Source organism: Rhinoderma darwinii, chromosome 7 (assembly GCF_050947455.1).
Source record: "Rhinoderma darwinii isolate aRhiDar2 chromosome 7, aRhiDar2.hap1, whole genome shotgun sequence".
In the NCBI taxonomy this organism is placed as follows: domain Eukaryota; kingdom Metazoa; phylum Chordata; class Amphibia; order Anura; family Rhinodermatidae; genus Rhinoderma; species Rhinoderma darwinii.
This window is the reverse complement of record NC_134693.1, coordinates 27,980,926-28,084,826: the sequence shown is the minus strand read 5'-3', so window position 1 is coordinate 28,084,826 and position 103,901 is coordinate 27,980,926. Positions and strand designations below refer to the sequence as shown.

The 103,901-nt window shown below is 42.7% G+C and overlaps 1 protein-coding gene across 1 annotated transcript; it reads right to left on the bottom strand.

The window, feature by feature from the left end:
* Positions 1-27,580: 27,580 nt before the first annotated feature.
* Positions 27,581-76,465, bottom strand: TNN (tenascin N). Its single transcript, XM_075832153.1, has 15 exons — positions 76,385-76,465; positions 67,591-67,963; positions 58,193-58,660; positions 52,110-52,484; positions 51,009-51,272; positions 49,923-50,108; positions 44,480-44,569; positions 39,486-39,749; positions 38,689-38,819; positions 34,319-34,451; positions 33,797-33,948; positions 33,614-33,710; positions 33,056-33,220; positions 32,671-32,834; positions 27,581-28,397 (listed from the first exon to the last, which is right to left on the bottom strand). The coding sequence occupies exons 2-15, from the start codon at positions 67,940-67,942 to the stop codon at positions 28,317-28,319; spliced, it is 2,922 nt and encodes a 973-aa protein (XP_075688268.1). The 5' UTR covers positions 67,943-67,963; positions 76,385-76,465; the 3' UTR covers positions 27,581-28,316.
* Between the last annotated feature and the right edge of the window lie 27,436 nt (positions 76,466-103,901).

Below are 103,901 nucleotides of genomic sequence, written 5' to 3'. Positions count from 1 at the left end.
CTACACATAATGCTCTCAAACATTGTGGCCATCGGATAGACGAAAAAATCCTGTGTTTGCAATAATTGCAACAAAAATTAGAAAGCAATTAAGGGCGGGTTCACACATGGCGGAATTTCACTTAAATTCCGCTGCGGACACTCCGCAGCGTTATTCCGCAGCGGAGCCGTTTCTCCATTGACTTTCACTTTAATTTAGCAGTGTTCGTTTACACGATGCGTACAATTCCGCTGCGGAGCATAGGCTGCGGAGCGGAATTTGGTGTCCGCAGCATGCTCTGTCTGTTGCGGAGCAGTGGCGGACTCATGGCGGAATTTCTCCATTGACTTCAATGGAGATTCAAAGTTCCGCAATGAAGTCCGCAGCTGTCATGCACATGTCATGTGTGCTGCGGATGCGTCTTGCTTTTTTCACTTGACATTTCTTCATTCTGGCTGGACCTATGTATTTCTAGGTCTACAGCCAGACTGAGGAAGTCAATGTGGCTCCCGTAATGACGGGAGCGTTGCTAGGAGACGTCAGTAAATAGTCACTGTCCAGGGTGCTGAAAGAGTTAAGCGATCGGCAGTAACTGTTTCTGCACCCGGGACAGTGACTACCGATCCCAATATACATGTATCTGTAAAAAAAAATGAAGTTCGTACTTACCGAGAACTCCCTGTTTCTGTCTCCAGTCCGGCCTCCCAGGATGACGTTTCAGTGTAAGTGACGGCTGCAGCCAATCACAGGCCAAGCACAGGCTGCAGCGGTCACATGGACTGGCGCGTCATCCAGGGAGGTCGGGCTGGATGCCGAAGAAGGGACGCGTCATAAAGACAACGGGCGGTAAGTATGAAATTCTTTTACTTTCACTAGGGAAAGTGCTGTCCCTTCTCTCTATCCTGCACTGATAGGGAGAAGGGAAGCACTTTTCCCGCAGTCCGCAGCAGCTAGTCCGCATCAATTTTCTGCACATTTTGTGCAGATCCGCAGCCGTAATCCGCAACCCGGATTAGGTGCGGCATTGATGCGGACAGTTGCGGAGGAATTCCGCCATGTGTGGTCATGCCCTAATAGTGGATGTGTACATGTTCTGTATAGATGGTGGATGGGACCTCAGAATCAGATCATCTCGTGGACCCAAGGAACCCCAGTCCGACAAAGAATTATGGAAAAGCTGGGAAACAACCCTTGTGAGTAGTCTTTTCATCCGAGCTTAGCAAGCTCAAGCTGCCTATGACACGTGCTGATGTCAGTAGTGGCGGTACTTGTTCTTACAAGATGCTCAGGGTTGGCGGAATCATTTATACATTAGGAGAACACGAAGTTAGTTTTTATGTAAAATGGTAACAATAAAAATAAATATTTGACTGTGGAATTAAACGGACACGAGTATGTCCATAAAATTTTACTGGCTCAATTATCTTAGCCCAAAGAATGAATGTTATTTTTTTTTTATGCGTCGCCTTTGCATATAGTCACTTTATCCTCCAAGACGTTAGATTTTATGCAGGATCCTTGCTCTATTGCTGAGCTCTTATCACAGAGTGTGAATTATTCATCATTTTTCTCTCATAATTTAATCAGAAACTTTGGATATAAACTTAAACATCTTCAGGATTTTATTTCCGTGTCTTCACACTTTTTGGAGCATATATTTATTCAGAATAGGCATAGCTTAGAAGCAAATGCTACATGTGATAAGTAATGTGAAGAGGATGATGGTGAATGGTTCTCTGCACAGAAATGTATTATTTTTCCAAAAAAAGTGCTAATAACTAAAGGGATTTTATAAATTTTAGTAAATAAGACTAAAATGACAGATCATGTCTAGTGCTCTAATGATGATCTCAGAGGTCATGGCAGGTTTGGTTATTAAGGTCCTTCCCTTTGAACGCTCGTTCACGAACATTGGTTCGTGTAAGTTGCCATAGGCGGAGCCTGTATGGTGATATACTGTATGTAGTCCATACTGCTCCATATTACAGATCAGTAGGCTTAGGCTTTGTTCACATCTGCGCTACGGCTACATTCCGTCTGAGCTTTCCTTCGGAACGGAGCCCTGACAGACACAAACGGGAACCATTGATTTCAATGTTGACGGATCCGGTCCCAACGACGGAACCCTTGCACAACTGAGACAAACGGAAACCATTGGCACCGGATCCGACACCATTGAAATCGATGGTGATGGAAACGGAAACTTTCCATTTGTGTCTGTCAGAGCTCTGTTCCGACGGAAAGCTCAGACGGAACATCGGAACGGAGCCCTAGCGCAGATGTGAACGAAGACTTAGTGTATGTTCACATGCAGAGTCAAAAACGTCTCAAAATACAGAGCTGTTTTCAAGAGAAAACAGCTCCTGATTTTCAGACATTTTTTGTGCCACTCGAGATTTTCGCAGAGTTTTTCGCTGCGTTTTTTATGGCCGTTTTTGGAGCTTTTTTCACTAGAGTCTATGGAAAATGGCTCCAAAAACGTCCCAAGGAGTGTCCTGCACTTCTTTTGTGTGGCCATTTTTCTACGCGTAAAAAAACGCCGTGAAAAACGCTCCATCGGAACAGAACGCCGTTTTCCCATTGAAATCAATGGGCAGATGTTTGGAGGCATTCTGCTTCCGATTTTTCGGGCGTTTTTCGGGCGTTTACGGCCCGAAAAACGGCCGAAAATAGGCCGTGTGAACATACCCTTAGAAGAAAAAGACATAGTTGAAATAGCAAAAATAGCGAGGTGTTAAAGTCACTAAAGAAGTTGGTAAGACATTGGCTATAATGCTGTGAATAACCGACTGATGTCAATTCCACTTTGAGCTTGTCCATTCAACATTGCAATCAATCATGTTTACGCTCCAACAACTGCTGCGGTAGAAGATGAAATTGAAAAAAATCTGTATATACTGCTGGGGATATGAGACTGGAATGTGAAAGTCCGAAATGGAAAGGATGGAAATACAGTTGGACAACATGTTCTTGAAAGAATAAATGAAGATCAATTAATCAGCTTTTGTGAATACAAAGACTTTTTCATCACCAATACATTCTTCAAGCAAACAAAATGACATAATTACACCTGGATGTCACCTGATGGAGCTCACCAAAATCAAATAGACTACATTATAAGCGCCAGAAGATGGAAAAGCCCAATTGTAACAGCAAAGACGTGGCCCGAAACATTATGAACTTCTAATGTGCAAACTTCAAATTAGGTTGAAGATAAACAAGCAAAACATCAAGATATGACTTAGGCTGTGTTCACATCAGTGTTCGGTTTCTGTTGATGGGTTCCGTCAGACCTTGCCGTCGGAGAAACACATAAACGGAAACCATAGCTTTAGTTTGCATTACCATTGATTTGAATGGTGATTCTTTTTACATTTGTCTCCGTTCCGAAAGGCTAACGTTTTTTGACAGAATCAATAGCGCAGTCGACTACGCTATTGTTTCTGCCAAAAAATGAAAACCTTACAGAATGGAGACAAACGGAAACCATTAGCAACGGTAGCAATACTATTGAAATCAATGGTAATGCAAACGGAAGCTATGGTTTCAGTTTGCCTCTCTGTTGATGGGTTCCTCCGACAGAAAGGTCTGACGGAACCCACCAATGGAAACCAACCGCTGATGTGAACAGGCCTTTACAGAACATGCGTATTGCATTCAAAGAAAATATCAGACTCTAGACATCAGTCATAGAGAACCAGAAGAATTGTGATTGGAAATCTAAGACACTTTAAAAGAGGAATCAGAATATACAATCTAGATTCAGAGAAGGCAGTAGAACAAGGGACATCATGGCAGATGCCCGCTGGAAAATTGAAAGAGTTAGGAAATAGAAGAAGGAAGTCAACATGTGCTTCTTAACTACAACAAAGCCCTTGACATGTCAAATAACGAAATTCTCTCCGGAAAATGGGTGTATCTGAATATCTAATAGTTCTAATAGAAACCTCTACACCAGTCAGGCAGCTTCAGTCATGACAGAAAACGGAAAGACAGACTGGTTTCATTCTGGCAAAGGAGTTAGACAGGGCTGCATTCTACCACCAAACGTATTTAACATGTATGCAGAACACATGCAATAATGTTAGAGACAGGACTGGAGAAAGACGATCGAGGATTCAATATTGCCAAAAACAACATCAGCCACCTTTGATATGACAATGACACCACACTCATAGCTGAAAATGAAGAAGTCCTAAGGATTCTTATAAAGAAAGTTAAAGGGGTTGTATCAGAATCGACAATCATCACCTATTCACAGTATAGGTGATAATTGTTTGATTGCTATTGGCCCCACCACTGGGCGCCCAATGATTGTGAGAATGGGGGTCCTGAATCCACTGTGCCTCCTCACTGTACAACCCAACCCCCCTCCCCGCAGTGAGGAGGAGTGTAGCGTCCAGGGCCGCGGACCGTCAGGATTACTCACCCCCGACGGCCGCAGCCATGGATCTGTGAGCGTCGGCCTCCACCTCCTCCCCAGGAGACGCCAGTGCTCACTTCCACTCCGTTTTGCTGTGTCCCGTAAGGGCCAGCGCGCGCACATGAAAATAATCATCAATTAACCCATGATCACCCTGGACTATAAAAAGGGCTCTGCCCTTTCACTCATTGCCTGAGCGTTCTTGTGTTTACCCGTTTTAGTCTTGCAAATGGTCCCTTAGTGTTATCCTGTTCCCAGTGTTCCCGTACCTGCTACCTGCACAGGGCCTTAGAAAGTTGAAGTCGTGTTGTGCCATCGGTCACGCCTGCTGTGTTACACCACGCCTGGTGTCTGCTGCCAAAGTCCCATCTGAGCCTAGCCGTTACTACTGTCTGAACTGCCACAGGTACCCTTGTGCTTGGACTATATATACATTGGTACACTGTTTGGCCAGCTGCTATCCCGCTACGGTGGTACGGCCCAGTGGGTCCACATACCCACAGATCGTGACAGAGCTTCAATGGAGCGGCAGTCCATTCTGTGGAAAGTTGATAATTGTCCATTCTGGAAATAATCCTTTAAATTACAGAGTGAAAAGATCAGCCTGTAGCTAAATATAAAGAAAAAAGGTTATGTCAACAGGCAATACAGCTTTCTTTATAGTTAATGGAAAAGATATAGAAGTAGTAGACATCATTTGCCTACTTGGATCAATTATTAACCACAAGGGATCCATTAGCCAAGAAATAGACTGACAGTATCTTGGAAAACAAGAAAATGACTAGACTGCACTTAATAATAGGCGCTTTGTCTGTCTTTGTATGGTGCCTCTTTATGGTACCCTATTCCCCGCTAAAAGCATTGTTAAATGGCATGCGATGGCACATGCCACGATTTTTTTTTGTCAGATCTTATGAATCCAGTTGAAAAAAAAATCCTCCATATGCCAATGGAGGAATACAGAGGTAGAGTATGGGCTCTTAGACATCTATGGGTGCCGGATTACAGATTCGAATCACACGGCCGTGTGTATGACATACAATATTTGTTGGCAGATCCACACAATTTTGGTGGATTTTGCTGATAATCCATTGTACAATCTGCAGCGATGTACAGAAGTAGTATCTGCATATTTTTTAAGTGTGAGAGGGCTGTTGGGAATAGGAGTATTAGTATAAAGAAGAGGCTGGACGCAGCTGCAGGGTGAAGGGAAGCCGACATGACCGTCCTGGTAGGGAAAGGGTTAATTAGGGAGGGAGAGTTGGAAGGAGCTGAAGGAGGGACGGGGAGGAGTTAAGGGGGACGGGGGGCCGTTACTGCGCTTCCCGCTGTTTCTCGGCATTGAGCCGGAAGCAGCGGGAGGAGTAACATAGAAGCAAGTAAGCTCCCCGTTGCCCGGCTTTTAGAAATGGCAGAAGCCCTTATGTTAGAGCGGCTGCGTGCCGCTGCTGTGCACCACGGTCCCGGATGGCTAGAGGAGACCGTGGCTGCAATAACGAGGATCCCGGACGCCGTTTCGCCACGTCGGGCACGGCGTTCGGGGTCTGTTGAAAAGGACAGGCTCCCCTCCCCCGGCCCCCTTACGAGCATGGCTATGGCGGCGGGGGGGGAGTCGGCAACAACCGCTCCTGCGCTGGGCAGGCAGAGAGCGGTGCCAGGGGTGACGGCGACGCAGGCTGGGTCGACCCGTCCCTCTCGGCGGTCCCGACCTCCAGAGCGCCTCAGTCCGGAGGTAGTCCCGCGGACACGGCGTCGTAGAGGGAGCCCGATCCCGGACGCTGCAGGGCAGGCAGCTGGGAGGACTGCCCCTTCCCAGGCCCTGCGTCCTGGCAGGAATCCCAGGCCGCGACGGGGTCCGGCGGTAAGCAGGGAGTCGCAGGCTGGGCTCCCTGTCACCCCTCCCCCATCAGATGGAAGATTTGGAGGACAAGGTACGGCCGCCCCGCATGGTGATGTTCCGGCCAGGGGGCAGGCTTCGTCAGGATCGTCTAGACGGACGCCTAGATCTGCAGCGACGTCGAGGCAACAGGTCCGGTCGGAAGTCTGGGTCCCGGCGGTCGGGCGGCAGGTTGCCGGCCCATCGGTCAGCGCGTCCTCATCCCCGTTCCGAAGATGTCGTTGGGAGGGACAGTCGTCGGCGAGAGAAGAACTGGAGGAAGGTGAACTGGACGTGTATCGTCGAGGTCAGGATGGTCCGGCTGACGGGAACACAGCGCCTGTGCAGCCCGGTGAGTGTATAACTCCATCATTGTCTTATCCAGCGATTTTTATGTCGGGTGTCGGCGGGGGGGCGGCTAGCATTGCATCGGGGGCCGGTAGTGGCGCGGGCGGACGCGACGGAGCGGGTTTGGCAGACTTAGTGGGTTGCTTACGGGAGCTGGTGGGGCGCCTGGATAGGGCCGCGGCGCCGGTAGTAACGGAAGTGTCTCCTGCGGTAGTTTGGGAAGGCCCCAGGGACGTGGGATCGTTACAGGCGCGTCCTGTGGTGGCGGTTAGAGAGGCGGTCGCGGTGTCGGTACAGACCGAGGCACAGAAGGACGGCGATCGAGTGCGTATGGACGATCGTGCTCGGGGGGAGGTGTATGTTTGTTTTGAGGGTCCGTTGGGGGCGCATTTAAAGCAGGAGGTGCGTGATCGGATCTGGAAAGACGAATATGTTGACATTTTTTCTCACTTGCCGCTGGCTAAATTTAATTTGGATAAGAGCAAGCGGGATGAGAGTAAAAAGGACGAGGAGGAACGGCGGCGGTATAGGCTTATCCCGCAGACGTTCGTTAATTGGTCGCAGGCGTTCGCCATATTGGCTAGTGTGATAGGGGAAAAGGCGCCGGAAAATTGTTCGGCGTTGTTTTGTTATTTTGATGCCATTGGGGAGGCTCATAGGGCGTATGGGGGTCAGGCGTGGCTGCGATATGATGAGCAATTCCGTCAGCGGAAGGCGGTTCGGCCGGCGATTCGGTGGGACCAGAAGGATATTGCTCTCTGGTTACGGGTTACGGCTCCGGTTAGGCAGCCCTTTCCCGGGAGCGGTGGCCAGGGAGGCCAGTCTAGTCAGAGTGGACAAAGCGGCGGGGGAAAGGCGGGGTTTTGCTGGCAATTCAATGAAGGTCAGTGCAAGTTCGGGGCCACGTGCAAGTTCAAGCACGTGTGCTCTGAGTGTAATGGTGCATCACACGGGGCGGCAAAATGTCTGCGGAAAAAGAGGTCAGGGAACCAGCACGGGGCTGGTCAAGGGGGTGTCGCCGGTGAGGGTGGAAAGGATGGCCCCTTATCTAAGTGAGTATCCGGATAGGGCGGCAGCTAAGTTGCTTTATGAAGGGTTTCGTGTTGGTTTTGTTATTCCTCCGCCTCCTTATGAGGTTCCGGTTACGCGGAGGAATTTAAAATCGGCTTACTTGCATGCGGAAGTCGTGTCGGAAAAGTTGAAAAAAGAAGTTTCGTTGGGGCGCATGTCGGGGCCATTTGTTGAGTCGCCGGTAAAAGATTTAGTTGTGTCCCCTTTGGGTATTGTCCCTAAACGTGAGCCCGGAAAGTTTCGTTTGATTCAACATTTATCGTATCCCAAAGGTTCGTCGGTAAATGACGGGATTGATCACGAGTTGTGTTCCGTAGTTTATACCTCATTCGATAAGGCGGTGGGGTTAGTGCGGGCTGCGGGTCCGGGGGCGCTGCTAGCAAAAACCGACATCGAGGCGGCGTTCAGGTTGTTGCCGGTTCATCCAGAAAGCCAACGGCTGTTGGGTTGTTTTTGGAATGGGGCCTTTTACGTGGATCGGTGCCTTCCGATGGGGTGTTCTCTTTCTTGTGCATACTTCGAGGCGTTTAGTAGCTTCGTGGAGTGGGTAACGAGGGGAGTATCCGGGGTCGATTCGTTGATCCATTACTTAGATGATTTTTTGTGCGTTGGCCCGGGGGGTTCGCCGGTTTGCGGTAATTTGCTTCATGCACTACAGAAGGTGGCGAGGGATTTTGGGATCCCTTTGGCGCCGGAAAAAACGGAGGGCCCGGTAGCGACGATTTGTTTCTTGGGAATCGAAATTGACTCGGTGGCAATGGAGTGTCGGCTCCCGGCGGATAAGTTGGGTGCTTTGAGGCTGGAGGTTCGACGGGCTTGTAGAATGAAGAAAATGGCGCTGAGGGAGCTTCAGTCGCTGCTGGGGAAGTTGAATTTCGCCTGCCGGATTATGCCGATGGGGAGGGTGTTTGGTAGGAGGTTGGCGGCGGCAACGGCGGGACTGCGCGCGCCGCATCATTTTGTGCGGCTCAAGGAGGAGCACCGAGCTGATCTTCAGGTTTGGGATGACTTCTTGGGCCAGTACAATGGTCGCTCGCTATGGATGGCTCCTGCGCAGGATACGAGTGATTTGAATATTTTTACGGATGCGGCTGGGGTGGGTGGTTTTGGAGCTTATGGGGGAGGTCCGTGGTGCGCGGGTCAATGGCCGGCTAGCTGGGTGTCCAGTGGACTCACGCGGAATCTGGCCCTGCTCGAGCTGTTTCCCATCGTGGTGGCGGCTACCATTTGGGGGGACAGGCTCAGGGATAAGAAGGTCCGTTTTTACTGCGACAACATGGGGGTGGTGCTGGCCATTAATAACATCACGGCGTCCTCTCCTCCGGTAGTTCAATTGTTGCGACATTTAGTGTTGGTGTGTTTGTCATTGAACGCGTGGGTGGTGGCGGTGCATGTCCCGGGTGTTCAGAATTGTATCGCTGATGCTCTTTCTCGCTCGCAGTGGGACCGGTTTCGGCAATTGGCACCGGGAGCGGAACGTCTCGGGTTGGCGTGTCCGGAGCATCTGTGGGATCTGGTATCGGTCCCGTAGAGCAGCTGTTAAAAAGGTCTTTGGCGCGCACGACGTGGAGTGCGTATGCTGCTTGTTGGAGGCAGTGGGAGGAGTGGTTAAGAGAGTTGGGTGACGTCAATACGGATAGAGACAGGTTGGTGGCACTTTTGTACTGGTTAGGGGACGCCTGGGAGTCTGGGTTTTCAGTAGCGAAGGTGAACCGGTTCATATCTGCGGTGGCGTTTGGGTTTAAGCTGCGGGGCTTTCGGGATGTATCGAAGGAATTTCTGGTATCGCAGGCTTTGAAGGGGTTGCGTCGAGGTAGGGTGGAGGCGGATAGTAGAAGGCCGGTGTCGTTTGCTTTGCTTAATTCGTTGGGCGGTTCATTAGCATCGGTATGTCGTTCTTCAGATGAAATGGATTTGTTTCGATTGGCTTTTTCGTTAGCGTTTTTTGGAGCATTTAGAATAGGTGAGTTGGTGTCGCCAAGTACAAAACGGGCAGGGGGGCTGAGATCTGGGGAGGTGAGCCTATTTGCAGATCGGCTAGAGGTATGGTTGCGTCGATCAAAAACTGACCAAGTAGGGAAGGGAAAACTGATAGTTTTGTTCGCTCTCCCGGGGTCGGTCATGTGCCCTGTAGAGTGCATGCGGGGTTTTACGCAAAACGGGGGGTCTCCAGATTTGCCTTTGTTACGTCATGTGGACGGGTCGTTTTTGTCCAGGTTTCAGTTTGGAGCTGTATTTAAAAAATGTTTGACGGCGGTTGGTGTTGCGGCAGGCTCATATTCATCTCATTCCTTCAGGATTGGCGCAGCAACGGAAGCGGGGCGCTGGGGGTTGGATGATGAAGGGGTGAGGCGTATTGGTCGTTGGGAGTCTAAAAGGTTTAAGTCCTATGTCCGCCCCCATATGTTATGATTGGGGTTGTTTACGCTTTACAAATGTTATATTGGTGGTGCCTAATTGTTTTTTCCGTTTCAGATTCGCCTCCTTGTCTGGTGTGGTTGATGGGTCATTCGTACGTGCACTGGGGGGCTTTGAGGGCGGACGTCCGCCCGGATGGTCGCCAGTTGCGCATTCCGCGACAGGATGCGGTTGTGCATTGGCTGGGTTTTAGAGGTATGTCGTGGAACAGGGTGTTGGCGGAATTCCAGACATATGCGCGGCTTGATAGGGTTCCGGAGGTATTAGTGTTGCACGTGGGTGGGAATGACTTAGGAGTCCGCCCTTTTCGTGAGTTGGTGCGGGATATCAAACATGATATGTTGTGTTTGTGGGTATCTTATCCCAAGTTGGTGGTAGTGTGGTCGGATATAGTCCCAAGAAAGCATTGGCGGTTAGCTAGATCGGTGGAGAGAGTCAATAAGGCTCGCATAAAGGTTAACCGGGCGGTGTCCCGTTTTGTGGCAAAGAACGGGGGCATTTGCGTAAGGCATAGGGATTTGGAGTCAGGAGTGGGGAATTTCTGGAGAAGTGACGGGGTTCATCTGACCGAGGTTGGCATTGATCTTTGGAGCTTGGCGATAGCAGAAGGCATAGAAAGGGCGGTGGTGGTGTGGAGGAACTCACAGGCTTAAGGGGGTCAAGGCCTGTTTCGCTGTGGCGGGGGGAGTCCTTGAGGCCAGTCAGTACAAAATGGTGGGGGGGTCGCATCGGGGGTATGCATCCCCCAAAAAAGGTACATGGTTGAAGACTTCATCGGGTGTTATCCCTTTGAAGTGGTCTTCTGGTAGAAGGTATATCACTTGAAGGCTTCATCGGGTGTTATCCCTTTGAAGTGGACTTCTAGTGGTCGGTATATCACTTGAGGGCTTCATCGGGTGTTATCCCCTTGAAGTGGACTTCTAGTGGTTGGAGCCATCTGCAGAGGTGAACGGTGCTTCCGAGCTGGTTTACGGCTGGAGGTAATTGGTGGTTTGCAGATGGCTAATTCGGTGTGTTCTTAATAAGGAACATCTGAAGGGGCTTCAAGGACTTCCTCTGCTCGGGTTAATGTTAACGTTTAAATGTTATTTATGATTCTGACCCATGTTGGGTCATGTGAATTATTAGGAGGAATTCTCGGGTGGATTCCTAACTAGTTATCCGAATGTTTCGGATTTAAATTGTTTTTATAAAACTGTGAAATTAATAAACGGCTGCTGTGGCCATTTCACATCCAACCTCGGTGTCACGTGTCTTTACTAAGTGGGGGTGGGGGGGATAGTAAGGTCTAAGGTTAACACACGACTCTACCTAGGCAGGTCAAGAAGAGGCTGGACGCAGCTGCAGGGTGAAGGGAAGCCGACATGACCGTCCTGGTAGGGAAAGGGTTAATTAGGGAGGGAGAGTTGGAAGGAGCTGAAGGAGGGACGGGGAGGAGTTAAGGGGGACGGGGGGCCGTTACTGCGCTTCCCGCTGTTTCTCGGCATTGAGCCGGAAGCAGCGGGAGGAGTAACATAGAAGCAAGTAAGCTCCCACCCTCCCACCCTTGGTTTGTTACTCCTTAGGTCTTATGTACGTCCGTCTATGAGCGTTGTGTTTTATTTGTGTGCTTATTTAACATGTTTTTCTTTTTTCCGGAGTAGGTTCTGTTGTCATGGCAGCTGGCGGGGGGAGTCCTTGAGGCCAGTCAGTACAAAATGGTGGGGGGGTCGCATCGGGGGTATGCGTCCCCCAAAAAAGGTACATGGTTGAAGACTTCATCGGGTGTTATCCCTTTGAAGTGGTCTTCTGGTAGAAGGTATATCACTTGAAGGCTTCATCGGGTGTTATCCCTTTGAAGTGGACTTCTAGTGGTCGGTATATCACTTGAGGGCTTCATCGGGTGTTATCCCCTTGAAGTGGACTTCTAGTGGTTGGAGCCATCTGCAGAGGTGAACGGTGCTTCCGAGCTGGTTTACGGCTGGAGGTAATTGGTGGTTTGCAGATGGCTAATTCGGTGTGTTCTTAATAAGGAACATCTGAAGGGGCTTCAAGGACTTCCTCTGCTCGGGTTAATGTTAACGTTTAAATGTTATTTATGATTCTGACCCATGTTGGGTCATGTGAATTATTAGGAGGAATTCTCGGGTGGATTCCTAACTAGTTATCCGAATGTTTCGGATTTAAATTGTTTTTATAAAACTGTGAAATTAATAAACGGCTGCTGTGGCCATTTCACATCCAACCTCGGTGTCACGTGTCTTTACTAAGTGGGGGTGGGGGGGATAGTAAGGTCTAAGGTTAACACACGACTCTACCTAGGCAGGTCATGCAAAGTTGAAGACTGCACAGAAAACAAGGAAATATAAAATAATTGAAGTAAGGTGGAAACTAAAGTAAAAAAAATTCAAGAAAATAATCTGTGTTTGCAGTTCTAGCACTCAATGAATAAGTAAAAAAACAAAGTAATCAACGGCTGTGGAAACAAATACATAGGAGGTAAATTAAAGGCAGCAATTACTATTACAGACTGCAGGTAGCACAGAAGAATATAGTGATGCTGAAATAAACAATTTCAAGATAATGACCTTATTACAGTAATAGCATGGATGCGTTTTAGTCTCATAATTTACAGACTGAAGTTAAACTTTTGTCAAGTGATCAAAAAAAGTAGATATGACAAAAAGATATAAAACCCACGTTGCAGTAGTTTTCCAATGGCCTCGCATGCTCTGAACCAATGATAGGGCACCAAACTACTGCAGTACATTTTCTGAACTACTTCACATTTCTAATGTCCAATACATTTCCAAATTTAATGAATTCTTTGGAAATCTAGCAAAGGTCAAGTCTAGGCTCACCAATGTCATATATGAAGCTGTTTTCAAAGCTTCCTGCCCAGACTTTGCACTCCCACCAAGTAATTTCTTGGCTATCTGCATGTACTACTGTAAAGGATCTGCCTGACACAGCTTCTGTGTCAACGCCCGTGGTTACTCACTCTGCACCTGCTCCTAAGTCTGGTCGAGTGACCCCTTCTTCCACCAATCAGCCTGGGAGGCTGAGGAGTGGGAGAGCCTATCACAGCCTGGCCAGACGGAGCTAGCTCCCGCCCTCTGTCTATTTATACCTTCACTTCCTGCTCCTCCTTTGCCTGTGATTGTTTCAGTCTGTTTCCTGGCTCTGCTGCTGCTACTTACTACTTGTCTTCTGCTTCATATTGACCCTGGCTTGAGCGTAGGGACCGTCGCCCAGTTGTACGCTGTCGCTTAGGACAGGCCGTTGCAAGTAGGCAGGGACTGAGTGGCGGGTAGATTAGATACATAGATGTCAGACATTCAGAATTTCTAGACAATTCTTTGTGAAATAATTTTGTTTAGTATATAATAGAACAACGGACAAAGGTCTTGGAAGCGTGAGGCTTGAAACTATAAGGGCATGTTCACACATGGCGGAATTGCTGTGGGATTCCTCTGCGGACAGTCCACACTGGAAATCCGCAGCAGACAGTCTATCCATTGGTTTCCACATCTTTTTGGTTATCTTCGTGAAGACGTTGCTGACAACTCCGCTGCGGACCATAGGCTGCGGTGTGGAATTTGGTGTCCGCAGCATACACTGGCTGTTGCGGACTTGATGCGTACTTGTGATGGAATTTCTCCATTGATTTCAATGGAGTTGCAAAATTACGCAATGAAATCCGCAGATGTTATGTGTGTTGCGTTGCGGATTGCTTTCACGAACAGGATATTTCATCATTCTGGCTGGACCTATGTGTTTTGAGGTCTATAGTCAGACTGAGATGGAATGTTTTAAAAGAGAGCAGGATGTATTCTTCACCTGAATCCGCAACGGCTAATCCGCAGCATTTTACTTCACTTTTTAGGCAAAGGCGCAACGGAATCTGCAATGCAGATTATGTGCGGCATTGATGTCGACAGTGTCTGCAGAATTCTGCCACGTCTGAACATGCCGTAATAAAGCAACTGTGACTATTATTGGGTAGCGGGACTATCAGAACGCAGCGCAGCGCATGCAACGCAGATTCTGTGCGGCATTGATGCGGACAGTTGCGGAGGAAATCCGCCACGTGTGGGCATGCCCTTATAGAAGCTATATCTGTGTGCAATAATAATAAAGGAACTAAAAAATATCTTGATCCAGCTCTGGGTTTAAAAGGAAATATTTTCCACTTTATTAAAAAATTTGTTTAAAAATTGCAGTGAGCACAGAGGGGTGGATGCATAGAGCCTACGTGTTTCAAACGATTCTCTCAATATAATGTTATGCCATGAATAAGAACGAGAGAATCGTTTGAAACACGTAGACTCTATGCATCGAGTGGCACCTCGAGGATCCGTGCACAACCACACCTGGTGAGCTGGAGAAATCTCTCTTATTTCTTTGCAATAATAATACTAATCAGCCACCCCCCTCTTGAATAGTAGGCGTGAGAGTGGATGTTCATCAGTATTTTTGCACCTGTGCAATCTCCCTCTATGGAGCATTGTAGTCTCTCTGCGTCCTCATGTTGGTTGGTGTGTGTATCTGCAATTGTGAGTGTTTGGCTTTTTTCAGTGATTTTAAATTAATATTGCTAATTTTTGTGATTTGCTTGTAATAGGAGTATAGGGACTCGCAATACGATGAGGACCCTTGACGTGGGTTGCGATATATCAACTAATAACTCATGTTTATCGTGAATATTTATTGGTTATCATGGATATTTTTTCAGGATGCAGCCAGGCCTTGTAATGCTGGGGGAGAATAGTGTGTAAGTACTTTGTGTGGTACACTTATAATGTGGTGGGCAGCCCGCCTGATCTAATATTTTTGGCGTAACTAATAGGCTGTATGCCAGCATGGTGCTCTATATGTAACTAAGCAGCCACCCCCCTCTTGAATACTAGGCGTGTGATTGGGTGTTCATCAGTATTTTTGCACCTGTGCAACCTCCCTCCATGTAGTATTGTAGTCTGTCTGCGTCCTCGTGTGAATTGGTGTTTATATCTGCCATTGTGAGTAAGTTTGGCTTTTTTCAGTGAGTCTAAAGTCCCACTCACTTTTTAGGCCTTATACACACGAACGTGTTAAAATCACGAGCGTCGCATGCACCTATGTTAGTGAATGGGATGTTCAGACTGTCAGTGATTTTCACGCAGCATATGTGCGCTGTGTAAAACTCACGACATGTCCTATACTTGCCCGTGTTTCGCGCAGCACGCACCCATTGTATCAATAGGTGCGTGCAAATCGCGCACGGCAGACGGAAGCACTTCCGGGTGACGTGCGTGATTCGCGCAACAGCTGCTAAAGAAGAGAAGGGAAACATAAAATCCCCTCCTTCTTTACAGTGTCGTAACATAAAAAGGGAGTGTCATAATGATTCCGGCTGCGTGAAAATCACGCAGCCACGCACCATATACACATGTCACAATGAACTTTTGCGCGCGCAAAACGCATCGTTTTTTGCACGAAAAAAATGGACACGTTCGTGTGAATAAGGCCTTACTGACAAAGGAACATGACTCACAAAAACTGCCCCTGGGGCATCATATATATGCTGTTCATCTGAACATCATTTCTTTGGTATAAATACATTAATAAATCTACCCCCCTACATGATAAATAGATTCGTGGTAAAACAAAGGAAGGATAATAAAATAACAAAATATTATAGAATGTCCCTTTCCCAGTTCTCCTTCCTCATGGATAATTGGCCAATGGGCGATGAAATCTGAGCAATAATAACGCCTCATGCACACGACCGTTGTGCCACCAGGGCCTTTTTTGACGGCATCTGAGTGGCACCCGATAGTCTTCATGGACCCCATTCACATTAGTGGGTGAATCAGGTTCGTGAAAAATGATCCGAGTCTCTGATCCGAGGCAAGATAGGACATGTTCCATCTTTCCTCGGATCACTGACGGGACTCGGCCGGCGCACACGGTCGTGTGCATGAGGGGTTAGAAATACATTTCCAGCAAACAAAAATCACACCACTATCTTTTTACACTCTTTTATCCAATGGATTGCAACGACTGTCACAAAAGATTTGCATTGATTGATGTGATGCAGTCAGGGTCGGCTCTAGGTTTATGTGGGAACTTGGGAGATAGGATCACAGTGGCCTCCCTTATGCCCCAACTTCTATCATCCACCCAGTATACTATACAATAATACTGCTTTTTTTTTTTTCGTGTGTATTTTGTTAAAAATCACATAACTATATTTTTTCGGGCATTTTTACCAAGGAATGCCCCAAAAACATATGCCACTTGTAAACATTGATTCCCATGGGTGATATGTAAATATATATATGTATATATATATATATATATATATATATATATATATATATATATATATATATAGCATATCCCGTGGATATGTTGTAAATGTCTTAGATGGGAATACCCCTTTAAATGTTGTCTGCTGTACTGCAAGCCACTGTCACCAAATTCTCTAAAGTGAGGCCACAGAGTAGGAATAGAAACAAACACTACTGTGTCAACATCATAATAGGGCAAAGTCTATCCATAAAGACAGACTATTTTGAAATCGTCACTATAGAACACAGCCTAGGGATAAAAGACACACAATATTGTGACACAATCAAAATAGAACACAGCATAGAAATAAAGATAAACGCTTTTCTGACACAGTGCATTATCACATCATCAAAATTGAAACACAGCTTATTATAAAAGACACAGGCCACATGGGACATCATCACAATGGAATACAGCCTAGAAATAAAGAAACATAGAATAGAAATATAGAAATGTAGAATTTGATGGCAGAAAAGAGCCTACAAGTCCTCCAGCCTGCCCTTTGAAATACTGACAGATACTATTTTTACATCACAATAAAACAATGACTAGCATTAAAGACAAACAGTTTTGTGACACTATCACAACAGAACACAGCCTATAAATAAATACAACCATTATTGTGACATCATCACAATATAACCCCTGTCTAGGAATAGGCTGGGTTACATCATCACAATAAAAGAATGCCTAGCAAAAACTATTGTAAAGTCATCACAATAGAATACAGCCTAGAAATAAATATAACTAGTGTTGTGACGTTATGACAATGGACTATAGATTTTCAATGAAGACGCAGGCATTTATGGCATCATCACAATAGAACACAGCATAGAAATAAGATACATTGTATTGTGAATTCATCATAATGCAAAACCAGCAAACAATAAAAGTAAACAATATTGTGACATCATTATTAAAGAACACAACTTACAAATACAGACAGTCTATAAAGATATCAATACAAATCTCCTATTAGCATACACTTTCAATTTCTAAAAAGGGATTAGAGATGAGTGCCTCCAGCATGGCTCATTCCTAAGGGGAAGAAGAGGAAACCAATATGTAAAATAATTAATGCTTTGTGGCTTTGCACGTAATATATTGTATTTTATGATATGTCTATTATATTTATGGGCAGCACAATTTTAATCTGCACCTTTAGAGGGTAATCTCAATGTTGTACTGTAATTTATTTGAATGAATACAAATTTATGGGACATCTGTACAATCTTTCATATCTCCCATGATGGGCTGCAGTAGTAGAAGTCATCAGATCCTCAGCTCTCACTTATCCTGTCATCCACATATACTTAGAATTATCTCCTAACCAATCGCTTCCCTTGACCATCTACAAATTGGAATAATTGGTCTGTCGGGTCTCATTGATTTTCAGTGAGTCTCAATGATTTCGAGTTGCTTTTACTATTTTTTAGCATCAGCAGTTTCAAGGGTTCAGTAGTCGTCCACATTTAAGCCAATATCCTTCATTTCCATCAAGATCCCATTTTTCTTTCAGAATATTCAGATTTCATTCATTTATACTCAGCGTTGTTCACATTCCAGAATCCAGTATCAGCGTAAAGATGAATAATAAGATATTTATGGGGAGAAATATTCAAGTTTTTTCCTATAAGTACTCAGGAAAGTTATGAAGTGTAGGTTATTATAGTACTGCAGATGTAGCAGAGCTAAATTTGTAATTGAACTATTCCTTTAGTGCGCTGTTAATGCAAGAGATTCACCTGCCTTCCTAAGAAATCCGATATCACAAGATGATGCCATGGTGAGTTGTGCCAAATTAAATACTCAGCACTGCTACATCTATCTTCTATAGATGAGTATTCTGAATGAAGTCGAGGTGTATTTGTTTCTGTGATCAGGGATGGACTGTTCTAATAAAATGTATAATATAGTAAAGCTCAAAGCTGCAAAACATTTAGGGGGTTGCACTTGACCCCCTTGCTGTACAGCAGAGCATTCACATGTGCAGGTTGTGATCCGTTTTTTTATGCACTTTTGAAGCAAAAACTAGGTGTGGATCATAAAGGGAGAGAAAGTATAAAGGACAGAAACTAATTCTCTCCTTATTTAAATCTACTCTTGGTTTTGGCTTCAAAAACAGCATTAAAAAAAACCTGATCAAAACCTGCACGTGTGAATACACCCTTACACTAGGTTGTTCCAACCGCAATATCAAGGTTACAACTTGCAAAAAACTGAAGTATCAAGCCTTTATTATGGCCACCCTTTAAAACCATGCAGATTTTAGATCCAACATTCTCTGTTGATTCATTTAATATCTTTATAGCAGTTGGAGCTGATACAGAGCTTCACATACCTTGCAAAGACAAAAGGGGAAAATTGATCAATCATTGTCGTAGAGAAATCACAAAAGGGCCCAAAAGTTCATATTTGCCGTGCAAATTGCAACTTTTGGCCTTTTTACTCCGTCTCCACCACTTTTGTTAAAAATGGGTTTGGCTTCACACAAGGCTGACGTGGCCATAGCAGCGCAACAAATTTATTATAATTTATGCCAGAAAACTGGTGTAAATTGTAGTGAAAACTATGCGAGCTCCTAGTAAAGTAAAGGTCTGCGCCGACCCCCTTATCTTGCCTTCCCCATCGGACTACCCCCCCCCCCCAACCTCCCCAGCCCCATTTGGACTATTACATTTTTAAAAAATATTATGCTCACCTTGCCGCTTCTCTTCTCTCCTCCGGGACCCCTCAGCATGATGTGGCGCATACAATGTACGTATGGGCTGTGTCACATATACGGAACTGATCGGTGTCAGGAACTTGTATGAGCTGCAGCAAGCAGAGGGGACCCGAAGGGGAGAAGCGGAGAGGAGCGGTGAGTATAGTTTTTTAATTTTATGTCAGATTGGAGAGGAAAATGATGGATGGCGCACAGCAGCGGTTATAACGCCACAATTACGGCGCACGGTCATGGCCAGTGAAAAAATGTGACAGGTTCTTCAAGAGCCTCTTAATAAATCTGTTACTCCAGCGCAGCAGATAGCATATGAAACGCCAATCTTAGTAAATCTGCTGCATAAAGTTAAACGCTAAAATTCTGGCTTCCTACAGCCACCACTAGAGGGAGCTTAGGAGCTGACAGCAAACTGTTTTATTATTGAGTTCAATCTATAAACAGTATGTAGTAAGATCCCCCTAGTGGTAGATACAGGCAGCCAGAATAATATAATTTAACTCTATGTCTATGCATTGGATTTGGAGTGCCGACCGTTATAAAACCATATTAAGAAAATAATTATCTTAGGCTAAGTTCCCACTACCGTTAAACTCTGTTTCGCTCTCTTCCATTGGTGGAAGGGATGAACAAGAGTCCAAACGGGTAGCATTGCTTTCATTAGAATTACCATTGATTTCAATGGTAGTTCTTTTGTTTCAGTTGCTTTCCGTTTGTGTCTGTTCGATAGGTTTCTGTTTTTTGATGGAAGCAAAAGTGCAGTCTGCAAAGCTTTTGCTTCCGTGAAAAAAAAATGGAAACCTAGCGAACGAAGGCAAACAGAAAGCATCTGAAACAAAAGAATTACCATTGAAATCAATGGTAATTCTAATGGAAGCGACGCTTTCCATTTGGACTCTCGTTCACCTCTTCCTCTAACGCAAGAGTCCTAAACGTACTATAACAGTAGTGTGAATGGAGCCTAAGGAGAATTCTGTATTTAGTATGGCTTAAAATGGTGTTGAAGGCTGGAATTGGGATTTGTGCCAACATCAAATGCTGACTCGTAAAGTATGAAGCTGTGAAGCTGGCACATTATAGTTGCAGGTGCTGGTCCTGAATACGTTGGTTTATTTCCTGCTAATATGAAATTTTGACTTTTTGGTTGGGTGAAGAATTAGAAGTAAATCCAAATGATTAGTGTTTTTCTATTTGTCTTTGCATATGAACCACAATGGGGTTGTCCATTCTAATGTTCGCTATAGGGACTCTATATTCTATGTTTGTCATGTACAGTACATGGATATTACTGTACTTTTATGGTTACTGACTTACACAATGACTCCAAAAACATTTTCTGATTAGTATACTGTAACTTATTTAACCAAGAGAACACAGAAAATCTCGCCAAGCCAATTATTTCTTTACAGATTAAAATATGCTACATTGTATATGTAAAGTAATGTTCCTGACTCCATTAAATAAGGAGTAAATAAGTCTACATAAGCAGGTGAGTAGGTGTGCATAAATTTATTGGAACAAGTGTGTACCATGTCACAAGGAATCATATTTAGTTGAAGAATTATCTTAGACACCGTGCACCTGCTGCTTCCTTCACTTTAAAAAATGTTTTTAACAATTCATTATGCAAACTTATATTAGCCATGTTTTCTGAAGAGTGGGAATGCAGGAATAGTGACATCTTGTGGCAACTTTGTGTATTGCAATTGTAAGTAACAACCTACATTCCTTTATTATTTATTTTGTATTCCTTATATAGCGCCAACATATTCTGCAGTGCAGTATAGAGAACGTCATTTCTTACATTAGTTCCTGTTCTTAATGGATCTCACAATCTAATTTGCCTATTTATCCCACTTACAAATAGAAAGACAACTAACCAATCAGTATGTTTTTGGAGTGTGGGGAGAACATATTTTTTATATTTATATATATAAATCATTTTTTAACATTTTTGTTATTATATATTTTTTTAAAGTCAAATTCCATCTTTGGAAATGTACAATAAAATATATAGAGAGAATTGCATATATCTCATATAATGTCATTATTGGAAGGGCTTCCATTAGCTAATAATAACTTGGCAGATTTTTCCAGTTGCCCTGGAGATCCTTTTATGACTGTAGGGCGCCCTAAATAGGTCAACCACATCCATGGGAAAGGATGATGAGACCAATCTAAATATCTTGAGTGTTGAATGGAATCAGAGTATTCACAAAAAACATATGTCGAAAACACAAACTCCAGAACGAAGTTGCCCTTGGTCACATTTGAACTTAGGACCCCAGTGCTGCAAGGTAACAGTGATAACCACCACAAGTTCAATGACATGTCTTGGTTCTTAGCTCGAGTCACTACAAATCTCAGAACTTTGTAAAGTAAAACGACAGTAGAAAAAAGGGATATCAAATATGAAAAAGTAAAAGGGATATCAATATATAAATTAATAACAGGCTAGAATGGTGGCTCAGTGGTTAGCACATTGTCTTGCAGTTTTGGGATTATGGGTTACAGAACAAACAAGGAGAATATATATTTATGTGTGTATGTATATGTATATATATATATATATATATATATATATATATATATACATAAGAGATGAGCTATATCCCCTATATAGGCCTTGTAGAAAAATTATGTGTAATGTGTGTTCATGGCACAATTTCTATGCTGAGAGGTCACGGCTATGCGGCAAATGTGTTGTCTGGATTTAATGATCATAAATAATGCAACTCTCATTCAATCACAACACAGCCTCAGGTAATAATCAGAACATCAGATTAAGCCGCTCACACATTGAAATAACCATTAGACAGTGCTGAGATAATGTGATATTTGCAGCTTTATAATGGCCATTAGCTAACATTAATAAACAAGATTGATAAATGGCCTATTTAGCCTCTATTTTACAGGTTTTTTCACGTTCAGGAACTAATAATGATTTGACTATGTAAAAAAAACACTGAGTTCAGGTACAAACACTGCACATGTTAAAGTGGCAGGAAACCTCGGCTTCATCAAAGCAATTAATTACAATGATTAGTGAGACTTTAAAATAGAGGCAGCAATAGCATTCATTTTCATTGTATTAAATAAGCAGGCAAGCTCGAGGCTTTTGGCAGAACTGGTTTAAGGTAGATCTGATTTTAAAGAGCAATCCCTTCTGAATGTATTTATAAATGGATACTTGCCCCTCCAGGGCATCCAGAGTTTTTTTTTTTTGCAGTGTAATTACCTTTGATAAAGAGCATTAGATGCCCTCTGTCCTCTGCCAACCAGAACAGTAACTTTCATTCTGTGTAATCTGATCCTATAATTTCACTGAAATATAGAACGCCGGAGGTATCTGGCAGCCACTTATTTCCCTATTCCCTATTGAAATAACATGCCTTAAATATGTTTGGCCCTATATTATGATGGGGGAGTCAGGGCTGATAGCTGTCGACCAAATGATTGTTGAACATCACATATCTATGACCAGCTTAAAGGGGTTGTCCAGTTTAGAAAACCCATTTTTTATATATCCTTTTATGGAATTCTTAGTTAATATAGGGAATTTTCTGTTCAGAATCCTCATCTCCTGGCCAGTGTGGAGAGCGGTTACAAAGAGTGTCTCTCGTGTCTTGTCCTGTATTACACAGATAGCACAGTGATATGAATGCACACTGTGTAATGCTTCATTTCACCTGTGGTGGCACTGCAGGGAAATTGAACACTTACTGCCAGGTTTCCCCACAGATTACAGCCGATCGCTGGGGGTCCTATCAGCGGGACACTTTGTTATCAGCTTATTGTCAAGGGACCATTCAAACAAGTAAGGATTGTCCAAAGTGGAGAACCCTTTCAATGGGAAAGTACATTAAAAGTGATATGATATGTCACAGATTCATGTGAGAAAATACCAATGGTGTAGTCTGTGATCTCCGACCACCAGATTTCCAGAATAAAGGGATTCTTTAGTGAGCTGAAACCTCTTTTTGTTAGACAAAAATCTGACAACATATTTATCAATAACTGGGTACTGAGAATGTCACATTTTAAAGGGGTTTCCCACGAGGGACGTTTATGACATCAGAGGCGTAGCTAGGTTCTCCTGCACCCGGGGCAAAGATTCAGATTGGCGCGCCCCCCCCCCCCAACTTATTTCCCGACATCTCCTTCCCCCTCGCCATGTTTTCTTTCCCTACCAATCAATGAGATGTAATTTTTTATTCACAATTTTTTTAATGTAACTCGAGTGTAAAAGCATTTCTACATTTTACAAGCGATGTAGTTCTATAATGTAATTAACATAAAAATAAATTAAAAGAAAATAAATTAAAGCGGCCACACCACACAGCCCCCTGTAGATAGTGCCACACACAGCCCCCTGTAGATAGTGCCACACACAGCCCACCTTGTAAATAGTGCCACACACAGCCCCCCTTGTAAATCGTGCCACACAGCCCCCCTTGTAGATAGTGCCACACACAACCCGCTGCCCCTTTGTAAATAGCGCCACGCTCCCCCCCTTTTAAATAGCGCTACACTCCCACCCTTTTTAAATAGCGCCACACTCCCACCCCTTGTACTTAGCGCCACACTGTGAACAGACCGGTGAGCAGTAGCCTACCGCTACCACTCTCCGCTCTGCCTGGTGTGACTTACCAGAGGAGCCGAGGAGGTCATTCGGCGCAGGCAGCGGCAGAGTTTCTTCTGACTAGGGTTGGTGACAGCCAGGGCCGGCCTTAGGTTGGATGGCGCCCTGTGCGGGACTCTCTATTTCCGCCCCCTACACAAACCAAAAATGAACCACATATATGGACACGCTGGATCATATGTACTGTACATACATAAAGACAGATATTTAGACATACAGGCAAATATACATACATACATTCTGGAATACATACATACAGGTAAATATATAGACGTACAGACACATATACGCACACACACCGGCATATAAATACACAGACAGGAACATATACAAATACATAAAAGGCACAAATATACAAGCACAAAGACACATTCACAAACAGACCCATATATACGCACACATGCACATATGTACACAGAACAGATAATGTAGTAGATGTTACCTGCAGTCCTATGTAACAACACAGATAACACAGTGATAACTCTCTAAATACAGATAGTAGTGTTACCTGCAGTCCTATGTAAGACCACAGATAACACAGTGATAACTCTCGGAGTACAGATAATGTAGTAGCTGTTGCCTGCAGTCCTATGTAACACCACAGATAACACATTGTAGCAGAGCTGAGATTGTAATTTAGCACAATGTGTTATCTGTGGTGTTACATAGGACTGCAGGCAACAGCTACTACATTATCTGTAATCAGAGTTATCATTGTGTTATCTGTGGTGTTACATAGGACTGCAGGTAACACTACTATCTGTATTTAGAGAGTTATCACTGTGTTATCTGTGGTGTTACACAGGACTGCAGGTAACACTACTACATTATCTGTGCTCAGAGAGATATCACTGTGTTATCTGTGGTGTTACATAGGACTGCAGGTAACATCTACTACATTATCTGTACTGTGTAGCAGAGCTGAGATTGTAATTTAGCACACAGTACAGATAATGTAGTAGATGTTCCCTGCAGTCCTATGTAACACCACAGATAACACAGTCATATCTCTCTGAGTACAGATAATGTAGTAGTGTTATCTGCAGTCCTATGTAACACCCCAGATAACACAGTGATAACTCTCTGAGTACAGATAATGTAGTAGATGTAAGAGACAAACACATGCAGAGACACAGACAGACACACACACACACACACACATACACACACACACACACATATACACACACACACACTGTAACATATACACATACAAACACAGAAACACACATTACACACTACACACACAGACACTCACCATGTCTCCTTGCTGACAGGTCAGCACGGGCTGTGGGCGGAGCTTCCTCTCTGCTTCTCGGCAGAGCACAGAGCATAGAGTAGAGGCAGATGCAGGGAGGCTGCAGCACGGGAGTGGACATGTCCCCTGACCTGAGTCATCTGACCTCATGTCACTGACATGAGGTCAGGTGACTGGACTGGTCCACTCCCTGGCCGTCACAGACCCCAGTCAGAACGCCGTAATGTCCTGGCTCTTCCTAAGCTGCTGCAGGTGTCCCACATACGGGGCGCCTGTCAGCAGCGATCAGCTGCTCTTCGGCGCCCCCCCTTCCCTATCCTCCGGGTTGCGCCCGGGGCATATGCCCCGCCTGCCCCCCCCCCAGCTACGCCCCTGATGACATATCGACAGGATATGGCATAAATTTCAGATAGATGTGGGTCCCACCTCTGGGACCCGCACCTATCTCTAGAACCGGGCCCCTTAAACCCTGTTCTTGCTTTGTCTGCTATCGCTGTGTCCCGGCCACTTCCTGACTTTATGGTCGGGAGTTACAAAAACAGCGTAGCTCGCTGAGCTACGCTGTTTCCGTAACTCCATAGTAGTGAATAGCAGTCATGGAAGCAGTGTAGCTTGCGAGCTACGCTGTTTCCGTAACTACCATTCAGTTCTATGGGGCTTACGAAAACAGCGTAGCTCAGCAAGCTACACTGTTTCCACCTTTATGGTCGGAAATCAGCCGACACACACAGAGGTAGAATAGGGTTCAGGGGCCCCGTTCTAGAGATAGGTGTGGGTCCCAGAGGTGGGACCCGCATCTATCTGATATTTATGACATATCCTGTGGATATTTCATAAATGTCTCTCGTGGGAAACCCCCTGTAAGTAACAGAAATCTCAAATTGATTCGTATCAAAGGGGTTATAGCTATCTACAGATCCCTGGTCTCAGATCACAGACTTCACCAACGTGATCTTATCACATGTGTCTATATCATATCAGATCAATTTGATTGGATTTCCCCTTTAATACAAACCTGTCACATTGAAAATACAGTCTGATTTGTAGGTAGCAGGTTATAGAGCAACGGGAACTGAGCAGATTAATCTTTTTGTGGGAAGAGATTCGGTATAACCTGTAATTTATTCATATAAGTCTCTGTTCATTCTGGGCTTATGAGTCTGAGGGGAGTTCTCACTCAACGATTGACAGCCCTCCCTCTATAAGTATGCATACAGAGATCACTGTCAATCACTGAGTAGGACCGCCCACTGGACTCATAAGCCCAGAATGAGCAGAGAATAAAATACAAGTTATACTGAATCTTTAGCACAAACATGAGTCTGTTCAGTTTCTCCTGCTCTATAACACACTGCATGTTAGCATGACAGCTTTTCTTCAGTTGAGGTAGCATAAAAAAAAGAGATAAACCCCCCAAAGCCCATGCAATTTTACCAAAACCGTATGTTCTGTGGAGAGAGGATCAAAATCTGGATTGTTCCAAATGAACAGGATTTTTTTTATTTATTTTTTTTAAAACATTACTAACAGTTTAGCTGAGTTTACATGAACTCCCAAAATGCAGCTGGCTATCCAGTCTGTCCCAATATGATATTACTGTACAGTGTCTGGTGTAAAGACTTCACTTCTTAGAATTCTAATCACCAGAAAAGGCTCTGTATAAACTTCAGCAAGGAATGCTGAGGGATTTCAGCTCTAAAGCCTGCAGAATTGTGAATGCAGCTCTGAAGTATAATACAGATTGTGACTCAGGATTAGTACAAGATAAGTAATGTAATGTTTACAAAGTTACTCAATATTTATGAAGACTAATTATGTAAGTGAACTCTAAAATGCTATTCAGAGATGAACATTCACTTTAAGAAAATATAAGTACAACTTTTGCATTACCCTGTATAATTAACTTTTGGAATGTTTTATGTGATGTGATTTTACTTATAAAAGAAAAAGATTATTTAAACAGAAATGCATAGTGTAACTTTTTTCTAAAATATAATTGATTAAAGAGAATTAAAATTGAACATCCAAGATTTAGAAGTCTGGGGACCTACATTGATACACAAAATATTTTTGAATAGCCTGATTATGTTGTTCTATAGACAGAATACAGGCTGCCATATACAAAAGACTGCACTCAGGCAAAAAATATTTTCTCAGATTAATAAAAAGAAGGGGGGGTTACTAAGATGGTTCTGGCATGGCAGGTGCTCAAGATGCTGTGTTCCAGGTGTGGGTTTAACAATCTACTTTGCCTTGACCAGCAAATTTGTGCCCCTGGTAAGGGAAAGTCTAGCTTTGCCACTGTAAAACTTGAGCAAATCCAAAAGTAGAAGTTTAGAGAATAGAAGAAGTTTAGTAAGCGGCTGCTCATGCATTGTCCTGATATAGTGGTGTAGGATCACCGCGATCTTTTTTCTGGTATACTGGAATAGACTATGACATGAGTATTTCTGGCTAAAACCATCTATTTGGAAAATTCAAAAATGTTGGCTTTACGTAAAGAAAATAAAAATACTTCAGTCAAGTTTTCCTGTGAATGTCTTTATTTTTTAATTTCAGTACAGATGTAGTTTGCAGTGCAGTATACAACTATATACATATGACAATAAGGTGAGTTTTTAGCTTGCCAGCAAGGGAGACATTGTAGAAATTGACTATTTACATATCCTGCCTGCTTCTGGGGAGGGGGGACCGGAGCACTCAGTCACAACCACTCTCTAGATTTAGGTAGCTCAAGAAATGACAAAAACACAACAAACATCATTGTGCATTAAATAAACATGAAAAACTTGGAATGGGGTTAAATACAATCATGTTGTTATATATAAAAGAACAACAAATAATGAAGGCTCCTGCAGCTGTAGGGTTTGCTTGGATTATCTGAACCCACTTGTCATAAATAGAACACAAGTCACAAGTAACAAAAAGATCAATCAATTTCCCAGCATGCTCAGGGAGAAATTCAAAGGACTAGCCTTAAAGGGTTGTATAAGATTAGAAAAACGTGGATGCCATCTTTCAAAAACAGCGCCACTCTTGTCCATAGGAAGACAAGATGGGATTTGCATGAATTTACCTAGAGGGCCTGGCTTTTTAGGGGGAGCGAGTATCAGAATCAAGCTATATATTTGTATGGTCTAGCCCTGAGTCTGTGTCTGGGGAAATGTAAAGAAAACACAACTGTTAATGCAGAAAAATTCTGGACAAAGTTTTAGCTTATTATTATTATTATTATTATTATTATTATTCCCTTCAAGCTATTGCTTCTGCTTACAGGACCTGAGGTCTTATCTTCATCTCTATAAATGGAATGGAGAATTCATGACCTTTCCAAGGCTCCCAGTTAACTCCCTGGAAAACAGAAAAAAAAGATTCAGAAAACGTACGCATGTGTAAAAGCAAGTTAACTGGAAAGTAATAGGTTACTTAAAGGAACCCTAAACCTAAGGTCTGAGGCATTTAGGTTCCTATTACACGGCGTGGGCCGTTAAAACAAGCGCCGATCAGCGATACAGCTCTTTGATCGGCGCTCTTTTGCTCCTTTCACGAGGAGCTATGATCAGTAATGTATGGGGACGAGCGCTCGTTACAATGATCGCTCGTCCCCACACATTTCTTTCATGTCAGAAGCACCTCTCCCTGTTTACATAGGTAGATATGCTGCAGACAGGGATAATATTTTGGCTGCAGAAACGATACGATCAGCCAATGAATGAGCGTTTGCTTGTTCATCGACTGATCGTTGCCCTGTTTACGCATGATCAGGAATGAAGGTTCTGTGAACGCTTGTTTGCCCGATAATTGACCCGTGTAAAAGGGCCATTAGAATTGCTATGTAGTTGAATGCGGGTACGTAGGCTCAGAGATCTATAGGAGGCACAGAGATAATGGGACATCTTAGTAGTTGGAACAAGTTAAAACCATGTGTTTATTTAATCATAGTATAGTTCATAAGCTGTGAAAATTACATAAAATCTATCCTATATCTATTCTTCTCATCCCCATCATCTCTCTTTCTCACACCTTGCCTTATTAGCCGGGGTGTTTCAATATGGAATACACAGGTAGCAGTCACACCCAGGGCTTAGTATCTGAGGGGGCACAGGCGCACCCTGCCACATAAGAAGACACTAGTATCATAAACGGCTAGGTGGAGGGCCCGGTTACAGATTTTGCATTGTATTGAGACCCTGGAGTTTAAGTTAAGCCAAGGTTTGGTAGCTCGGTCAGATTTCGCTATATGAACTGTAAAGAGTTGCTGATGACTGTCATTTTTTCTTTTCTGAATTCACTGTTGTCCTGGGCTTATAATCTGTCAATAGTGGATTATTCAGAATATTTTTAACGTGTGTAACAGTTTATACAGGAACAGAATGTATAAAGTATTATAGTTATTACGTTACAATAATTGTGCCTTAGGTTGGTTGGTGCCAGCTGCAGTACCTTCTACTGACAACCCCCCCCCCCCCCCCCCATTATGGTGTACTATATTCTGCACAAATAATACAATCTTGCATTGTATAAATATCCATACTATTCAGTGTCGAACTATCATTGCCCGATCATTAAACTAGGGAGTGTGCAGCTGCCTTTCCATAAATTCAGATACCAAGGGTTGGCTGCAATCTCAGGTTCCCAGAACATCAGGACCAGTGGCGCCGATGTGCCCGGCACAAATGCATACTAGGTGTATGCCCTGTCAGCATGTCTGTGCAGGAGCATCTTTTTTTAAAACTTTATTACCAACATGACAACATCACCTAGAGACAGGGAAGCATGCTAGACATAAAAACAAGTGCATACATTGACCGTTAAAGACGACGTTCAGTGGTAACACAACTTTCCATCCTTGCACCCCATCTGACTGTTTACCACACTCTACACTTCTTTTACGTATTCTGTACTTACTATTTGAACTGCTGCCTTGTCTGTGTTTTTAAAAAAGCCTCCATCTTAATTCTTAGATTTGCCCAGCTTTCTCTTCCTCTCTGCTTTGCTATCAATCCCATAATGCTTCAGCACAGCATCACATGACTCGCTAAAGACCAAGCCACTTCTGCATGCTGGGGGACACTGTGATTATCATTCTCTCTATATTCTCCTATATAAGCTGAGAAACCATAAGTATAGAGACAGGGAGGCTGCACTATATTCTTCTACATTATACCTGTGTGATAGGAACCTAAGTATCAGTGGTGGCTGATGATAGAATTTTCAGCCCCCCCCCCCTGTGTAAAACTAGAGTGGTACAGGAACTGCTGAAGCCTGTGATGGGTGACACATAGATCTCCATTGACTCAAGTAGAGAAAAATTGTCACCGAGCTGGATTCACACTGCTGCTAAGCAACCATCCCAGTCTAATATATAGGGATAGAAGCCGCAAGAAAAATAACCGGTGAGAGACTGACACATGGAATACCATAATGGTACACATGGAAAAGTATAGTTTTGGCCGGGCTGTGCCTTTAAGTAGTTGTTGCAATGATCACAATAATAAGTATTATTCCAACACCTGCACGTGTTCCCCCTCTATTGATCACAAAGACTAAAGTGCTTCTAGAGAAGGAGAGCACTGCACAGATTCACACTGCTCATGGGAAAGAGGACTGAACTAGTCTAAGGCCCCCCACCTTCTATAGGAGACGCAGGGGGTCTCCTTGCGTATAATATAGAACGCAGGCACAGGTCAGTAAAGCCGACACAATTTTACATAAATGCAGTATTTGTGTGAATACTTCAGCTTTTAGTGAATACAATATTCTATTATCTCATTTCTCTAAAGAAATTTTCGAGCAGGCAGAGATGTGGCACAAAGTGGAAAGCTTTTGAATTCATGTCTTTAAACTAAAGTATATTATGTTAATGGCTTTGGCAGAGAGCCAGAAATAGCAGTAAAATTATGTAAATGTCTAATTTCCTATCAGTCGTTTTCTGCAGAAGCCTGAAATCAGCAGAACGGTCATTGTCTCCAATGGAGATCAGACCCTACACCAACTGTTTTTTCAGTAGAAGGCAGCAGAAGTGACAGCAAATCTATTCTGAGACATTTTCTAGAGTAATATACCATAACAAGGAGCCTTAATGGCTATGTACACCTTCGAAATCTTTTCCTTTTTTTTATATAAAAATGTGTATCAGTGTGTTTGGTGCAACATTCAAAATAATTTTTATTAAAAACTATTTTTACTTTTTGAGATACAGCTTCTTTGTATCCTGTATACAGAGCAGCTGTATCTAGTGCTGAAATCTGTGTCCATCATGTCAGCACACTGACGGGTTCAGTGTCAGCGGGTACTGGATGTCTCTGACATGCAGGATCGAGCTGTTACCGATAACATCGAAGTTCATAACTTAGATGTCAACGATAGCAGGTGGAGTATGCTTGACAAAGGCTGCATTCAGCAGCTGATACGTTGCACTACTTCATTGCACATATGGGAGAATGAATCCACCTATTTGATATTTTCAACTTGGAGTGCTGCCTCTTTCTCTTGTTCTTGTCTGTCGGCTTAGCATATCATCACGTACACATCCACTGCAGACTGCCATAACGTCATTAGGGCCTTTCCAGTGGCGGTTATAAAATTATTAGGGCTTGTAATAAGGAACTTATATGGTGCTCCAATAAACTATCTGAGCTCAGGCACCGGCCACTTTTGGTAAATGTTATAATTTTTATAACATTAAGTTAACTTCAATTTCCACCCAAACATTAGTCATTGATGTAATTATCATTTAGCTATAAACTAGATCATAGAAATAAGAGAACAGAAAAAAATGGCTCCATTAAATTTCCATGAGCCTGAATAGAAGTTCAATCGAGTCTAGCAACACTTACTAGCTACCTCTTAGGACAAGTTCTGAACACAACAAAATGGTCTATAATACATTAGTTTCTACATTTTAGTCAAATAATGGCGAAAGTTACCATATTTTTCGGACTATAAGACACACTTTTTGTCAAAAAAAAAACTGAGCTGTAATCTTGTTGTGCGTCTTATAGTCCGAATGCAAGCAGCTGCCAGTGTATGAAGAAGCAGGACACTGAGCTCTGTGATTCAAAAGTCCCTGCAGTGCAGTGTTATAGAAGCAGCATGTCCTGTGCTGTGTGTAAAAAAATCTGTTATCTGCTCACTGAACAGTCACATGCTACACACGAAATTATGTAAAATCTGACAGGTCAGTGAGCAAATAGCAGACATTTGTACACACAGAACAGGAATCTGTGCAGGTACTGATCTGGAAGGACCTTCTAGCCATACCCCCTCCTCCTATGCATCAACTCTAAAGCAATGACCTGAGCAGATTCATCCCTCATTAACCCCTGCCTCTCCACTCCTCTGATGTCTGGTGAGTTCAGGAGAGGGTGAAGGCACAATAGCTGCCAAGACATTGTATCCCTGTGACTGGCATTGTATTGGGGCACTGTGGCTGGCATTGTGGTGGGGTACTGGACCTGTACCATATCGCCTGAATAAGAATATTATTCATAGGAAATGTACAGTAAAAAAAAACAACAACTCTTTCTCCTCTTTTAAGCTTCATATTATGTGTGCGTCTTATGTTTCAGTGCGTCCAATAGTCTGAAAAATACAGTATGCGTTTTTATTATTTTTTTCATACCTGACTGTGATTGTTATCACCATACTGCCCATTAGGATTGGCGAGGTGGCAGTTCCTGTACCAGAAGGCGCCACGATGTGATAGAGCACAATTAGTGAGTGCCAGATCATTATCCTTATCCGATGTACTGAATTTCAATCCGTTGTGATATTTAAGAGCATCGCCTAAAAAAAGAGAATCATAAATAACATAATAGCAAAATTGTCAGATATGTCAGATTACCCATAAATGATCAGGAAATTCCCACAAATGAGATTATGATTGAGTATTTTCTGCAAGACGTTCAAGAAATCAACGAGTTCTGGTGCCTTCTTGTAATAGCAGCAGCACAGTACTACGAAAATCTAGAATCTTTAGGAAGGTTATTTAGAAGTGACAGTATTACCTGCTGTGCCAGAGTAGTTGTCAACTATCAGTTTGTATCTTTCCTTAGAAGTACCAACAGTGAAGGTGCGATAAACAGCATATGCAGACTCATCTCCAACCCGGAGGTCCACACGCAACTCATACTTCACTGGAGTAGATGTAAGTTTATGAATCCATTCCAAACCTGCACCGATATAAATAAAAATAGTTTATATTTCTGAAAAACAGATACCTGTACATCAAATTCTACCCGTTGTACGCAGAGATAATAGTTTTATTACCATAGTCACAGATTAAGGGTACAGATTATTATTATAAATTATATAGGCCCAATTATCTGTGCATCAACATTTACATACACATTGTCAGGGGCGTAATTATAGGGGGTGCAGAGGTAGCAGTAACCCCAGGACCTTGATACCTGAGGGGGCCCGAAAGACCCCTCTGTCACATAAGAAGACACTAGGATTATAATGGTACATGGTAAGTGAGCGGCCCTGTTAGAGATTTTGCAATGGGGCCCAGGAGCTTCAAGTTACACCTCTGCACATTGTAATATTCCCTTGGTTTTACTTACCAAGCCAGAATTCATCACTGGGGTCTCCAAATCCCTCTATGTATGTCCTCCAGCGCTGGAAAAAGTCAAGCTTGCCACTAGTCCTTCTCTGGAAAACCTACAAGGTGAACAACAATAATGAGAAAATTGTAGATAAGCCCTAAGTATAAAACTTGACCATATAATACATCTTAGGGCACTTACAGTCCATCCACCTCCATCTGTATCCTGGTCACAATACACTCTGATTCCTGGTGTGTTCTCCCCTCCAGGGTATATAGTATATACACCACTTACTCTGTTGCCAGTAAGTCGGATTTGGCTACAGTCCACAGGGAATTTAATTATGAGTGCCACTGGTAGGGAAATAATGAGAAAGGCACCATTAAGATGATCATGTTATTTCAATAAAAGATCGTAACTATTTTATCTGTAGAATTTTTTATTTCAATGGGCAAGATAAAAAAACGTTACATTACATACAATTTTAAATATGCAACCATATACAGTATACATGAATACCACCCTAGTATGGCCTACAAACTCCTATGTACAATAAATATAGTTTCAGCGGAATAGCTCTCTTGGTCACCTAGTGGTAAAAATCTGTATTGCATATGTTAGAAAGCTACATTTCTTGGCTGGGGTGAAATTCAAGCAATAGTGATGATGAGTGTAACTTTACAGAGTGTTCAGTTTATAACCTACATCCATTTCATTTCTTACCAGTGAGGAACATGGTGGTGGCTTGTCGGCTCTTCCGTTCTCCTTTGTAAGCCCTCAAAAACACATTGTACTGGGCTCCTTTCTTCAGACCCTTAAGCTCATAACTCTTGCTTGCAGCATCTAATTCAATCTCCTGTAATTGACAGATAAACCAGTCTTTTTCTGCACTATTTCACGCATTTTTCTGTCTTTGAATACTTTTCTACAACCGCTATAGAATCAACATGATAATGCTAGATCCCAAGATAGGCAGATAGGCGGGGAATTTTAATAGATGCTCTGGAAGCCCAGATGACTACAGACTACAGGACATCGTAAAATAGCTTTCATATTCTGTTTTGAAATTCCCAGCATGCTTACACTGGCTACATACTGGATCTTTAGAGGTGCTGAAGATAAAGATTCCTATAATAATATTACCTCTAAGGTGGAGCATTACATTAAATAGTCAGATCTTTTCATTTAACTTATATATATTTTCGAAAGTTTGTTTGAAGCAGGATTTTTCATTGGTTTAAAATGGATCACGTCATCGAGGCCACCATACTAACAGGATGTGCCAAGGGGGAAGTTGTCTTTATTCCTAGATAATATTGATGGTTATGGATTCTTTCTATCATCTCCAACCTCTAATAACACACACTTCTTATGTACCATCTATTATTATTATAAGCGGGGCACACATTGCGGTTATCGCATACACCACTACACACATTTACTTTCCCTGGAGCTGCATCGTTCCTCTGTTATTGGACTTGAGGCGTCCGGCGCCCGTCGTACTGTGCATGCGCAGGGAGCTGCACCGTGTTTCTCCTGGTGTCGCCGCGGCGCATGCGCACTGGGTACGAGAGGTGTGGTGCTTGGTCCTGCCCCCGGTTGTTGCATTGGGCATGAGTGGAAGGCCGCGATGTGCACGGGTGGGGGGTGTTCTCGTGCTGCACTGGGCATGCACGGAGTCAAGCATCATGCAACATCTATACCGTAAGTCAACATCCCGACCAACGCCGGGTATAAAAGCTAGTATTATATATGTTTGCTTCAATCTTTTATGACGTGTTTTTGCCCAATATAAGAAGACTATAAATAAATTATTGTAAACTATAGTACATAAATAAACTATATTACTATTTGTGCAAATCTCTAATGTTGTATTAGGTCCAACATACTGTGCTGATTGATTACTTAATATATCTTTATAGGTCTTGGAGCTCACTCAGTTTGTCTTATACAGAGATCCACATCCCTATAGACAGACATATAGTAAAATAATTAAATTCTAGATGCCTGAAGTCACCACTAGAGGGAGCTTAGGAGCCTATTGCATACTGTTCACTGTCTAAGGCTTCATTCACATCTGCATCGGGGCTCCGTTCATGGGTTTCGTTGGAGCTTTCCGTCACGGGAACCCATGAACGGAAACCATAGGTTTTCCGTTTGTATCACCATTGATTTCAATGGTGACGGATCCATTGCAAAATGGGTTCAGTTGTTTTGACGGTATCAATAGCATAGTCGACCACCGTAGTCATAGTGGTTTCCATTTGTTTCAGTTTGATTTCCGTTCATGGGTTCCCCTAACGGAAAGTTCCGACAAAACCCATGAACGGAGCCCCAAAGCAGATGTGAACGAAGCCTTAATGGTACAGTATGTAGTAAGCTCCTTAGCTCCCTCTTGTGCTGGCTGAAGGAACCCATCATTTTATTATTCCAATCTGTATCTATGCAGGGGATTTGGAGCTCTATATCATAAAAATGGAGTTCCAACCGCTACAAATACTGTATATGTTAAGAGATTCATCAGTACAACATTTTGTACCTGTTTAAATAAAAAAAATAATTGCTGAAGGGTGGACATTAACTTTAAAATGCTTGACTATGTACAGAACTAGTTACATATAGCAAATTTTTTTTCCTTCTCTGGCTGCTTAAAGAGGCTCTGTCACCAGATTTTGCAACCCCTATCTGCTATTGCAGCAGATAGGCGCTGCACTGTAGATTACAGTAACGTTTTTATTTTTTAAAAACGAGCATTTTTGGCCGTTATGGCCATCTTTGTATTTATGCAAATGAGGCTTGCAAAAGTACAACTGGGCGTGTTTAAAAGTAAAAGTACAACTGGGCGTGTATTATGTGCGTACATCTGGGCGTTTTTACTTCTTTTACTAGCTGGGCGTTCTGACGAGAAGTATCATCCACTTCTCTTCAGAACGCCCAGCTTCTGGCAGATCACGCTGTGACGTCACTTCCCCAGGTCCTGCATCTTGTCAGACGAGCGACGACACATCGGCACCAGAGGCTACAGTTGATTCTGCAGCAGCATCAGCGTTTGCAGGTAAGTAGCTACATCGACTTACCTGCAAACGCCGATGCTGCTGCAGAATCAACTGTAGCCTCTGGTGCCGATGTGTCCTCGCTCGTCCGACACGATGCAGGACCTGTGAGTGACGACACAGCGTGATCTCTCGAGAACACGCTGTGTCTGCACTGCCAGAAGCTGGGCGTTCTGAAGAGAAGTGGATGATACTTCTCGTCAGAACGCCCAGCTAGTAAAAGTAGTAAACACGCCCCGATGTACGCACATAATACACGCCCACTTGGACTTTTACTTTTAAACACGCCCAGTTGTACTTTTGCAAGCCTCATTTGCATAAATACAAAAATGGTCATAACTTGGCCAAAAATGCTCGTTTTTTAAAAATAAAAACGTTACTGTAATCTACATTGCAGCGCCGATCTGCTGCAATAGCAGATAGGGGTTGCAAAATCTGGTGACAGAGCCTCTTTAAGTGGGAGGGTAGGGGGGCTGTAGTTATTTTTTATATATTATGTTTGTCATGTATTTTGTTATATTTTATAATATTATATATCTGTTTTCCAAATTTAAATGGAAAAATAAAAGAAATATATATATATTTTTTAAAAATAGCAATTTTAGACCTGAAACGCTTCACAATGGGATCAATTAAAGGCTGCTCCACCTGCTTGTAATTTACAGATATGCAAACATCTAGATACAATAACAGAGGCCACAAAAAACATCTTAAATACTATTAAATCTCAATGATATCTATCAGTGTAGAAATACACCCACTTCCGACACCATTAAGTAGATATTAAAGCCTTACTAAACAAACCCGGCTCGTATTCCTCCATCTGGCATTGCAGTAATTACTTTTACTGCAGTATTTTAGTTGCACTGTAGCATGTTTTGCTCAGTCATATATTTTATGTTACTATTCATAAACCAGGCTTTAGATCTGAAAATTAAACCCTCGGGAGTTAAGTAAAGCTCAAAATTATTTGTTTATGTCCAAGGGCTTTTGTGTTTTGTTCCTACAAGCTCTGAATTGTGCTATAATTTAGTTGCTTGTTCCAATGGTGGCTTTTGCATTAGGCCAATAATTTCAAGCTACAACGCTGCTCCAATGAATGAATTTTATTAAGTTTTGAGCTTTTAATTTGCTATCCTATGAATGAATTTTGCTTCTCCCATACGGGCATTTAGAACTTGCACTTTATTAGGAATAGGGTTTGCATAGTCTATGCACTGACTGAGTGGTTAGAATTGCTGCCCTGTAATATAGGGGCCTCAGGCTCAATTCTTGTAACAATCAGTAATATTATAGTTTTCATTCACAATATGAATGTCTGACCAATTTTAAGCCGGGTTCCACCGTAGCGTAAACGCTGTAGAATTTCCGCAATAGAATTCTGTGCGGAAATTCTGCAGCATTTAAAGTACCAACAAAGTTAATGAGATTTAGAAAATCTCAGACCCACACTGCGGGGAAAAAAACGCATTGGAAACGTTCATAAATTGACCTGCGGTGCAGAACTGAAATTTTCAGCATGTCAATTTATGCTGCGTTTTCGTGGCTTTCCTGTTGCGGGTTTTCCCCCATTGAATTCAGAGGGGATGCAAAACCAACAACAGATAGCCAAGCGTTGCGACTTTTGCGGCAAAATCTGAGCCATTCCGACGCAAAAATCTCAACTCAGAAGAAAAAAAATGTCATACTTATCCAGAACTCCCTCCTTCTTCCCCCAGTCTGGCCTCCTGGGATGATGTTTCATCCCATGTGACCACTGCAGCCAATCACAGGCTGCAGCGGTCACATGGACTGCAGTTTCAGGGAGGGTGGACCGGACGGCAAAGGACGGCGTCACCAGGACAACGGCCGGGTGAGTATGAACTTTTTTTTTTTTTCTACGCTGATTTCTGCAGCAGAAATTCCAGCCGAAAAACCGCACCACAATGTGGTTCCAGGTAGGGTATGCTGCGTAGTTTTTATGGGCACGGCCTTAAAGTGCTTGAAAGTTGATGGCTTCTTTGAATCAATATGTCGTTAATCACCCAATAAATCCATTACCTGACGGTCACCATCTTCATCCTCATAACTAAGTATGTATCCATCTATCTGAGCTACAGGTGGAATCCAAGTCAAGGTGGCTTCTGTCTGTGTGATTTCAGAGGCCTCCAGATTTTTTGGTGCATCAATGTCTAGATGAGAGTGCACAAAATAATTTAGTATAAGAAAAGCCATTATGAGATAAAGTAAAGTTCCAACTTAACACTTTAAACCATATATTAGGGAATTGCATTATTACATGCTTTCCTATTCTCCGGGAATGTCTGGGAGACTCCCCGAAAAAGAGCAGCCATTTCTCCTTCTCGCTGGTAGCATTCCGGTTGTCCGCTCTATGGTCTCTTTACTGCCAAGTCTATATTATAGTCTGGTCAGTCAGAGGAGAGAGACCAAGAGGTGGTTTTTGGTGAGTGAGTTCTGAGACCTATGGTCTGTGCTAAAGGGTGCTAGGATCTGTGTGCTATGGTCTTATAGGTGCTGGGGTGTAAAGGGTGCAGTTCATGTGCACTAGTCATAATTTAAGGAAAGTTGGGAGCATTTTGGTGGCATCAGCTCTATATGAAAAACCGGGCATACATGTGCTAATATTGGCAGGAATATGATGCAGATAATACATAGCTTCAATGGGCTGAAAGGTGTAGGTTCACTTGAAATGTATTTTGGGTGTTTGTTGCTATATCCCTAACTCAGTCAACTGTCAAGCTGTGAAAAACGAATGCAAAAAAACATAGTGAGTCAGCACCTCCTAACAAAGTGCAATACATGGTGCTAATACCTCTTAGGAACATGCCCAATCTCACCTGTCATGGCTGTAACAGAGGCTCGCTTACTCCTCTTGTTTCCTTTTTCTGCCCAGATGTGGAATATGTACTCCATACCAGGGGTGAGGTCTGTCAAGAAAGTGCTGGTCTTCTCCTTGCCCACGGCCATCTCATCACTTTCTCCATCAAGTGATGCGTATGTTAATATATAGCGATCTATTTGAGATCGGGCAGCCTCCCAGGACAAGCTGGCTGTGTCTTCACCCACGTCTGTGGTCACCAGGTTTTTAGGACCATCAATTCCTAAAGATATTTGTCGATTGTTAGTTTCTTCAGTCACGTATATTACATTATACTTTTTCACTATAAAATACCTGTGGCTCTTAATAAAGTGCACATGATTTTCTAAGTCTTTCAACTATATTCGCCACAAATGATCCACTAGTAATAAGAAAATTTTTAAGTATAACTAAAAACATATCCGTGCAGCAATAAAACAAACGTCTTAAATGCGCCACTTTTTGAGGACTGTTTTAGGGGACTGCATAACAGTAATTACATGCTCTATGGTTATTATTGATATCGCTGACTTTACAAGCAATAATAATAATAACTCCGCAGAGAGCAGGAAATCTCAAATACCCCAACATTTACCTATGGAAGACATTAGTAAAATACACGCACCAACTATGAGACTCTGTTCCCAATACATTCAGTACCCATCAACGTATCACAACAGCGTGTATGTACAGTGCATTGACTGACTACAGGTAAATGGCACCTAATGGCAGCTAATGTAGGGCAATGGTAGGGAATTAGAAATTCCCCACAGTCCCAAGTCACCCAAAGTTTGGTAACTTTGTAAATACATTGTATTACTGATACTGAACTAGCCCTGAGTTACGCCTGTATTAAAGGCCAGTGTTGCATTCACAGTTTTGATGGTTGTCATTGGAAACAGTCAACATGTTTACAGCTTAGCTCCTAAAACAAGACCCAGAATGCCAATCTCCACACCACGCTCTGAGCAGACATTAACCCAAAGGAATGCTGGGAGATTTATATTCTACAGCCCGCAGAATTGTGAATGCAGCTCTGGACTAAAAAAACATATTCCATTTTAGGTTTTTATTGCAATGTCCTGTTCAGTTTTCCTGATAATTATATGGACAGATGGTCATTTTTATCACCTCAAAATACAGGATTTGTTGGACATTAGATGAACTTTTATCCACCCCTCATTGTTTTCTATACTTTCTATTGCTTATATTACATTATCCATAGCAAACGCTGCATCTAAATCTGCATTACTACAGTGAAGGACCGACTTTGCTGTTGTGTTTACATTGTATTAAAGGGAATTTATCATCAGAAAATTACATATATTTAAATCAGGTTTTTATTATGAACATGATTGAAAAATATTGGTGCTGTTTTTTTGTTTTTTTTACTATCCACATAAAATTATTAAATATTAAAATTTTTACACTAGCTACTAGAACTATGACAATAGTTTGACGCTTCTTTTATAATTTTTTGCCTATAATGAGCGCCTAACGAGAATATTGGCTCTCGATTAGTTCCATATACATGCAATCATTGCTACTAAATGTGCCTGAACAATCGTAAGTGTGATCGTCCGGGCACATACAGTTTTATTATTGTCAGAAGCACATCCCGGTTTACACGGGAGGTTGCCGACAACCGATGATTTTAATGCCCACATAAAAGATCCGATTAGCAGACAAGCGAGCGTTTGCCTGTTGGCAGCTGATCGCTCTGGGCATGTTGCAAGTGCCAATGATCGGGAACGGGTGGTTGAAAGTGTGCTCGTTCACCCAATTATCGGCCCATGTAAAAGGGTCTTAAAGCTATAACTTTACAGAGATCTCATGGTAGTTCAACCATACACAGATGCATTATGGGTTATTAAACATCAATAAATAGTTGGCAGCTTGGTTAATACTGTACCCTTTACTATACCCACAGATAAGGCTCTGTAAACATCTCCCTTGCAACTTTCTGTTCTCTGGGGTAGTGGCTGTTCCCTATCACTTCCTGAAGACTGTAAAAATGCCCATACACATTAGATAAAAGCTGTCCAATCCTGATGATTTAGGCGGGAATAGACGACAATTTCATATGTATGGGGGTCTACCGACTCTCTGCCAACTGGAGGTGAAAAAAGGATCGGTTACATCAAGGGCATTACATCAAGGGCTCGTGTGTTGTGTAAGAACAATATATGGGTCCTTAGGTATGCTCAGCTTATACATTGTTATGTATAACAATACACCAGTATTAGTGAAATATGAAATTCACTAACATGGGAGGTAAGCCATTGCCAGAGGGATTTGGTGCTGGCTTATTCCCCTCTCCCCCTTGAAATATACATGCACGTTTTGCTGAGCATGCATGTTTATGGAGATTCAGAAGAATTAGGTCTCGGACGATTAAGCTATTGTCCGACAAAAATCGAAAGCATATGGGGACCTTAATAATCTATTACATCTTTCTGTCAATTAACTTCCATTCATTTCAACTGCCATAAAGCACATGCACCCTGCTGTACAGTCTGTACAGACAGTACAGGAAGAGAGTATATTTCTCCAATATGGCCGCCCCAGGGAAGGTAAGGGAGTTTTCTAGAGAGAAGAAACTCACGGCCTATCCTCAGGATAGGCCATAAATATCTGATTGGTGGAAGTCCGACTCTCGGCACCGCCACCGATCAGCTGTTGATTGCTATCGCTTTACAGAGAGTGCAGGAGCGGGGGAAGGAATGAGCGCAGCTCAGAGCAGAATTACCATTCTCAATGTTCCTTTTATCTATTCCTCTCCCATGTGGACCCAGAAAATGGAAGTAAATTTGCTTCCTCTTCTGTCTTTTAATATCCTTTGTTTGAAAAATAATACAATAAGAAGTTGTCACAAAGAAGACAGATCCCTTTTAAGCAATTTTCATTCTTTATCATAAAACAGCTCACACTGGCATTACGCACGCCTCTACAGCTTCCTGCCTATTTTCATTTACTTGTTTTATTATGCACCAGTTTTCTTAATTAAATTAATCATAGCAAGTATATTTACACGGCTGCCTGGAGTATATAAAAGAAAATAATTAGGATTGTTTAGTACCATGGAGAAGTCTCACTGTACTGAGAATAAACTATTGCTTCACAGACGCTTTAAAAGATACATAATTCAAGGATTTATGGCTTGAGGTTGATGCCAGAGATGGGAAAACACAAATAATGAAATTGTACAAGACTGCAAAATAAGCGATATTTATCTGAGTGATGTACAAGGCAGCCTGCTGATTATATATACGCTACGATACCCATGAGTACTTGTGTGCCCTGAGATAGATATTGCAAATAAGGCATTTCATGTGGTGCTTGCTGGGTAAATAGTACTGTTTAATAAAGAATCACAGAGAAGCCGGAAATCACAGCTCTCAACAGATACCACCTAAATTTGCATGAAGGAAGATAAAACGAAATATATGTCCGTGTAGCGGCTACACAATAATTTGTACATGAAGGGATGTAAATACCATATTTAATGTCTTACGGTACGCTCATGCAATATTCATTGGTGACACTTGCTCAGAGAGTGTGTGACAGGTCGTAATATAAATATCCATCCAGTGCATATACTGATTAGACTGGCGAATGCATTCACGAACGACTGTCAATGACAGGAACGATTGCTCGTGTGATGAAGTGGTTGCTTGATCAATTGATTGAATGAACGTTTGTGTCATTTAATGATGTGCAAATAAATCATTGATGAAGTCAGCAAATGATTGTAGGAATAAAGAAATGATTTCATAATTACCAGACATGGTCGTGTCCAATAGAACTGATCAAGATAATCAGAGTCTACTTCACTCCATGTCTCTGCATGTATAGTATTAAGAGACATGCTGGAGTAATAACTAACTATACCTAAAACTATACTTGGTGGGTCTCCATGGCACCATAGTTGTCACAGCCACTGGGAGGTCCTCAATGGTTATGCAAGAAGATGCATTGTGGTCAGATAGCTGGGGCATATCTCAGCCAATAGGCAATCGCAATGCTGTTGAATGATGTTTATGGGGCACTTTATACAGAATCGGAAAATAATATGGCCGTGTAAAAAAACTTTTTTGGTGCCGTACTTTACTGTTACTGTTTTGCTTTACACTAAAAGGGTAACTAAATATTCAACAAAAATCTGACATGTCATAGTGACATGTCAGAAGTTTTGATTGGTGGGGGTCCGAGCACTGAGACCCCCATCGATCGCTAAACCAAAGCGGCAGAAGCGCTCGCGTGAGCGCTAAGCCGCTTCGTATCTGTTTGGCTTTTTCCGGTAGTAGCGGTGTACGGGCTCAATAGAAAGTCTATGAGCCCGTACACCGCTTCATCGGCTTTCCGGAAAAAGCAGAACAGAAACTAAGCAACTTAGCGATCACACGAGTGCCTCTGCTGCTTCGTTTTAGCGATTGGTGGGGGTCTCAGTGCTCGGACCCCCACCAATCAAAACTTCTGACATGTCACTATGACATGTCAGAAGTTTGTTGAACATTTAGTTACCTTTTTAGTTTAAAGCAAAACAGCAACAGTAAAGTATGGTACCAAAAAAGGTTTTTTTACACGGCCATATTCTTTTCCAATTCTGTATGAAAAAGGTTCTGTGCGAACCTGCTATACTTAAAAGGGTATGGATGTTGGTTGTGGGCATCTGCACCCTCTTAACTGCCCAGATTTTAGGATGAAACCAATGAAAAACACTTATAGAGTTTACACCTCAGCTCATTGACACAGTCAGAAGCCAATATATGAGTCCACTGGTAGGATGGACCATGAGGTCTAGGACTCCTTCAGCAATATAATGTGCACTTAAACTTTCAGGGTGGGGACTGAGATGCATTTTTTCTAACAGTATAGTGTTCCTCTGGTGACAGATATCTTTCCACAAGGCCCATTTAACACTTTCTCCTATACTAAATCCGTGCACTAGACACCACAGATTTACGACCATACCTGTTATTCCTACTACAGATGAAGCTTTTCCTTCCCGTCCTCCTTTTACAGACTGGACACTGATATCATACGTCGTGCTGGGCTGTAGACCTGAGAAATTAAATGCAAATAAACACATTTAATACTTTTTTTTAAATAATTTCTGTCCCTAGAATTTAATGTATAATATCTTGCTGAGCAATACTGCGGCGAATCACAGGAACATCGGTTCCTTGGAAACAAACTGAATTTGTGACGGTGTTGACGTAGTAAAAATACCATTGGTCCATATAATTACTCAAACCACGGTCTAAAATTAAGCATGCAAATTATTATAATATAATCTTTCTCGATGATCCAGTAACATTACGATAAATGAACTATGAGAAGTGTTTCTTGCAGCGGAAAGGACAGGCAATCATTGGTTCAAGGGGGGAACATCTTCCAGTTCATAAGAGTTATAGAGTATAAGGGACCTTAAAAGTAAATTTTCGGAAGATCTATGCCTAATACATGTGTTTCCATTTCATTTCTTTGCTAATGATTGAACTAATTAAGGCTGGGTTCACACGTGGCGGAATTTCACTTAAATTCCGCTGCGGACACTGCGCAGCGTTAATCCGCAGCGGAGCCGTTTGTCCATTGACTTACACTTTAATTTAGCAGTGTTCGTTTAGACGAGGCGTAAAATTCCGCTGCGGAGCATAGGCTGCGGAGCGGAATTTGGTGTCCGCAGCATGCTCTGTCTGTTGCGGAGCAGTGGCGGACTCATGGCGGAATTTCTCCATTGACTTCAATGGAGAGTCAAAATTCCGCAATGAAGTCCGCAGATCTTATGTGTGCTGCGGAGCGTATTGGTTTTACTACCATGACATTTCTTCATTCTGGCTGGACCTATGTATTTCTAGGTCTACAGCCAGACTGAGGAAGTCAATGGGGCTCCCGTAATGACGGGAGCGTTGCTAGGAGACGTCTGTAAATAGTCACTGTCCAGGGTGCTGAAAGAGTTAAGCGATCGGCAGTAACTGTTTCTGCACCCGGGACAGTGACTACCGATCTCAATATACATGTATCTGTAAAAAAATATATAAGTTCATACTTACCGAGAACTCCCTGCGTCTGTCTCCAGTCCGGCCTCCCAGGATGACGTTTCAGTCTAAGTGACGGCTGCAGCCAATCACAGGCCAAGCACAGGCTGCAGCGGTCACATGGACTGGCGCGTCATCCAGGGAGGTCGGGCTGGATGCCGAAAGAGGGACGCGTCACCAAGACAACGGCCGGTAAGTATGAAAATCGTTTACTTTCACTAGGGAAAGTGCTGTCCCTTCTCTCTATCCTGCACTGATAGGGAGAAGGGAAGCACTTTTCCCGCAGTCCGCAGCAGCTAGTCCGCATCAATGTACTGCACATTTTGTGCAGATCCGCAGCAGAATCTGCAACGCAGATTCTGTGCGGCATTGATGCGGACAGTTGCGGAGGAAATCCGCCACGTGTGGGCATGCCCTAATAGTCAACGTTTCTACTAAATGCTGCTTCTGGCCCCTGAAATGGAGGGTTGAAGGAGCTTATACTCTGGTTTGTAGTAGTGGTTCATGATGCTTTACAGGAGAATGTTTATGGAAATGTCCCCATAAATAAAAAGCAACTTATATAAATGATATCTTTAAAATTATCTCTCTCTTTCTCCAGCTTTAGTTTATTTTTCCTTTTGAAAAATTGAGGTCAGGTTACTGCGGAATACTACAACTAATTTCTATCGTGCTGAGGAAATTTATTTTATGAGTCTCATACTTTACGAGAACAAATCCTTGATGAATAACCTCATTTATACTTATCTAAGTGGAATTTCTTCTTTTCCGGGCACTTTCAGATGTAGCTGACAGTGGTTGTATTTATCTATAGTTGTATGTACTCTTTCTCTCGTCTCATCAGATTGGATAAAGGCTACATTTTACAATTGTATATTCTAACTCAAAAAAATACGCATGAAAGACTCAGATAATGGAAGATATTTTCTTATCCAGTTCCAAAAAATAGAGGCAAGATTCTTAAAAAAATGTATAAAAGTTTTTCGTATTTAATTTATTACTTAAATAAAAAAAGGTTTCTTTGATGATTAAAAACATCTGTATACATAGGTGTCTCCTTATTCCCTATTAGACACATATTGGGGTACCTTACTGCAGTGATGTACATAGAATAGAGAGGGCTCCATAGCTAAAATCTTAATAGGGTCCCTCTTTGGGGCCCCCTTCCCATTCATAATAGGAAAAAAAGGCAGCATAACCTTATGACTAGTTATTCCCTTTAATCTTATAACATTGCAATGCCAATGGGGAGGTCGAGCCTTGCTTAAAGGGATTTTCCATGTTTAGAAAACGTGGCTGCTTTCTTCCAGAAACAGCGGCAAACCTGTCCACAGGTTGTTTCTGGAATTGCAGCTCATTCAAATTAATGTGGCTGTACTGCAATGCCACATATAGCCTGTGTATAAGTGTGGCACTGTTTTTGGAAGAAAGCATGCATGTTTTTCTAATCCTGGACAACCACATTAAGTTCACATCGCCCATTGGGGGCCAGGACCCCAAAGCAGCAGTCTAGTGTGCCTCTATGTTATATATGCCCTTGTACTAGTGCAAAAAAACAGTCCCTAAAACATTGTGCTTGCAAATGTTAAGCAGCTGCAGTTCTGTTCCCTTTCTGATCCCTATGATGGGAAAGGGCGGTGGCGCAATTGTTGTTGCAGTTGTGCTGTGAAACGGTAAGGTCGGGTTCGCACATGCAGGTTTGATGCCGTTTTTGGCTAGGGTTTTTGAGCCAAACACAGGAGTGGACACTAAATAAAGTAGATGTATCAGTCTTTCCTTTATGTCTTCCCTTCCTTTTGGATCCACTTCTAGCTTTGGCTAAAAAAAACTGAGCCAAAAACTGCACCAAAACTGCCTGTGTGATCCTGGTCTAAAGCTGCTGCACTAACACAGTTGTGCTCCCCCTTCTGGCAGGATCTATAATTAAGAACTATTAGTTTATAATACAATGGGGAAAGTTTAATAATACTAGAGCATCATGCAAGCAGTGCACTAGTATCTCTATCCCAATGCAGTGTTCACAAGATTCACCAACAGGGGGCACAACTTTGTTTTCAAATTAGGTATCTATCCTTTTGTTGATGGGATACTTGGTTATCTGTACAATACTTAATAATTTATTTATTATAAATGACATTTTTTATGTCTTCCAGCAGGGTAAATGCATCGGCTATCGGCTGTTACAACTGTATTACGTGCCTCTTATCTCCATTGTTACCCTGGGGGCCAACATTACATTAGCAGCTTTGACATGATGTTCAGCACAGCCTGTGAACATATGGGTAAATGAAACTGCTACCGACAGCCGTATCTATGTGAAACTTTATCTGTGTCAGAACATCCAGTTACTCAACATGTCACATGTTAAGAGCTGTAGATATCATATTCAGATTAAAAGAGACGACGCACAAGAGCTGACATATAACAAGGAATGAATATAAACTGCAAATAATCTGAATTTGTCTGGAGGTGGATAAACTTAGAGTACCTTACATAGCACCAACATGATGCTGTTCAATGCACTTACATTAGTGGGGACATCATGGTCTAATTTCATATTTAATCTCAAGTATTCACAGACTTTAGACCATTTTATAAAATAAAGGAACACTCCAGGAAGAACTAGTAGACTGTGTTATGCATAGTGCAGGACCTGAGGGGGCGGTGCTTGACACAGTGTATTAGCTTTCCATGGCGTGTTCCTTTAAGTCACTTAGCCTATGATTTTGGAGTGCATTCCTTTTCAGTAAGAACCTAAGGTGGTATGGCAGTGGTGTTAACCACTGACCCATTATGTCATCCATTATATTAAAATGTTATAGTATATGTCTTTGCCAGTTTTTAGTGGAAATATGGTAAAAAAACAATCAATATTTGCCCTGGAGCAGCCTAATAGTAGTCCTTCTGTCTCTGGATCGGATAGATAAGGATAGATGATGTTAATTTATTGTACAGATAAAACAACAATGTGTTTTTCGAGGTCGCACCGGCCTCTTCATTAGGTAAGGTACAAGTGATGCATAGGTCAGGACATATATAACATGCTTCATATATGGGGCCTGAATTAGGAATAATCCAGACTGCCGAGTTAGGTTTAAAGGGCACAATCAGATCGGCCGACATTACAATAGATATATCGCTTACATGAAACAATTGACTCATCGCTAAAAGTTGTAAAGTTTTAAGAGTTTAAAGAAATTATTAACTAATCATGTCTGTTGGGAATGAGAATGTGCATGTTGATAAAAGTAATAAAAATAAAACATAAAATATAAATTAAATATAATATAAAAATAGATAAACAAAGAGCCCAATATTTTGGTCTCTTTGTTTTTCTGTTTTTCTATTATATTTTATTTATATTTTATATTTTTAATTTTTTTACTTTTATTACTAATATGCCATTATAATAATGATCACATAACTATGCTAAAATTAGATCTTGTTTAAAAAAAAAAAAAACCTGACTATATGCCCCGTTCTTTTAGCAGGAACGATCGTCAATCCTATGGACCGATCAACATGCACATTGTCATTTTATCTTCAGTACATGTTTGCTGTGTTCCCAACAGACATGATTAGTTAATAATTCCTGTAAACTATTAAAACTTTACAACTGTTAGCGATGAGTCAATTTTTTCATGTAAGGCTTCGTTCACATCTGCGCTAGGGTCCCGTTCCAACGTCCCGTCTGAGCTTTGCGTCGTAACGGGACTCTGACTGACACAAACGGAAACCAAAGGTTTTTGTTTCCATCACCAGTGATTTCAATGGTGACGGATCCGGTGCCAATGGTTTCCATTTGTCTCCGTTGTGCAAGGGTTCCGTCGTTTTGACGGAATCAATAGCGTAGTCGACTTTGTGCGCTGTGTCTCTGTTTCTTTTGCATCCCTACTTTGCCAGTTTTTAGGTAGCATGAGTAGGAATAAAGGCATTCACAGCTCCATGTCAATTTAGCTGTCTATATAGACAGGTTATGAACAATGACTTCTATGTAATATTTTATACTTATAAGTGCAAAATGCATATTCACATTAGGTCAGTAAACAGCAGCAGCTACACGTTAGGACTGTATTTCAATATGCTGTATAGAGATAGTTTACTGATCAGTTATATGAAATCTACAAATTTAGCAGAGCTAAGTTAGACAATGGCTTACAGCTGAGCACAGTTTGTGCACAGTTCACCATGATGTGAGGATGTGGTATCTGTGGATTTTCTATAGGACTACAGTTATCATAAATCATGATGCATAGTACATAGAGAGTCCCATTATAGGACTGTTGACATGCTCGGCAAATAATTACATGTTTTTTACAGATTACAGAAAGGCCAAAGGACAGGACAAGAGTATAAGTAGAGCCTCGTCTGCTTACCTCTAATGATGTATCTGGTCTTGGGGTCATTGCTTTGGGACACTTGAACCTCTGTCTCTGCTCCTCCAGGCTGGGCAGCATACTTCAACTTAAAGTAGTCCACTCTAATATCAGGATTCTCCCATTCCACCTCCAAAGAATCCTCAGTCTCTTCAGTCACCCAGAGAGTTCCTAAAGCAGCACCATCTGAAAATGCAAAAGACAAATTACTTCCTTTAGTGTATGAAATGCCATTTTATGAAGACAATGTAGCGATAGACAGATAGATAGATAGATAGATAGATAGATAGATAGATAGATAGATAGATAGATAGATAGATAGATAGATAGATAGATAGATAGATAGATAGATAGATAGATAGACATGTATTACTTATCATCTTTATTCATTATAGTTTTTCAATTTGTCCATAAAAATGTTAGCTGTTCGTGTTTTTTGGATTAATTATCCAGAAAAAAAGGAAATATCAGGTTGTATTGTACCATATTTAAAAAAACAAACAAACACCAATTATTAGGCTATGTTCACACAGAGTTTTTTGACTAGTTTTTTGACGCGGAAACCGCGCCGCAAAACTTGTCAAAAACGGCCCTAAAATGCCTCCCATTGATTTCAATGGGAGGCAGGGGCGGTTTTCTCCCGTGAGCGAGAAAGAAGGGACATGCCCTACCTTCGGGCGTTTACTCCTCTGACCTCCCATTGACATCAATGGGAGGCAGAGAAAGCGTATTTCGCGGCGTTTTATGCCTGCGGAGCTCAATGGCCGCAGGCGAAAAACGCAGGAAAAATCGGCGTGCAGGGAGAGGAAAATCTGCCTCAAACTTCCAAATGGAATTTTGAGGCAGAAATTCCGCCTGCAAAAAAACTCTGTGTGAACATAGCCTTAGATTGGAAATGTCCGTATATTTAGACCTTCATTAGTTCTGGTGGTGACCACACAGTGCATTGCTAGCTGGAGAAGGATGCTTGTCCTAGTTTTTCTTTTCACATGTTCTGATTCATTATAAAAAAATTCTACCAGAAAAAGTTTGTATCTTACAAGTCATCGATGTCACTCCTACATAAGTTTATCTGACCCTCCTCACCAGTTTGGCCTTGAAGCGTGGCTGGATCGCTGGTGACCCCATTCTTCACTTGGTACATCAGTATTTTGTACAGTGTGCTGGCGCTCAGACCACCAATCTGGTAAAAGTCTTGGTTTGCAGAAACTTTAATTTGCCGTTTCTGGCTTTCATCTCCATAAGGATAATAACTAATATAATAATAATCCACTTCCACCAGCAGGTCCCAGGCAATGTTCAGAGAGTCTTCTGTTGTGCTGATGAGACGTAAGTTCTGCAAAGCCATCACTGTCATAGAACAAAAGCATGTAAATTACTTATAATACCCATTGATACTAAAACAGCTGATGACTTACTGCGTCTTTGTACTTCCAATGTCTCCTTTTATCCGACAAGATAATGTTTACACTGTTCAAGATGAAAACCAAAAAACATCTCATATATTAAGACCCTATTGTTTAACTCCAAGGAATAGGCGTCAATTATCACTTTCATATACATTACAACTATAGCTGTAGCAGCTGTTACGGGCCCATTCAGGGGCAGAAACGTCGTTCCGTTCTATGGGGAAGAAGTTGGTTGATTTCTGCTGCGAGCACAACTATATGTGTTCTCTTCTGTGCAGAACACCTGATATATGACATTACATCCATCACTTGGTTGGCGCTGAGGTAAAAATGTTTATTAGAATCAAGAAGTATTTTTTTATTATCTGTCTGCAAGTAATTTTGCCTGTTTATTTGGGGGGGTGTTTACATTTTTATAATTAAGATTATTCAATTTTAAGGGTGTATTCACACTTGCAGGATTTGGTCAGGTTTTTTTATGGTGTTTTTAAGACCAGGAATATTTAGCACTAATCAATTGTGCAATGTTTGTATATATTTTACTTATAAATCGTACTATTATGATAAAAAAAACCTCATATTTCTAAGCAGTACTGAGTTGTTTCTTTTATTTTTTTTCTAGAAGATATTGAGATGTTTGATCTCTGGTTTGTATGACGTCCACATGTCCTAGAAGGGAATAAAATAGAGGTCATCTTCATGAGACAACCCGTTTAACAGACCTCATTAAAAAAAAAAAAAAACAACAAATAAAAAGGCACCTCAAACAGTATCTTACCTTCTGAGCAGGATTCACCAAAGAATCCCTCCTCACAGAAGCACTGACCGCCATCACAACGCCCGTTATCACCACAATTCACGATACAATCCTCCTCTCTGCAGGTTGCTCCTGTGAATCCCACGTTACACTGGCAGGCACCATTGACACACTTGCCATTTTCACCACAGTCCAAAAGGCACTCCTTCTCACTGCAGTCAGGGCCTGTGAAACCACTTGCACATTGGCAAATGCCATTGACACATACACCATTATTAGCGCAGCTGTTGGGGCAGCTCTTTTGAGAACAGTCTGGTCCTTCCCAGCCTTCATCACACACACATGTACCAGTTTCAGCTTCATATCTGCCATTGTAACCGCAAAGACTGGCCATCTCTGAAAAATAGGGGAAACAAAGCTGGTTAGGTAAGAAACGTTGCAAAAAAAAATCTCATTATCTTTCTCTCGCTTCATATCATCTTTGTAGCTACATATCTATCTCTCTGGGGAGAGGGGGGTACTGGTTCACCTTGCAGAGATCCAGCTGATGTAGAGCAATGCTCACTGGGAAAAAGTATTCAAATTAGCTCTCCTCCAGAAGGAAGAAAACTGTTTCTCTAGTGCCACCTATAGGTAGCTTCCCTATGAGTGAGTGACACACATGCACAATGCTTCTCAGTTATTAACGATCTAAACGTTTTTATGGTTCTAAAAGAATATGGGTGGACTGGGAAATGTGAAAGGTAGATAAAACATTTCTTCTATTTTACCTTAAATAAATTTATCTTTTTTGTTTCATTTGGATAAGGTTCAATTTAGAGTTAAAGGGTTTTCTTTCAGAGAGAAAAAATTGATGGCCTATGCTCAGTATAGGCCATCAAAATCTGATCGGTAGGAGTCCGACTCCCAGCACCCCCACCGATCACCTGTTTTGAAGGGGCCATGGCGCTCGCAAGAGCACTGCTTCCCCTTCATCGCTAACGCTGCTCAATGCTGTCAAACGCCGACACACTTGTAGCGGCGGTTCACAGTATTACAGGCTTCTCCAATGAAGGCTGTACTACTGGGAACCGTCATTATAAGTGTGTATTTGACAGTATTGTGCAGTAAAGGGAATGAAGAGGAAGCAGCGTTTGCACAAGTGCAGCAGACCCTTTAAAACAGCTGGGGAAGGAGTGCCGAGAGTCGGAACCCCACTTATCAGATATTAATGGCCTATCCTGAGAATAGGAAATCCAACTTCTCTCTCCATAAAAAAAAAAACCCTGTAAGGTTTAGAGCTGCACAAATTGTGTCTCTCCTGCCTTTACATTTGTATACTGTAAATTATAAGTGAACATGAATATAATTGTGTACCTTGTTAGAAAGCTTTGTACTAATGGAAGGCAGGAGAGACACAGATCATGTCTTTCCTGCACCTCCCTCATCAGACTTTGATAATGAGTATCCAGTTTGATGACCAATGAAACACTGTGTTTTGTTTCTTGGGTGAAAAACAACTATACACCATCCCTTCTTGTAAAGTCTTTGGACAATATGACATCAATGTAAGGCAGTGAACCTACCATATTCCACCTGTATTATTTCAGCAGTTTGGCAGTAAACATGTGTCTGGTTGCTGTGTGAAAGGCCACTATATTTTTTCTTTGCACTATTTTCCATAATTCATCTTGTTGCTGACATTTAAAACAATATTGCTTTAAATGTCAATATTTAAAAACTTGTTTTATAGCTAGGGAACCCGAAGCTTGAAAATAAGTTAAACAAATTGCATAGCAAGTTGTGTGTTTACCTACATGTCAATCCATATCCAAATACATGAAGTCAAACACAAAGCATTCAGATTTCATAATGAAAATCAAAACGAAAGCTTGTGTTTTTCTACATCAGTTTCGGCAGAGATAAGTGGTATTTATTCATAAGCAGGAGAATTCTATGCAGATATTTCTACACGCCGTAGGTGAGTAAATATTATACAGATTATATCACTATTTATGATAATACAGTCTTTCATTCACGTTTAGACCTCATTTACACCACCCTAGAGGTGCATGGTGTCTTACAGTACCTCTGTATTTACATGATTTCATACCAAGATATTTTTTTGTCGGATTCCATGTAAAAAAAATAATTGTGGCATGCTCTATTTGCTATCAATTGCAGAGATATTCTACCCTAGAAGCAATTTTAGAATCGAAATATGTTAAAAATTTCTCCCCATAAACATGGATATAAAAGATAACATTCTGTATATCGCCAGCCACCACTAGAGGGTGCATGTGAGCATACTGCATAATGTTATCCATTTCACTTAGTAATAAGATGAGTAAGCTCCTTCGCTCCCTCTAGTGGTGGTTGCAGACAGTCAGCATGTTATTTTTTTAACTCTACGCCTAAGGAGTGGATATGGAGCTCTGTATCAGAAAACAAAGTTCTGGCCGCCAAAAATATATATTAAAAAATTGATCAGCACAGAATTTTGGACCTAAAAACTGACATCATGGTAAAAGGTGGTGATTCACTTTAACTCCGATCACAAGCTGCATGGAAGTGTCATCTCTAACCTCCAAAAACTAAATCAACCCCGTTCCTCAGATCATGGCAACTTTAGCGCCTTCATAAAGTGATGTCATTAACCAACTGGACAATGGTATCTGTAAATACTCCCTCTGCTTTGTGTTGTAATGTCTAGCAGTATTTTGCAGAGAAACTCATGACACAACTATGTTGTGTAAGGCTCTGTTCACAGTAGCGTCATTGCTTACATTATTAAAGGGGTTTTCCCATGAGGGACATTTATGACATATCCAAAGGATATGTCAAAAATGTCAGATAGATGCAGGTCCCACCTCTGGGACGCTCACCTATTTCTAGAACATGGTCGAGAGTTATTGAAACAGCGTAACTCACTGAACTACACTGTTTCTGTAACTCCCATAGCATGCGGTATTTCCGTCACTACTATTCAGATCTATGGGAGTTACGGAAACAGCGTAGTTCAGCGAGTTACGCGATTTCCGTAACTCTCGACCATGTAAGTGGCCGGGAGGCATCGTGAGCACAAAAAGCTAGAACGGGGTTTAGGGGGCCCCGTTCTAGAGATAGGTGAGGGTCCCAGAGGTGGGACACGCATTTATCTGACATTTATGACATATCCTGTGGATATGTCATAAATGTCCCTCATGGGAAAACCCCTTTAACAAAGTCATGACAGCTGTGACGGATGAATTATCAAATAGATCCTAATGAACCCTGCAAAAATCTCATTGTCTTCTAATGGGTCTGCCAGGTTTCCGCTTTAAAGGCTAGAATAGCGTTGTAGACAACAGAATTCTTAATGTCAGGGGCAATAGAAACCTGACAGATCAGAACCCAGCAATAGTGTGTACAGAACCTTATGTCACGTAGGCATGTTAATTAACCAACAGCGACCTAGTAATTATAGGCTATTTGTGATCGTGAAATAATGTGAAGCACTGTCCTCTGATATCAATATCAAATAATGGCATCTACATGAACAACATCAAGAAATTACGTATTTAAGGAAAGATTGTGGTTCATTGTCTGACTGAGGCCTCACTCACACAAGCGTGGCGTTTTTGCGCACGCAAAAACGCAGCGTTTTGTGTGCGCAAAAAACACTTAACAGCTCCGTGTGGCTGCAGCATATGATGAGCGGCTGCATGCTTTTCGCGCAGCCGCCATCATTATGACACTCCATTTGGATGTTTGTAAACAGAATAGCACGTGGTGCTTTTCTGTTTACATTCATCCTTTTGACAGCTGTTGCGCGAATCACGCAGTTCGCACGGAACTGCTTCCGTGCGGCATGCATGGTTTTCACGCACCCATTGACTTCAATGGGTGCATGATTCGCGCAAAACTCCGAAAGAACGGACATGTCGTGACTTTTTTTCAGTGGACTCACGCTGAGTAAAAATCACGCACATGTCCGCATGGCTCCATAGACTAATATAGGTCTGTGCGACGCGCGTGAAAAGCACACGCGTTGCACGGACGTGATTCCCGTTCGTCTGAATAAAGCCTAACACTACACTGACTACACTGGCATTAGGACTACATGACGTTTCGTGGCACAAAAGTGTTTCAAGTGCCAATGGTGATCCCTTTCCAAGTAATTTAAAGGGGAAATCGAGTAAAAATGATCTACTGATATGTCAAAATAGATCTCCTCCACTGCTTTCCAGAACAAATCTGCTCTATGGAGTGCTCAACCCACCTTCAGATTTGTAAGTGAAAATCGAACACAACCTGTTAAGCATAATCCCATGGAAACCAATTGTATAGCACATAGTACATAAGTCTATTAGCTGGGCCAACAGGTTCTGAACAATCTAAGGCCTCATGCACACGACTGTAGCCATGTGCACGGCCATGATTTTCGGGTCGGCCGGCAGCGGACCGTCAGCCACAAGCCGCCCGCAAATCGCGGGCCATGAACATGGACGCAGCCATTATTTTCAATGAGCCCGACCCGCAGAACACGGCCGTAATAAGACATGTCCGTTCTTTCTGCGGTGCGGGCTCCCGGGCCATGCACGGACCGCAAAAGCACGTTCGTGTGCATGAGGCCTAAATCCCTTTTATCCTGGAAATTATACTGTTATCATTATTATTATTTTTAATAATGTCTCCTTTTTTTTTCATCTTTTCCTCTACCCTCCCCCTGAATTTGACTTTGATATGCTAAGGCACTGTGTTCCCCTACATGACTGTGGGCCATACATTTTTCATTGTTGTTGTTCCTTTTTTTCTGTACATCCTGCACTTTTTCTCCTTCGAGAAGTTTATGGAAAATTTATAAAATACTGTAAAAAACAAAACAAAAAAACTAGCACAGGGAATCAAGAGGAGATGGGACTCTTTAAAGCAGGGAAAATGGGGACTTGTACCTGTTGTTTTTCCATCATGTCTATACCTGCCTCCCTCCGTTTCCATATCCCTTTTAGAGTAGAAGGGTGGTATGAAATTTGGCCCATTTTCACCACACTTGTTTGATAAAGTTTTGGTGCCAATGAAGAAGAGATGGCGTGCCAAGGATCCCACTACCTATTGGACTGGTGACCCACACTATACCAGCTGTAAGGGGCATATTTTTGGCACATATTGCATTCATGTACCGTCGTCATGCATGAAGTATCCTGTTATGGCCGGAAGAAGGGGAAGGGGATAAGTGAGCCCTAATCTACCCACCGCCCTGTCCCTGCCTACTTGCAACGACCCGCCCTAGGCGACGGGGTACAACTGGGCGGCGGTCCCTACGCTGACTAAGTGCAAGGGAATACAAACAGGGAACAAGCAAGGGAAGGGGCAGTAGCCCACGGAACACCGTGAGGAAACCAGAGTGGTCAATGAGCCAGTCAGAATCAGGATGTCACGAAGTATACGAATGCAGAGCAAGGAGCAGGAAGCAAGCCGGGGTCAGAGCGAAGCAGGATAAGCGGAAGCTGTAGCAAGGCTGAAGCAAGGCAGTAGCAGGCTGAAGCAAGGCTGTAGCAGGGCCAGGAAACCAGGAAGAATCACAAGCAATGAGGAAGAGAAAACGGCAGGTATAAATGGACAGGGGGCGGAGCTAACTCCGACTGACCAGGCCGCGATAGGCTCTCCCACTCCCGAGCCTGCCACCCTGATTGGTGGGAGCCGGAGTCAGTCTAAGAGGTCCGGCCTCAGGTGTCGATTGATTAATCCTGGGAGTATCCACAGAAGTAGTGCCTGGCAGATCCTTTACATATCCAGCAGCTGTTGGGAAAGGGGCGGACATACTATTGGTGCAACCTGTGCTGCTGCACAGAAGCCCAGTACGTAAGGGGCCCCACTGTCACCTTAAAGCTACCTTCTTCTGCCTATTATTTTGCATGTAAATGCCCGAGATGATGAATTTAATGGCTAAGAATTACTGATGGAATGTTAGAGAGATATAATGGAGTGATTTATAATGAAATATTGGAGAGCAAGGAGCCCATATACTGTTCTTGCACAGGGGCTCTCAGCTGTCTGTGTCCGCCACTGTGTCGGGAGACATGTAGTTAGTCAGTCAACATTTTGAGCCCCACCAAAATATTTGATTTAAGAAAGCCTCTTACCAATGGAACAGTCAACTCCCATGAAGCCTTCATCACAAACACATTTCCCATTAACACAACGGCCATTGGGACGACAGTCAACAGCACATTTTTTCTTTTTGCAGTCCACGCCGGTGTATCCCTCTGCACATTGACAGGTTCCATCAACACATTTCCCGAATTCACCGCAATCAACTGGGCATTTCTTCTTTCTGCATGCTGGGCCAGCGTATCCCTCCAAACACTGGCAAACTCCATCAACGCAGGTGCCAAATTTGCCACAGTCATAGGGGCACTTCTTTACGCTGCAGTCCTCACCCGTGAAGCCTTCTGCACATTGGCAGACACCGTTGATACATACCCCATTATCAGCACAGTTGCCAGGGCACTTCTTTATAGAACAGTCAGGTCCTTCCCAGCCCTCATCACACTGACAGTAACCTAATGTTGGGGAGTATTTTCCATTCCCATTACAGTTACCATAAGGTGCTGAAAAAGATGAATTGGAATATTAATGTCAATTCATTATGAAATCAGTTACACACATAATAATGAAGGACTGTTATCATTCCAATGCCATTTGGCCAAAAAGGGGATACTAAATAAAAGCATAGACTTTACGAAAGTTGGACCACCCATTAAACTCAAGCCTTAGCTTATTAGATGAAAATAGTCCAAACCCTGAAAGTTTGAGATATTGACTCCTCACAATGAGATGGTAGAAGTTTTATGGCTATAAGGTGTTAATGAGCGTACATCTACATAGCTGAAATAACTGAGCATGTTTAAGGATATGTACAGTTTTGTAACCCTTTCTTATTGCTCCAGTGCATCTAAAATTAAAAAGTCAAGCACCTTTCATATAGCCTTGATTTAATACATCCTACCATTTTGTGTATGCAGCTCCTATCGAGACTTATGTGTCTCCATGGTTACAGACTACAAATAAATCCTGTGTGTAGTCTGATCCTGCAGTCAAGCATTACTCCACTTCTACTGTCTGTAGGTTAGTAAGAAGAGTAAGCAGAGGAAGACGAGTCAGATGGAAGGGACTAACCAGAGGATCAAACTGTATACAGGCTTGTAATCTCTAATCATAAATACACAGAAGTCTGCATATGAGCTGTATACACAAAACGGTACAAGATTTTTTTTTATCAAGACTATTTGCAAAGTCACTCAATATTAGCCTTTTACATCTTATAAAAAAAATGGTTGCAAAAGTATACATACCGTTTCATTTTCTAAAGTAGTCTGTATTAAAATTTATTTCTGTGCTTTAATTTTAGGAACTCCAGCTGAGGGAAGGGGGGATTATCTTTTTATGAGTATCTTGTCCATGTACATGTCCCTATGGACAAAATTATAGGTCCATGAGAAAATAATGTCCATGATGACCATGCACAGGGACCAAACTATAGCAGACAGTATGAGTTTTTACGATCTGTTTAATAATCTTTATTTATGTAGAGTGATCCTTTTTAATGTTACTAACCCTCTGAGTTACTTACTACACTCCAAAAATTATATTTTATATCTCGGGGTGTATGTATGCAATCTTTTTTTGGGAGAAGTCATTGAAGACCTTTCATTATACAGTGACATTACTAGTCATTATTTGCAGCACTTTATTCATATTTTTTGCCTCCTTTGTATATTTTATGCTCATCTTATTGTACTAACTTAAACAACCCTTTTCCCTTTATTTTTTCACAAACTTTGCATCTAAAAATAAGTTATCATTATGCTCGCCCATTAGGAATATCATTGCTTTGAAATTCCAAAACTGCCAGCAGGTCAACTACGGTAACTGAGATAATCATGAGGCTGAAGGGGAATAAATATAGATAATTAACAAGTATTGCTAACACCTGTAATTTAAAAGGATCCCAGAATCCTTTGCATCAACATAATACCGCTGCAGGAGTCTCAATTAAAATAATGTTAAATTGCCTCAATTTAGAGCCTTAGAAGTAAAAAGAACTTTCATATTTGATCAAAAATGTTACTAGGACAAAAAAGTAAGTAAATTCAAAGCATCTTGAGTCTTTACTTTCCTCTCTAGAATGATGCGTTACATGAGATGATCACACTGGTTTATTTGTAAAATGTAAGGTTACAAAAACTGAGCAATTTTATGGAAGATAACACTGAATTTATCAGGTCTGTTAAGAATTTAATTTGAGTTTTAGAAATTTTTTACTTTATGGTGTCATTTTTTATTTTGACTATACAGTTATTTTTCCTCTTTGAGTGTAAGGCGCCATCTAGTGGACTGTTAGAATAGCAGGACATCTGTGTGGACTTTACCTCCCTTTAATCCACTGCTTTTATCACTGCAAGTAGCATCTGATATTAATTAGGCGGTAAAGTCAACTAACCCCGGGTCACCACTGAGATAATGATCAGGTCCTGGCTCCTCTACAGATTTTTCTCTTTTTTTTTTTCTTACCAACTCTACAGTAATAGTGGGTATTAATGAAAACCTGAAGTAAATTGGGATCTTGCCATCTCCAGTACTTGGTCTGACATGTTTGATTGCGGTTCTCGGCCGCAGAAGAATTTTATAAAGAGCAACAGTAGCAGATGAATCGTAGAAGAAACAAATTGCCGTCTCTTTCATTTTTCTTGGTTTTTTTCTGACTGATGTCAGAAGATTGCAAACACATACATTAACCCCTTCCCGACATTTGACGTATCCATACGCCAAAGTCGGGTAGGGGAAGTATGGAACGGGCTCACGGAGTGAACCCGCTCCATACGATGCCGATGTCGGCTTTCAATAGCGACCGCAGCATTTAAATCGTTAGAAAGGGAGGGGTGACCCCCTCTAACAGCTCATCGAGCCACCAACAAACGCAATCGCGGGTGAGCGATGGATGCTATGGCCGCCTGGGGGCCTAATGAAGGCCCCCAGGTCCGCCATCTTTGTGCACCTATTAAGCTGGTTGAAGTCCCCTAGTGGGACTAATAAAAAAAGTAAAAATTAGTTAAATAAAAATAATAAATAAATAAACATAATTGGTATCGCCGCGTCCGTAAAAGTCTGAACTATTACAATATATCATTATTTAACCCGCACGGTGAACGACGTAAAAAAAAAATTGTACACGCCAGAATCTCTATTTTTTGGTCACCTAATCTCCCACAAAAAATGAAATAAAAATTGATCAAACCGTCGCATGTACCCCAAAATGGTATCATTAAAAACTACAGCTTATCCCGCAAAATACCACTTAATCAACGGAAAAAAAAAAAGTTATGGCAATCGGAATTTGGCGACACAAAATAAATGTTCTTTTTTACACTTAGGTTTTTACTTGTAAAAGTAGTAAAATATAGAAAAATATATATATATTTGGTATCGCCGTAATCGTGTTGACCCACAGAATAAAGTTAACATGTTGTTTTAATTGCACACTGAATTCCGTAAAACCGGCGAGCAAAAAACCATGGAGGAATCGCTGTTTTTTTCATTTTCCACCCCACAAATAATTTTTTCCCGTTTCTTAGTACATTATATGGCAAAATAAATGATGCTACGAAAAACTACAACTCGTCCCGCAAAAATCAAACCCTTATAGGACTGTATCGATGGAAAAATAAAGAAGTTATGGCTTTTGGAAGGTGGGGAGGAAAAAACGAAAATGAAAATCTGAAAAAGAATAGGAAGTGGCGTTTGTACTATATGGCTGTGCACATGGAAATCCAGGGGGGTCACAATGTTGCACCCAGGGGAGGACCATTTGTAGTGTGGGGGAGCTGGAATACCGAGAGGAAACAGACAGACTCCATGTAGTTGCTGCCCAAAATCCAGACCAAGTGATGCAAGGAACAGTGCTGACCATTGAGATACCAGAAATGGCATTACTGTCATATAAAGGAAGAGAATGATCCAGCGCTGTCGTGCTTTTGTTTAAAAAGGAAGAAGTATTCCCACTTTTCACACTTCTTTGCCATGATTAAGAGCACGGTACGTGCTTGAAACGCGTAGGCCAGGGCAACAGCCCACTACCAACATACATCTTGAGACTGCATCTCCCTTCAATTTTAATCTTACTTCCCCAATAAAAGTGGGAATACTTCTTCCTTTTTAAACAAAAGCACGACTCAGCGCTGGATCATTCTCTTCCTTTCTCTATTACGTACCGCCAGCCGTAGCGGGGATCCGAGCGGAGAGTCCGGAGACGCATCAGACCGGTGAGCTGGAGGTTTCCTCCCTTTCTTTACCATTACTGTCAGATGTTATAATCTTATAATAGTCTCCAATCTGGCCTATAGCTGTTCATGGACATAAGATCTTTATTGGCGGATCCCATGTCTTTTGGGGTATCTCAACAGTGACTTGGGATTGGACAGGTTAGATAGATTTTATTCAGTCCAATCCTAATTTTTTTCACAAGATAAGCAGCCCCAGAGATATCTGGCAGCAGCTTATCTCCCTAACTCCATATAAAACATATATATGTTTAGTCTTGCTTATAGGGGTTATCCAGGGTTTTAAAATTGTTGGCCTATCCTTAGAATAGGTCATCAATATTAGATCGGTGTGGGTCGACTCCCAGCAACTCCGCTGATCAGCTGTGAGTACTTGCATACTCCATTATTTTTTTTACGGTGGTACAAGGTATTGAAGCATTGTTCCATTTAAGTACATAGCACAGTTCTGCAATACCCTGCACAGCTGCTACTGAGGTAACGGCATGTGCAAGTTAAAGCAAAAATCAAATCCATGTTAACAATGAAGAGGCTGTGGCGCTAGTACGAGCGTGGTGGCCCCTTTAAACAGCTGATTGGTGGGGCTGCCGAGAGTCGGATTAATATTGATGGCCTATCCTAAGGATAGGATATCAGTTTTAAAATCCCAGATAACCCCTTTAACAGTTATATACATATGGGGTCTCCGGGAAGCCAATTGTCATTTGGCTACCAGTTGTCTGTGGCCGGCTTTCCTCAATGAGTTAATTGATATATATACTACCTAGCAATATACATGGTATTTTAAATTCTTGCTGTAAAGTTAAAATAATAATTTTTCTATAGGATCAGCTAGTTGGTGAAATATCTGCATCCAAAGAAACTGTTACTTTGGATGCAGCTGTTTCATTAACAAGCTGATCCTACAGAAAATAATGGCATTGATGTGAACGCTACCCTAGCTCCTCTTTATTCATTAACATGGCGGGATGCCCCAATTGCAGAAGTGTGGTTTGTGGGAAAGGCAGTTTGGTGCTAACCTGTCCCGTTCAGATATATGTTCACTATGCTCGAGAACCACTGCAGGGGCCATGTACTGTTGTACAGACCCACAGTGCTGCTGATCCTGTGCCAGCTATAAACCCGACCCAACAACTATTATCAGAAGGGCAGCCATATTGAATTTGTTTAGGCTTTGCCCCTCCCCTCTATGTACACACCTGCATTACTATCTATAAACCCATTAAAGAAGAATTCCTACCCTGGAACCATCACTGTAGATATCGTTCTTGGCATTCGGCACACAAGTACTGATTGCAGGGGCATAGATATAGGGGGTGCACACTAACCATGGTGCCTAAGAGTGCCCAAAGGCCCACCAGTATTCTATATAGCTTATGGTAGTTGGGAGTCCTGTTACAGATTTTGCATTGGGGTCCAGGAGCTTCAAGGTATGCCTCTGGCAGGTTTACTACATACCTACTCATACCTACATACTATCATTATTAGTTAAAGGGGTTTCCCCATCAGGGACATTTATGGCATATCCACAGGATATGCCATAAATGTCAGATAGATGCGGGTCCCACCTCTGGGACCCGCACCAATCTCTGGAACGGGGGCCCCTAAACCCCATTCTACCTTTCTGTGTTCCCGCTGCCACTTGTGATTTCCGACCATGTTAGTAGAAAACAGCGTAACTCGCTGAGATGCGCTGTTTCCATAACTCCCATAGTAATGAATGGCAGTTACGGAAGCAGCGGAGCATGCGAGCTACGCTGTTTTCTACTTACATTCTCGGAAATCCCAAGCGGGAACAGAGAAAGGTAGAACGTGGTTTAGAGGGGCCCTAGAGATAGGTGCGGATCCCAGAGGTGGGACCCGCATCTATCTGACATTTATGGCATATCCTGTACATATGCCATAAATGTCCTTGAAGGGAAAACCCCTTTAAGACGACGCAAGAAATGCTTCCATTGCATGTATGTGATAAGACAACCTTAAAGGGTTTCTTCACATTTGGCTCATTCCATCCCCACAGACAAATGTATGCAGGATATCTTAAATGATACACTCTATACTGATCCATCTGTACCTATAGAGGACAGTATAGTGATGTGATAGGGCTTAACCCCTTATTTATTACGAGTCCTGTTGTCAGCTCATGACTGGGAAACACATACGTCCTTAGAAAGGGCCATAACATTGAACTGCAGAATACAATTATACTAATTTAACCAACTATCTGTTTGGAAATGTCGTAAAGATTAATCTGCCAAGACACTTTATGTAGAAATATATCATTAAAAATTAAAGAAGAGATTTAGGATTCATGTCAAGTTTTAATTATGAATCTTATAATTGGGATCTCAGTATTTATAGACATTGGTGGTGCAGATGGCACAATGACCAATGTCCTTGAAAGAAGCATATTCACAGTAAATATATGACATCCATAACCGAGCTGTCTCACCCGCCAATGTGATTCCAGAGTCCACTGTGGATATTTTCCATATTTGATTAACGGATGAATAAAAAGTGAATATTAACTATTAGTACTATTCAACGCCAGAAATTGTAAGGTCTGACTATGACGAATGATGGGGAGAGTAAAAATAGGTTCTATTCATACCTTAATCTGCAGTCCTGTGTCTCAGGCATTCATATGAAATATATACATTGGCGTAACTTATAGCTCCTGGGCCCTAATGAAAAATCTATAATACGGCCACCACCTACCATGTGCTGTTTATTATAGTGATATCTTCTTGTGTGGTAGAGGTGTCAATAGCTACGCCCCTGAATATATACTGAAACCCCTGAGACTACAAACTGTTATATATCACTTTGGTACTTACCTTCCCCAGATAGTCTAAAACATGATTTAATGGGGATGGTCTCCACAATTTTCTATATATTCATGTAATTTATAATATTTCCTGACTTGTGAAAAAATTCAAAAAATTAAAACAATGTGTAATCACTTAAATAATAATTGCTTAACTAAAAAAAAACATTTCTAGCGACACATTCCCTTTAAAGGGATTACCCACCTTTTTATACCATATCATTTTTAGGTCCAATAGATTTATGTCTTAATATATGTTTATCACGTCAGAGCTCGTTTCTTATGATACTGAGCTCAAAATCCCCTGCGTATACATTGAGTTAAGTGATAAAAATTCTGTCTGCCTTAAGCCACCACTAGGGGGAGCTTATTGAATATTGTTTTATTATTGAGTTCAATGACATTCAGATAAAATAACAAAAACAGAATGGTATCCAAAGGTGGCGATTCACTTTAAGATTTTCATGGCAGCTAACGTTTGTTTTTGTTTATGTCTGTTTTAATATTTCTATTTATTCAAGAATCGGTGATCAGGGTTGTCAACCGTCTGTAAATTTACGGACAGTCCGCAACAAACGGGTGTTTTTTTCGCCCGTCCATAGTGTTCGGCAGAAAAAAACTCAGTCCAGGACTTTTTTCACTCGACAGAATCCCTACCGAAAGGTTGTACTGCGCATGCACCATAATTTACATGCGCACTCGCGCAGTGCAAAAAGGAAGCAGGAATTCTCTCTACCTAATTGAGGTCGGATGGAGACCTGTCACCTGACCTCACATCATGATAGAACGAGACCAGTGGGGGACGTGGTAGGGGTGGAGTGAGTGACTCAGACTCGCCAATTACAGCCCCGCTTGCAGCATTCCCGCGCTAAGTGGGAAAAATACAAGCGGGGCTGTGATTGGTGAGTCCCACTCCCGTCCAAGCACAGGCAGCAGTCAGAAGTTCAGTGTGCACCTGGCGGTCCCTGACCCGCAACCAACACCGTGACCGTCTGACTGTCTCTCTCTGGCTCTGGCCGGCGGGAGACTACTAGAGTGAGTGCCCGACTGAATTTTACTAGTTGAAAAGTTTATACAACACTTTTAAAAAGTATTGAGTGGTACAGTCTCTGTAGTGGTTAGCACATTTGTGTTACATGTGAAAGGTCACCGGTTCAAAGCCAGGCAGAACTTTATTATTATTTTCTCAACTGTATTATATAATCATTTTTTAATTTGTGCCCGTACTCATGTTTACCATCCCACTCGTGTGATCACATAAAAAGGTGTTACTTATGCTCTTTATTATCATTTAGGGCCCATGCATACGACCGTAATTCTGATCCACAATTACGGATCTGTCATTGCGGATCAAAATACGGATCCATTCATTTCTATGGTCCACGGACACCTACCCATATTTACGGGTAAGTATCCGAGTCGTAGAAATGACCCGCAAAAAATAGGACATGTCCTATTGTTTTAATTTGAGGACCATGCTCCTATACTTTATAATGGGTGCACAGCCCACAAATACAGATGACAGTCTGTGGCCGTCCATGCCTGTAATCACGGGCTGTGCACGCGGCTACGGCCGTATGCATGAGGGAGGCCTTACACTTGATTTTGTAATGGGTCTGTAAAAATTTTGGTCTGTCCGTGATTTTTAGCTCAGTTGCCCAGAAATGACTGAAGTGGAGGTTGGCAACCCTGTTGGTCATGAAGTCTTTACCGATTCTTACAGGACCCTTCGGTGGCGCACACAAGATAAGTAGTTTGGAATTTGGAAAATGCTGCCAAATATGGTATCAAGACTGCCCGAGGAAAATGCAATAAGTTGAATCTCTATTCAACAGTCATGAATATAAAAACCCAAAATAGTGTTCGGTCCTCTTCCCATGTACACCAAGCATTGATGAGTTCATCAAACTGTTACCATAAGGGCCTGTACACATCAGCACTGGCTTCCGTTTAGGACGTCCGTTCATCGATTCTGTCAGAGGAACAGATGAACGGAGAGCCAAAAGGAAAACATTGCTTCCGTTTGCATCACCATTGATTTCAATGGTATTTTTTTTATTTAGTTGGTTTCAGTTTGCTAGGTTTCCATTTTTTTCACAGAAAAAATAGCGTAGTCGGCAGAACTATTGCTTCTGTGAAAAAAACGGAAACAGAGCAGAACGTAGGCAAACGGAAAACAACTGAAACCAAAAAAATAGCCATTAAAATCAATGGCTGATGTGAACAGGTGCAAAGTCACAACGCATCTGTCTTGGGGGGGGGGGTCAATACTAGACTGGGGTAGGGAGATGATCAGAACCTCTGCACTATTTTTCAATATTGAAGACAGGGATGAGAATAGTCCACATTACCATCAGAAACTGATGTTATTTACCTGCAGCTCCACAGCATCCCTCATACTGCTCCTTCATGTCCCTCATCCCTAGTTCTAATGCTTGCAGCCTGGCAAGGAGGTCATCTATAAGGGCATTCCTTTCGCAGTCTGAAGAAGGGCTCTGGAGTCGAAGTTGGTGCCTGAACACCAGCTTGTTATCATCTGATTCCACAGTCTGGAGCTGTTCATTGTCTTCCCCCGGCACACTGTAGATATGGGTGATAGTGAGCGCCTTCTCGCCACTACAGTTCTTGCTTTCTGAAAGTTTGATGGCAGCTGCAGAGGTCAGAAGATCATAGGGACAGCAGAGAAGGAGCCCAGCAAGAACTTTCCAGAAAGTTGAGTGGTCCATTGTGAGTCCCCACCAAGAGCACTGCATGTATTGGGAAACACAAATGAATGCATGAATGTTACTGCAGTAGATTGTATTCCTGTCATTTAAAGCAACTCTCCAGGCTCTCCTGTACTATGGCTCATTTCCCTCAGTTTATGTGTAGCAATTATCTGCTACTTATCTTTTTTTTCACTGGTGGTTTATTGGTCTGTAGTTTATAATCATTCTGCACTGGCTGTAATAGAAATCAATCAGCTCTCCATGCACTGACATCCTGGTGAGCCTGTAATAGACTTGTGTTTATACACAGCAGCCAGTCTAAAGAGGCAGAACTGCAGCATGAACCAATCATGAGACAGGAGGTGTGTCTCAGACTACCTCAGACTCCCACGAGCCATTGTAGCTATGCGGTAGTCACAGATCACTGCTCTGTATTAATGGAGCCAGAAAGCAGCCAAACAGCAAGCACGGGCGGAAATAAATAGCAGGTCTGCTTCATCTATAGGTACTGACCTTCATATAATTTTTAAGCTCACAATTGGACAGTCGCTTTAAGGGAAACTATGAAGTTCATTTTAAGAATTAGAAATTAGATTGCAAACAAGAATTCAAAATTCTATAGATACTGGGGTAATAATATAGCACCTCTGTTACAGTTCCACATGTGGCCAAAATAATAGTTATACATAGTATTAATATTGTATAGGGTAGAAATCGCATTGTGCATAATGAATCCTAGCAACAGTAATACCCATGCAGTCTCAAACAATGCCCTAGCAAGTCATTCCCTCCTTGTAACTCAGACTTCGTGCCAAAATTGCTGTTCATGCCCCCTCCAATTGCCCAGTACAAGCGTTAATTTTAATATTGTTCCTCCATCATAGCGGTTATTAGGGTTGAGCTGGGCCAGCAGTGGATAAGTGGATCTGTCCAACGGTGTCCATAGTGTTACCCTGCAATAATGGCCACAGCGAGACTTGTATAACCATCATGGAGGAATATGTGTGGGGATCATTTGACCATTTACATACATTAGAGCTCAGCTAAACTGTTAAGGGTGTGTATGTTGCCAAACTTGCTGATGGTTTCCAATAACAACCTGCATAGACGTGAAAGCGGCTCTAGACTATAATCCATTAAACTTTTCTATGTAGATTATATCTACAGCTCAGAGCTGCTGCCCTTTATTCTCAAGATCGTTGAGGGTCCCAGATGTCAAACACCCATCACTTTATAAGATGGGAATAACCCTTAAAGGTGCAAGGATATTTAAGAGAATGGGGGAAAGTTACCACCGTTTCTAAGCCAGTTTTCTGGCTTAGAAATGTTGCAAACAGCCTAAAAGTCGCCAAAAATTGCGGCTTTTTGGCTGTTCCCTGCTCATGCCACTTAAAAACAGTGGGTGGGGCTTAGTGGAAAGGGCATGGCCACTTGTGGCCCAACCCATTTAATATAATTTATCCCAGAAACTGCTGTCAATTATAGCGGAAATCTATGCCAGCTCTTGGCTGGTGTAGATTTATTTTAGTGTTGCACGGACAGCCAAAGATGGCGTGTGCCTCTTAATAAATTTGTTGCATCTCACTCCAGCTTGATTTTAATTAAGACTGGCGCACTCCTAATACATTTTCCCCTGTGTGTACCTTTGTAAACAAAAAAAAGTCATAGAGACATATTAGAATATAGTATTGTGGCATAATAGTGGCACTTGGGACCCCCTCTGATTACTGGGGAAAAGGGGCTGCAGTGCTATTCAGACTGCCATCCACCATCTCCCTCTCTCAGGAGAGACACTTTTGGGGCATAGACTAGAAACAGGACGACAAGGTCCTTCCTGAGTAAAACAGGAGAGGCTGATAGGATCTGAAGATGCACAATGAGCCCCTTTATGGTGAAGTTCCATCTTTGATTAACAAAAATAGATATGTTTTTATATTTAGATTTAGCATCTCTATAACATGCCTTCATTGTTTTTTGACGTTTTTGTTTATTTTCAGTTTATCTTTTAGCTTTTGGCCCCGTGCACACGACCGTAGATTTTGTCTGTAATTACGGACCGTAATTCCGGTCCGTAATTATGGACCCATTCATTTCTATGGCCGACGGACACATTCCCGTATATTTACAGGTGACTGTATTTGCGGGTGACTGTCCGAGATTACATGATTACGGGCATGGTCGTGTGCATGGGGCCTTAGTTGGAAACCATCAGCAAGCATCTAAGTTGCTGTTGACAGATCTAATGATGGCTTATATATATGCAGAATATTTAATTGGGTATTCATCTGATATCAGGATTGTAGAGGCGTTAAAGTGTTCATGGGTCATATAAACCCACAGACGATTCCCAGTAAAACACCATTATGCACTCAAATTACTAAAGAGAGACTCCACCAATAGTGAGTGCAGATCTGGAGTATAATAGAAGATGCAACCCAGGATCAGTACAGAATAAGTAACGTAATGTATTTACAAAGTGACTCCACCCAGGGCCAGCCCTAGGATAGATTGCGCACTGTGCGAACTGATCTTTCGGCGCCCCAACCCATCATTAAAAAAAATGCTCCATAAAAAAATTATAACGCCCCTTTAGTGCCCCCATACAGTATAATAATAGTATTTAATAATATAATATATTACAACCCCTTCAAGGACACAGTATTTTGTCCTCTAATTGTGCCCACAGTATTATGCCAACTGTAGTACCCCTACACAGTATAATGTCCGCTTAGTGGCCCCCACACAATATAGTGCCCCCCCTGTAGATTTTGCCATACAGCCTCCCTGTAGACAGTGCCATAATCCTCCACCTCCTTTTTGTAGATCGTGCCATACAGCCCCCCCACCTCCCCCTTGTAGACAGTGCCATACAGTCCCCCACCTCCCCCTTGTAGACAGTGCCATACAGTTTCCCACCTCCCCCTTGTAGACAGTGCCATACAGTCCCCCACCTCCCCCTTGTAGACAGTGCCATACAGTCCCCCACCTCCCCCTTGTAGATCATGCCATACAGTCCCCGCACCTCTCCCTTGTAGACAGTGCCCCCAAAAAAAACAAACATTGTACTCACCTAGGCCCCGTTCCCATGACGAACTGAGCTGCTCCATGACGGGATCCTGTAGCCTAGTACAGAGTTTCTCAACCTTTTCGGACTCGAGGCAGCACTGGTAAAAACCAAAATTCCTCAGGGCCCCCCTACCAAAAAGTGTTTTGAGAAAGACAGAAAACGGCTAAGAACAAGCACTACACTCGTAGGGCATGTTCACACACATTTTTTGTAAGGCAAAAAAAATCAGCCTCAAAACTGCTTCAGCAACTGACAGCGCTGTGTGACCTTTTTTTGTGTTTTTTCTTAAGCTGTCGAAGCGAATGCAAAAGACGCAGGGAAAAAAGCTCCAAACGGGCGCCGCAGGTATTTTCTGCCTCCTATTAATTTCAATTGGAGGTCAGAGGTGGAAACCACTTGAAGACCATCAGCCCCCCACTCACAGTAAAATGACCATCAGGCCCCCACTCACAGTAAAATGACCATCAGCCCACCACTCACAGTAAAATGACCATCAGCCCCCCACTCACAGTAAAATGACCATCAGCCCACCACTCACAGTAAAATGACCATCAGCCCCCCACTCACAGATTCCCCCTGTAGGTAGCGCCACACAGCCCCTTGTAGGTAGCGCCACAAAGCCCCCTTGTAGGTAGCGCCACACAGCCCCTTGTGGGTAGCGCCACACAGCCCCCTTGTGGGTAGCGCCACACAGCCCCCTTGGGGGTAGCACCACACAGCCCCTTGTAGGTAGCACCACACAGCCCCCTTGTGGGTAGCGCCAGAGAGCCCCCTTGTAGGTAGCGCCAGACCGCCCCCTTATAGGTAGCGCCACACAGCCCCCTTGTAGATAGCGGCACACAGCCCCCTGGTAGATAGCGCCACACAGCCCCCTTGTAGATAGCGCCACACAGCCCCCTGTAGAGTGCGCCACACAGCCCCCTGTAGGGAGTGCCGCACAACCCCCTGTAGGGAGTACCGCACAGCCCCCTGGTAGGAAGTGCCACACAGCCCACAGCCCCCTGGTAGGGAGTGCCACAAAGCCCCCTGGTTGGTAGTGCCCCACAGCCCCCTGGTTGATAGTGTCCCACAGCCCCCTGGTTGGTAGTGCTACACAGCCCACTGGTTGGTAGTACACGACAGCCCCCTGGTTGTTAGTGCCCCAAAGCCCCCTGGTTGGTAGTGCCACACAGCCCACAGACCCCTGGTTGGTAGTGCCACACAGCCCACAGCCCCCTGGTTGGTAGTGCCACACAGCAGACAGCCCCCTGGTTGGTAGAGCCCCACAGCCCCCTGGTTGTTAGCGCCACAAAGCCCACAGCCCCAAAGGTTGGTAGTGCCACACAGCTCACAGCCCCATGGTAGGTAGAGCAAGGACTACGAAATGACCCTGATAGCTGGCGGGCAATAGACATTCAAAAAAGGACAACTGTACAGGAGTACACAAAATACCCAGCTTTCCCAGCTATCAAATAAGTGTGTGGAAATAAACTAAGATATAACTTTTATTTAGTCTGAGTAAAGGATCAATCATTTTAGCTAGATTAAATAAAAGTTATATCTTAGTTTATTTCCACACTTTTTTTGATACCCGGGAAAGCTGGGTATTTTGTGTGCTCCTGCACAGTTGTCCTTTTTTGTTGGTAGTGCCACGCAGCCCACAGCCCCCCTGTAGATAGCACCCCCCCCCCCTTCCAGTATAGATAGCGCCACTGTAGCCCCCTGAAGGAGCGGAATCCCAGTGTGGCCGGGGATTCCGCTCCTGGAGCGCTGCTTGATGCCTCTGCCCATATATTGACAGTGACATCAGGGAAAACTCCTGAGGCGGAATCCCCGTCCACAGCGTTGCAGACGCTATGACCATCGATTCCACTCCAGGACAAGCTCCTGTCGCCTGTGTCCATGACGTCATTGGCTTCTCCTGGAGTGGAATCCCCGGTCATAGAGTCTGCAACGCTGTGACCGGGGATTCCGCTTCATATATGGACAGAAACATCAAGCAGTGCTCCAGGAGCGGAATCCCCGGCCACACGTGGATTCCACTCCTTCAGGGAGCTACAGTGGCGCTAGTAGACAGCAGAGCAGGGAGATACCTCCCTGCTCTGCTATAGTGCCGTCGCTACCGCTATAGCAGCCGCAGCAGCTGCTAGCGGCGCCACCGCCCTCATGCCGCTATGGCTGCTACAGTGGTAGAGACGGCCACTAAGTGAAGAAGCGCCCGGGTGGAAAGGCGACTGCAGTTAGTGTGTGTATCCCCGCTGGTAGTTGCAACGGCGTGGGGATACACACACTCGCTGGTGCCCCTCTTGAAGTGTGGCGGCTGGCGCCCTGTGCCGCACTGGTCGAACATATCTAAGGCCGGCCATGACTCCACCAGCAGAATAGTGAGTGCAGCTCTGAAGTATAATACAAGTAATAAGTCAGCAACAACAGCAGGTTGTTTTTTCTACTTTGCAACGTTGCACAAAGAAAACATGATCCTCAAAATTAGTAAAAGCAGCAAAAAAAAGTCCATGAAGATACTAGATTTGACATTTCTGAACTATAATGCCAATGATAAATTGTGTCTCCGGTTTATTGATTTTTGTTTTGTTTGAACCCAGCAATAATAACTAATAAGTTTGATTAGCAAGCGTGCTCCAATCCCCTAATATTTTTATTTCCAAGGAGAAAAATCTGCTGCCATTAGGGCCAGTTCACACAGTTTTTTTTACACATTTTTTGACGCGGAAACCGCATCGGAAAACGTGCCAACAAACAGCCGAAAATGCCTCCCGCTGATTTCAATGGGAGGCGGAGGCCGTTTTTTTCCCATGAGCGGAAAAACCGGCTCGCAGGGAAAAAAGGGACATGCCCTATCTTCGGGCGTTCACGTTTCGGACCTCCCATTGACATCAATGGGAGGCAGAGAAAGTGTATTTTGCGGCGTTTTATGCCCGCGGCGCTCAATTTCTGCGGGCGAAAGACACAGCGAAAAACGCCGGCGTGCAGGCAGAGTAAAATCTGCCTCAAAATTCCAAACAGCCTTAGGGTTTGGTTCCACATATAGATTCATACAGGTCCTGTTGATCTCAATAGTAGCCATATGCACTCCATGCCCTGATTTCCAGTGAGCTGGTGGTGGTTTTGTGTATGTATATTGCAGGTAATGTGAACAAGCAGAGCTGCAGTGTAAGGGTATGATCACACGGCCAAATTTCAGACGTATACGAGGCGTATTATGCCTCGTTTTACGTCTGAAAATACGGCTCCAATACGTCGGCAAACATCTGCCCATTCATTTGAATGGGTTTGCCGACGTACTGTGCAGACGACCTGTTATTTAGCGTCGTCGTTTGACAGCTGTCAAACGACGACGCGTAAAAATACAGCCTCGTCAAAAGAAGTGCAGGACACTTCTTTGGACGTTTTTGGAGCTGTTTTCTCATAGACTCCAATGAAAACAGCTCCAAAAACGGACGTAAAAAACGCCGCGAAAACGGCGCGAAAAACGCCGCGAAAAATGCGAGTTGGTAAAAAAACGTCTGAAAAGCAGGGTCTGTTTTCCCTTGAAAACAGCTCTGGATTTTCAGACGTTTTTGTTGACTACGTGTGAACATACCCTAAGGGTATGTTCACACGGCGGGGGTCCGTAACGGCTGAAATTACGGGGATGTTTCAGCCTGAAAACATCCCCGTAATTTCAGCCGTACCGGCATGTGCAGGCGCTTGAACGCCGCGTCAATTACGGCCGTAATTAGCGCTGCTATTCATTGGAGTCAATGAATAACGGCTCTAATTACGGCCAAAGAAGTGACAGGTCACTTCTTCTACGCGGGCGTCTATTTACGCGCCGTCATTTGACAGCGGCGCGTAAATATACGCCTCGTGTGAACAGACAAACGTCTGCCCATTGCTTTCAATGGGCAGATGTTTGTCAGCGCTATTGAGGCGCTATTTTCGGGCGTAATTCGGGGCAAAAACGCCCGATTTACGTCCGTAAATAGGCCGTGTGAACATACCCTAAGGCATCTAAGTGATACAGAGCAGTAGTCTGAGTCTGTAACAGGAGCTAAGCTTGATACACTGATTACAGCTGTCATCTAGTAGCATCAGTTAATATACTTGCGTGTAAACTAAAGAAACCATTGGGCTAGCAGGGTATACTGGGATTTATAGTTCTATGGCAATTATAAAAAGCAACTGATCAGCATTATAAAGTATAGAAAATGTTCAAAATACAGATAAATTATACGATTACAATAATGCCGACCACTTTAAGTGCAACATCTCTCAAATATTGTTATAGACATTTTGTGAATCCACTAATAGATACGTGGTATACCTAATAGCTAAATTATTAGTCCTCATAGCCTACCCTCCCCCTCAAAAAAAGTTACAAATCAAAAACAGTCTACGCTTTCTTAGCCTTTATCTTATTCTCTGTTGTGTATACATTAATATAGATATAGGTATAAAAAAAAATATGTACATAACCAATGTATAAAACCAATTTCCAACATACTTTCTATATCAATTCTCACAATTTTCAAGACCTCTGCTTGCTTTCATTCAATAGGAACCTTCATGGTTAACATTAAGTGAATAATAATCTGTCACTGTTATTTGAGGATCAGATAGGTGCACCGCCTATTACTAGAGAGAGCTGTAATAACTGTTCTGTACCTGTAACCAGTCGTGCACCTGTGCGATCAAATGACCGTGACGGATTATTATTCACTGAATGTAAACCATGAAGGCTCCTATTAAATGACAGCATGCAGAGATCTTGAAAATCAAGAGGAAAAGTATATTGGAAAATTTGATAACATTTCATTTCTCAAAAAATTTCTTTTTTTCTGAAATATCACTTGAACATTTTACTAGCTTGGGCCCATAGACCCAACATTTTATAAAATGGAAAACCCCTTTAAATACATCTAATGCAAACCTACTCATCTTTTAACCATTGCTTCTACATCACATAAGCTGGCCCAAAAAGTGATGACTAATTGAAAAAAAAAAAGACAAAAAAACAATAGACAGCATAAAATAAACAATGCAACCAATTCAACTCATCTAATAAAAATTCAAGATCCCATCCAATGTGCCTCTGCATCCTGAGGCTCTCCAGCTGTTATGGAACTACAACTTTCATCATTGATAGGGCATGATGGGAGTTATTACCCTGAGAAACACAGGTTGCAGAAAACTGGTGTATACCATCAAGTTAAACACACATGCATCTAAACTTTCTTATACATCATGCAATGGACTAGAATTAAAACACATGCACAATGAAGGTCTATAATACACTTATATTAGTCCACCTACAAATTGACAAATCAGTGTAATGCTTTGATGCCGCAGACTGGCACAGACTCACAGTATGGTGACATGCAGCTTGGGTACCACCGCTCAGTGCACACACCTACCCCACTCTGATGACCTGGACTCTGTTAGCTTTTCTCTCTCTGAGCAAGTTTAAGTGTTGTTCAGACCCAGCAGAAGGGACCAATCCTCAATGCAGGGGCGTTGCTCTCAGGCCACTGTTTATAAGTGTCCGGACCCCTGTAATCCCTTTATCCCACCCCCTTCCTGTATTGAATTATTGCTTAGAATTTCTTAAAGCACATCTGCCTATGTGAAGATCCCCCCTCCCCATCCAATTCCTTAACAGCCCACAAAACCCCTTGTAAAACGCACTGAACAAATGTTTGCAGGTATTTTACACATTGGAAGTGGAAGAGTCTAAAACATGATATTCCTTGCTTGTCGTAAGTATACAGTCTCTTCTGAGGGAGACATTTTTAATCTTGAGGTTAATTTTAATTTGGCATCAAATTATGATAATTTTTAAATAGGACACTGCATATGAAAAAATATTCTGAGATGACAGTATTGATCGGCCCAGTTTAACAAGCTCAAATGATCAGACTTTTTAGTGCTAGTGACCAGCCAGAATTAAAGGGGTTCGTCAAAGTCTTTTATGGACTATTGATTGGGCAATCCAATCACTGGGACCGCTATATTTACCAAGAATGACGTTTTTCGGGTCCTCATTTCCTGCACATGGACGGCCACTCTCCATTACAACTTACTTGGCTGTTTTCTTTTCACTAAAATGGAGATTTTCTACTTTTCTGCCAGTCTCATCCACAGAGACTGTCCTTGTGGCCATTGTCCACTTTAAAGATGCCATCCTTCTCTCCTACAAGACAATGGGGAAGTACATAAGCGCTAGTCTCTCTTGCCACAAGGATGGTGACATAAACCACCACTAGGAAATGAGCTCCATTTTTAATCTTCTCTTCTCTCCATTTACACCTCTTGGGAAATCAAGACGATAAGAGCATATCTTTAATGGAACATGTTACCGGGGATGTGCACACAAATAATAGAGACTCTTAATTTTAGAATTGGCTCCTCTTCCCACTGAGAGCTCCACCAAATGTACGACACCTTTTTGAAAGTTAATGTTTCCCATTCAAGTTTTAGATCCAAAATTATGTGGTCACTAAAGGCGTTGGCCCCAAAAAAAATAATTATCACCTATACACATGATAGGTGACAAACGTTTGATCGCTTGGACCCCCAGCAATCACGAGTACGGGGGCCCCGTGTCCCCCGATTGAATGGAGCAAGCCGCGGTAACGCGTGTGCACTACCACTCTATTCAATGTCTACGGGATTGGCCTGAGATAGCCAGATAGCCAAACACTGTACTCAGCTATCTCCATCAGTCCCATAAACATTAAATGCTTTTATCACCGATACTGCGAATTAGCTGTAAATGTTTTTTCTGGCCCAACCTTTTAATTTTATAATGTATCTGTATAAGAAGGCTGTTTTTTTTTCATAATTGGTAAAAATTATATAATTCTGGTTCTACTAGGGGGTGCTAAGTATATATGGATTCACGGCGATAGATAGATAGATAGATAGATAGATAGATAGATAGATAGATAGATAGATAGATAGATAGATAGATAGATAGATAGATAGATAGATAGATAGATAGATAGATAGACACATTAATCAGCCATACCATTAAAACTACCTACCCAATATTGAGCAGGTCCGCCTTGTGCCGCTAAAGCAGCTTTAACCTGTTGAGCCATTGACGTTAGCAGCAGATACTTTCAGTCCTGAAAGACTTGTTTTTCCAGCACATCCCACAGATGCTCTATCGGATTGAGATCTGGGAAATTTGGAGTCAATACCTTGAACTCTTTGTCATGTTCCTCTAACCAAGGGTCGGCTCCACGTTTATGTGGGCCCTTGGGCGACACAGACTTAGTAGGCCCCTTTGCGGGGGAACTCACAGCGGCAGTAAAATGGCAGAATACGTAACTTTGTGCCCCATATAGACGTTAGGCTGCATTGCACTGTGTGTTCCAACACCTTTTTATTATAGCTGGCAGTAAGCTATTTGTGCACAGTACTTGGTATGTGGGATCAGACCAGACAGGCTAGCCTTCACTCCCTGCACACATCATTGAGCCTGTTGCCAGTTCACCGGTTGTCCTTCTTTGGACCACTTTTGGGAGTTACCAGGTCCGGCATTAGGGGTGAGTGTGACCTGTGCCATTGCACAGGACACATCACTCCAGCAGGTGGAAGGGAGCGCTGCGCTGGCTCCCTTCCCCTGATTGTTTCACAAGTGACCGGGCCCGGCCACTCAGCAGCCGCCTTTCCGTAAATGGTCACAGATGACAAGGGCTTCTCCTGGAGTGGAATCCCCGGTCACAGCGTCAACAACATGTAAGGACAGAGACATCAAGCGGAACGCCACAGGAGAGGAATCCCTGGCCACAGGGGGATTCCACTCCTTCAGGGAGATACAGTGGCGCTATCTATAAGGGGGCTGTCGGCTGTGTGGCACTACCTACAAGGGGGCTGTGTGGCACTACCTACAGGGGGCTGTGTGGCACTACCTACAAGGGGTCTGTGTGGCACTACCTACAGGGTGCTGTGTGGCACTACCTACAGGGTGCTGTGTGGCACTACCTACAAGGGGTTGTGTGACATAACCTACAAGGGGGCTGTGTGGCACTACCTACAAGGGGCTGTGTGGCACTACCCACAAGGGGGCTGTTTGGTACTATCTATAGGGGGATGTGTGGCACTACCTACATCCTGCTGTGTGGCACTACCTACAGGGTGCTGCGTGGCACTACCTACAAGGGGTTGTGTGGCACTACCTACAGGGAGCTGTGTGGCACTACTTACAGAGGGCTGTGTGGCACTCAAGTCCGAAAAGGTTGGGAAACTCTGTACTAAGCTACAGGATCACGCCAGCCTATGCAAGTATCCCATTGTGGAGCAGCTCAGTTCGTCGTGGGAACAGGGCCTAGGTGAGTAAAAAAAATTTTTGTTTGGCGTGCACTGTCTACAAGGGAAGTTGGAGGGCTGTATGGCACGATCTAGTAGGAGGAGGTGGGGGATTATGGCACTGTCTACAGGGGGCACTTAGGGGGCATAATACTGTGTGGGAACAAATAGAGGACAAAATACTGTGTCCTTGAAGGGGTTATAATATATTATATTATTAAATATTATTATTAAACTGTATGGGGGCAGTAAAGGGGCATTATACTGTGTGGGGGCACTATATAGGGCAAAAACTGTGGGGGGCATTATACTGTGTGGGGGCATTATACTTTTTTATGGGGCATTTTTTTTTTTTGATGGGGTGGGGCGCCCAAAGATAATTTCGCACGGAGCTCCATCTATCCTAAGGCTGGCCATGGTAGGTACTAACCACTGTAGACCGGGAACATTCCACAAGGCCGGTTGTTTTGGAGATGCTCTGACCCAGTCGTCTAGCCATCACAATTTTGCCATTGTTGCCCAGATCCTTACATTTGCCTATTTTTCCTGCTTCCAACGAATCAACTTTAAGAACTGACACCTCACTTGCTGCCTAATCTACCCTACCTCTTGACAGGCCTCCATTGTAACAAGATCATCAATGTTATTCACTTCACCTGTCAGTGGTTTTAATGTTATGGATGATCGGTGTGTATATCTACATAGTGGATTTTTTGCAACTACCATAATTTAAAGGAACACATTTCTACTTGTCAAAAGCCATCAGACCAGTCAAGTGAAGTTGTCATACCCTGACTTATCCGCTCAGTCTTTAGGAAAACAGAGATTGTATTGATGATCACTATTGTCAGACAGGATCATTTCCTACTTCTTCATGTACAGTGTTCATTCAGGTCGAAAGGTACGCATAAAAAACAAATACATAAGAGTAATTGTGTAATGCAATTGTTTAGTGTGGGGCAACGTAACGTTATATGAGCAAGTGGCGCAACTTTATCTATATCAGCTGTCAGTATTCTGGACAGTATAAAGAATACAAGACAAGATTTCTACTACCCCCTCCCCCCAATCATTTTTAGAATACTTCACCCTTGAAATTACGTCCGGATGCTAGTAAAATGCATATTTATAGCTAGTGAGAAGTGGACACAGGGATAGGGTTTGTCACCACAATGTGTCATTGCCATATGGTAGAAGCGTCTGAGTAGTGGTGGTTAGTACTGATGTCCCATTCCCAGTATTGCGTCTATCATCAAAGTAGGAAAAATCTCCTAACAGCTGCATGTCAAACAAGGAAGGGCCACATTGTACTGCTTATTCCAGATGAAAAACGTTTAAAAAATATTTAAACACATTTTTTTTTTTTAATGCATCAAAACCCTAAGAGGAGATACTTGCAGTGCTAGCTCCAAGATGCATCTGGACTGTTATGTGGCTGTTTCCTATCCCAGACTAGGAGTGTAGGCACAAGGATGTGACTATTGGAGTACATTACACAATGCTGACAGACATGTAGAGAGGAGAGTGCTAGAAGAGAGCAGAGAAATGGGAAGTTTGTAATTTTAAATAGTTGGGTGACCAGCTGACCAAAGGCAGCTCCCCATAACCTTAAACATGGCTGACTGTTTGTGATGAGCAACACTGATACTCTATCTAAAAACAGCTTTTATGTATAAGGCCCAATATATGCAGATTATGTGGGTTAGTTTGGCTTGTCAAGTAACGGCTGATGAAAAATAGTCCCAAATTTAATTCAGAACGTAAAGAATTTGTTATTATTTAGAGGATTTCTACCAAGGAGGCACTTAAGGGGGACAGGGACTAGTTCTTGTAAACTCAGTTTTTGGGAGTGATAAAAAAAAATTCTGCCACCATTGGAGGGAGTTCTTTGCAGATTGATTCAGTGGGAGCTGTGGAAATCCCTATGCACTAAATTCCCCCTAGAGGCAGCTGTAGCTAGAAAGAACTGTAACATTTAACTCAATGGTAATGTGAATGGATGTAGACCGTGGTGGATTATCATATGGGCGGTTTGGGCCCATATGATAATACACTACTTGTTTACACCAGAGGCAATGGCAACCTGATGTGCCACTGCGGCATATATTTTTCCTTTATGGGACGTTATATATCGGACTAATTTAATAGATAATGGCTGATAATACATACCCTCATCTTTTTGTCCAGGCGCGGCCACACTGGATCCTACCGCAATCCAGTGTCAGGACATAATGTATGGCGGTGCGCGCAACGTCTTGATGCTGCCAACGTGTGGACCCTGTTTGTATGGGGATTCCAGAGCTGAAAGGAACCCTGGGGTGATGAGGGTGATTATGAGTTTGATCTAGGCTCTAAATTTGCTTATGGGTCGAATTTATTTAGGGTTCTAGTCTGGGGTCTGAATTTATTTAAGGGTCTGGTCTGGGTCTGAAATAATAAAGGTAGTGTTGACTATAGTCACAGAGTAAGGGGCCCAAGTTTTGGGGAACAGCCCAGAGCCTATGGTCTACCTAATCCACTACTGAATGCAGGGGATTTAGAGCTCTGCACCAAAAAAAACAAAAACAAAGAGCTCTGACAACTATAAAGATTTATGGAGCTATTTAGATTACATGCTAATTAAATTATAAGTGCACATGCCTGCCAGATACCACCTCGATTAACCCCTTTATCATCCCTAAACCACACTAGACCACCAGGGATATTATCTATCAACCAATTGCGCCCTAGAATACCATGGGTAATGGATAACATCACTAACCCTTTTATCACCCTAGAGCACCACAGATACTGGCGATTACCTGCTTATTCACTTTAAGACCACCAGGAATATTACTGGGACATTATGACTAATCCCTAAACCCCCCCCCCCCCCCCCCCCCCCCTATGTAACAATAAGCAATGTAGTACATGAAGTAAAAGCATAATTGGGGGACATTTAGACATTTAGACATCTCCAACGTTTGTCCCTGTCCTTTTGCTTGAATAACTAAAAAAAAACAACGTCATAATTGAACTAAAATAATGATTTGTGTAGATTTCCTCACCTTTATCACTGCCCCCTTCCCCAATTCTTACACTGTGTTTGGTAATAATAATAAATAAGGGAAAACATACAAAAGTTATACGAAGAGGATAGATATGAAATGTCCTAAAATATGACGCAAACAGCAAATTTGTGGAAAAAATATTTTAGGTGCAATAGTTCTTAGGACAAAAAGGATGAGATACAGAAAGAAGTGCAGAGGACCCACAGAGCCATGTGAAATCTATAAAGCCGCATGTTTATGAGCAGCCCGGAATAACATAAATACCAGCATTTACGAGATTCCTGCCGACGTCTAAACATATGTTTTATGGCACAGGGATAGCAGAAATTATGTCGAATTTAGGAGCAGACTCCATTTCTTAAGTGTCTCAGAGGGGGACAATTCATATTTTTTTGTAGAAGACAAACCCAAACAATTCACACCATAAATACATTATAAAGGACAGGCCGTTTGTAGATAAGGCTGGAGACCACATAGTGATTCCTACATCTATCAATGAAGAATACCGGTGTATTTGTTAACTGTCTCCCACTTCTAGTAGGTCTCACATGGTTTAACAATTAGACCCTTCTGGTAAGTTCACATGTTTTCAGTACGGCCGGTAGATGCTCACTGTTGCATCGTAAAAAATGACAATCACGCTAGTTCTATGGTGCATTGTGTAAACAGGATTTTTAAAAATCTCATTCACTAAAATGTAATATTTAGGGTAATATACTGGGCTATGTTCACACCTGATCTTTCCACTTTTCTGCTCCGTCAGACGAGAAGAACATGGGAAAAACCGGAAGCGATGGTTCCGTTGCACCATGTACACCACCATCGCCCAACGGAGCTCATTGACTTTAATGGGTTCAGTCTGCTATCCGAAGGGGTGTGCGTGGTTTTACCGGAAAAAAAAACGGAGCCTCCAATGCAGATGTGAATGAGGCCTTAAAAAAAAGAGAACCTTTTATTTATCAAAGCAATCCAACGTTTCCCCCCTCCCTCCCTATTAAATATTTTTCGTTATTATTTTATGTTTATTTTTTACTTCTATCTTTTTTCTCTCTTCTTTCTTTTTTCTCCTATTTCTTTACTCCTTTGATACGCTAATGTTAGTGTGATTTACTGAACCAATGTGATGTTACTGGTCTTTGTGTTTGACCAATGTCACTTCTTTTGTAACCATTATGTTCTTGCTTCTTATTCCTTTGTTTAGCTATTGTAAAAATGTTATAAAATACTTTAAAAGTGAAAACTAACCCACATTATGTGTCATTGCATTGATATTGGTCCATCTCCATTTACTTTCAGATGATCCGCATGATGATTTTAGATGATCGCCATATTTTAGACTAGGCCAATTAAAACAGCCATGTAGACACATATTTATCAATGTATTTGCACCTTTTTTTTACGCATCTTACACCAAAATAATAAAACTTGCGCTGTGACATATTTATTAACCATTTGCCCCAGAATTTAGAGCTATTTGCGCCAGGCACGTTAGTTTGTATAACTGGAGTAATAAGTGTGTGTCGCTTACGGCTTGTTCAGGATTTAAACACATTTTTTAAATAAAAATTAAAAAATCACAAAATAAGGCGCAAATCGGGAAAAAAAGGTTGAAGCTCTACTCCGAACAGACCATAGCATAGTAAAAGTGGTATAATATTAGCCAGTGTAAAGTACTGTACATGACCATTTTGTTGGCACGTGTAAAGTTAATGAGACAGATTTACTGTTGCTGTTACACATGAATTTTGGACTAAGTTGCGCCTATTTTGGCGCAAATCAATTTAGATTAAAGTATTAAAAGGTCAGATGTCTGCAACTTTCTAGACATTTTTTTTAAAAGTGTCTGGGAAAAGTGGCATCTCTTCACAGAAAAGGGCATTGCTTAAAATGGCCGGACGTCTGCCGAAATTTTGGTGCAAAAAACTGGTGTGAACCCTGCCAACCAAGAGGTCGTATAAGGAAGAGAAAAGTGTCTCATATGTCTAGCAAGATACACCAAATTTTTCATACAGTGCGCGCCACTTTGATAAATTCGGCGCTTCTTCTGACTGCCTGGTCTTAGTTTACACTGTCTAAAACTTAGGCCGGATTCACACGAGCGTGTGCGTTTTGCGCGCGCAAAAAGGCACTTAACAGCTCCGTGTGTGAGCAGCGTATGATGCGTGGCTGCGTGATTTTCACGCAGCCGCCATCATTATGACACTCTGTTTGTATGTTTGTAAACAGAAAAGCACGTGGTGCTTTTCTGTTTTCATTCATAGTTTTTACTGCTGTTGCGCGAATCACGCGCGTCACACGGAAGTGCTTCCGTATGCTGCGCGTGATTCTCACGCACAATGAGAATGTCTTCAATGAGTGCGTGATGCGCGAACAACGCACAAATATAGGACATGTCGTGAGTTTTATGCAGCGGACACACGCTGTGTGAAAATCACGGACTGTCTGAACTGCCCCATTGACTAACATAGGTCCACGTTCGTCTGAATAAGCCCTTAGACAGTATTAGTAAATCTACCCCAATTTACATTTATAACTGGTATTGGAATAAAATCTAGTCTCATCACTTAGAAATAGATAGCAGCATTCTATAAAATAGATGAAGGCGGTTCACGAGCATCCCGAAATTACAAAGCAACTTATTCCCCAATAAACTGTTATTAACCAATCCTCCAACACAGACACATCCGCTCTCAACTTTAACTTTTAAGCCAAGACAAATGTAAACAGTTTAGAACTACTGTAGTAACAGTTTAAGTACTATTCATATATAAAATACACAATTAAGTCACATTATTATGACCACCTCCTACTTTCGACGTCGGCAGCGCGAAGCCCATGAAGGAAGTGATGTGCCGTGGCTGGCTTGGTGGGTATATAAGGTGTGTGATCGGATGTCTGAACACATATGACTCGTTGTTGCCATGGGTAAAAGGGGCGATTTATCAGAGTTGCAAGAGATGATTATTGGCTTTCGGGCCAAGGGTGTCAGTATTTCTCAAACAGCGCACTTTGTGAACTGTTTGCATGCTGCTGTGGTGAAAGTGTATAATTAGTGGACAAATGGCACCATTGGGAATAACCGACATGGAAACTGCGGAGCACCACGTGCCATTGATGTGAGAGGTGAACGTCGGCTAAGAAGGTGCATGCAAGGGCCGAACGACACGCTACAGTGGAGCAGCTCACAGTGAAAAGCAACCAGAGGGCTACCGGACGTGCGTCTAAAACAACAGTTCAGTGAACTCTACTGCGTATGGGGTGCAGAAGCAGACGGATGGTCACTGCTCCTATGCTAACAAAGGTGCATAGGAAAAAAAGGTTCTAATTTGCACGGCAGTATCGGATTTGGACCACCGATGATTTGGCAAAGGGTATGCTTCTTCAATGTGTCACATTTTCTGCTTTATCAAATGGATGGACGTTGAAGTCTAAGGTGAGAAACATCAGAGAACAAACACCCTGCAACCATTGCTGGAAGGCCGCAGCGTTATGGTCTGGGGAATTTTTTCATGCCATTCTATGGGCCACTCATCCATGTGGAAGGTTCTCTGAACTGATTTGGGGATGAATCCATCGTTGCAGATCACGTCCACCCATACATGCTGTTTGTCTTCCCTGGGGCAGATGGAATCTTCCAGAAAGACAACGCGACATGTCACACGGCTAGAAATGTCCGACAGTGGTTGGAAAAGCACGACCAAGACTTCCAAGTACTTCACTGGCCCCCTAATTCGCCGGACTTGAACCCAATTGAGCATCTGTGGGACCACCTTCATCGTGTTGTTCGCTCTATAGATCCTCCCCCAGGCACCCTCCAGCAAATGTGGAATGCACTGCAGTCATCATGGCTCCAGATACCGGAGACCTGCCAGCACCTTATTGAGTCACTCCCAGCCCATTCAGCTGTTGTCTATGTTGCACACGGCAGTTACTCTGGATATGAGCTGGTGGTCATAATAATGTGACTCGACTGTGTATAATAATGTGAATAATATTTTAAAGTCTATGAAAATAAGCACTGTTGACCAATGATAACTTACCCCCTATGTCACCTATGGAGGTTCCTAGAGCAAATGTCTTGAGTGCAACCAATCACAGTATTCTAATATTGATGGTTGACACCATTAGAATCCCCCTTCAGGAAGGTCTGGCACTAGGATGTAAGGGTGTTGTAACCTTTGGTCAGTTCCCCAGCTTATATTTCAGAGCCTGTGGAGAATAACAGTTTTTAGCAGATCCACACCATTCATTGGGAAGGGAGATAAGGTCAACCTGAGTGTTTGACCTAATAGGTTACCTTTAAGCTTAATGGAACGATTATTGGGGTTGTATTTTTACAGTGTATATTGAGTGTATATTCTATACTTTGTGATGTATATCACATATCTGATGAATGTTAAATTTCATTCAAGGTTAAGTGGATGACCCAGTTATAGCTCATATCCTAAGGCTGGAGGCGGTACAAACTTTGTATTAATATTTAGTCTATAGAACAGTTTCTTTATAATCTATTCATAAAAATAATCAGCCTCTTGTCTTACTTTTGGGAACGTCCCTCTCCAAGGTAAATTGCTAAGTGTTTTAATGATGCCCCCTGTAGGCAAGCACAGAGCAAAGGTTCATTTTGCCCATTTATTAAAGCAGCTCTGGCACAGCTATGGCTTATTTTGGCCATCAGAAAAGTTGGAAGCTTTGCTGTTTCAGTAAATCACCTAGGAGATTGGGGCCTACACTCTTTCAATCACATTCGGTGAATAATAACGGTACTAGATTGGGATTTCTGTGCCTCAACAGTAAATAAAGTCAGAGCCAAAGCTCTAACAGTCAGACAAGACATGATGTCATAAAGTATAGGCAGGCAGCCAGCCCTACTGGGCTCTAAAGCCATGCTGGGAGACTGATAAATACAGTATATGACTGATGGAGCAAAGGTCAGGCTTTCAGCCACAGGATACTCAATTTCCCTACAGACAAGTATGAATTAAAGGCTAGTGGGATTTCACTGACTATTTTGTGTTAACAGTTTATGTCCAGAATCTACCACCTAACGTTATGCATATGTTGGAAAAGAACTTGAAGTTGTGGGACTTCAGGCAATAATACATTATGTAACAGTGATTCAAGAGTCTCCTGGAATTGGAAAGTTTTCTTGCTAAACATATAGGCAGCTAAATCTGAAACAATAAAATTCCACAGATGTCTCAAAGAAGACCTAAAACTTCAATGATAATGCCCCTAAGGTCAAGTTTCACACAGTTTAGGATCCGTATTACGGCCGCAACAATCGTCCCCACCTACATACATCGCCATGGGGTTCTATGATGATCTAAGTTCAGTAGAATTGCAGGGGGTCCCAGTGCTTTGATCATAATATGAACGCTAAAAAGTGCACGTTCCCACTGGTGTGTTTTTGCTGGATGCAAAGTTTGCATCAGTTTTACGACTCGTTTTTTTAGATTTGGTTCTATTTCCATGACGCAAAAATCTAACATGGGCTCTGTTCACACTGACATATTTGTTTGCATATTTTTTTTAACAAATGCATTTTGTCATAAGTTCAAGAGAAAATCAAAAACAACAAAAATTATAAAATAAAAAAACTCTATTGAGGATAGATTCATGCTGAGTTTTTTTAGATCCAGTAAAATGAAACGAAAAAAAAAAACAGGTCCTGACTAAACTTATGTATTTTTGCTGAGGTTTGAATTATGTGATAATTTTCTTCATGTTTCTCACATGTTTCTCAAAAAAAAATGAATTAGTGTGAACACGGCCTAAGATCTATCCATAATTGTGAGTTTCACTACAATCCTCCTGGGTGTCTTGGCAAAAGCTATACTTGGATCCACCACCTGACCACTGAAGGTGGTTGAAATGTTGTCATATGTGATGACATGACACTATAGGATCTAGATAATACATTTATAACATGAGGCCTGCACTGCGATTCTATGGAGCCCACAACATAAGGACAGTCTTTATTTCTCTCTTAGGCCTTGTTCACACAGTGCGGATTTGCTGCAGATTTTGCTTTTTTTTTTTTAAGCAGTAACGGAACCTAAACAGAAGAAATATATAAAGGAAATTTTTATAGGTCAGGCTCCCCTGGATTAAATTCTTGTTTTGGCATAAAAAAAAACTTATGCAAAATCTGCATTAAATCTGCACTGTGTGAACAAGTCTTTAGAGGGGCTTACCTTATATACACCTACCTTACAATACCCCTGTCACTGTTGTACTTGATCACTGCCGCTCTGTTTACAATTCTGCATGACAAGGTGGTTTATTGCTGCCCACCATGTTGACATCAGTCAATCACTGCCCACCATCTTCCTGTGTTGCCACATCATCCTGTAGTATCATAAACAGAGCACTGGGAGATCAAGGAGAAAAAAATCCTATGTTATGACATTGTATGTCATAGTTTTATTGCAGCCTGACCGTGTAGTATTCCAGGTACTGCGGGTGAGGTGCATAACCAAAAAAAGTTATGCACCCCAGATCTGGTTGCACTATAAACCTCAAAAATTCATTAGGATAGTGAGGAAGTTCCATCTAGCATGATTATGGATGTAGCAATATATATTCTGTGGAGGAGGAACTGTACCCCCTCCCTGCCTCCCCCCCCCCCCCAAACACAGGGGTACAGTTGCCAACATTGACATCATTATGCACGGGGCATTGCTAGTGCAAAAATGGACACATTGCGGATATAATAACTTTGAATCATTGGACTGGTGTTCAGTTACTTCAAATCCAGGAAATGTTTTTTGCTGACTTAGTTCCCAGCATTAAAAGCTAGCATGAGTATATAATTATACACATATATAATAATAACCATCACAATTTTAATGCCTCAATAAAACATGAATTCATCAATTCAATATTTATTACAACCATTCAAAAAAACTATTTCTTCTAATCAAGGCTGATTCTAGCTCTTCTGCTGCCTGAGGTGAAAATTGAAATGGTCCCCCCCCCCCCCCCAGATTCTGATTGACATCCCCCTGGATGTGCTAAATCACTACCAGCCTCCTCCATCTCTAGCGGATGCGCCGTTGACTTGTACTCCCCTGGCATGCGCGGTGCAGCGATGATGCCAGGCATAGTTCACCTCGCTGCATGGTGCGTGCCCAAGTAGTACAAGGCAATGGCGCATCCGAGAAAGTTGGAGGAGACTGCTAGTGATATAGAACAGCCAGGGGGATGTCAATCAAGCCTGGAAAGGTGGGTTTGGAGGCAGGACTATGTGACTCTTCAGGATAGCGGCACAGCCACATGAGCCTTTAATGAGTAATTAGCATATAGCGTGCGCCGTTTTAAAAGTTGATTTTAGAGATTTTGCTGAATGTGAAAAAAACATACGATAGAACGTTTGGAAATATTGTCAGGTCATGTATCACTGCACGGTGGCGCTTCAAGGGGTTAAAACTACCAGACAGGTTCCCATTAAATATACAATGAATTGAAAACAATTCCATCTGCCCTGCAATTTTGTTATTATAAATATTTCCTATATAATTACATTTATATGAACCAAGCTCATACATATATATAGTACCAGAACAAATCTCACTACATCAATACAGCACCAGAACCAAGCTCAGTACATAAATACAGCACCAGAACAAAGCTCAGTACATAAATACAACACCAGAACAAAGCTCAGTACATAAGTAAAACACCAGAACTAAGGTCAGTACATAAATACAGCACCAGAACAAAGCACAGTATATAAATACAACACTAGAACCAAGCTCAGTACATAAATACAACACCAGAACCAAGCTCAGTACATAAATACAACACCAGAACCAAGCTCAGTACATAAGTAAAACACCAGAACTAAGCTCAGTACATAAATACAGCACCAGAACACCAGAACCAAGATCAGTACATAAATATAGCACCAGAACACCAGAACCAAGATCAGTACATAAATACAGCACCAGAACAAAGCTCAGTACATAAATACAACACCAGAACCAAGCTCAGTACATAAGTAAAACACCAGAACTAAGGTCAGTACATAAATACAGCACCAGAACAAAGCACAGTATATAAATACAACACTAGAACCAAGCTCAGTACATATATTCAGTACTAGAACCAAGCTCAGTACATAAATACAGCACCAGAACAAAGCTCAGTACATAAATGCAGCACCAGAACCAAGCTCAGTACAGAAAAACAGCACCAGCACAAATACAGCTCAATTTAGTGAAATCCTTGCCGTATAGGTTTGTACGACGTAAAACTATAGCTCCCAGCATGGCCCGAACAATGGTAAGGATATGCTGGGAGTTGCTGTTTCACAAAAAAAAAATCATACCTACCATCATCTCGCTGCAGATCATACAGTGACAATTGTACAGATTAGAGGCAGAAAAAAAACATTTACATTAAGTGACTCACAGGTGACGTCTTCCCAGATTCTAGTTGTACTTCTCGTTTCTTCTCCATCCGGTCCAGACCTCTATAATGACTACTCCCGGCCACAGTCCATTTCTGCAGTTTGCCGCTCAGATGTCTTCAGCGTCTCACTTTTCAAACATTTCTGCACCTATAAACGAAGATAAAATTCTCATGGTGCCACACACTATGCCCCTAAATATAATAGCGCCCTACACTGCACCTCTAATTATAATAGTGCCATACACTGTGTTCCTGATTATAGTGCCCTCATAGAGCCCCCTGTAGATAGTGCCTCCTTTATAGAGCCCCCTGTAGACAGTGCCCCACATAAAGCCCCCCGTAGATAGTGCCCTACATAGAGACCCCTGTAGACAGTGCCCCACATAAAGCCCCCTGTAGACAGTGCCCCTTATATATATAGAGTGCCTATAGAGCCTCCTGTAGATACTGCCCCACATAAAACCCCATCTAGATAGTGCCCCCATAGAGCCCCTGTAGATAGTGCTCCCTATAGAGTCCCTGTAGATAGTGCCCCCATAGAGACCCCTGTAGATAGAGCCCCCTGTAGATAGTACCCCCCATAGAGCCCCCTGTAGATAGTGCCCACTGTAGATAGTGCCCTACATAGATCCCCCTGTATATAGTGGCCCCCATAGAGCCCCTGTAGATAGTGCCCTACATAGATCCCCTATAGTGACCCCATAGATCCCCTGTAGATAGTAGCCCCAGTAGATAGTGCCCCACATACAGCCCCCTGTTGATAGTGCTCCACATATAGCCCCCCTGTAAATAGTGCCCTACATATAGCCCCACTGTAGATAGTGCCCTACATATAGCCCCCCTGTAGTTAGTGCCCAACATATAGCCCCCCTGTATATTGGGCTCCACATATATGCCCCCTGTAGATTGTGCCCCACATATAGCCCTCCTGTAGATAGTGCCCTACATATAGCCCCTGTAGATAGTTCTCCACATATAGCCCCTCATGTAGATTGTGCCCCACATATAGCCCCGCTGTAGATAGTGCCCCCTGTAGATAATGCCCAAAAAAACTTTGAATACTCAACTGTTTCTGTTACCGCGCTGTGCTCTTGCAATGCAGGCTTGCTCTTTTCTGTGCAGGTCTGCTGGGGCTGTATGATGCAAGCGTGCTTGCGTTGTTAAAAGGTGCTGAATGGCAGGGTAAGTCATTCAGCCTTGCCAATCAGCCCGTTTCAACTACGCAAGCAGCGCGATTACGTCATCGTGCCGCTTGCGTCATTGAAAGACACATAATAGCAGGGCACGTAACGTTCCCTGCCATTCAGCACTTATGCATGTAATTGTATCTGCGTCCTATAGACGCAGATACAATTAGGGTATGTTCACACGAGGTCATTACGTCCGTAATTGACGGACGTATTTCGGCCGCAAGTACCGGACCGAACACAGTGCAGAGAGCCGGGCTCCTAGCATCATAGTTATGTACGACGCTAGGAGTCCCTGCCTCGCTGCCGGACAACTGTCTCGTACTGAAAACATGATTACAGTACAGGACAGTTGTCCGGAAACAAAAGCACAGCATGTTGCACTATTGTTTCCAGTATTTTGGGAGGAATCTGCGACGGAGAGCCCTAATGGAGCCCCCAATACGGATGTGAATTAGACCTTGTTTTGTAGAAACAACAAGTGATCCAGGAAATACAGAATACCCCAGTAATAGCCGGAGAAATGGAAATCAGACATACTGTTACTGTTAAAAGTCTGATGGAGATAACATTTGATATACTTATTTTACACGCTCAAAATTATTTAAACTCAAAACCATGCGAAAAGTACACAAGACACTGCACTAAAGTCCTTCAGGAGGCCTTCAGCACCAAAAATTCTATAGACTTGATCACACAGTGCAGATTTGATGCCGTTTCTGCATGTATTTTTAAGTCAAAACCAGGAACAGAACCTAAACAGAAGAAATAAATAAAGGAAGGCCTTAAAGTGTCTCCTCTCCTAGATCCAATGTTGGTTTGGGCTTAAAAATTGCATGCAAAACCTGCATCAAATTTGCACTGTGTGAACAAGGCCTATGTATGCAAAGCAGGATGCATTGGATCAAATGGTAATCTGACATGTACATCAACAGTGTATGTAGTAAATCTGAGGATTTCTTTCTAAAGAGGCATTTCTCCCTTTAACCATAAAATGACTATACAAATCACAAATCAGAGTTTTCTTCAGTTCCATCAAGATAAGTTTTTGACAGACTCGGTCACAATTTTTTTATCACTAAAAAAAACGTGAAGAACTAATAATAAATTGACAGTTTTCTTAAATTAGTTGAGATCAATTGCTGAGCAAAAAACATACTCCAAAAGCACAGTTACGAACCAGTCCAGAACCTCATATGAAATGGGTCTTCTTATCAAGACAATTCCTTCTCTAAATACAACTGGCTCCTATATATATATATAGCAAAAAAGAAAGCAGCAGCACTCACACAGAAATTGTTGATCAGGTGCCCAGCAAAACGTCCGATCCTCGGACGTAATGTAATGTATAGAAAAAGAAAATTTGCAGCACTCCAATGTGAAAAAAGTGGTGGTTTATTCACTCCAAATACAACAGCAAAGTTTCAATCCTACAATAGGATCTTTATCAAGCTTGATAAAGATCCTATTGTAGTATTGAAACGTTGCTGTTGTATTTGGAGTGAATAAACCACCACTTTTTTCACATTGGAGTGCTGCAAATTTTCTTTTTCTATATATATATATATATATATATATATATATATATATATATATATACTCTTTGTATTCCCTGTACCCCTTAGTGTTAGAATAGACAGGCGGGAATATTAGGTAAGGCTCTATTCATGCCTGCGTTGGTGTGTTCTGTTGTTCTGCACCGTCAGAGGAGCAGAACAAGGGAATAACGGAACCGACAGACAATGCCGGTTGCCGACGGAAGCCATTTACTTTAATGGGTTCCATCGTCTTTCCGTCAGAGTGCCTGAGATTTTACCGGACACAATAGCGCAGCATGCTGTGCTATTTTCTCCGGTAAACCCTGCCGGATCTGCGAAAGAGGCCCCTAATGAAGCCTCCAATGCAGACGTGAATAGAGCCTTAGTTAGCTGGGAAAAAAAGTGGTTAAGTTATCCAAAATAGTTCAAAAGTTATAACTGTTTAAAAGAATGTATGCCAAAACTTTAAATTTAGGCCTGGACATTGAGTCGTCTTCTTCTTTAAAATAAAATGGCTAAATAAGAAGAAAAAAAAGCTAGATTCCAGATTACCCCAATTCCAAAAGCAAACCTGCACAGAACATTAACTTCCATTGAGCGATAATGCAGGTAAGAAGCCCTAGTCTCATTGGTCTATGGATTTGCAAAGCGATGGGGGGGACTCCGTTATCTTCGTAGATGGGGAATACACAGAGGACCTAAGTCTCAGGGAAATACCAAGAAAAGTATTACCAAATCCTATCCAAATATAAATGTTCTGCACAAAATATTTCCTGTGGTCTTTGACACGTTGACGATACCAAAGAAAATGAGGAACCGTCCTTCATATCTAGGGACACTTCTGAGTTGGGATGTTCAATTATATAATTTATGGCTCCACCAATGTCCAGTCTTTGTCTGAAATTGCTTTATTATCTCAGTCATGAAAGCCAAGAAAGGAATTTGTCATTTTTTTGGTCTTTTATTGCTGCTGGATTTATTATTCCCAGTCTTCAGAGATCACTCTTGACACGTGCAAAGACTGATTTAGTGAAATGCCTAAATCATATAATGTGGATGAAAGAGTTTACTGATCACAATATATATAAACCCTATTCTAATACCTGGAATAGGTGGGAGGTTTTTTGGAAACATAACCAATTGTGTAGCTGGCTGAATGGGACGTAATTGTGGACTACTAATGGAATCTAATGGAATATGGAACATACACGAGGAATCCATCTGGAAAAAAAAACCTGTATATACCTCTGTATGAAACCGAGGTACAGTATATCCCCATAGATTTCGATGCATGCCGCAATACGGCTCTGTGCAACTTTTAGCTTGTAAGAAGCCCTAATATGGCCGTGCACTTACAATTCTGCAGTCTGAAGCCCAGATGGCACTACCATGGTGCTGATAACAGCCATTGATACTCTAAATCGGTACCAGACTCTCTATAATTTTTATTGTTTGATTTAAAGTGTAACTAAACTTTTAAAAAACTTTTGACGTTTCATAGTGACATATACTCCTATCACAAAATACAGGCAGGATAACCAGTATAATGCAGAATATAACATCTTTATTAGATACAAGATAAAATACAAAATATAGAATGGAATGACAAACCCATGATACAAGGACCCCCACACATAAATGCAGCAGCCCTATAGTGACAAGTGTCAATTTAGGGAAAACAATTAAACTAGACAGGTACAAAAGGGAGGACAGAGTACAGACCAAAAGAGGGGGACCCTGAGCCCCAACACGTGTTTCGCCACCAGGTGAATTCATGTATTTTTTTCTATAGGGGGTTTTAGTATTTATGTGTGGGGATCCTTGTGTCATGGGTTTGTCATTCCATTCTATATTTAGTATTTTATCTTGTATCTAATAAAGATGTTATATTTTGCATTATACTGGTTAACCTGCCTGTATTTTGTGATAGGAGTATTTGATTTGATCGGTGGGGGTCCGAGCACTGAGCACAACACCGATCGCTAAAACGAAGCAGGAGAAACGCTCGGGTGGGTGCTGTGCCTCTCAGTTTCTGATCAGCTTTCCTCGGAAAGCCAAGCTAGCGAGCGATGTACAGACTCATAGGCTTTCTATTGAACTTCTACAATGCTCTTAGGAAAGCCGATCAGAAACAAAGTAGCACTCACCGAGCGCTACATTTTAGCAATCGGTGGGGGTCTCAGTGCTCGGACCAACTCCACTCAAAACTTTTCAACATGTCACTATGACGTCAAAAGTTATTTAAAAGTTTAGTTACCCTTTAAGGTATGTTCACACGACCTATTTTCAGACGTTTTTCGGGCCGTAAACCCCCCGAAAAACGGCTAAAAATACGGGGCTGAAAGCCTCCAAACATATTCCCATTGATTAAAACCGGCCATGTAAAAAATAGCCTTGTAAAAAGAAGTGCATGTCACTTCTTGAGCCGTTTTTCATTGACTCAATAGAAAAACAGCTCCAAAAACAGCCGTGAAAAACGCCACAAAAAACACTAGTTGGTTAAAAAAAAACGGCTGAAAATCAGGGGCTGCTTTCAAGGCGAAAACAGCTCCGTATTTACAGCCATTTTTTGTTAAGGCCGGATTCACACTCGAATCACGCTCGTGCCACGGAAGTGCTTCCGTGTGGTGCGCGTGATTTTCACGCACCCATTGACTTCAATGGGTGCGTGATGCGCGAAATACGCCCAAAGAACGGACATGTCGTGACTTTTTCGCAGCGTACTCATGCTGCGTAAAAATCACACAACTGTCTGCACTGCCCCATAGACTAATATAGGTCCTTGCGACGCGCGTGAAAATCCTGCGCGTTGCACGGACGTATATCCCGTTCGTCTGAATAAGCCCTAAGTGTGTGAACATAGCCTTCAGATATGTTGCATCGATTGTGCTGTAAGGGCTTCTGGTTTTGCATTGCGGCTACTGTTTTATTGTTAACAAAAACAGATTTAACAAATAAAAAATAAAGGGAACCCTATGGCCTCTATTGACCAAGTGTCACACATCCTGCTGAGCTGGTTGTTAACCTTTATGTAGGGCGCACCTGTGGATTCATCTGCAGCACTTGCCCTGCTGTGCGGTCTTTGATATTGCAGAGCTCTGGAGATCTGCCAATTCTTCCCTGCTCTTTAAGAAACCGTGCAATTATCAAGTAATATGACTAATTTGATGAATGTATAAAAGTGCAACTCAACATGGCACAACGATGTACAGCACGTTATCGCCATTATTAAATGCTAATGACAATTTAAGCAAATAGATCACTCCATAGTGAAAAAATAATGTACTGAATACGACATTTCAAGCACAGTCCTGGGACGCGTGATATAATGGAAAGTAAAAAGTCATCAATCGTCCTGCATTCGAGCGGTTGTTATAACATTGCTTTGATGCTGGATTTAAAATGATATTGTAATAACTGATGACTTCTAATATAACAAAATGCAGCTGCACAGAGTTACCGCTTCTTTGAATTTTACCCCCCAGAGTTCTAGAAACGGAGGAATTTTAGTTTAATACATTTGAAGCAACATGGTGCGTCCGTGCAACCAGGCACATCAATAGGTGCACACCCACCCGGAGGCATACGGCTGGTCCTGATCAAATGCCAATTATTTGCTTGGAAATACAGAAGGCGCCCAGACCTTTAACCCCATGAGTATGGCTAATGATCCCCAGCCCAAACCTCACAAATGTCACAGTTCTGATAAAATCCCTTTCAAGTGATGTTTAAGAAACAGATGCTTTGAAATCACGGGTCATCTGCAGTATGAGGTATATGACCGTCACGTTAACACACATCTGTGTTCCATAAAAAGACGACTCTTTTATAGCTTAATCCAAGTATCATCGGATTAACACTCAACAATCAAGGGAGAAGATTTCAGGCAGCCAGAAACTATTATTTTGCATTATCTATCATCAGTTGTCACAGTTTTATCAGTATACACAACATAAAGTCACACTTGCTTTTCTCAAGGTTATTAACGCCATATTTTTGCTGGTTGTTAGTACTCATCTATGACTTAGGCCTTATACACACGAACATGTCCGTTTTGCGCATATAAAAAACGCAGCGTTTTTCTTGCGTTCATACAAGGTCCTGGTGCCAAGCAGTGTCAGGGCCTTGTATGCGACGCAGCGTTAGGTCCTTTGTATGAGCGGCGCTGGAATAATGAGAGAGCCGGATGGGAGAAAAGGAGTGGAGCAGTATAATTTATATTTTTAAATTTTTTCATTTAATTTTTTTTATTTTAACTGTCAGGTGGGTTACCTTACTAGGCCCATAGAGTGAAATCTATGCTAGCTAGGAGCTGGCGTAGATTTCCACTGTAATTTACACACGTTTTCTGGTGCCCTTTGCCCAAAGCCTGTGTAAACATGGCAACCATCAGCCAATAAACGAACAAACGGTTGTTCATTGGCTGATGGTATAGTTTATGCAGCAATAAACATTATCGTTGTTGGCAGCCAACATGATGTAAATGTATGGGAATGAGCAAAGCCGGCCAGCACCCGGTGAACCCGGGCAAGTGCCGGGGCCCACTGCTCTTGGGGGGCCCACTCGGTACTGTCCCTGCCGTCATCACGGCATCCCTGTCCATATATGGACAGTGATGTCAAGAGGAGAGTAGGAGTCCCACGCAGAGCTCTAGTGGCTCTGCTCTGGGACTCTCTCCCTGGGGAAGCCCATGACATCAATGTCCATATATGGACAGTGTGGTCAGGAGCAGAGCAGTGTCCCAGGCAGAGTGCTAGTAGCGCTTTGTCCGGGACTTTGGCTCTGGGGTTGCCCCTGACATCTCTAGCTGTATATGGACAGTGATGTCAGGGGCTTCCCCAGAGATGGAGTACTGGAGCAGAGCCTTTACTAGCGCTCTGCCTGGGACCTCAGCTCTGTTCCGGACATCACTATCCATATATGGACAGTATTGTTAGGAGCAGAGCAGGAGTCCCAGGCAGAATGCTAGTAGTGCTCTGCCCGGGGCTATGGCTCTGAGGTTGCCCTGACAGCACTGACCATATATGGACAGTGACGTCAGGGATTTCTCCTGAAGCGGAATCCCCAACCAGAGCATTGGCAATGCTCTGGCTGGGGATTCCACTCCTAGAGAGAACCCCAGAGGTGCTACCTACAGGCAGGGAAGCTGTGTGGCACTACCAGGGAGGGTGGCTGTGTGGCACTACCAGGGAGGGGGCTGTGTGGCACTACCTGGGAGGGGGTACTCTACAGAGGGCCCTAAATTTATGGGGGTACAAACTGGGGGCCTAACTGCTATATGGGGGCATAAACAGGGCCTAACATCTATATGGGGGCACAAAGTGACGTTTTGTGCCATTTTACTGCCGCCGTCAGATCCCCCGCAAAGGGGCCTACTAAGTCTGTCGCCCAAGGGCCCACATAAACCTGAAGCCGGCCCTGGGAAGGAGCGATTGTAGTAACGAGCGCTCATCCACATACATAACCAATCACTGCGCCTTGTGAAAGTAGCAAACCAGCGCCGATCAACGAGCTGTCGTGTTGATCGGCGCTCGTTTTTACGGCCCATATTGGCTGATGTAAAAGGACCCTTAGGCTTCTGTTCTTTCTCCTTTATCATGCTCCACACTGCTTATTGAGATGAGATGAACTCACCTTTAGTGAATTAGTTCATGTTTAAATGTCTTGAATTACAGCAATGACAGAACTAAACTAATATGGGAGATCCTCCGTATTGTATGGATATGTCATATGGACGACCATAGAAATCTATGTGCCCATACTATACTGATTTCATATGGTGGATCACCATTTTTTTCTCATAGACTAATACAAAAGGCATAAGAAAAAAAAATCTATCACATGCGGTGCCACATGGAGGCAAAATACAGCAGTACAAGTATGCCTAAGACTCTGTAATATGGAGCTGTAGGGACTTTGTGTGCCACCTAAAGACTATAATGCTCAGTCCTCCAAATTAATTTGCGGAAATATTGGAGCAGACCACTTTATGGTGTAGGAGCCTATTAGGAAATGGCATATGTATGTCCACCACTTTTATCAAGTTAAATATTTTTATTGTTTTATGCATTTTATTTATCCTACATTTCATTTATTATTCCTTACTAGTTGTATTTAGCTCTGGCATTAAAGTTTGAATGAAATGTTAGTAACTGGATGCCATGAGTGACATCGCCATTTTGTCTTTAGTTTTCATAAATGTCATCGAAAATCAGGTAACTAAGAAAAGAAAATGAAAACATTTAAAAAACATATGTCACTCTTTGATTTTTTTTACATGGTGGAAGATGGATATATGAGAACTATAACATTTAATGTATGACAGCAGCCTACACTTCCTTTGAATGAAAGCAAAATATGGAGTCTCTTAAAAAAAACTATGCTTTTGACAATTATAGATCCTCTCCATAGTAGTTATACTGCAAAATAAGTTACAGATACCTTGTGATGGCCCACATACTTTATAGCCGTTATAATGCAGTGACCCCACAATAAATCCTCTCAACAACTGTTGCATAAGTATTCAAGAGAAAAAAGTAAGAATATTACTGGGGTATTTTTTCTTCTTTGATGTTGCCTGCTTTGATGTCTCCCTATCATCCTTTTTACTATGCCTTTCTGTATATACAACTATCAGTGCACATGTGTTGTAAGCATATCTGACACAGTGCACACCCCCGAAAGACACACTGGCCCACATTTACTAAGACTGTGTATGTTACGCTAGTCCCATTAAAGGAGATAGTTATCATAATTTGCACCAAATTTAGTAAAAGTCGCATTCCTCTTAAATGGTGCATTTTGCACTGTCTGAGAAGCAGGAAAATAAATCTGCACCTGCTATAAATAGGTGTGGATTTGCATCAAAATTTGCACCATTTTGCGTCTTTGACTGAAACTTCATCTACTTGGAGACCACGGCCACTTTTCTTATCAATTTCAAAATTTGCAACTTTTTTGTGTCAGTTTGTGCCAAAAACAGGTGTAAACTTCATGATAAATGTGGGCCACTGTTTTCATGATAATAAATAAAATGGAAGAATTGTGTACACTGTTTCTGGGAAAGTTGGGTGTAAAATATGGGCAGCATAGTTGCTTCCGTAAGTGGCAGCCAATGCAGCTGCAATAAGGCCCGTGAGGCAAAGGAGCCCCAGCTCGTCTAGTCCTATCCCCCTTTAATGTGAGCTGTGTTAACATGCATAGGGCTCTTCTTCTCCACAATCAAGGCAAAAATTGAGCAGGAAACTGCCTGTGGGTCATGCCATTATTATCATGCCATAGGAATGGAAAACGGGTGAGAAGACATCACGCTCTGGACCCTACCATCCTGAGATGTTGAGGTTTGATGGCTCGATATAGCACCAAGAAGGAACCCCATTGGGTTTCAATATGTCACATATTCTGTACACAACTGATGCTTTCCCAGTCCAGAGTGTCAAAACGGTAGTATTGTGGTCAGTATTTTGCTTCAGTATTTGTAAGCCAAAACCAGGTTTTGGTCCAAAACACATAGGGAGAAATTTATCAGCCTTTCTACGCCCGTTTTCTGGAGTAGAACATTTGCAAAAGGGCCCAAAAGCTGCAATTTGAAGTGAAAATTGCAAATTTTTTATCATTTTAGGCCACCCTCACCACTTTTGTAAAAAGGGGCATGGCTTCCAAAAGGGGTTATATATGGACAGTGACATCAGGGGCAACTCCAGTCGCGGAGTCCACTGCCAGAGCGTCAGCAACGGGGATTCCGCTTCAGAGCAGCCACTGCCATCACTGTCCATATATGGACAGTGACTTCAAGGGCTTCCCCGGGCACAGCACTTAAAGTGGCGCTGTGACTGGGGAGTCCTCGGTGAGCGGAAGAGCTCCCTCTGCTCCTCCACTCTGAACTAATGCTGAAGCAGAGAGCTGACGGTTCCTTGCTTCAGCATTAGGTTCAACTGTATCTGCATCCTGAGGACACAGATACAGTCGACTGCGGGACATACCCCAGGACGCCCGGGACGGTTGGGAGGTATGATTCCTCTCCTGGAGGAGGAGCCCCTTACATCACTGTCCATATATGGATAGTGACGTCAGAGGGGATTTCATTCCAAAAGGAGTATTTAATTTTATCTGCGCCTGGCCCGGCACCCCCTCTACGTTCTCTCCCAGTTGTGCCCGGGGGCACATGCCCCGCCTGCCCCCCCTAGCTACGCCCCTGGCTGATGGGTCGGGGTCCGACTCCCGGGACCCCCGCCGATCAGATGTTTTGAAGGGAGTGCAGAGCGAGAGAGGAACTTCTTAATGAGGTTTAAGAGCATTGGCTCCCAGGACCTCTCCTCTGGATAAAACCTCCTCCAATCCACCAAATAAAAAGTCCTTCCTCCCACCCTCTTGTAGTCCAGGATCTCCTTCACCTCAAAAACATCAGATGAACCGCTGGGAGCTACTGCGGGACCACAAGTCTTACTATAGCGGTTCAGGACCACAGGCTTCAGGAGGCACATATGAAAGGTGTTGGGGATTCTGAGGGTAGGAGGCATCCGAAGCTTATAGGAGACAGGGTTTATTTGTTATAGTATCTCAAAGGGTCCGAGGAGCAAACTTGTAGGAAAGCACCTTTAAACGGATATTCCTAGAAGACAAGCAGACTTTGATACCCGGCAGATACTGAGGTGGCTCTCTTCTCCTAGTATCCGCCTTTCGCTTCATGCGATTGACTGTCTGCAGAATAGAGGACCGGGTTTGCTGCCAGACCTGTAAAAAGTCTCTAAATGCAGAGTCAGCTGCGGCTACCTGGGATGTAGCCAGAACAGGAAGAGGGATTTGTGGATGTTGGCCATACACAATGTAGAATGGTGTGGAAGTGGTGGACTCACTTGTGTGGTTGTTGTATGAGAACTCGGCTTGTGGAAATAGCTGTACCCAGTCATCATGCTGCGTGGAGATCAAGTGGGAAGATAATTCTCCATGATTTGGTTAATCCTCTCGACTTGGCCATTGGACTGGGTCTGGTAGGCTGAAGAAAAGTCCAACTTGAACTGAACCCCCCCGATCAGACACGATATGAAGAGTCAAGCCATGCAAACAGAAGATGTGTTTGATGAAGGGGTTAGCCAGTCGAGGAGCAGAAGGTAGACCGGTCAGCGGGATAAAATGACCCATCTTCGAGAACCGGTCAACCCTCACCCAGACCGTATTGCATCCTGCAGAGGAAGGAAGGCCTGTGACAAAGTCCATTGCTATATGCTCCCAGGGAGCATTGGGCACAGGCAGAGGCTAGAGCAGGCTTGGAGTGAGCAACTTTGTTGGAAGCACACACAGTGCACAATGAGACAATGTCCACAATATCTTTGGGGGGCGTGGGCCACCAGAAATTATGGGCAATCAGATCTCGGGTTTTATGAGCACCAGCATGCCCAGCCAGTTTGGAGCTGTGCCCCCAGTGAAGGATTCTCCTCCTGTCTGTCAACCGCACAAAAGTATTCCCCGGAGGGATGTCTCTAACTTGCAGAAGATTAACAGGAATAATACAGGACGGGTCAATGATACATTCCGGAGAATCCACGGTGTCCTGTTTCAAACGACCTAGACAGGGCATCGGCCCTCACATTTTTGTCAGCGGGACGGTAGTGGAGCACAAATTGGAACCGGATGAGGAATAGCAACCACCTGGCTTGACGAGGGTTCAGCCATTGGGCCTAATGGAAATAGGTGAGGTTCTTGTGGTTGGTATATATCAGCAGGCGTGACTGGTGGCACAACACAACTGCAACAAGTTAAGGCACAGGAACAAATATAGCACAGGATGCAGGTAGCAGGGCACGGGAACAGTATAATACTAAGGGACCATTTGCCAAGACTAACATGGGTAAACAAAACAATGCTCAGGTAATGAGTGAAAGGGTAGAGCCCTTTTTATAGTCCAGGGTGATCATGGGCTAATTACAGATCTTACTCATGTGTGTGCACTTGCCCTTTAAGGCCGGACACGAGCACGCGCGCACCCAACGGTAACCAGTGCAGCGATGCAGAAGTGAGTGGCGGCGTCTCTCAGGAGGGAAATGCCACCCGGCACTCACTCGTCCATGGCCGCGGCCGTCGAAGGGCAGGTAAGAATGACGGTTCGCGGCTGTGGACGTTACACACAGCATGGTATACAGGATACAGGTAGCAAGGCATGTGAACAGGATACGACTAAGGGTCCATTTGCTAAGACTAACATGGGAATACACAACAATGCCGAGGCACGGAGTGAAAGGGCAGAGCCCTTTTTATAGTCCAGGCGATCTGGGGATAATTTGTAATTATTTTCATGTGCGCGCGCTGGCACTTTAAGGCTGGGAACGAGCGCACACGCGCACCCTAGAGCAAACTGCAGAGCAGAGCAGAAGCGGGCGCTGGCGTCTCCTACGAGGGAGACGCTGGCCAGAAGACGAAAGTCTGCAGTCG

Bases quoted from the DNA above. Each gene is read 5' to 3' on its own strand.
- TNN (XM_075832153.1), bottom strand. From the start codon at position 67,942: ATGGACCACTCAACTTTCTGGAAAGTTCTTGCTGGGCTCCTTCTCTGC. The intron at 34,452-38,688 runs GTAATGGATTTA...TGTCAATTACAG, and splicing joins ATGAAGATGGTGACCGTCAG to GAGATTGAATTAGATGCTGC. The intron at 33,711-33,796 runs GTAAGTGCCCTA...TTCACCTTGTAG, and splicing joins CAGATGGAGGTGGATGGACT to GTTTTCCAGAGAAGGACTAG.